Source organism: Lithobates pipiens, unplaced genomic scaffold, assembly GCF_037356315.1.
Source record: "Lithobates pipiens isolate NorthernLeopardFrog02 unplaced genomic scaffold, aLitPip1_a1.2 Scaffold_16, whole genome shotgun sequence".
NCBI classification, from domain to species: Eukaryota; Metazoa; Chordata; class Amphibia; order Anura; family Ranidae; genus Lithobates; species Lithobates pipiens.
The window spans coordinates 364,245,033-364,389,211 of NW_027507748.1; the positions used below are offsets into that span (position 1 = coordinate 364,245,033).

At 44.0% G+C, this 144,179-nt stretch overlaps 1 protein-coding gene across 1 annotated transcript; it reads left to right on the forward strand.

The window, feature by feature from the left end:
* Positions 1-29,048: 29,048 nt before the first annotated feature.
* NHSL3 (NHS like 3) lies at positions 29,049-94,331 on the forward strand. Its single transcript, XM_077482021.1, has 7 exons — positions 29,049-29,451; positions 70,691-70,840; positions 75,523-75,560; positions 77,526-77,634; positions 80,398-80,514; positions 80,624-83,425; positions 87,987-94,331. The coding sequence occupies exons 1-7, from the start codon at positions 29,268-29,270 to the stop codon at positions 87,989-87,991; spliced, it is 3,405 nt and encodes a 1,134-aa protein (XP_077338147.1). The 5' UTR covers positions 29,049-29,267; the 3' UTR covers positions 87,992-94,331.
* Positions 94,332-144,179: the final 49,848 nt, after the last annotated feature.

The following is a 144,179-nucleotide window of genomic DNA, read 5'->3' on the forward strand; positions in this document are numbered from 1 at the left end:
TTTCTCATTAGCAAAGGTTACATTACTTTTTTTTTCAAAGCCTCTTAAAAACAGAACTAGAGCCATTTTCCAAGAAATTGTGAGGAGAAAGGTTCTTCTGCAATAAAATGTCATGCCCTCCTGTTCACATTCTTCTTGTGTGTACACTGAACTGTGCAAAATAAGCCACTCACAGTATGTTAACTGATCAGAAGCACAGATATTTATTTACCCTAAAGGACACCTTTTGTTTTAAAAATCAATCTTGTAATGAGCAAACAAATGTAATCAGCATTATAAACGCTAAACCCTTTTTCCACATAAGCTAGGATTTTGTCAAGGTCCACCTGACTTAAAGTACTAAACCTTTTTACTAAACCCTAAACAGTAAAATCAGTCTGTATATGCAGTAAATCATGCTTGTTATACTCACTGTGGAACCTAAGGGGTTATCCTTTGCATTTTGTAAAAAGGCTGTTTGATCCTGTCTTCTCTGATCCTCCCCTTCTTCCACAGTCCATAATCCTTCTGATAGAACAGAGCCTTGAGGGCAAGCTGCACATGCTCAGTGTGGTGTGTATTGCTAGAGAGTTTTTCTTGGGAGAGTGCATGTGATCAGCAGAGGTCCAATCAGCACTGTCCAGACAGAGTTTCAGGGGTTCTGCAGCCTCATAGGACAATCAGGGGAGAATGAAAACTCCTCCTACAAGCTTTAACCAGACACTGATAGAAGTCACAAGACTGTTATATACTGCTGATGAGAAACGGTATTTAGCAGTTTATATTTACTAAAATAATAGCATTTCCATGTTCTGTGTACTGTGGGAGACCAGATATAGCAAATGCAGGGTCCTGGGTTTAGTAACACTTTAACTCTGTTGCTAAAACCAATCAAAGTGGTGGTTGCATATATCCTCGTCAAATGACCATCCAGACTCCTGTGGAGGAATGCGTACGTAGGAAGTGGTATCCTGTGATTTACAAGTTCCAGAATTCACCCTGGTTTACTGTAATTAATGACACCCACTTTTTACAAGCATATACCTATGGGTCCTTCCTAGACTTGTGCACAACGGGAAATTTCGTTTAGTTTTGGTTCGTTATCATTCGTAAAATACATCATTTCTTTCTGTTATATTTGTTATGTTATGTTAATTCTTTTTTGGATAATTCCTTATTATTCATAGAGTGTCGATATTCGTTATATTAAATCTCAAATCATGTTGAATTCATTTGTTATATCTGCTATAATTTCTTTCATATTAGTTGAAATTCAATATTTATGTATGTATTTATATTTGTGATAATGATTCGTAGTTTGGGGAAAGTCTGTTTATTGAATCTATAAACACACACAATGACAATGTCTCTTCTCCTCTGCTCAAATACAATACAACACCCTTCTCACTTAGTTCTCAGGAATTCGCTTTGCCAGTAGTCCAACCTCCAGCACAAAATTAATCAGCTGATTGGACTGTAAGATTTACTTTGAGCTGACCCTTTGTTTCATTTGATCTTTACCGAATTACCGAATCATGTCAAATGAATTTGTTATATATGCTATAATTTCTTTCGTGTTAGTTGAAATCCGTAACTTTTTTATTAGGACATTCGGATACATCTGAATGTCTGAAAGATGCAAAATTTGGCCGAATTTTGATTCCTTACAAAACTAATTGCACATGTCTAGTCCTTCCCCCCTGCTGCTGCTGCTGTTAGCACTGGAAGCTGAAAGGATCCTGGTATGGAGGAGCTTGTGCTTGGCTCCATGTAATAGCACTGAGCCAATCACGCTCTCACCTATGGGCATACCTCCCAACTTTCTGAGATGGGAAAGATGGGCACCCCTTAACACAAAGCATTTAGGCCAAGGAGAAATCCCCAGTTACATGGACCACTAAGAATTATAAAGTAAAAGATGATTGGCTTTTGTATTTGTCTTTACAATAAACTTTATTGTGAAAAAAAAAAATTATTGGCTAAACCCACAAATGCATTTTTGGTCATTATGTTATGCAAGCTTTTTCAAATATTAATTCAAAAAGGTTTGTGAAAAAAGTTTAGTGTGATTTTGGTAAAGTGATTGTAAAGACATGAAATTTGAACAAAGCACATATTTCTGTAGTTTTTACTTGCCTTTCTCTGGTGCATTAAGTGTCATTTCTCTCTGCTGTCTAGTTCCTCTGTTATCAGCATGAGTCGCCTATGACAAGTTTTCCTGCCACCAAGCAAAAAAAAGGTGACGGGGAGGGATCAATCTGTGATTAATAGCTTCAGCTCTTTTCCTGTGTGCTGTGTGAAGGGAGTGTGTCCCTTCCCTCCAATCAGCTCTCAGAGCGCTTGTACTGTGTGTAACTGCAGCTTCCTGCCCCCTGCTTTGTTAGTCTGTTATATAGGCATGGGGTGTGGTCACTGGGTGATGTCATCCAGTTACTCCGCCCCACAGTCCCAGCACCTTCCCCCAAGACTGTGGCGTCATAAGGGGTGGGGTCACCAGGTAACACTACCCAGTGACCACGCCCCATGCCTATATAACTCGTTGCGCACCGCTCACACAGTATTACAGCAGGAGAGAGCGTAGTGTCAACATCGGAGGAAGAGAAGAGAGAAGAAGACGACACAGAAGACCGGGACACTGCTAGCAAAAGAGCTGGAAGAAGATAGCGAAGGAGCCAGCAGAAGAACTGGAGAGCGGGAGAAGGGGCCAGACACTGGGAGAAAAACCGGACACCGGGAGAAGAGGCCGAAGGGAGTGGAGAAGTCAGAAGAGACCCCCAAAGTTGGAAAAAGACCCCTGGAGCTGCCTAATAAATTACTTTGAAAACCTGTGTAGTGTGTTTTTCTATTGACACTTTTTTCCCTCAGGTGAATGGGTAGGGGTACGATGTACCCCATACTCATTCACATAGGGTGGGGGGCCGGGATCTGGGGGCACCTGGATTCCGATAAGCCCCTAGCCCGCAGACCCCGACAACCAATGGCCAGGGTTGTCAGGAAGAGGCCTTTGTCCTCATCAACATGGGGACAAGGTGCTTTGGGGTGGGGGGCTGCAGGGCATCCCCCTTCCTCAAAGCACCCACCCCCCCATGTTGAGGGCATGCGGCCTGGTACAGTTCAGGGGGGGGGGGCGCTCGCTCCTCCCCACCCCCTTTCCTGGCCAGCCTGGCTGCGTCCTCGGATAGGGGTCTGGTATGGATTTTGGGGGGACCACCACGCTGTTTTTTCAGCATAGGGGGTTCCCCTTAAAATCCATACCAGACCTAAGGGTCTGGTATGCTCTTGGAGGGGAACCCATGCCTTTTTTTATTTAAAATTTGACATGGAGTTCCCCCTCGAGAGCTGATCGTGTTGAAGTCGCCCCAAGTCCCACTGTGATTCATACTCAAGTCAAGTCTAAGTTGCCTCCCAAAATTCTCTAAAGGTTTACAACCACTTTAAGTATTGCATTTATTATAGACAATTGTCCTAAAGAGTAACAATTAAGGAGGTAACAGAAACTTGGTCGCAAAAGAGAGACAGTCTCTTCAAATGAGGGAAAGATGGGATTTGAGTCTATGGAGAGTCCATAATCCTTTACAATTTACAACTCTGGCAACCCAATATTCATATGGGGGCTTCCTTTGCTTGCAGCAGCTGAAAAGAACAGCAGGGCAGAGATGAAGGAAGGGCTAAGGCCAGCCACAGATGGAGCAATTTTCTTTCCTGCAACCACGGGTCACAGTCGGTGTTGACAGGACAATCCCTCCCGTTTTGCTATTGTGTTCTCCCGATAATGATCTATCCTGGTGATGTGTTATCCCAGTTGATCTATCGATTAACTTGCGTACAACCAGCCTGTCAGGTTTTTCCCAAACGATCAGTGCTGGTGTCAGAACACAATAGCACAACTGGGGGAATTTGTATCATTCTTTCTTTGTCCAACCCAGCCAGTTTCAGGGAAGATGATTCATGTAGCATTTACTTTTAGGAATCCATCTGCTCCCCTGCAGGCAGGAGGATGTGCTTGGCTGAGAAAACCTCTCCTCCCCTCCTCCAGATGAAAGTACCCATGAAGGCTCGAGAGATGTATGATATCATTTTGGCCTGGGACAGAAACTAGGAAGTAACAGAAGAAATGTAAAAAAAAAGGTTTGAAATAAGTAAATATGAGATATTTTCTTATCTATGTACTATTTCTAAGAACATAAGAATTAAAAATATTTAATGTTGGTTGAGAGAGCTTAGTTACACTTTACGTATTTCTGTAAGTATTTTATACTGACCGTCTTTAAGACATTCGCAGGCATGACATCATTTTTTTTTTTTTAAACAGCAAACATTTAAATCTTACTCATCTTTCTTTGACAGGGGCGTAGGGACTGTCCATTTAAGGTTATTTGAAACCCATACACTGATTTTATGTTCTAATGATCTAAGCCTGTAACTACTGACCTTTTCCCTGCTGATTATTGTATGCCCATTTTTTCTGATGCTAATATTGCAGCATATAGCCACAAAGTGAAAAACATAAAAACTTGGAAATTTGCTTCTGGCAGATCATGCAAGATTACTCTGGTAATATTAAATACTGAACGATATTTTATTTGTTTTATTTAGATATAGAGTAAATAGAATATATTCATAAAGAGATGTATACGCATTTGTTTCTGCCCTACCCCCAGCACTTACAATGATTACAGCATTCATAATGGGGGATAAGAGCTCTCATTTCACTACTCCAGCAATCAATAACATGCTCAGCATCACCCTCTAGAGATCTTCCATCTTCATCCTGGATGGTACATTCTGGCTCATTCAGCTCATTTAACCCTTGCACCATGGGAAATACCATAGACCTTACAGAATGCCAAGTCAGGGTTTTGTGTGAGCTTTAATTACTAAACTAAGCATTATTGGGCTATGCTCAGGGAACTAAGCAAAAATTATGGCATTGTTTAGAAGCAAATCAAATGCTAACTTCATCTTCTAACCTGCTCTTCATTTTCTTATATATTTTTTTAATGATTTTAATATACTGCTGTTATAAACCTGTAGTAGTCTGACATAGATTCCACTACCAATTGATGACTGTTGGCAGTTGAAGGATGTACACAAACAAGGGATAGAATAGGCTATGTGATCTATCATCCACTGCTAATTAGAATAGACTAAGTGATCCATCAGGAACAGCCATTAATGGGTTTATTTAATAGGACGAGTCGAGTACAGAGTACACTAAGCCTCAGCAACCAATAAGCAATCATATTCCATTATATTGATCATATTGACTGATGAAAACGAACATGCTTATTGGTTGTATGGGTTAGTGCACATTAGTACTGTTGTTTTCAATATCACGCTACATATTATGTATGGCTTTAATCAGTTGGCTGAAGTTACATGCTAAAAAAAGCCTCAAAGATATTTAAAGTGGTTGTATAGGCTAAATTGTTTGAACCAATGAGGAGTGAGTGGGGACAGGGCGGAGCCACAACGTGTGTAAATGGACACATACAGCCTGCTTGGGTGCTCCCATAGCAAGCTGCTTGCTATGGGGGCATTTAGAAGGAGGGAGGGGCCTGGAGCGCCTGCAGGAGACCCAAGAAGAAGAGGATCAGGGTTGCTCTGTGCAAAACCACTGCACAGAACAGGTAAGTATAACACGTTGAAAAAAAAAAACTGCCTTTAATGTCACTTTAATGGTGAGTCTTATAAGTTGTTTGGGGCAACTCAAAGGCTGAACTGGGGGCCAGGTCTCTTTTGTCTTGAGAAACAGTCACGACCATCTAGTTTTTTTAATTGGGATAGGGTACCCTTTCTCAAACTTTTTGCCCTAGAAGCCCTTAACATAATTTAAGGTTTTGAGAAACTCTTTTGAAAACAAATTAATTGGTGGGAAAAGTCTTCCTTACATTGGTGTTCTGTCAGTGGAGTCATGCTGTTGGTTTTACCAAGTGGTTTTGGACCCGGAACTATGCCGGCACCATCAAATAAGAGGTCAATCACCTACAGCTCAAGGAACTCCTAGAAACCTCCAGGAACCCTGGTTGAGAATGCCTGGAATAGTGCATTAAGCCCCTTGTCCGGTTTTCTTTTGCTGTCTTTGTCACATTGGAAAGTTTTACCTTTGCTTCCTGTTCCAGAGAAACAGCAGGAACAGGAAATATCTTCAAAGAGAGGGCAAATCCCCTCTCAGATAGTTGTCACTTGAACAGGTGACCTCATTGGAAGGTACCCCCTTACATTCTTTCCTGTGACAACTCTAAACTGCATTTCATATTGGTTTATGGACTGGTGACATTAGCTACCAGGCCCAATGAGAAGAGTGAATCTCCTCAGCAGCGACACAGAAAGCCATAAATACCTGATACAAAAATGAAAAGGTACCCCCACCCCTTTTTATTTTTGTTTCAAACTTAAGGGGTACTGGCAACACAAAAATACCTGATAGGGTTTTAACACCTCATCACTCTATTCAAAATTTAAAAACAAAATTTAGCTTTACAAAAACTTGTGATGTGAAAAAAAAGCCCCCACGTGTAATGCCTTTTGCTGATGTTGGTGGTCCATGCTATATTATATAGGTACACAAACCAAATAAATTGCTCATGGGGCTTTTAATGAGGCATAGTATGCAAATAAATTATATATAAAATGTCAGTTCAGTGAACAATACATGAAAATCTTATAAATTAAAATATGGGCTAAGGATTTCCAACACTGAAAACCTTGGTCCCAAATGGACAGGACTTATTTTATTTATTTGCTATAATATATAAAACACGCAAGCCCCCATGGAACATTTCTACAATTAAATAGATATGTATGTGTGTCTCTGTGCCAGGAAAATCATTAATTGGAAAAAAAAACTGTCAGAGGGATATAATCTCTGGCATTAAAGTATAAATAAAGCCAAACCCTTTCATTCAGATTTGGCGAGGGGTTAGAACCACTGTCAAGGTTCTTATTGCTGTGTTTGCTCCCGTTAGGGAGATATACTCTCTAATTGTGCTGATCACCAATGTCTCTGGGAATTAAAGTGAGGGTAAATCCAAAATGTTGTGTTGCCACCAGAACCGGAATAGAGGGAACTACTACTTGCTCCTGTGACAACTGTCTAAGACCCCTTTCACACTGAGGTGCTTTTAAGGAGCTTTCACGCTAAAGCGACTGCAAAGCTCACGAAAACTAATGTCCATTAAAATCATTGAATGCTTTCACACTGGGGCAGTGTGCTGGCAGGGCGGTGAAAAAACATCCCTCTCCATTGAAATGAATTGAAAGCTCTTCAAAAGCGCCTGTAAAAACTCTTCAAAAGCGCTCAGTATTTTAATGGCAGTTTAGAAGCGCCTCAGTGTGAAAGGGGCCTAAGAGAACTTTACTTACATTGAAAAGATATTCCCCATTGAATATGTGGTACAGGAAGTGAAGGGAAATTTTCTAAATGGGGATACAGATGAAAAAAAAAAAACTAAGAGTAGTTTTAAGGCGCATCAGCCATATACCAGTCAAGGTACAGACCGACTTTGCTGCATTGAGAGGCTAATGGATAAGGCCATGTATAGTAAAATCTTGTATGAGAACCTTGTTCCCTCAGCCAGAACACTAAAGATGGGTCGTTCATGGGTCTTCCAGCATGACAATGACACAAAACATATGACCAAGGCAACAAAGGAGTGGCTCAAGAAGAAGCACATTAAGGTCATGGAGTGGCCTAGCCAGTCTCCAGACCTTAATCCTATAGAAAATGTATGGAGGGAGCTGAAACTTCAAGTTGCCAAGCGACAGCTAAGAAACCTTAAGGATTTAGAGAAGATCTGTAAAGAAGAGTGGACCAAAATTTCTCTTGAGATGTGTGCAAACCTGGTAACCAACTACAAGAAACCTCTTACCTCTGTGCTTGCCAACAAGAGTTTCTCCATTAAGTACTAAGTCATGTTTTGCTCAAATACATTTTTACTCACTGAAATTTTCTCTGGATCTTTGGTTGACATTCTGTCTCTATCATTTAAACTACACCTATGATAAAAATCATAGATCCTTAATTTCTTTTAAGAGGGTAAATTTACAAAATCTGCAAGGGATCAAATAATTATTTTTCCCGCTGTATATGGTGACAGTCAAGCTACTCTTTATTCATTTTGTAGCAGTTGCGAACCATGCTTGACTTTTTTTGACCTGTGTAAGAAAGATCTGTTATGCACAAACAAACTTACATAACTGTCTTTTCTTTTCCTCTACACCTTAGTTCCACTTTGTGTTCAACATAGGGCATATAACTAAATAAATATTGCATCACAGTTAAACATGATGGTATGTTCCATTTATCATAGGTTCAAGGGCATGTTGTCAGACTGGTATGTGAACCAATACATTTCCTAGCATTGTCTGAGTTAGTGAAACAGTTATTTTTTTTTTATTTAGAAACAGATCCTCCATCCTTGAAACCGGATCTAGCAAGCTATATCTGATACAGATTACCCCATGTTAACAACTGTTAACTAACTATACTGATAATTATCAGGATTTGTTTGTCCGGAATGTCACAATCATTGGATGCAAAGGTTATGTGGAACTTTTTTTTCTAACCCCCCTGGCGGTATTCCCGAGTCTGGCTCGGGTGGAATTTCAGAAACCTTAGTGGTAACCCTGAGCCAGACTCAGGATCGCATCGCAGGATCCAGGAAGAGTGTGCTTACCCTATCCCCTGGATCCAGTGATGTCCCCTTGCTGTGTGAGCGGCTCGTCCTCCGCTCGATCTATCACGGAGCCGATCTCCGTTCCCTCCGAGCGTTGCGACGCAGAGGGACAGAGAATGGCGCCAAATTCAAAAAGTGAAACACACACATTACATACAGTATAATGTAATCTTACAGATTACATTGCTGTATGAAATTATTTCACCTCCCTTTTGTCCCTAGTGGTCTGTCCAGTGCTCTGCATGCAGTTTTATATTATAACACCTGTTCTTTCTGCCTGGAAACTGGAGATTGTCCATAGCAACCAAAACTGTCCCTTTACATGAAAAATGGTTTTAGACCAGCTAGAAAACAGCGATAATAAGTTAGAATCACTAGCAGAATTGAGCGATATCGATTTGTGGGGAGTAATGACAGTGAAAATACTAAAAAGTAATGACAGTGATAATTCTGTAACTGAGCAAATTTCAGTGTTTTTGATTTGATTACATTATTGAATAATTTTTATTATTATTATATTATTATTTGGTATAATTATTTATAGTTATTTATTATATTTTAATTCATGATTTTGTTTTTCAAATGTTATCATACCCGGGATGTCTACTAGTCTCTTGTTTGAACAGATTTAAGTGAGTTATTCCTAAGAATTACAGGCCTACAATATAAAACACCAAATTTACATGCAAACTAATTGTATCGCTTTAAGCATCAAAAATCTGAAATAATCATACCGCCAGGGAGGTTAATGCAAATTTTGTACTGTGTATTGGATTACATTCAGAAAACATAAAGTGAAACTAAAGTCTGAATAAGAAAAAAAAATGTGAGCAGGCATGCTATTTATTGTGGAAGAAACATGCAATAAAGTGAATTTACCTGCCTGGTAAAAGTCTTATTCAACCCTTTTACTCCACCAACGCAGAAACTATGTTGGTAAAAACAGGGGGTTTTACACACACTCCTGGCATCTGCGTGTATATCTGATTAGTCAACTGTCAGCTATACATGCAAGTGAGCTGCAGTAGAGCTGAGCTGCACATGCAATGCCAAATTTGACTGTATGAGATGTCATCCCCACCAAGCCAATAAAAGTGGCCAGTGATCAAGACCCGGAAGCCTCCCACTCAATGATGTCAGTGGCTGGGTGGGGAGCTCAGGGATGCCGTATTGCTGGAGCGGAGATGTCTATAGTTTTGCTTTAAGTAAAAACAAATGTAGGTCCATTACTCCTGGTTAACTCTAAACTGATGGCCTGTAGGAGCTTTTAAAGTATAACCTATAAAAATATATAATGTACCAAAGTTTCATGGGCACACACAAATTTAATCTTTGGTTAAGGTTAAGGTTTTACTCTGTGCAAAGTCAGCTTTCATATTTTACAATAAAATAGGGTAATCCATTTAATTTGTGTGCCCTAAAATTAACTTAAAGTGATTGTAAAGTGATTGTAACAATCAAAATGCCATAAATGTATCCCCTATATAAGCTATAACTTTTGCGCAAACCAATCAATATACACTTATTGCAATTTTTTTTACCAAAAATATGTAGAAGAATACATATCAGCCTAAACTGAGGATTTTTTTTTTTTAATGGGATATTTATTATAGCAAAAAGTAAAAAATATTGTGTTTTTGTGGGGAAAATAATTATCAAAATTTCATATGGATACAGTGTTGCATGACCGTGCAATTGTCATTCAAAATGTAACAGCGTGAAAGCCATAGCTGAAAATAAAAGTACCACAGTTCAAGTGCCATACATTAGTTCAATACAGGCAAAAAGGTACAATCCATAAGAATCTCACAGAATGTAGTGACAAAATCAGGATCAAATGGGTAAAAATGCAAAGCAAAGGGGTTAAAATGTACACTGTGCTGTGCATGTGCAGTTCAGTTTACATTCTGGCAAGGTGTCTGTGTGCCAAGATGGCTGAACTCTTACATATCCCGCACTGGCAAATCAAGACAGCTGAGGAATGGAATCCAAAAGAAGCTGGGGAGAAGATGCTGGCACACCGCTGACGAAGGACCTCTGGGGTATGGGACCCTTGAAGCAAAGGCAAGCATTGCAGATTTAGTTCTGCTTTAGGTTAATAATGCATGGATACAATTTTGCCCACTTGCTAGTGAATCAATTGAAATTCGAGCTGTAGGTGGCAATGAAGGCATAGTCCAACAGCAGTTAGAATTAATTTTGACATCAAATTTCGATTTAGTTTTAGTCATAGTCTTTTGACTAAAATGCCATTTTAGTTTTAGTCATATTTTGGTCATCTGAATTGTATTTTAGTCAACCAAAATCTCCAGTACATTTTAGTCGACTAAAATCTAATTGGTTTAGTTAAAATGGAAGTAAACCCTTCCAAACAACTTTGACCTACAGGTAAGCCTAGATTAAGGCTTACCTGTAGGTCCAAGTAATATCTCCTAAACCTATATGGTTTAGGAGATATTTGCCCGAAAATGGGCACCGCTGTCTACGGCGCATGCGCCGTAGACAGCGGCGCGCATGCGCACTAAATGCGGCAAGTCCAAGAATGGATTTGCCAAATTTGTCGACTCCTGTGCGCATGCGCGGGAGTGACGTCATCGCGGCCTCGCCGTATGACAGCGGCGGAGCTGCGAGGCGCGACTCCCGTGCGCATGCGCGGGAGTGACGTCATCGCGGCTTCGCCGCTGTCATTGGTCGGAGCTGCGAGACGCCACCAGCAAGATGGACGCGGCGGACTACAGGGATCAGCGGCGACTTCGCTGGCTCCTGTGTCAGGTAAGTGACACATAATGAGCTACTATGCGATGCATAGTAGTCCATTATGCTTTACCTTTGCAGGGAAAAAAAGAGGAAGTAAACCCATCAGGGTTTACTTCCTCTTTAAATTGTAATGCATTATTTAGGCATTTCTCCAGAATTAAAAAAAATCAAATAAATGGTGTTGCGCTACCTTAAAAAATCCAATTATACTACAATCGCTTAGAAATAAGACAGTGAAAGAAAATAATATTACCAAAATTAAAATCTCTACCTATTACGTGAGTAAACTATACCTTGAATTTAAGATTATACAATATATAAAAATATTTCCAAATATATATAGTGCCTTCAACAAATACAATCGTGAATAAATGAATATAAAGTGTCCAGTGCTTAAACCAAAATAGCAGCAGAAAATATCAAAGTGTCTTGTGCATCCAAAACATCTGTACAAATAATTCAATCAACGAACAGTGTACATTCCAAACGTGGCACACACCGTGCAAAGAAAGCAAAAAGAACAGTAAATGAAAAAAAAAAAAAAATATATATATATAACTCAAAAGTCTATATTGTGAGCTTTCAGTGAATAAAGTGACCAGTGATTGATTCAGTGCTTCTTCCAAGAGGGTTGCCAAAAAACGTGTCTAGTCCTTATTTTAAGTGTTTCCACAGCACATCAGGTGAAATGGCCCCTTACCTTACTGCTGTAAGGTAAACAGCAGAATAGCCCAGTAAGGTAAATTTCAGGGATTCTGTCCCCCCTTCCTAGCGGACAAACGCTGGCCCCCACGGTAGGCACCCTCCACACAGGTCTTATTGCTCAGTATTATTCCATAGTAATTCCATAGGGAAGAAAGAAGTATGCTCCAAATGGTCAAGTATGTAATGGATTTTATTTATAAAATACATAGAACAGGTACTCACACAGTGGAAGAAAGATATCAGCTTTTTAAAAACCAAAACGAGCGTCCCACTCGCAATCCGAACGTCACTTCCGGTATCTAGATTCCGACGCGTATCGTCACCGATCACGTGACTTCCTCAGGGAATATCTTTCTTCCACTGTGTGAGTACCTGTTCTATGTATTTTATAAATAAAATCCATTACATACTTCACCATTTGGAGCATACTTCTTTCTTCCCTATGGAATTACTATGGAATAATACTGAGCAATAAGACCTGTGTGGAGGGTGCCTACCGTGGGGGCCAGCGTTTGTCCGCTAGGAAGGGGGGACAGAATCCCTGAAATTTACCTTACTGGGCTATTCTGCTGTTTACCTTACAGCAGTAAGGTAAGGGGCCATTTCACCTGATGTGCTGTGGAAACACTTAAAATAAGGACTAGACACGTTTTTTGGCAACCCTCTTGGAAGAAGCACTGAATCAATCACTGGTCACTTTATTCACTGAAAGCTCACAATATAGACTTTTGAGTTATATATTTTTTTTTTTTTTTTTTTCATTTACTGTTCTTTTTGCTTTCTTTGCACGGTGTGTGCCACGTTTGGAATGTACACTGTTCGTTGATTGAATTATTTGTACAGATGTTTTGGATGCACAAGACACTTTGATATTTTCTGCTGCTATTTTGGTTTAAGCACTGGACACTTTATATTCATTTATTCACGATTGTATTTGTTGAAGGCACTATATATATTTGGAAATATTTTTATATATTGTATAATCTTAAATTCAAGGTATAGTTTACTCACGTAATAGGTAGAGATTTTAATTTTGGTAATATTATTTTCTTTCACTGTCTTATTTCTAAGCGATTGTAGTATAATTGGATTTTTTAAGGTAGCGCAACACCATTTATTTGATTTTTTTTAGTTATTATTTAGGGGGTAGGGTTATACCCCTACAGGTGGCCTGCTGCAACCTAAAGTTAGGGTTAACCTAGGTTCCCGGTGATAGCGCAGGGATACTTTTTTACTTTATTTCTCCAGAATTGCCAAACTCATTATTTACTTATGAAGTAAAAATCTAATAACATGTTATTATTTATTTCACCAATTATGAGCCGCGCCATTTACAAAAGTGCTCCAATAAAATCAGTATACAACTCAGCAGCTCCTGATGACATCAGGGTGACGAAACCTGTTGGGAAGAGCTTGGCATCACTTCCGTTCTCTTGGTTCCAGACTGTGGAACGCAAAATGTTTGATTGGAGTATATGCACATGTAGCTTGTGTAATACGAGCATATTGAAGATGTGAGTGGCATACGGTTTGTTTTTAACCAATTTTAATAACCTTAACCACGCTATAGAATGTCATTTGGCTTATTATATTCCCCTCTGCATGCATATAATGGAACACTGACGGAGAATTGATGATAAAGGTGGTGTCTCATTCTATACAAGGAATATATGGGCAAAAACAAAGGAGGAGCTGTTTGATCTTACATAAACAAAGCACTGTAAACTTACCTTTCTGGGGAGTGGGGACACAAAGGAAGGGAGCAGGGAGTGCTGCACCTTGAAACAGAACCCATGAATGGTTTGAAGCACTGAGCACTTTGAAACACATGAACTTTATTAAATGTATATACACGTATTTGTAGCACGTAGTACTTTATTAGGTTATTTATGATTCATGATTTGCTGAGTTGTATACTGATTTTTTTGGAGCACTTTGAGTATTTTTTTGTAAATAGCGCCACACATAACTGGTGACAATTTCAATACAGGCAGCTATAAAGAGCACATACCATAGTGCAAGTGCCATTATCCTATATGTTGTAATTTATGGTATTATGCCTGGTTCACACCTATGCGTTTTTTAAATGCATTTCCAGCTTTGCAGAAACACACTACAGTCCATTTAACATGGTTTCCTATGGATGTAGTTCACATCTGTGCATTTTATGGAAAGGGCCAGGGTTTTATTTTTCTGGTTTTTGGTTCTGTAGACTTCAATGGTTTAAAGATGTGTACTGAAAAAAATGCAAACTGCACCTGCAATATGCAAACTGCAACCTGCACAACTGTGACTCATGCGCGCTGGAGTCCCCAGTAACGGCACACTAGCCTAAGCTAGTCGAATGAGCCATTGCTTGAGTGCGCATGTGCTGATGACATAGGCACATGCTGATACAGGAGATATCTCCTAAATAGGTTTAGGAGATATATGGGGTAGCTCCAGGTAAACCTTATTATAGGCTTACCTGTAGTAAAAAGTGGATTGTGAGGCTGGATTCACACCTATGCATTTTTAGTGCTTTTTGCATTTTGCAGATTTGCACTACAGAACTTGTTCCATTGGAAATCATGTTAAATGGATTGTAGTGCAAATCTGCAAAATGCAAAAAGCACTAAAACTGCACAGGTGTGAATCCAGCCTTAGGGTTTACAACCACTTTAAGGTTTGAACATGCATCACAGACACAGATTTAGCCATTGTAAATATTCTTATTATTCTTATTCAGGATTTAGTTTCACAAACAAACAAAAATATTGCTTTTTGAGAAACAGAAGTGCAACTTCAAAATATAACCCCCCCCCCCCCCCCAAAAAAAAAAAACTGTTATAATGCCATTGCACATATTTCCGGAATATATTACCAACAGTAAATATTAAGAAACGAAATAAGAAAAGCCTTTTTCTTAATTTTTTTTTCAGCAGCTTAGTAAATGCCCCCTACTTAGGCTTCATATACACGGGACATTTTTACAACCTCTCCTGAACGATTTAACGTGACAGATAGTAACCCACGTTTAAAATCTATGTTTTGCCACATTTACATGGCAAGTTTAGCGGTGTTTTGCCACATTTGTGTTTAAAAGCGTTTAAAAAAAATAAAATAAATAAAAATAGCCAAAAATGAAAAACTCCTGTGAACGAAACGTGGCTAAATGCCAGTTACCACGTTTAGTCGGGTTTAGCAGCGTTTGGCGCTTGAAATTCCTCTAAACTCAGCTTCTGAACCCATTTTTTGCATTCCAAAAAAAGCCTCTAAACTCAACTGCCTAGAAATGACTATAAACGACCCTGTGTACATGTAATGATAAGATAACATAGAGGAGAATTCGGGAGCAGTTGAAAAAAATTCCCAACTGCTCCTAAACGTCCGTTTATCAGCAGCAGTGTACGTGAGGCCTTATTCTTATGTGGTAGTGCAGTATTAATTCTAACATCAAATTTTGATTTTGTTTTAGTTATAACCTTTGACTAAAATAAATTTTAGTTTTAATCATATTTTAGTCATCTGAATTATTTTAGTTGTATTTTATTCATCTGAATTGTTTTAGTCGTATTTTAGTCATCTGAATTGTTTTAGTCGTATTTTGTTAGACTACAATAGTGTAATTTCTTTAATGAAAAATGTTCTTTGATGAAATTAACACTGGTTAGAATACATTAGCTGGCAGGGGAGATTCCTCCAACCTGTTTAGTACAGATGGGAGAATCAACAGATTTTCTTTCATTCAGCCTGTGGGGTTGAACGAGAGAGGTCTTAATGTGTATGACTAGCCTTAACTTCAACAAGAAAATTATGCACAATGAGGGGAATTTGCTCAGACTAGAGCAGACAGAATCTGGAACAGCTAGCTGTACATGGCAACCAATAAGCTTATAGCTTTCATTTCCCAAGCTTAAAGAGGAACTGCAGTCTGCTCACATAATTTGTAATAAAAACATATTTGCCATCCTGAGGCTTCCCTCCAACCACTTTGCATATTATTTTATATATACTGTGATTTTGTACTTGCCAAATATGCTGCAGAAATCTCCCTCCACTAAGTCTGGTTGAAGCCATTTTAACTGTGGGCAACTGAAGTTGCTGCCTGTTCACTTCCTGGATTTACACAAACACACAGAGGCACGCTTCTGCAGCTCCCATTGGCCCTCTTATGACTCACCCCCCCTCCCTTCCTGGCAAACTCTTACGAGAGTGAGAGAGAGCTGTGCACAAGGTCATAAGCCTAGGCCAGTGATGGCGAACCTTGGCACCCCAGATGTTTTGGAACTACATTTCTCATGATGCTCTACATTGCAGAGTGCATGAGCATCATGGGAAATGTAGTTCCAAAACATCTGGGGTGCCAAGGTTTGCCATCACTGGCCTAGGCTAATGACTAAACAATAAACAGGAAGTGGGCTGTATAAGGTATTTACTGGCAGAAAGAAACTGTTTTGCTATCCAAAGTTAAAACAACAAGGGCAGAAGATGTAATAGATGGAAAGTTGAAAAAATTACTGAAGAGCTGCTTTAAAAGGGTTGTAAACCCTCAGGGTTTTTCACCTTAATGCATTCAACCTCCTGTGCTGTATCTGCCCTCCCAGGGCACCCCTTTTACTTACCCGAACCTGGTCTTTCCAGCGACATAGACCAGCACAACAGCTCCACCCGGGTTCTCAACAGATAGACTGGATAGATACTCGGGTTCTCAATGGATAGATTGATAGCAGCAGGAGCCCCCCGGCTCCTGCTGCTATTTTCTTCGGGTCCTTCTGTCTATGCCAATGGACACAGCATCAGGACACGGCAGCGCACCCGCACGAGTGCCCCCAGGGAAAGAGCTTCTCTGTCTGAGCACTCGAGAAGAGGAGGAGCCAGTAGCGGCACAAAGGGACCCCATGAAGAGGAGGATTGGGTCCACTCTGTGCAAAACCCTTGCACAGAGGAGGTAAGTATGACACATTTGTTATTTAAAAAACAAAAAAACAAAAACAAGACTCACCCTGTGAGGTCAGCCCATGTAAAGTGAATGAGTATGCAGTTTGAAAAGTATGCAGGGACGATTGTTTAATTGACTTCTGTCAAAGGAATTCATTGACAGCCACTGTCAGAATACGAAGGGGGTTATTTACGAAAGGCAAATCCACTTTGCACTGCAAGTGCACTTGGAAGTGCAGTCGCTCTAAATCTAAGGGGTAGATTTGAAATGAGTGGAAGCTCTGCTGATTTTATCATCCAATCATGTGCAAGCTAAAATGCTGTTTTTGATTTCCTTGCATGTCCCCCTCGGATCTACAGCGACTTTACTTCCAAGTGCACCTTCAGTGAACTTTCAAATGCACTTGCAGTGCAAAGTGGAGTTTCCTTTAGTAAATAAACCCCAAAGTCTCGGTATGAGGATTCCTCCACCTAACTCATCTGTGTGCATGGAGGAACCTTTCTTTTTTTGTTCAGTCCAGTGGCCGAATGAAAAAAAACTAACAGTATATAGTGCCATGAAAAAGTACTCCTACCCCTTGAAATTTTCCAAATTTTTTCATGATACAACCAAAAACGTAAATGTATTTTATTGGGATTTTATGTGATAGACCAACACAAAGTGGCACATAATTGTGAAGTGGAAGGAAATGATAAATGTTTTTTAATATTTTTTTACAAATAAATATGTGAAAAGCGCAGCGTGCATTTGTATTCAGTCACTACTTTGTAGAACCACCTTTCACTGCAATTACAGCTGCATGTCTTTTGGGGATGTCTCTACCAGTTTTCCACATCTAGAGAGTGACAGTTTTGCCCATTTTTCTTTGTAAAATAGCTCAAGCTCTGTCAGATTGGATGGAGAGCGTCTGTGAGCAATTTTCAAGTGAGCCACAGACTCTCATTTGGATTTAGGTCTAGACTTTGACTGGCCCATTCTAAGACATAATAATGCTTTGATCGAAACCATTCCATTGTAGCTCTGTATGTTTAAGGTTGTTGTGCTGCTGGAAGTTGAACCTCCAGCTCCAGTCTCAAGTCTTTTGCAGACTCTAATACATTTCTTCTAGGATTGCCCTGCATTTGGCTCCATCCATCTTTCCATCAACTCTGACCAGCTTCACTGTCCTTGCTGAAGGAAAGCATCCCCACATCTTGATGCTGCCACCACCATGTTTCACGGTGGGGATGGTATATTCAGGGTGATGTGCAGTGTTAGTTTTCTGCCACTCATAGCGTTTTCCTTTTAGGCCAAAAAGTTCAATTGTGGTCTCATCTGCCCAGAGCACCTTATTCCACATGTTTGCTGTGTCCCCCACATGGATTCTTGCAAACTGCAAACAGGACTTCTTATGGCCATCTTGGGCTTTCTTCTTGCCACTCTTCCATAAAGACCAGATTCGTGGAGTGCACCACTAATAGTTGTCCTGTGGACAGATACTCCCACCTGAGCTGTGGATCTCTGCAGCTCCTTCAGAGTTACAATGGGCTTTATGGCTGCTTCTCTGAATAATGCCCTTCTTGCCCGGCCTGTCAGTTTAGGTGGAGGGCCTTGTCTTGGTAGGTTTGCAGTTGTGCCATACTCTTTCCATTTTTGGATGGTGGATTGAACAGTGCTTTGTGAGATGTCCAAAGCTTGGGATATTTTTTTTACAACCTAACCCTACTTTAAATGTCTCCACAACTTTACATCCCTGACCTGTATGGTGTGTTCCTTGGCCTTCATGATGCTGTTTGTTCACTAAGGTTCTCTAACAAATCTCTGATGGCTTCACAAAACAGCTGTATTGATACTGAGATTAAATTACACACAGGTGGACTCTATTTACTAATTAAGAGACTTCTGAAGGCAATTGGTTCCACTAGATTTTAGTTAGGGGTATCATTATAAAGGAGGGTGAATACAAATGCACGCAAAACTTTTCAGATATTTATTTGTAAAAAAATGTTGAAACTCATTTATCATTTTCTTTCCACTTCACAATTATGTGCCCCTTTGTGTTGGTCTCATAAAATCCCCAAAAAATACATTTTTGTTTTTGGTTGTAACATGACAAAATGTGGAAAATTTCAAGACGTATGAATACTTTTTCAAGCCACTGTATGCCAGCTTAAGTGACTGTCACCAGAAGAGGAGGTAAGGTAATATCGGTCAAAAGGACACCTGTTCAAGTGACAGCTGTGTAATGGTGGAATTCCCCTTCCTTTGTAGACATCTCCTTACATCCTGTTGTGTCTTCAGGGAAAGAGAGATTTCAGCAACAGGACAGCAAAAAATAAATAAAATGACAGCATTATAAACCATTCTTTACTGTCTCCAAATACAGATTTTAGGCATTCCCTGGCTGCTAAATCTAGTGGTGTGGCCCTTGAAATCTGCAGGAATGTTCTCATCACTGGACATTATCGTCTTTCGTAAACTTTTTTTTTTTTCTCTTTTTATAAGATGCCATTCTCTCACCATTGCCAATAAACGTGCACTGAATGTATGACAATAACCATAAAATATGCAAAATTGTCTAATTATAGAGCAGCGCTGCAGGGATGGTTCCATATGGCCGGGGGGAGTAAAAGATGAATAGTCCATAATAATCTTGCTTTTTCGTGTTTACAGAAACAGGCCTCTGAGGGAAAGAGTGATTGTTTATATGGAATGGTGATGTCATGTCAATTATAACGACTTACTCTGAGTGACTGTGCACTCTTGTATGCCACGAAGGAATCTCTGTGTGCCAGCTCTCGCCTGTAACACAGCAGTGTGGCAGCTGCCCCCTGTGAGTCCCCCTCTTTAGTGAAACATTCCAATTCTGAGCTTTCTGAAAGTCACAAAAATCAGCTTAGCTTTGAGATCAAACATAACCGACTGCTTTTTTTTTTTTAAATGGCAAATTCCTTACCAAAATATAGATAAATAAATATCATATATAGTAAATGCATTTTCAATCCTTACATATTCTCCAACTATTTATAGAAGACCGAGGAGGGCATATTAGACCTAATCTGAAGATTACAGTGAAGTGAAGATCATCATTAATCAAACTTACAAAGGCTTGGATGGAAAATGCACGGAATGATAAGACCTCATGCTCAGGAGATCTGCATGATCTTGTTTTTTTATGTTTAAAAATAATGAACATGTTAAACTTACCTGCTCTGTGGAATGACTTTGCACAGAGCAGCCCATATCCTCTTCTTCTGGGGTCCCCCGCCCGCTCCCCTCCTCTTCATCAGGTGCCCCCAGGGAAAGACACTTTCCCTGGGGGCACCCGTGCAGGACTCGGCCATGCACCCCACTCCTGTGTCACAGGGTTTGATTGACAGCAGTGGGATACAATGGCTCATATCAATCTGTCCAATGAGGAGAGAGACAGAGGATGGAGCCGCTGTGCTCATGCACATTGAGTGCCTCCATAGTAAGCAGCTTGCTATGGGGGCATCCAAACTAAGCTGCTGCTCTGTGTGTCCATTAAGACAGGGACAGGGAAGATATCTGCCAGCACTCCATGGAACGACATAGATAGCGGGTGATTTATTGCATGATAATACATAACACATGGATAGTGCAATGTTTCGGATCCACGCAGGACCCCTTTGTTGGGCATGTGATAAGTGTGGGGTGACAGTGAAAAAGATTTAAAAAGCCATCAACCAATCAGAAAAAAAGGAAAAAACAAAAAAAGAAGAAAAGCCGGAGCTCCTCCCACCCCCAGTGTGATTTGTGATGTCACAAATCCTGCTAAGACAGTTCAAATGTTTAAAATACATGAGCAGAAATCACAAAAAAAATGTATAACAAGAGCAAGGATTAAAAGAAAGGACATCATAAAAGTGTGTTTATGATATCTTTTTAACAGTATTGTGGCATTGGTCCCCAATCATTGTGGGGACAAACCAGCTGTCAAGGAACATCAGGATGCAGCGCACGATCCTGCAATGGATCGGCGCCAGCACAAGGATAGGAGGGATCGGAGGTTGTGGGGCAGATTACAGCAGTGATCATGGGCCGCGCTTGTGTAATGCAGCATCAGTTTCCAGGGCAACCAGGGACGCTGAAGTGCCATAGTATAGCCAAGTTTACAACAGCCCATCCAGGAATGTTAATATAAGAAAATGGGTTAACATGGACTACTCCATGTAGAATACCGGGCAACACCTGTGGTGGTTATAGGACTATCTCGATACCCAGTAATTGGAAACATATTAAATAAAAATTAAATAAAGTTTATTAGAAAAATACATAAAATTAATTTACAACAAACCATACTGGAGGTTGCCATAACATGATTACATAATTTAATTAGGCTTATACAAGGGTCTACACCCCAACTGATAGGAGTGGAAGGATTGTTACAGATGCAGACGATATCCACTACTAGTTTCGCGACTGAGTCGCTAAGAATAGATAAATAAATACAGTCTCATAGTTACATAGATAATAACTGGTTTAATACAACATATTGGCAATGCTATCAAAGAAAACGAAATAAATGGAGCAGATTACAAAAATGTCATCACAACTTACCACCAAAGTCCCAGGCGGGAGTCAAAAACGGGGGGCCCATCCAGGAATATGTGCGATGGGAATATGAAGTACATTCAGACAGGGAGCCGCGGCCCAGTCCGGCTCCCCTCTCTTTCCTCTTGACTCACTTATTTTGATTAACAGCAGCGGGAGCCAATGGCACCCACTGCTGTCTCAGCCAATGAGGAGTGAGAGCCCCGGACTGCCGTGCAACATTGCTGGATTGAGATGGGCTCAGGTAAGTATTGGGGGGGCTGCTGCATACAGAAGTTTTTTTTTTTTTTTGGGGTGCGTTTAAACATTTTTCTAATTATTATTTATTTTACACTGTAAACATCCCTTGTAATAGAAAAAAAGGCATGACAGTACCTCTTAAATATGAGATCTGGGGTAAAAAATGTCATTTAAAAAAAATGCCCTTTAACCTCCCTGGCGGTATGATTCACTCTGGAATTAGGTGCTGAAAGCGGTACAATTTTTTTGCATGGAAATCTGGCGTTTTATATTGTAGTCCTGTAATTCTTAGGAATAACGCTCTTAAATCTCTTCAAACCAGAGTCTAGCAGACATCCCGGGTATGATAAAGTTTATAATATAATAAAGAGTAATACAAATTATTCAATAATGTAATCAAATCCTAAAACACTGAAAAAGGGACACTTTCTGGTTGCTATGGACAACCTCCAAATTCCAGGCAGAAAAAACTGTATTTATAATATAAAAGTGCATGCAGGGCACTGGACAGACCACTAGGGACAAAGGGGGTGTGTATTTTTTAATACAGTACTGTAATCTGTAAGATTACAGTGCTGTGTGTGTTTTGTGTCTTTTTACTTTTTTGAATTTGCTGCCGTGCTCTGCTCCCGTGCGCCGTAACGTCGCAGGGAACGGAGCTCGGCGGCATTCGGCACTGTGAATCGAGCGGAGGACAGCTCGATCACACAGCGCGGGGGACATCGCTGGATCCAGGGGACAAGGTAAGTAACTCTCCCTGTGTCCTCCCCTGCATCCAGCGATGCGATCCTGAGTCTGGCTCGGGGTTACCGCTCCTGCTAGTAAATTCCCAACCCGAGCCAGACTTGGGATTACCGCTAGGGAGGCTATGAGCTATGGGCGGAAGTGATGTTTTGACGTCAATTTCACCCTGCAATGATATGGTCGATGAGTGGCAGCCATCTTCCCCTCACTTGTCTCCATGCCTAACAGGGAGAAGAACCTGATCGCCTCCGCCGCTACTGATGGCTCCGATAAGCAGTGGAGGGCACCGCAGTGTGGCAGGATGAGGGGGCCCCTTTCCTGCCGCCAATAAAAGTGATCTTGCGGCGAATCTGCAGCAGAGACCACTCTTATCTGAAAGCGGACCGCCTGTTGACGAAGAGGATAGCTGCTGCCATAACAGCAATATTCCTCGTTTATCTTAATGCATTCTGCTCCCTGACCACCCACCTTAAGCTAACATGGTGGCTAAAGAGGGTGGTGAACCTACTGATGCAAAAGACCCCATGCCGGGTTTGGTGAGCAGCATGAATAGAGATGTGTTGAAATCGCTCTGCAAGAGAGTGTACACAGTTGTGGTGTGGTGCTGCATGCTTTCAAGGGTTGAAACAGGTATCCACTAGGTGACATATCACCTGCCAGCTGCCTATCAACTGCCCTCTAAAAAGTGATCCACTGTGGAACACTTTTCAGAGGGCAGCATAAGTGTAAACAACCCTAAGGCTGGGTTCACACCTATGACGGATGCGGCTCGCAGCAGGGGTCTGGTGCGTCCCTGTTCTCTGTTTCCGGGACTAATCAGGGACAACTTATATATCATATATATATATATATGTATATACATATGGGGGGTTATTTACGAAAAGCAAATCCACTTTGCACTATAAGTGCAAACTACAAGTGCACTTGAAATTGCATTGAAAGTGCACTTGGAAGTGCAGTCGCTCTAAATCTAAGGGGTAGATCTGAAATGAGTGGAAGCTCTGCTGATTTTATCATCCAATCATGTGCAAACTAAAATGCTGTTTTTTTTTTCCTTGCATGTCCCCCTCAGATCTACAGCAACTGCACTTCCAACTGCAATTTCAGTGCAATTTCAAATGCACTTTGCACATGTAGTTTGCACTTGTAGTGCAAAGTGGATTTGCCTTTCATAAATAACCCCCATGGCGTAAAAAGGTGCTCAGGTTTTCTAAACTTCTATAGGTCCTCTTTCTTTGCCGTGAAGGAATGATGATAATGTGCACCACCAAAGAAAGAGTGCTTCCAAAAGGAATCACCACAAGCGATTAAATGAGCGCCTTACCAGCTGATTTGATCCCACACGGAGACCATCGGTCGCCTTGCTGCATAGTAGCCATATATACCGTGATCTGGCAAGTAAAGGTTATACAATCTCCTAAATCAAGATAGACTCCATGAAGGAAGTTAAAGTACAGAGGAAAATCCACTTTGGGGTTTATTTACTAAAGGCAAATCCACTTTGCACTACAAGTGCACTTGGAAGTTCAGTCTTTGTAGATCCGAGGGGGACATGCAAGGAAAATAACAAAACAGCATTTTAGCTTGCCCATGATTAGATGATAAAATCAGCAGAGCTTCCCCTCAGTTCAGATCTTCCCCTCAGATCTAAAGTGACTTCACGTGTAACATTTCACCAAAATTAAAAACAAATGATAAAATTACACTTACAATTTTGAAGGAATTACACAGCATGTGCTACAAACAACCAGCAGATCTAAGCGGTCAGGCCGACTTGCACCTTTTTAAAGTAGAAGAGACATAAAGGTTGATTTGCTAAAAGCAAATAGACTATATACTTTGCAACTGCAGTTGCTATAGAGTTGAGAGTAAACGAGGAGAAGCCCTGCTGTCTTCCATCATCCAATCATGTGCGTTTTTTTATTTTCCTTGGATATGATTGGGTATCTGTTGGGTATCTGTTGCAAAGTGAAGCTTCATCTCATTTACTAAGCTATGGAGCAACTGTACTTGAAAAGTACACAGTCTATTTGTATTTAGTAAATTTACCTCACTGGGGGTTATTTACTAAAGGCAAATCCACTTTGCACTGCAAGTACACTTGGAAGTAAAGTCGCTGTAGATCTAAGGGGGACATGCAAGGAAAATAAAAATTAATTCCAGATCTTCCCCTCAGATCTACAGCGACTGGACTTGCAAGTGCACTTGTAGTGCAAAGTGGATTTGCCTTTACACCCCTTTCACACCAGGGCGTTTTGCAGGTGCTATAGCGTTACAAATAGCGCCTGCAATCTGCCCTAAAGAAGCTGCACCATTGTGAGGGCTTTCACACTACAGCGGTGCGCTGGCAGGACGTCAGAAAAAAGTCCTGCCAGGAGCTTCTTTGGAGCGGTGAAGGAGCGGTGTGTTTACCGCTCCTCCCCATTGAAATCAATGGGGCAGCGCTGTAATACAGCCGGCAAAACACCGCTATTGCGGCGTATTGCCGGCAGTTTTAACCCTTTCGCGCCCGCTAGCGGGGGTAAAAGCGCCCCGCTAGAGGCCGAAATGCGCCGCAAATCCGGCGGTAAAACGCCGCTAAAAATAGCGGTGTTTTACCGCCGACGCAATGGGCGGTGTGGTGTGAAAGGGGTCTTAGTAAATCAATCACACTGTGGGGGTTATTTATGAAAGGCAAATCCACTTTGCACTGAAAGTGCACTTGGAAATGCAGTCGCTCTAAATCTGAGGGGTAGATCTGAAATGAATGCAAGCTCTGCTGATTTTATCATCCAATCATGTGCAAGCTAAAATGCTGTTTTTTATTTTCCTTGCATGTCCCCCTCGGATCTACAGCGACTTTACTTCCAAGTGCACTTGCAGTGCAAAGTGGATTTTCCTTTAGTAAATAACCCCGTGTTTCTTCTGCATTAAAGTTTCTAACCTGCAAATGTGCAGCTCAGTGTACAATTTGGACATCTGCTGATGAAGAAACACCCGGGCATGCACTGGAGTGATGTCATCTCAGCCTGGCCAATCAAAGCGGCTGAAGATCAGTAGCTGAAAGAAGACCAGCTAAAGGTGTGAGTGGCTGGTGGGGGAGTTCCTAAAGATTGCAGCACTGGAAAGAAGGTGAGTATAGTTGTGCTTTAGGGTTCATTCAGACGGGTGATTAATCCTGTCCCCCATGCAAAGCTGCATTTGCTTCCACCTCAGAGCTGTGCGCAGGCAGCCCATAGAAGTGGCTGCACACGCAGCAGCTGCACAGACACAATCATCAAAACCTGACATGCGGGCATGAATGAGTGCATGGCTCTGAACATGACATGTAAGACCCCTTTCACACCGAGATCGTTTTCAGGTGCGTTAGCGCAATAAAAAGCCTCTAAATAGAGTCTGAAAACCCCCTCCAATTCATTTCAGTGCGACTTTTCACACCTGGGCAGTGTGCTTGCAGGACGTTAGTAAAAGTCCTGCGAGCGGCATCTTTAGGACGGTTTGGGAGAGCTGTATACATCGCTCCCAAAATACCCTATAAACACCCATAAATGGGCAGGGCTTCCAAATCGCCCTAAAATTGCTTTGGAAGCACCACAACACAGGCGGTTTTTAACCCCTTCTTTGGGGTTAAAAACACCTTGCTAGTGGCTAAAAAGCGATACAATAGTGCTGTTAAACAGCGGTAAAGCTCTGCTCGCAATCTCAGATTGTAAGCTCTAATGAGCAGGGCCCTCTGACTTTTATCAAATTGTAATGTAACTGTAATGTCTGCCTTCATTTTGTTAAGCGCTGCGCAAACTGGCGATATATAAATCCTGTTTAATTATAATCTACTTAGAGCGGTAGTAAAGTCTTTTTTAAACTTGTACCTACAGATAAGCCTATAATAAAGCTTGCATCTAGGTACCGTAAATATCTCCTAAACTTGCAGTGTTCAGGAGATATTCATGCTGCATACAGCCAGTGACATCACCGCTACACCTGTGCCGCCCCTTCAGAGCTCTGTGCCGCAGCCGCGCCTACAGTGCACATGTGTGGAAGTGACGTTATCGCGGCTCAGCCAATCAGATGGCCGCAGCACGCAAACCCAGAAGGGTAGACTGGGTGAAGATGGAAGCCCTGTTAGCGTTAAGCATATGCATACTAGCACATTATGCTTTTGTCTTGCAGGTTTAAAAAAAAAAAAAGCTCTGGTTTACTACCGCTTTACAGTTATGAAAATTCTCATACGACATAATACAACTTTAGAAGTGATGTAATGTGTTGTATTTTATTGTAATGTATTCTTTCATTTTAAATTTTTGTGGATAATTTTGCATGAACTTGTCTCTTGTCTCTAGAAAGCTGCGTACTAATGATCAGATTATTGTATGATCGCTCCAAAAGAGGTGTTTTTCTCTGATTTTCTGATCTTGTGTGCTAGGCATTAGGGACTGTCCAATATTTTTGTATTCAGAGTACACACAAGTAGAAGGTGCAGGGAGCAGCCTGTGGGGAGAACACACAATAACTATTGCAAGCGGCCATAGCCCCTAGCAATAATCGCATGAAAAATCCGACATGCTGGTTGTACCCAAGCTGATCAAGCAATCAACTTGGGTACATTCAGCCTGCCCATAGATAGTTTGAATCTCAGCAGCTCCCTGCTGAACCAGCCAAGATTCCACTGTCTATGGTCAGCTTTACTGTAAAGAAACATTTTAAAATACATTTTTGACAATCTATCCAGGCTTTCAGGGAACCCTATTTATCCACTTAAAATGGGAATAAATAATATAGTTACATTGACCATTTCCATTTTTGTAACTAGTTATGTATCACTCTAGACACTCAATCTAACAGTTTGCACTGAACTACTTTTAGTGAAGCTGTATAACTACTTGATCTACAACTGGTGGATCATTAATCTCTCAGTGCAATTAATTTGAGTGTTTTACAGCGTCTTTTTCCCAATATTTGTAGAGCCCCCCTAACCTTTACCCTGCCATCTAATGGAGTGTGTGTTTGTGTGAGCTGGCTGTGTATTTAGGTGACCACCCTCCCTCTCTCCTGCTGACAATAGCTCTATTCTTCTGGCTGCCTCTGATGTAGCTGCAAGCGTTTTTAGGACAAGCCCAATGTTATGACAACGGAATCGTGTTTACAGAGGGAGGCGCATGGACGATACACACAATGGGTTAACCGACTTCAGCACTGCGCCCATCTCCCTTTAACCCTTCACTGTCCTTAGCAGCATACCCATCTCCCTTTAACCCTTCTCTGCCCTTATCAGCAGCATACCCATCTCCCTTTAACCCTTCTCTGCACCAATCAGCATCGTGCCCATCTCCATTTAACCCTTCTCTGCAGCATGCCCATCTTTACTGCCCCAATCAGCAGGGTGCCCATCTCCCTTTAACCCTTCACTGCCCCAATCAGCAGCATGCCCATCTCCCTTTAACCCTTCACTGCCCTTATCAGCAGCGTGCCCATCTCCTTTTAACCCTTCACTAGAGTTGCCACCCTTTCTTCAAGCCAAGCCCGAACACTTTAGCGGGCCAGGGCACATTTTGTTTTTGTAGTATATACTATAGGATTATAAAAGACCTGGTACATCTTTGGGTGACCCAAGGAGAGTGATAATGCAGCACACTGTGGTGAACAGTGGGTGTGGCCAAACTGCTCTTGCTGATATCATCTCCCCGCACCCCCCCCCCCACCCCAGTGATGCCAAACCTGCCCCCAGAAAGTGGCCCGCAGCTGCCAGATGGCAGCAGATTTTTGTGTAACTATGTCAGTTACTTGGGGAGCCACAGCCCAGTCTGAATAATGTGTCCGGGTTTCAGGCAGATAAAAACCCGGACATATGATTCAAAACCTGCACTGCCCAGGTGAATCCTGGACAGGTGGCAACCCTATCCTTCACTGCTCTTATCAGCAATGTGCCCATCTCCCTTTAACCCTGCACTGCCCCAATCAGCAGCCTGCCAAGGCAAGGAGATTTGTGATAGAGGTCATTGGGAAATCAGAGAACACTGTATATACTGTATTTATCTATCTATTTATATACTATACACAGTATGTATATAGATATATATATACATTTTATATAATATGTCTGTGTATATATATATATCTATATATATATATATATGTGTGTGTGTGTGTGTATACGGTATATATATATATATATATATATATATATATTTATGTGTGCGTGTATATATATATATATATATATATATATATATATATATATATATATGTGTGTGTGTGTATATATATATATATATAGGATAGGCATGTGTGTGTGTTTGTATATAGGATTTGTAGAGTGCCAAAAGTTTACAAAATGTTCCAAGAGCTAACAATCTAAAAGGGTGGGTGTGAGCAATGTTGGGCGTGTGATGCCCAGCTGGGAGAAGGAAATGTCTCCCAGTGTCACCTGTCCCGGTGTGTGTCATGTGGTGTCCCTCCCGTCCCATCCTGGTGTCCCCGGTGTCCCAGGTGTGCCGGGCCCCGCCCCCCCGGGGCTGGAATGCGGAAGCGGGTGGGAGGAGGAGTCCGGAGAGACACGGCGGGGAGATTCCCGGAGAGAGGAGCCCGGCCGGGACAGCGGGGGGCACCGGAGACACTCAGCGCTCACAACACGGCTATGACACGTGGAGGGTCGGGCGCCGCCCGCATTGTGTAGCCTGGCAAGTGGCAGCATGCCCCCCGCCCAGTGAACCATGTCTACCCACACCGCCCTCCCCCCGGACTCTGACCCTGTGCCCACCGTACCAGATTCGGACCAGGCTCTGGAGCCCAAGAAGAAGAAGCACAAGAGCGGCACTTTACGCCGGGCACTGAGCTGGCTGCGCGGGCGGAAGAAGAAGAAGCAGTCGGAGGCCAAGCAGCAGGATGGTGAGAAAGGTGAGGAGTGCCAGGTGTGTGCCAGATGAAGGGGGTACATGAGGAGGAGGATGGGGGAGGGCGCAGCCTGGCTGGGAGCAGGTAGATAGAAGACTACTCCTCTCAGCACCCACCTGTCATGTATAGGCAGCCACTGCCTCCAGGTTACCTGGTCACCTTCATGCCAACAGGCCTAGTGCCTGCACCCATCCTCACCCTCATCCCCTCCTACATACTGACCACAGGGACCTTTTATTCTGCATATCACTCATATGTTGTCACTCATCAATGATCTACAACAAACTTTGCAAACTTTTTTTGTTTCTAATCCTTCCTTCTTTTTTGGATCCCAGCTTTGTGTTCTGTTTATAAAATAAATCATTGCATGTTTCTAGAATCACCATGTGATCAGAAGACAGGACAAAACATTGGGATCCTGTAAACACAACCATGTGCCCATCCCATCAATCTGCCCAGGAATCAGTAGGGTGTATTTTCTGTCTTGGATCTCACCTGATCATATAGAACAGGAGTCTCCAAACTTTCTAGAGAAAGGGCCAGTTTACTATCCTTCAGGCTTTAGGGGGGGCGTACTGTGCCCAGTGGGAGCAAATAATGCCAGATCTTTGGTATTAGGCTGAGGAATACTACCCAATCATTGGCATCAGTGGAAGGAATAGTGCCCCATTGTTGGTGTCAGTGGTAGGAATAATGCCACAAGGGCCAGATAAAGGCAAGCAAAGGGCTGCATCCGGCCCCAGGGCCACAGTTTGGAGACCACTGATATAGAACACAACTGACATGGTTCAGAATACGATCTTTGCTATAAATACGCTTTTTGTAAATGTACAGAGTTGAGGTCAGATGACAAGTAAAATGTCTGACGGCAGCTTTCTCTCTGTGACTTTGCAGATAAATATCAGGAGATAGCAAACACTTTACATGGGACGCTGTTAATGAATAATTAAGCAGCGCAGAAGTGAAATCTTTCTTAGGTTTTCCCAGAATAACAGCATAGAAGTATTAGAAATATATCACAAGAGAAAGACGAGTGTCAGTTCAAGGTCAATGCATGTTACTGGGATATATTTGATGTATGGATCATCAGTTAAGAGACGCTTATTACTGACGAGTATGTGTAGTCAGACTGGCTACCTGGGGCAATACATACCCATGTCCAGGCTTGCATGCTTTATTCTGCTTGTTCGTATAAGTTTGGCTATGTCATGTTGTGTAGGCCTATTCATCATGCTTTAGCTGCCTGCACAGGTTTACCGTAATGGAACGCATGGCAGTGGTTTAAATTAGCGCATAATGCCTGGTGGCAACCCATAGACGTAAACATATGTCATCAGCACACATTGGATTCTTTACATATAGTGCAAATTGCAAATGTTAATTGAAGCAATTACATCAGTGTCAGTACAACATTACAAGGCAGTGCAGAACTCCTTTGGCAGGCATCTTTAACGCCCATCTCCAGGAAAAGTAAAAATCCTCCTCTTCAGTGGGGCTGCCCCTGCGTTGCAAGGGTTAAGCATTCATTTAGGTCCAGAGGGCTGCAAAATTCAGTTTTATTTACCTGATGCCTCCCCAACAGCCAGCACTCTCCTCTAAGTTTTATTTACCTGATGCCCCACAGTAGCCAGGACTCTCCTCGAAGTTTTATTTACCTGATGCCCCCCCCAGCAGCCAGGACTCTCCTCTAAGTTGTATTTACCTGATGCCCCCCCTGCAGCCAGAACTCTCCTCTAAGTTTTATTTACCTGATCCCCCCCCCCCCCAGAAGCCAGGACTCTCCTCTAAGTTTTATTTACCTGATGCCCCCCAGCAGCCAGGACTCTCCTCTAAGTTTTATTTACCTGTTGTCCCCCCAGCAGCCAGGACTCTCCTCTAAGTTTTATTTACCTGTTGTCCCTCCAGCAGCCAGGACTCTCCTCTAAGTTTTATTTACCTGATCCCCCCCAAAGCAGCCAGGACTCTTCTCTAAGTTTTATTTACCTGATCCCCCCCCCCCCCCAGAAGCCAGGACTCTCCTCTAAGTTTTATTTACCTGATGCCCCCCAGCAGCCAGGAGTCTCCTCTACCCCCCCCCCCCCCCCACGTTCTCATGGCAGTGGATTGTCCCTTGGTGTCCTGACCTTCATTGCTCATTCACTTCATTGTACTTGATGACATCAGAGGAGTGGCAATAGCCAGAGCATAGAGGAGGAGGCTGTGTGAAGGGAGCCTGCGTGAGATAGGATCAGGTAAGTAAAACTGCTTTTTCTGGTGCCCTGGTCGTAAACAAGTATTTATTCATTGCAATGCAGGGGCAGCCCCACTGCATAGGAGGATTTTTACTTTCCTGGAGTTCAGCCTTAAAATGCCAGTGAAACACTATGGGGTTGATTTACTAAAGGCAAATAGACTGTGCACTTTGCAAGTGCAGTCACTGCAAAGCTTAGTAAATGAGGTAAAGCCTCACTTTTGAAAAGAATACCCAATCACGTGCAAGGAAAAAAAAAAAAAAGAATGATTGAACGATGGAAGTCAGCTGAGCTTCTGCTTATTCATTAAGCTTTGGAGCAACTGCACTTGCAAAGTGCACAGTCTATTTGTCTTTAGTAAATCAACCCCTGTATTCTTACACTTAATTCATTTTGTTGTTTGTTTTCCTCTGAGTTTGTTTATTGTGACCTGCTTATCATCACATGTTTGATAAAGGGGTCCCATGCGGCCTTAACATGTTGCACTAACGCGGTTTGTGATGTGATTGTTTCAATAAACGTTTGTAAGATATTTAAAGTGTCTCTATAGTTTGCTGGTGCATATTGTTCACATTTATGCTATTCTAATCAGATGGCTATTGCTTTAGCACCCCTATACTCCAGGCTTTTCCCAGGAACATGTGAAATGGGAATATTAAGTTGTGGCAATTTACAAGGCATGGTTCTCATCCTGATTCAAGAATGCTTGTCTTGCTGTCTCCTTGCACCAATGGAAGCATCACCAGTATGTGTTTATTACTTGGAAATTATTAATGCTCGAAAATGTGCTGTATTGAGCAAGGCTTTTTTATGTTTGTTAGGTGTTAGTTTCCATTGACCATATGCATACATACGTACATAGAGCAGCCAAGCCACTGCTCTGTTTGTCCATTCAGACACAGAGCTGTGGCTCGGCCCCATCCCTCTCTTCTCATTGGCTCACTGACCTTGTTTGACCGCAGCAGGAGCCAATGGCGCTTGCTGCTGTGTCTCAGCCAATCAGGAGGGAGATCTCGGACAGCTGAGGCACTCGTGTAACATCACTGGATCAAGATGGGGTTCAGGTAAGTATTAGGGGGGCTGAGGGGAGCTGCTGCACACAGAAGGTTTTTGATCCTAATGCATAGAATGCATTAAGATCAAAAACCTTCTGCCCTTAGAACCACTCTAAGCCTCGCATCGGACAAAAAAAAAAAATACATTCGGAACGATCATCCAAAAAATCTATTCGTTTGTGCACAGATTTTGAAAGCCAATCATAACAGTTTATGTGAACATATCTGAAAAGACAAGCTGGATTTTTTTTTCTGTAAGATAACAAGAGAAAAACGATTTCTGTGTAATTAGTATAGTATTTGTACGGAAAAAAAATCTGTGCATGCTTGGAAACGAAAGAATACATTATTATACAATACATTACGTGACTTCTAAATTTGTATTCTATCTAACAAGGGTTTTAGTAACTTTAGTAACCTATTGGTTTCTCATTCATCCGTTTCATTATCCTGTGCTGTCACATATATGCGGTGCTGTTGCGTATCAGGAAGTGTTCAGCTGTTATGACAATCACTTGATCAAGAATTTATGTGGTATCACCATGCACAGTTCAGGAGTAGGAGAATTTCTGCTGGATACACAAAACAGTTGCAAAGATATGTACAGTTTTACTAACACATATCAAAATTGCAAATCTTGGTTCAGGCATTGAGGTTTTGTATTAAGGGGTTAAGAAGCAACCCTGATTTATTTTGTATCATGAGAGGAAATGTGTGTCAGTCATACAGACATAATGTGGATATGGTGAGTGTACATTTTGTTCTGAAACTAAGGAGAAGTATAATCTCCCACTCTCCCCTGGAGCTTCGCTCACTTGTGTCATAGTTATTTGCCCCAAGGCAGTCAATGTGTGGTGCATAGAGTTACAAGTAATCAGTGCTGCATGCTGCCCATTATCTACAATGAACTAGTTCCTGTTAACAGTATTTACGTGTCATTTATACATGAACACTATGGCTGCCATAGGCTCCAATGAATTGTCCCCTGATATGACCAATAATGGCCATTTTAGTAAACAATCTATGTGGTTTTCCTTGGTTACAAACTCAGCAGACAGCCTCTGGCTAACTTCTATCTAGGGAAAACTCAAAAGTCCCAAGCAGATTTTTCTGGATAAATCATTATTGTTTTTCAGTGTAGAGCCACACATAGACATTGGATGTCAGTCACTGATGTTTCCATTTTTGGGGGTGACGATCTCATGGCAAAATGAGCTGGATCATCTTGAGTGTTGTGCAACCAGACTCAAGAAAACGTCTCTATTAAGAAAATCAGTCCAGATCTCTGTTCTCCTCTCACCCTTCCTTTTGTCACCTTTATCATAGAAAAAAAGAATGACTTTGTGATACATAATAAACATGTACATTTGGGAGAAACATTTTTTCATGTTTATGTTACATTTTTTCTACATAAAAATTGTGCTGCAGTTGGAAATTCATATCTCCATCTCATGTCTATGGCTAGCCAATGTTCTGCTATTATATAGTCCCTAGAATTACCTAGCCAAGGGGTAGCAACTACAGAGGCAGCATACATAAACATTCTTGCTGTTTAGGCCATGTTCTGCAAACACATGTTGTGGGTCTGTTGAGTCTTAAATAATATAGGGCAGTGTTTATCCAGTATATTGTATTGTAACAGCAAAGTGCACTAGCATATATGTGTGATTATATGGGATTTTCCTTGTCCTGCCTATTTCCTAAATGGTCTAACATGACACACAAACACTTTCCTTCCTGTGTAGGTTACACACCCTTTTTCCCGGAGCTGTGTAACACATGCTGGGTGTATCTGTGTGATATCACCGATTACATTTACAGTTGTATGTAGTCTTATTCCTCAGTAAGCTTGTTTGCAGAAATTGTTTCCAGCAGGGTCAAATACATTTTTTTTAAATTGTCCATATTCGTGTCTGTTGATTTGTCAAATTGTCACATTCTAAGTAAAGGTTTTAAATTTGTTTTAAGAAGAACTCTCCTTTAATGCATAGCTTTTTAATACCTACCCATGAATTGTTTTACCTGCCAAAGGATTATGGGTTTTGCTCAGCCTGCTTTGTGATTCAGGCATGTATGACAGACAGCATAGCTAGACCATTGACCTTACACCCAGTGAATTTAGCTCTGATCTCTAATAATCCAGCCTCTTCTGGGTTTCCACAGCCGTCACCCTAATGACACGGAGCACAATACTTGAACAAAAATTAGCTGTATGGTGTAGTTGCCAGAAAGAAGCATTTACTGTGCCAATATCACAAAAAAGGAATACCAAGGTGTTGTGGGACATATTGTAACTGGACATTTTTGTGACATTGTGCAGTAGACTCTAGAGGCTTCTTTCTGGCAACTAGACCACGCAGCTCATTTTTGTTCAAGTATTGTCATATTGTGCTCCTTAAAAACAACCACACCCTCTTTTACCAAAGCAGCCTGTATTTCTCCTGGGGTTACCTGTGTGTTTTTCTTTGTATAGAATTCTTCTTGCCATTGTGGTTGCAATCTTTCTTGGTTAACCAGACCTCGGCTAGGTATCATGAGATCCTTGAATTTTCCACTTCTTAATAAGTGATTTATCAGTACTGACTGGTATAATCAAGGCTTTGGACATCCTTTTCCATCTATAAATTTCCATTACCTTGTTACGCAGGTCTTTTGACAGTTCTTTTCTGCTCCCCGTGGTTCAGAATCTAGACTGCTCAGTGCATCCATGTGAGAGCTAACAAACTCATTGACTATTTAAATACACACTAAGGCCCCTTTCACACTGGAGCAGGGGCGTCCTCGGCAGTAAAATACTGCTTTACCGCCAATTTCGCTGCGCTATTCGGCCGTTAGTGGGGCACTTTTACCTCCCCGCTAGTGCCTGAGAAAGGGTTAAAACCACTGCAAAGCACTGCTGCAGCAGCGCTATGCTGTCGGTATAGCCACGCTGCCCCATTGATTTCAGTGGGCAGGAGCGGTGAAGAAGAGATGTATACAGCGCTCCTTCACCGCTCCAAAGATGCTGCTAGCAGAATTTTTTTACTGTCCTGCCAGTGCACTGCTCCAGTGTGAAAGCTCACTGAGCTTTCACACTGGAGACACAGCAACAGCTCTTTCAGGGCACTTTGCAGGTGCTATTTTTAGCTCTGTCGCTCCTGCAAAGTGCCCCAGTGTGAAAGGGGTCTAAGTGAAATTTAAAAAGCCACAGATGTGGAGAGTTAACCTTTAATTGCTACTTTAACCTATGTGTGTTTCCTTGTGTGTCTGTACCAAGGCCAAACATTCCAGGGTATGTAAGCTTTTGATCAGGGCCATTTGGGTAATTCCATTGGTTGTGCTCTCAACCAAACTGTCAAACCATCCAATGGCTGGTATCATAACTGATCACATGTGCAGCATCATGGCAGCTGTAGATTAAACAGAGGCAAAGATGGCAGCTCCTGTGGCTAAAAACGATAGGGGGGTTTACTTACACTTTAAGAAGGAGCCAAACAACTATGTGATAATAAATGGTTTCATATGATCAATACCCTTAAAAAAAATTTTTTTACGTTGTTTAACATGATTAGTCCTATTTTCAATATCAATGCCATGAAATGTCATGATTTTTGCCAGGGTGTGCAAACTTTTGAGCATGGCGGTACATTCATTTGAGTGGGCTGCCTAATGCACCAAAAGGTGCATGTAGCATTTTCGGCAGTGCAACACACATCTGTTGCAGGGGCGGATCCGGGAGGGGGGAATTGCCCTCCCCTGAGAAATTAGTGACAGGTAGGTGAGTGGATCAGTCAGCAGGCCAGCGGGTGAGCGGGCGGATCAGTTAGCGGGCCGGCGGATCAGTTAGCAGGCCAGCAGGTGAGCTGGCAGATCAGTTAGCAGGCCAGTGGGTGAGCTGGTGGTTCAGTCAGCGTGCCGGCAGGTGAGCGGCCGAACAGGCCAGTCAGCAGGTGAGCTGATTGGAGGGATGCAGAGAGATTACATCATCTCTCACTGCCCAACCTGCATCACCACTCTCCTGCCCTCACTGTGCAGCTGCGGGGATGCAGGGAGATTACATCATCTCTCTGCTGCCTGTCTTCACTCTGGGACACCGCAAGAGAGAATCTGCACTGTGTAGCAGGCAAGTGACACAGCAAGTGACAATCTGCATCTGATGGCAAGGTGGCATGGCAAGTGACAATCCGCAATGTGTGGCAGGTGACGTGGCAGGTGACAAACCACATCTTGTAGCAGGCAAGTGACACAGCAAGTGACAATCCGCAACGTATGGCAGGTAGGTCAACGTGGCAAGGGGCAATCCGAAACTTGTGGCAGGTGACGTGGCAAGTGACAATCAGCATCTGGTGGCAGGTGACGTGACAAGTGACAATCGGCATCTGGTGGAAGGTCATGTGACAAGTGACCATTAGCATCTGGTGGCAGGTGATGTGGTAAGTGAGAATCAGCATCTGGTGGCATGCAACATGGCAAGTGACAATCCCCATCTGGTGGTAGGCCATGTGGCAAGTGACACACTCGGGGCTCCCATTGATTTTGCATTATGGTTGAACTATTTTATTTTATATTCCAATGTGATAATAGAAATAATGCGCTTCAATCATACTGACACCATAACAACCATGGTGCCATGATGATTGAAGCGCCAACACCAGCCATGTCCCCGATAAATTTCCTGCAAAAAAACTTATTTTCTGGCAGTGCCCCTCCCGAGACTAGACTCTCGATCCGCCCCTGATCTGTTGCCAGGGTGCTTTGTGGTGTCATTTAAAAACAGTGACACAACATCGCCCCAACGGGCATTACCACAGTGCAGTGGTTTCAATGGGCCCTGGAAGGAGCATCAGCACACTGATAAAGGACATCTCTGTGTGGTCCTCTTCTGTTAGAGTGACAGCACAATGCAAAGAATTATTAACTGGTTACCTGAATCCTCTGTCCCTTCCACCCCAACTGTGAGTAGTATTGTGCAGTCTATTACAGAAGGCTTTTATCAACACAAAATGAAACACTAATGTTAATGCTATAAGGCTCCGTTCACATCTAGGCGTTGCTATTTTACAGACGTATTCTGGATGTTTTTTTGGGGTGTTTTTGCAGCATTTTTGTACAGTCATTTTGAAGTTGACAAGTCACCAATGAAAAGCAGTGAAACACCTATAATTTGCCAAAAAAGAAGCTCATGTACTTTTTTGAGCGATGATTTTCAATGCTGCAATGCTGTCTGTTCACAATTTTAGCTAAAACGAAAAAAATGTGTGTGTGAATGTGTGAGGACTGACTCACTATGACTGTAAATATACTGAGAACTCTGAAGAAACAAAGGAGGGGTAAAATATTTTAGTCTTAAAGTGATTATAAAGAAAAACATTTTTTTTACCTTAATGCATTCTCTGTATTAAAGAGGAGCTGCACCTTAAAAAAAAAATATTAAAAGCCAGCAGCTACTAATATTGCAGCTGCTGACTTTTAATAATATCACACTTACCTGTCCCAGGTTCCAGCGATGTCGGCGGCAGATGACGAGCGATTGCTCGTCTCGCTGCAGCCACCGCCGCCATCCTCTGTCAGGGAATCGGGAAGTGAAGCATGAGGGCTTCACTGCCCGGTTCCCTACTGCGCATGCGCGAGTCGCGCTGCGCTTCTCTTATGGTCCCCCGCTGTGTCTCTGGGAACTGTGTGTTTCCCAGAACACAACGGGGGGGGGGGGGGGGCGGAGCGATGCGGGGGTCTGCGGCAGTCTGGCCGGAAGTGGGTGCAGTTACCTGGATTATTCAGGTAACTGCACCCCCCTCCCCCCTGAAAGGTGCCGATTGTGGCACCGGAGGGGGGGAGGGATAATACTAGCGAACTTCCCCTTTAGGGTGAAGAACCGCTTTAAACTAGAAAAAAACTTTTAATAATAGCTCACACCCATCCCCCCCCCCTTTTTGCTAAAGTGTTTTTCTCTCTCTGCTCAAGGTAGACTTAGCAGCAGTGGGGGGGGGGGGCATTGACTCCTGCTGCTGTCAATCAAATCCTGTGAGGGGGGCGGGGCTGAGCCTCACTGTGTTTGTCAATAGATGGGATTGAGCCTGCACGAGTGCCCCCATAGCAAGTAGCTTGATATGGAGGCAGTTGGAGAAGAGGAGAAGCCAAGAGCACTGGCGGGGAACCCAGAAGAGGAGGATCAGGACCACTCTGTGCAATACCATTATATAGACCAGGTAAGTATGTTTGTTATTTTATAAAAAAAAAAGAAACCTTTACAATCACTTTAACTCTTTCATGACTGAGGGGTGGTTGGGTCTTTGTGACCAGATTTTGGTTAGAAGGCTTTCAAGCCCAACTACTGAAAAAAGTTTGGACGAAGAATGGAATTGTGCTTTCTATAACTGTTTGTTTTTCCCTCTACTTTCTGCCCCGAGGGTAATAGATCAGAGAGAAAGGAAGTGACAGCCAGTCTCTGTAATTTGAACAAAAGCAGCTACAAAAATATGGTTAGAACCTCTGTGAGGTTTTTGGTGCTGTCCATGCATGCCTGTCTCAGTGACCGTCATTTCCCTTCTTTCTTGTCCTGGTTTCATAGATTTAAAAGTTGGAAGATATCTCTGTAATGGAGAAACACACTGCAATAAATACCCATCAGATTTGCATTCCTTGCTAATTCTGGCTATACATGAACTTTATTGCGGCCATGGGTTGAAGGAAAGAAAATCGCACAATTCCCCTATCAACACAGCATTGATGGGAAATCCCTACCCTTGTGGCAATGCTTTCTGACAGCGGGAGTTTTCTCCGCTGTCAGGATACAATGATTTCTACTGCTGGCTATAACCAGCGGCAGTAATTATACAAAAAATAAATAAAAAATGGCTGTTTGGCTGTAAATTGACACTAATATCTGGTTAAAAATAAATTCTATTTAAAGGGGGTGTAAAATAGAAAAATGTTTTCTCACTTTAATGCATCTTATGTATTAAGGTGAAAAAACTTCTGTCACTGACAGCCCCCCCCCCCCCCTCTTTTACTCACCTGGGTCCTGTATTCTCCTCTGCGTGTTGTCTCCACTCTTGATTGGATAGATTGATAGCAGCACAGCCATTGGCTCCCGCTGCTGTCAATCAAATCCAATAACGTGGGCCCCGGGGGAGGGCCCAAGTCCTACATTCGGCTTCGATGGACGCCGAATGCTGGACTCGGGCGTGCACTTGCAAGGCAACCCTCCAGGAGAGCGCTTCTCCTAGGGGGTTATATGATGCGGAAGGAGCTACCAGCGCCACCGGGGGACCCCAGAAGTCGAGGATTGGGGCCACTCTGTGCAAAACGCACTGCACAGTGGAGGTAAGTATGACATGAGTTTGTTATTAAAAAAATCACTTTAAGCAGGTTTTCTTAACTCAGAAAGGTCGCTTCAAATACTCTCAGCTTCCTCCAAATTATAATTTATTTATTTATTGCTGTGCTGGTCTGACTTCCATTAGAGGGTGGCTACGTTCATTCTCCATGATCTCACTGTATGTAGGAACATAGCCACTCTCTCTTGTTTGCTAGGTAGGTACTATGGATTATGGGATTTGTAGTGTAAATGACTGCAACTGATGTGTAGTGCTCATTCTAAACAAACAGAAGTGGGAGGAGAAAGAAGAGGTACAGGAGCTCACAGAGGATGTTACAAGAAGGCAGAAAACACAATAAGCAATAAACAATTTCATGAAAAAAAGACTACGGGACCATTAAGTTTGGATGTGGATGGATTATTTTTTTGAGACTAAGGGTCCTTTCACACAGGACGGATCCGTGATGATCCGCCCCGTGAACATCTACTTGCTCAGTGGGGATCCCTCCGTTGATCCCCGCTGAGCCGGCAGATGACAGAGCAGTCCCTGCACACTGTGCAGGGACTGCCCTGTCAGATCTCCGCTCTCCCCTATGGGGGGGATCAGATGAACATGGACCGACTGTCCATGTTCATCCGATCTGCTCTGCAGACGGATAGAAATATAGGATTTTTCTCCGTCTGCAGAATCGGACCATAGCGGGGACGGATGATATCGCTGACACCCGCTATCCCATAGGGATGCATGTATGTCCGTATTTCATATGAAAACAGATGTATGAAATACGGACATACTGTCCGCACATGTGAAAGGGGCCTTTGGATAGTGGCACTTAAAAGTATTTGTGAACCCTTACCCTTACATTATAAAAGACTTTTTTTTTGTTTATTAATGAGTGATCATATAACCTCTGTTCTCAGCTGCATAAGGGGCTTAAAGAGGTGGGGGGGGGGGTGAATACTGCAGGGGGGAGTATGCATGCCAGCAGGAGAGCATTACACTGATCTTCCCACAAATGGCAGGGGAGTGTGTCAGCACAAGTCTGATCATTGGATGACAGGCAAGCTGTGCTGCCAGCACAGCCACAAAAAGTGACCACACTCGTATGGATGTGCTTCTATACTTTGCGTTGTCATTTTGAAATAGGAAAGCGGGGACTGGCAGGATCTCCAGGAATTTCAGACAAGAGAAGCAATGCAAAGAAAAAAATGATAATTTTTAACACGTACATGGTACAACAGACACATATCAGGAATATGAAATGTTGGGGTAACATACACTTTAGGCCCCTTTCACACTGATGAACCGATTGGGTCCATCATATCATTTTTTCAGGTGGACACGATCGACCTTCCATTGCTCTGACACCTGCCGGCATCTGATTCGATCATGTCCGCTAAAGACGGGCAGATGATGATCCATTGCCCATTTGTCTGGTGGATCAGATCAGAGGAACAGTCATATGGAAACAGACAGGTGGTCAGTTTCCAGCCAACTGCCCCATAGAGAATAGAGAACAGTGTCCGTGTCCACTCTGCATATTGGTGCGAACACAGACCTGTCATCTGCCTGCTCAGTGGGGATCAGTGGATCGATCCCCCCGCTAAGCAGGCTCATCCGCTTGAGGGAGTCTGCCCCGTGTGAAAGGGGTCTAAAGTTTTTTTTCTCAGGCGTACACAAAAAAACAGAAAGACACCAGAAACAGAAAGAGGTAGATAATTTGTTAATTTTTCTTTCAAAGCATTGTACTAAAATAACTGCTTAGTCAGGTGACTGCAGTCAAAACATATTGATCATCAGCTTTAAGCCATTGTATTGGGCTCACGGTATCTAACCATGGCTGCGAAAGCCTGGTCACAGCAAACATACATTGCATATTTATGTACACAATTCAGCACATACACAGTTCCACAGTTATATGTGCTGTGAACAGCAGAAAATGGAAAGGTATATGTACTGCCTGGCACGTAAACACATAGCCAATAAGGATATAGACCTACCTGGCATGAGCCATCTAGTAGCGTGACATGCTTACTGCAGCCTGGTGATAGATAGGGGAGAATTTCTCACCGTCATTGGATGTGTTAAGCAGTTTTAACCTTTTCTACAGTGCGCAATAAAAGTACATTTTAAGAGCTGGATACATTTTTCTTTGAGTATATTGCCTTAATCAATGTCCTTGTTTTCAGTGATTGTTCAGGTGACAAACTGACCGTGATCATGCTTGTGTCCCAGCTTTACGTAAGGAATTCTGCTTTACCTGACTTTTTATAGGTCTCCTTTTGAAGGTGAGAGCGTGCCCAGGGGGGTCAGTGTTGGTTCCATAATAGCATTTTGATCTTCAAAGTGTTGATTGGAAGATTTTAAAAATCATTCAAGATTTGTTGTTCACACTTAAAGTGGTTGTATACTCATTTTTTTAACTTTTACCTACAGGAAAGCCTATAATAAGGCTTACCTGTAGGTAAAAAAAATATCTCCTAAACCGAGACTGTGACTGCAGCGGCGCATGCGCACAAGGGGATTCTCGGCTGAAAGTCCGGCAGTGGCCGGACCCGGCCGGGATGAAATCGGAGTGACGATATCGCGGCTCCGGCCACTCACAGCACCGGAGCCGCGATACCCGGAAGAAACGCAGAGGGAGCATGTCAGCTCCCTCAGGGTGGATCGGGCCAGATGTCGGGGCCTCGTTCTAAGGTAAGTATTTCATAATGAGCTAGTATGCAGTGCATACTAGCTCATTATGCCTTTTGCTTTGCAGGTGTTAAAAAAAAATAAAAAATTTGCGGGTTTACTACCGCTTTAAAGCAGAACTTTATCCATAACAACTTGATAAAAAAATAATGTTCTTTAGCAAGGAACATGCATTCCATATTAATAATTACGCTACCAAAATGAGTGTGTGCTGTAAATTTTCTCCAGCATGTTTCTTCTTGCTGGAGGCTGCCATTTTGCTGAATCCCAGAGCTCCTGAACAGTAAATCATAAAGCGGAACTAAACCCATCAATTTAACGGTTTCAAAAAACAGTTAATTCCTGGAATGCCAGGATTGCTAACTGTCACATGTTATACTTAACTCCTCTGTGCAGTTGGTTTTTCACAGAGCAGCCCGGATCCTCCTCTTTTTTGGGTCCCTCTTTGCTGCTCCTGGCCCCTACCTCCTATCGAGTGCCCTCACAGTCAGCACCTTCATATGGGGGGCACTGGAGCTGAATCACAGCTCAGTGTATCCATTCAGACATGGAGACCTGGCCCAGCCCCACCTCCTCTCTCTCCTGATTGGCTGACAGCGAATGACACAGCTGCTGTCTCAGCCAATCAGGAGGAGTGTCCCGGGTGGCTTAGACATCTGTGGACATCGCTAGAGAGAGATGGGGCTCAGGTAAATATTAGGGGGCTGCTGGGGAGGCTGCTACACACAAAAGGTTTTTCATCTTAATGCATAGAATGCATTAGGATAAAAAACCTTCTGCCTTTGCAACTTCTTTAACCAGTTTCCGACCGGCGCACGCCGATGTACGTCGGCAGAATGGCATGGCTGGGTAAATGGGCGTACCTGTACGTCCCTTTAAATTTGCCGCCGTGCCATCGCGTGCGCGCCGGCCGGGACCCTCCGGGTCGCGGGTCCTGCGGACTCGATGTCCGCGGGGATACCCACGATCGTCACACGGAGAGGGGATAACGGGGAGATGCTAATGTAAACAAGCATCTCCCCATTCTGACTAGTGACACTGTCACTGATCATAGCTCCCTGTGATCGGGAGCTATGATCAGTGATGTGTCACAGCTAGCCCATCCCCCCCACAGTTAGAACACATCCCTAGGACACACTTAACCTCTACAGTGCCACCTAGTGTTAACCACTTCACTGCCAATCACTTTTACACAGTAATCAATGCAATTTTAATCGCACTGATCGATGTATAAATGTGAATGGCCCCAAAATCACGCCAAAATTGTCCGACGTGTCCGCCATAATGTCGCAGTCATGATAAAAATCGCTGATCACCTCCATTACTAGTAAAAAAAAAATATTAATAAAAATGCCATAAAACTATCTCCTAATTTGTAAACGCAATAACTTTTGCGCAAACCAATCAATAAACGCTTATTGTGTTTTTTTTTACCAAAAATATGTAGAAGAATACGTATCAGCCTAAACTGAGGAAAAACATTTTTTTTTGGGGAGGATATTTATTATAGCAAAAAGCAAAAAATAATGCGCTTTTTTAAAAATTGGTGCTATTTTTTTGTTTATAGCAAAAAAAAAAAAAAAACGCAGAGGTGATCAAATACCACCAAAAGAAAGCTCTATTTGTGGGGGGGGGGGGGGGGGGAGAGACGTCAATTTTGTTTGTTAGCCATGTTGCACGACCGTGCAAATGTCAGTTAAAGTGACGCAGTGCCGAATCGCAAAAAGTGCTCTGTTCTTTGTCCAGCAAAATGGTCTGGGGCTTAAGTGGTTAAGGCTGTCAGCAGATCGGTCTCTACAAACTAAAAATGTGCAGAGCAGGGTGAGACCGTGTATTACTGTATTTTAAACAGTATAGGCACTTATTTTTAATGGTTTACATAGCTATACCTGTAAAACAGGCCAGCCTGAAGTGATCTAACAGGACTTAATTTTCTGAAGTTCCACTTTAAGAATGCGGCTTTACACTAGGTATTTTATGGGATTTGCATGTTGGAAGTGTTTGCACTATTTTTGATTTCTATGTGATTATGATTTGTTTATTATGTTAGATATTACAAGGTAGTGACACTATGGGTGTTATTTATGAAAGCAAGTCCACTTTGCACTACAAGTGCACTTTCAAGTGCAGTCACTGTAGATCTGAGGGGGACATACAAGAAAAAAAAAAACAGCATTTTTGCTTGTACGTGATTGGATAATAAAATCAGCAGAGCTTCCCTTAATTTCAGAGCTTCCCCTCACATCTGCAGCAATCTACAGCAACTGCAAAGTGCTGTAGATTGCTGTAGATGTGAGGGGAAGCTCTGTGCAAAGTGGATTTGCCTTTCCTAAATAACCCCCTATATCAAGACACAGATACATTTTTTTGTTTTTTAAAGTGACACTTAAGCCTCATACACACGATCGGACTTTGTACAAAGGGCGTGGTCCACAAGTTTGTATTGCATACACACGATTGGACTTTTCTCCATCGGACTTATGTTGTCAAAAAGTTTGTCCATTTGCACAACAAAAACAAAAGTCAGATGAAAACAGAAAAAGTTTGTCCGATGGAGCGTACACACGGTCGGATGTTGCTCCAAAACAGCTAATTTGCATGTTTGTTGTCAAAAAGTCCGACCGTGTGTACGGGCCTTTAGAGTCCATTCACAAAGGGGCAACACGACTTCCAGCAGGACTTTTGGAGGCAACTTGGACATCGACTTGAGTATGAATAACAGCGCAACTTGGAGAGACTTACAACACGACTTTAAGTCGCCCCAGGCCAGGCGACTTTGGCCGTGGCCAATCTGAGAATAATCAGCTCTCAAGGGGGAACTCCACGCTAAATTTTAAATAAAAAAACAGCATGGGTTCCCCCTCCAGGAGCATACCAGGCCCTTAGGTCTAGTATGGATTTTAAGGGGAACCCTCCTACGCCGAAAAAATGGCGTGGGGTCCCCCCAAAATCCATACCAGACCCTTATCCGAGCAAACAGCCTGGCCGGTCAGGAAAGGGAGTGGGGAGGAGCGAGCGCCCCCCCCCTCCTGAATCGTACAGGCCTCATGCCCTCAACATGGGGGGGTGGGTGCTTTGGGAAGGGAGGCGCCATGCAGCCCCCCCACCCCAAAGCACCTTGTCCCCATGTTGATGAGGACAAGGGCCTCTTCCCGACAACCCTGGCCGTTAGTTGTCGGGGTCTGCGGGCGGGGGGCTTATCGGAATCCAGGAGCCCCCTTTAATAAGCTGGCCCCCAGATCCCGGCCCCCCACCCTATGTGAATGAGTAAGGGGTACATCGTCCCCCCTACCCATTCACCTGGGGAAAAAAGTGTCAATAAAAAAAAAACACAACACATAAAAGTAATTTATTAATCAGCTTTGGGGGTCTTCTTCTGACTTTTCAGCTCTGTTCGGCGTCTTGGTTACCCCAGGTAACTAGAACTAGTGTCCCTATTGGAAGATTTCCCTTCTATTTCTTTCACTTTCAAAGATAATGGTAAACCGGACAAATAGAGAGGATAAATTTCCCTAATGGGGACACAGGCAGCAATAAAAAGTGACAGGTGTCCTAATCCCTCTGCACTCTTATCCAAAAGTAAAAAAGATTTTTGCCTATAGTTATACTTTAATTTATTATCCTTATTGGACAATAATGCTGCCTGTTCATTAAAATACAAATAAGGAGGGGGTGAATCAATGTCCACTCTATTATGAGAAAAGTCAAGTTTTCTTATAACATTTTATGTGCCGTGGTACATTCCATTCATGGAATTTGAGCAAAGCTCATACAAAAGTGTACACCCCTCACATTTTTGCAAAGTGTACAGCTTGTATAACAGTGTAAATTTACTGTCCCCTCAAAATAACTCAACACACAGCCATTAATGTCTAAACTGCTAGCAACAAAAATTAGTACACCCCTAAGTGAAAATGTCCAAATTGGGCCCCAATAGCCATTTTCCCTCACTGGTGTCATGTGACTCGTTAGTGTTACAAGGTCTCAGGTGTGAATGGGGAGCAGGTGTGTTAAATTTGGTGTTATAGCTCTCACTCTCTCATACTGGTCACTGGAAGTTCAACATGGCACCTCATGGCAAAGAACTCTGAGGATGTGGAAAAAAAGAAAGAATTGCTGCTCTACATAAAGATGGCCTAGGCTATAAGAAGACTGCCAAGACCCTGAAACGTACGTCATATCCAGAGACTGTCTTTGGGAAATAGACGTACGAGTGCATTGCTGCAGAGGTTGAAGGGGTGGGACGGGGACGGGGGGGGGGGGGGGGTCAGCCTGTCAGTGCTCAGACCATAAGCCGTACACCGCATCAAATTGGTCTACTTGGCTGTCATCCCAAAAGCAAGCCTCTTCTAAAGATGATTGCACAAGAAAGCCTGCAGACAGTTTTCTGAAGACAAGCAGACTAAGGACATGGATTACTGGAACCATGCCCTGTGGTCTGATGAGACCAAGATAAACGTATTTGTTCAGATGGTGTCAAGCGTGTGTGGCGGCAACCAGGTGAGGAGTACAAAGACAAGTGTGTCTTGCCTACAGTCAAGTATGGTGGTGGAAGTGGCATGGTCAGGGGCTGCATGAGTGCTGCCGCCACTGGGAAGATACAGTTCACTGAGGGAACCATGAATGCCAACATGTACTGTGACATACTGAAGCAGAGCATGATCCCCTCCCTTCGGAGACTGGGCCACAGGGACCCCACACACCTCCAAGATGACCACTGCCTTTCTAAGAAGCTCAGGGTAAAGGTGATGTACTGGCCAAGAATTTCTCCAGATCTAAACCCTATTGAGCATCTGTGGGGCATCCTCAAATGGAAGGTGGAGGGGCGCAAGATCTCTAACATCCGCCATCTCCGTGATATCGTCATGGAGGAGTGGAAGAGGACTCCAGCGGCAACCTGTGAAACTCTGGTGAACTCCATGCCCAAGAGTGCTGGAAAATAATGGTGGCCACACAAAATATTGACACTTTGGGCCCAATTTGAACATTTTGACTTAGGGGTGTATTCACTTTTGTTATTCAGAATACAGCTCTGCATAATCCTTCATTCCTCTGCCTATGTGGGGGTGGGGGGGGGGGGGCTTTCCTCCAATCAGCTCTTACATAGTGTAACTACAGCCTCTTCTCTGCAGCTCACAGATGAAGATTTTTTTTAACACAATTTGCACTTTTGAAAGGGTGTACAAAGGAGAAGATAACAGTTATACATGTAAAATTTATGTAGGAAGATTTGTTTCATCTCGGTATCATCTGAGGCTGTTCACTTCACTGGGTATATGTGAGGGTTTACAACCACTTTAATTACGTTCATTTTGAAATACCCAGCTTTGTGGCAACTTTACTTTTGGAAATCCTTGTTAAATTAGATACTTTTTTTGATATCTTTTACAAATATATTTCGCCCTGCAATTATTTGCTCTGTGGAATCTGTACTGTTAATTTGTATGGTTGTGGACACATTTGTCTAATGTTAGAAGCTACTTTTTCAAATTGTGGGCACAGGTATGTAATAAGTAGGGTAGGCAGTTCCCTTTATAGGTTTTATATACTTTACAAGCCAAATATGCATGTATTTAAGATGTTGAAATGGATATAAGCACCAGAAAATAAATGATTCTCATGAAAATACTACAAAGTACAGTGCAAAGTATAACGTGTGCTTTTAAAGTTTCTCTTCCATGAAAGATGTTCCCTTAAGAAAAGTCCAGCTCTTATCAAAATATCTTGGCTTCACTATCCTATCATTGTTCAAAGTGGTGTTTCAGTACAACTTCTGCAATCAGCTGTCAGCATAGGGAGGCTGTCTATTTTACCTGATCTCTTCCTTTTGTAGACTTGTGAATAGAACTTCCTTTTGGGCACCCTGCAGAGAACACATTTCGTAACAGTGTAGACAATACATGCTACAGACTGGTATGAAAGCTCACTCTGCAGACGTCAGGGGCATCCACTGTATGATCGACTTAATGTGTTACCAGAATCAAATTCCTTTTATTCTCACTGTGACTCATTTGTTTGTGGTTTGGTAAGGTAAATATAGCAAAACCACTCACATTGTGAGGTACAGAGTTTCATTTGATTCTTGTCAGTTCTTATGTGGAAAAACTGCACTTTTTGCAACTAAGGCCAGGAATATGCCACTTTTTGACAATCCGAGCAGCATGAAACCCTAGTACTGTCCTAACCAGAGTCAGTGATATCAATACTCTTGAACTCCACCTAGTCCCAGTGTTCACGTTACTCAAACAACTAGGGTGAGGCTGAGTAGCAATCATTTTTTGTGATTACAGCTGAACTTCATGCAGATATAAAACACAAACCAGTTAGTGTAGTTATGCATTTTTTTAAACCATTAGTTTAGCATAGGGAATGGTTAGAACCTCTGTCAGGTTTTTATTACTCTCTGTAACCCCAGTGGGTAGATTCATACTCTGTATTTGTCCCTATGACCATTGTTAGGCCGCGTACACACGCGGGGACTGTTCGCTCAACTTTGTCCGTCAAACAGTTTCAGCGGACAGTCCGCTCAAAATTAGCATGGACGGACTTGCCCACACACGACGAACGAACAGTCCGCTGAAACCGTGCGCGATGACGTGAACGGCACGTACGACGGGACTAGAAAACGACGTCCTATACACTGCAATGCAAACTTCGGCGTGTAAATCCTTTCTGAGCATGCGCGGAACTTAGTTTGACGAACAAGCCTACACACGAGGGGACTGTTCGCTGAAACAAAGTTTCAGCGGACAGTTTTTCGGAATTTCCGAAAAACTTTGTTCAGCAGACTGTCCGCTGAAACTGTCCGCTGAAAGCCCACACACGAGCGGACTGTCCGCCGAAACACTGTTCAGCGGACAAAGTTGAGCGAACAGTCCCCGCGTGTGTACGCGGCCTTACTGTGATGAAAAATCCCACATTTTGAGTTGGCATTAGAACAGGAGTAGAGAGGAAGTCTTCCAAAGGACACAGTTGTTCTGATGACAACTGTCTAAGAGGGGATTTCACTTAATTTATGGGTATTTCCTCTAACATCCTTTTGTGTATTTGGGATTGGAAGCAAAGGTAGTTCTCAACTAGACAGAAACAAAAAACAAAACAAAAAAACTGACAGTTTTACAGCCCCTTTCACAGGGGCCGGACTTCACTTAATTTGCTCAGCGGGGGATATGTCCACTGAAAAATGGACAGACGGACTCGATCGGACCTCTCGTCACAAACGGGCCTAACAATTCCCCAGTGGTGTATCCAAAAATGACTAGATATACTTTAAAAATATTATTAAATGCAACTTGTGTAAGCATTGGAATTTTTCTTGACATTAGTGTGAGTTACATTTGCAATGGCATTTAGAGTAGGAAAGGGAAGTTAAAGCGAGTTCTGCTCAAAAGTGGAACTTCTACTTTAAGGTCTCCTCCCCATGCAATGCATATGTGCTGACAGTGAACATGCTGACAGGAGGAACAGTCCAGAGTTAAGCCTTGTACACACGGGGGGCTGAAATTGGTTGGTTCTGACTTTTAGCCCATGTGTACAGTTGTGTGTTCTACTGGAGCCGGTCTCACAACTGACTTCTGTTGAACAGGCATGCTGGAAAACTAGTATCCGATCATCACTGGCAGCCAAGAGGTGACAGTCCCCCTGCCAGAATACAATAGCTTAGTGGAAGGAATTGCCACACTAACATCGCTTTTGTTAATATGGCAATCTCTGTTTTTTTTGGTCCAGCCTGCTGGGTTGAAGGAAAAAAAAACTTTTAGTGTGTGCGAGACTTTACTACATCATTGTGCCACTGCCCTCTCATTGTCCAGTCAGCATGTTGGGGGTATGCTTTTGACCAAGGAGTGGTCGTGGTGCTGCAGACGATTGGCTATGCTGTTAGGCAAAGATGCTTACATGACAAAACTGGCTGCACTATATAACAAATTCTATGGCATGTAACACAGTTCACATAGTTCATATTTCAAGATATTTAGTTGTTTTCCTAGACTAGAGTGTAACTTTAAAGTAGAAAAGATTATTCCCTTAGGAACTAGATACTATAATATGTTGTCATGAAGCTTAGACACATGCAAACTCCATCCAAAAATTTTATTATTTTAGGGTACTGAGCTAGTTGTGTTTGCAAATAAAATTCCTGAGATCAGTTTATAGTTATACAGTTACAGATCCCATCCAACTTTTCAGAAAAGCCATGTGCATCAGTGTGCCAGTCAGAAATCTGGGAGGAGCAGAATAAAGCATACCGTCCTTTATCAAGATTAAAAGACTTATAGTAGACATGTCTACAATTGGGTGTGGCGTACTCTTGCACAGTATCATTTTCGTTTTGATGCCAAGTATTAAGCCTGGTACACACGGTAAGGTTTTTTTCATTCAACCCAACGGGCTGAACAGAAAAAAGGAGGAGCTTGCTGTACTAACTATGCAATGTTAGTACAATATCCGCGCTGTGCTATTGTGTTGTGACTGCCCCTACCAGAACACACCAAGCTGCCCATTCCATATGCACTAATGTACCCTAATGTAATGTAATGTATAAAGTTCCCTCTCCTCTTTAACCTGGAGGATGTGGCACCCATGGTTGCCAAAAAAAATAAAAAATTTAACTTTTTTGATCACAGAGCAGTTTTCCACTTTACAACAAGCCATGTAAATGAGCTTTGGCCCAGAGCAGTGTTTTTGGATCATGTTTAGATATGGCTTCATCTTTGCATGATAGAGCTTTAACTTGCATTTTTTGATGGCACGGCAAATGTGTTCAGGTAGCGAATTTTGGAATTATTCCTGACCCCTACTGTCCATCACCGAATCATGCTGGTTTTTATTGCAGTGCCGTCTTTGGGCCCAAAGATCACGGGTATGCGGTATTGTGTTTTGGCCTTGTCCCTTGTGCTTAGAGATTTCTTCAGATTCTTGGAATGTTTTGATGATGTTATGAACTGTAGATTATATATTTTAGGTCTTTGCAATTTTACAGTGTGGTACATTATTCAAAAATTGTTTTTTAGACACACCTTTTCTCAGATTGGTGAAACGCTGATAAGAGCCATAGGCTCCAATAGGCTTCAAAAAAGGTGGACTCGGAGCGCACAGCATTGCACCCAAGTGTGTTAGAAAAGCAAATTAATTGACACGCCACCAGGTTGGAGTAAGTGCCGGTCAGACAGCGAGCCAGCGATGGGGGGGGGGGGGGGCACAGTAGCTGCATATGATGGGCACAGAGGCTGCGTATGATGGGCACAGAGGCTGCGTATGATGGGCACAGAGGCTGCATATTATGGACACAGAGGCTGCATATTATGGGCACAGAGGCTGCATATTATGGGCACAGTGGCTGAATTTTATGGGCATTGTGGCTGCTGGGTTGTCGGGAAGAGGCCCTTGTCCTCATCAACATGGGGACAAGGTGCTTTGGGGTGGGGGGGCCGTGCGGCCCCCCCTTCCCCAAGGCACCCCCCATGTTAAGGGCACGCGGCCTGGTACGGCTCAGGGGGGGGGGGGCGCTCACTCGCCCATCCTTTCCTGGCCGGCCGGGTAGCGTGCTCGGACAAGGGTCTGTTGTGGACTTTGGGGGGAACCCCACGCGATTTTTTTTGGCGTTGGGGTTCCCCTTTAAGTCCATACCAGGTGGCAGGCCGGCGGCGTCTCCTTCGCGGGCCCCGCCTACCTGGAGACCTGCTTGAAATGAGCGGACTTTTCTCCGGGCGGGAAAAGTCTGTTCATTTCAAAAGTACGGCGGACTGGCACACACACGGGCAGATTGTCCGCCGGGAAGATTGGAGTGTAACACGGCATTCTAAGTCCGCCGTACTTTGGGGTCAAAAAAGTATGCCGGAGGCTACACACGGGGGGATTGTCCGGCGGACTTGAGTTTGCCGGACTTTTCCACCCGCTTGTTTGATCGTGTGTATGCGGCATTAGGGAACTCAGTCAAGTAATTGCCAGACCAATGTTCCTAATTTTTACTGACAGTCTTTTTACATCCCTGGGAATTACAGACCAATTAGCCTAAAATCAATAGTACGCAAGCTCTTGGAGGGGGTGATAAGGGACTATATACAAGATTTTAGCAATGAAAACTTTATCATTAGCAGTAATCAGCATAGATTCATGAAGAATCATTCTTGCCAAACCAATCTATTAACCTTCTATGAGGAAGGGAGTTGTGATCTAGATAAAGGAAGGCCTGTAGACGTGTTGTATCTGGATTTTGCAAAAGCATTTGACACAGTTAACAATAAACGTTTACTGTACAAAATAAGGTCCGTTGCCATGGACCATAGGGTGAGTACATGGATTGATAACTGGCTACAAGGGCAAGTTCAGAGGGTGGGGATAAATAGGGAATACTCGGAATGGTCAGGGGCGGGTAGTGGGGACACACAGGGTTCTGTGCTGGGACCAATCCTATTTAGTTTGTTCATAAACGACCTGGAGGATGGAGTAAACAGTTCAATCTCTGTATTTGCGGATAAGCTAAGCAGGGCAATAACTTCTCCGCAGGATGTGGTAACCTTTTAAGAAGATCTGAATAAATTAATGGCGTGGGCAACTACATGGCAAATGAGGTTTAATGTAGAAACATGTAAAATAATGCATTTGGGTGGTAAAAATATGAATGAAATCTGTACACTAGGGAGGAACAGAATGTATGACATGCATTAAAAAAGGATTAACTCCAAGGATAAAGCAATAATTCTCCCTCTCTACAAGACTCAGGTCCAACCGCACCTGGAGTGTGCTGTCCAGTTCTGGGCACCAGTCCTCAGGAAGGATGTACTGAAAATGGAGTGGGTACAAAGAAGGACAACAAAGCTAATAAAGGGTCTGGAGAACATTAGTCATGAAGAAAGGTTGCGAGCACTGAACTTATTCTCTCTGGAGAAGAGACGCTCGAGAGGGGATATGATTTCAATTTACAAATACCATACTGGTGACCCCCCTCAATAGGGATAAAACTTTTTTGCAGAAGGGAGTTTAACAAGACTCTTGGCCACTCATTAAAATTTGAAGGTTTAATCGAGGTTTAATCTTAAACTACAAAGAGGGTTCTTTACTGTAAGAGCGGCAAGGATGTGGAATTCCCTTCCACAGGCACGGTGGACTCAGCGAGGGGCATCGATAGTTTAAAAAAACTATTAGATAAGCACCTGAACGACAGCAACATACAGGGATATACAATGTAATACTAACATATAATCACACACATAGGTTGACTTGATGGACTTGTGTCTTTTTTCAAACTCACCTACTATGTAACTATGATAGAGGCTCGTAAACTGACTATGGTGTCAGGGCTCAGCCGCCATGATAAACCAGGGTCAGTTTACAGGAGGAGGGCAGAACCAGGCAGGTTCAGCCAGGTATTTCAGGTGATACAAAGGGCTAAGTGGGCCTTCTCCATAGTGAAGAAGGATCTGGGGGTTTTGGTAGATCATAAGCATAAAAATAGCATGCAATGCCAAGTTGCGGTGTCCAAAGCGAGCAAAATACTTTCTTGTATTAAGAGAGGTATGGACTCCAGTGAGAAATATCATTTTGCCCCTGTACAAATCATTAGTAAGACCTCATCTGTAATATGCAGTTCAGTTTTGGGCACCAGCTCACAAAAAGGATATCAGGGAACTGGAGAAAGTGCAGAAAAGGGCAACCAAACTGATAAGAGACATGGAGGAGCTCAGCTACGAGGAAAGATTAGAGGAACTGAATGTATTCTCTCTTGAGAAGAGGAGATTAAGGGGGGATATGATCAACAAATACAAGTAAACTTGGTGTTGAGTTATTCACTTCAAGGTCATCACAGAGGACAAATGGGGCACTCTTTACATCTAGAGGAAAAGAGATTTCACCTCCAAATATGGAAAGGTTTCTTCACAGTAAGAGCTGTGAAAATGTGGAATAAACTCCTTCCTGAGATCGTTCCGGTCAGCTCAGTAGATTGCTTTAAAAAAGGCCTGGATTCTTTCCTAGGAGTGCATAATATAACTGGATACTGATATTTATAGGTAAAATTGATCCAGGGAATATCAGATTGCCTCTCGGTGGATGAGGAAGGAATTTTTTCTCTTGCTGTAGCAAATTGGATCATGCTTTGCTGGGGGTTTTCGTCTTCCTCTGGATCGACTTTGGGTATAGGATTGCGTATATGGGATTGTATGATTTATTTTTACAAATCCCAGTTCTGTCAGGGGAGAGGAGGAGGAACAACAATCTCTCTCCTCCTCTAGTCAGCTACATCCCCCCACAGTTAGAAACACACATAGGGAATATCTTGGTCCCAAAAATGTGTCAAAAGTGTCCGATGTATCCGTCGCAATGTTACAGTCCCAATAATAATCGCAGATCACCACCACTACTGGTAAAAAAAAATAATAATTAAAATGCAATAAATCTATCCCCTTATTTGTAGACGCTATAACTTTTGCGCAAACCAATCAATATATGCTTATCGCAATTTTTTTTTAATCAAAAATATGTAGAAGAATACATATCGGCCTAAACTGATGAAGAAATTTGGGATATTATAGCAAAAAGTACAAAATATTGTGTTTAAAAAAAAAAAAATTGTCGCTCTTTTTTGTTTATAGTGCAAAAAATAGTGGAAAAAAGGACTTAAATTTTGTTTGGGTATAACGTTGTACAACCGCGCAATTGTTAGTTAAAGGGACGCAGTGCTGTATCGCAAAAAGTGGCCTGGTCAGGAAGTAGACAGATCCCTCCTGGGCTGAATTGGTTAAGCAGTAAAGGTTTTGCATTTAATGGAATGTAATGATTAATAGATTTAGAAATTTCTATCCCCAGATTTTTAAAGTCTAACAACTGCTTTAACATGTGACATATGGCCAGTCAAATCGCCATGCAAGGGATTGTGAATTTATCCTAATTGATGTGCAGACCAGAGTAACTCCCAAATTTCTCAATCAAAGACAGTGCATTCTCTAGGGGCTATTCAGAAATGTAAAACAGATATTTCCTCTTGAGCTAATGAAATGGCTGTTTCATTAGTATTACAGGCATTGTGAAACATGGTGCAGGCTCACGCCTCCAAACAGAGAACAGCTGGATTGTCACAGAAAATTTCCATTTTGCCCATTCAGCCTGTTTTGCCAAAGCTGGAATCCCAAGCCTGATGGCTTTTAATGCATTATACCTGTATCCTACTTATTGACAGAATACTGTTTTTAATTGAAAATAGTTGTGCTCTCTCTACAGTTTTCATATATCTACACACAGGTTTTTATTACTTTTAGGCTGGGTTCACACTAGCTGCGGCTACAGCTCACAGCATGGAGTCCCGTGCGTCCCTGTTCTCCGTTTCAGATGCGCATCAGGTCTGAATTTTTGGCTGAATTTGCACCTGAAACGAAGAAGACGCACAGGACCCTTTTCCAGTGAGAACTGCGGCCACACCGGAGCTGTGTGAACTGGCTCCATTGAGAGCCAGTCACACTCTCCTATCTTGCAAATCGGATGCGGTTTTTCCTGCATCCAAGTCGCAATAGTGTGAACCCAGCCTTAGGCCTCATGCACACTGCACATTTTTACAGCTGCTGTTTTTGGCTTCAGGCGTTTTTTTAGTCAGGAATAGGCAGTGCTTCCGAAGCGCCTGAAAAGCAATTAGAAAGCGCCGCAACATGGGTGTTTTTAACCCCTTCTTTGGGTTTAAAAGCACCCAGCTAGCGACCGAAAAGCGCAATTCAAACAGTGGTAAAGCACCGCTAAAACGAGCAGTGCTTTACTGCTAATGCACGGGCGGCCCCATTGTAAAGCTGAAAAATGCAGCTCTTTGGCATTTATGGGCATTTTTGTACCATAAACTTTTGTAGGAGTATAAAACTGCTAATGCAAAAACGCTGCAAAATACAGAAAAATTGGTGTTTTTAACGCGACATTCTGCATCTAAAGCTACTGCCCTTTTTTAACGTCCAGTGTACATGAGGCTTTACTGATAAAATAACCAACTTTAACTACTTCCCACCCAGCCACTGCACATAAACGGCCGGGTGGTCCTTTCCTCGTTCTGAATGGACATTCAAGAACGTCCCTCAGAGCGAGTGCTCGCAGCACGGCCACGAGGCACGCTGCTGGATCCTGTGATTATTCTGATCACAGGATCCAGCTGAGCAGAGATCGGGATATGGGCGCTGTGATTGGCCCTCCCGATCACCTGACAGGTGTGTCCAGTTACAGCCTTCAGAATGTAAACAGAGACGTGTGTGTGTGTCTCTGTGACAGGTCTCCCCGCCAAGCTCAGTGAGAGCTCAGTGCGGGGGGGAGGGGGAATCTTCAGATCCGTGACAGTGAGGATGATTTTACACAGAGAGCTGTTACAGATCACCCCACAAAGTACACCAAGCACCACTGATATACCCCTGTCCCTATACATATTTCAGTGTCCCAATAAAAAATCGTCCCCCATCACCGCCAACACCAAATAAACACTTATTTGGGTTATTTTTACCGAAGGAATGTAGTAGCATAATTTTTGGTCAAAATTTATCAAGAGAAATTACTTATTTGCAAAATTTTATAACAGAAACTAAGAAAAATTCAATTTTTTATTTGTAAATTGTTTTATTTTTATTTTAAAAACCCCAGCGTGACTAAATACCACCAAAAAAAAGCTCTATTTGTGTGAAAACAATGATAAAAATTTAATTTGGGTACAGTGTTACATGACCGCGCAATTGTCATTCAAAGTGTGATAGCCCTGAAAGCTGAAAATTGGTCTGGGAAGGAAGGGGGTGAAAGTGGCCAGTATTGAAGTGCTTAAGAAGCGCCGCCTGTTATCTCCTATGTGTTTTAGTCACATGTACAAGCATTACTATTTTTTTTGGACCCTTGCAGGTTTCTAAAGAATCTTTTATTATACTTATGACCTTCTAGCTTCAGACTTTGGTAGCAGAAAGCTTTAAGGCTTTGTTCACACTTGAGCAGAGCAACTTTCAGGAGTTTTTATTTGAGCATCTTTAAAAGTGTATTACAAGCATTTTACATGGGCTGCCACCTGTCTGGGATTGATCCGGACAGTAGAGGTTTTGAGTAATTTTGAATCATGTGTCTGGGTCTCAGTCTGCCTGGAACCCGGACACATGATCCAGACTGGACTGCGGCTCTGGGCTTCTGCTCAGCTGGGGGCTGGGGGAGCAAAATGACTAATTCATGTTTATCAGGCACAAGTTTTTTATCCTTATACAGCAGTCCTGACAATTTAATCACAGTCCCGATGCACGCTTCTATACCAATCTGCCGGGGAATATAAGAGCTGGAAACTGCAGCACAAACATTACTACGCCCGGGCAGTTTAATGATTTTTGCCCTGTGCTCCAGCCTCCATGGTTTTTTCTGGTTGAACTGCCGAAATTCTCAGACAATGGACAGGATCCTACAGGAGGAGAAGAGGTGCCCGGTGGAGACTAGGGGTACTCCAACCCTGGACACCTTTACAGAGAGGAAGAGACCGCTGGCAGTCTGCTCTTGCCAGCATCCTGTCTGTTAGTGTTCGGATGTCAGTGGAGAATTGGGGGACAGTGGCGCTAGATTGGGGATGGGAGCTCCATGTTAGGCTGATCAGCATGTAGTTTATCACACAGACAGCTGACCGGGAACAGATCCTGCAGCAAGACCAGCCGCACAGTTAGCTACATTAACAGTACTTGGTTGGGTAAGAAAAATGTTGACCTGAGGTGGGAATTCTGAGGATTCTTTGGACCTCTGTGTTGCATGTGAAGGAGTCAGGGCCAGTGCCAGCATAACACACAGTGCCCTGCATATGAGCGAGAATAGTGTGTCCACTCTTTGTGCCCCCTCCCTGTCACTCTGCACCCCTCCTAATCACTCTGCCCCTCTCCCCATCACTCTGCCCCCCTCCCCGTCACTCTGCCCCCCTCCCCGTCACTCTGGCCCCCTCCTGTCACTCCCCCCGTCACTCTGCCTCCCTCCTTGTCACTCTGCTCCCCTCCCTCAGTCAAGTTGAAAAATCAGAATATTTTTTAAATTTACAATTGAATGCAATGTTCAGACAATGCAGGGCGCGACGGGAGATTGCCTGTCTGGAATTCTGTTGTACTCCTGCTGCCTGCAGAGACTGATCTGCACTTGGCTGTAATTGGGTTTTAAGATGTATTTAGCTACATTTTCTAATTGCTTTCAAAAGAAAAATTGTATAGTATTGAGTACATGACTTCTAGACCCACCTAACTTTTATTGTTCAATAGTTTAAAGTATAACTAAAGGCAAAAAAAATTTTTGTTGGATAGAGTGGAAAGGGGTTAGAACACCTGTCAGTTTTTATTGCTGTCTGTGCCCCCATTAGGAATATTCACCCACTGTATTTGTCCTGTTTACCATTATCATTGAAAGTGAAAGTAAAAGAAAATCCCAAATTTTGGATTATCCCCAGAGAAATAAGGCTACTTTCACACTGAAGCGTCGTGCTGTTAGCGCTAAAGCGACGCTCGTTTTTGTGGCGCTTTTTGGGCACTAACGGGCCAGTTTAAGGTCCCATGGCAACATGATCTTAAAAAAAACGAAAAAAACTAGAAAAGACCAGTTTTGAGGCGTCTGGAATCGCTGCCCATTCATTTCAATGAGCAGTGGCATTTTGGGAGTTCTATTAATATCGCTCCCAACCCGCCCCACAGATGCTGCTTGCAGGACTTTTTCCAATGTCCCACAAGTGCACCACCCCAGTGTAAAGGCACACACTGCAGAGAATGGGAGGGAGTTTTCAAGTGTTTTACAGGCGCTATTTCTAACGCTAAAAAGCCTGAAAACTGCCTCATTGTGAAAGGAGTCTTATAAAAGGGAAATCTTCAAAACACTAGTACTGGTGACCTGGGGGGGGGGGGGGGGGGGCAAGTATTTCCCTTAATTTGCAGGGATTTCCTCTCGCATCCTGTTTGGCTATGGGGCAGGAAGTGAAGGTACATCTCCGAAATGGGACACAGATAGTGAAAAAAAATCTGATAGGGATTATAACTCTCCCTTATTCTATCCAAAATGAAAATAAGTTTTGCCTATAGTTCTACTGTAAGAGATTAGTGCAATGTTTCTCAGTAATGCTACAATTCAAATTCCAAACATAATGAGTAAACTGCATAAGTGTGAAAGACAATAATCGTCATCATAATCACAGTAATTATGTATTTTTTTTTTATGCTTAGCCATTAACCTGCAGGTGTGGGAAAAAATAGATCACATACATAATAAATAAATAATGCAATCACTAGTAGTGTCCAGTCACCAATGAGCTGGAAAAAATATATTATTGGATGCAGTGAATAACAATAGCAGTTACCCTTTGGACTTTACAAGTGGAAATTCCACGGAAGCATGGAATGTTCTAATAAGACCCCATATACACCTATGCTGAGATCCACAAAGGACCCTATTGGTGTGAATGGGTTCTTTTTTCAGTATTGATTTTCAGCAGGTAAAAGAGTGGGAAGGTTTTTTGAAGCTGACCTAGAATTATTATGAATTATATGCCAGGCTTAGGGATACAAGGTGGTCTGATTTCTCCAAAATATGCTATTAGGAATTTCTGGTATGCCTTTTTACTAAAGATAAGTTTACTTCAGTAGACAAAGATAGTAACTGGAAACCATGTTGTATTTTTCCCTCTGATTAGGTGTTTTTTGCCTGTATAAAGAGCAGATCAGATTCAACTTAAAATGAAGCCGCCGTCCCTGAGACTGTTTCTAACTGTGGGAGTATTGTGCTAATTTTTTTTAACAAAAATGTAGGGAAATTACACGTGGCTTTACTCTGCATTGTTCTTACTTGTATCACACATTCAAGTATGGACAAGTTCTTCAGATTGCTGTTGTCTTAGGTGAAAGTAAACCACAAGGTATATTTAAAATGATGTGCATGTGATTTGTGATTATCCACAAATAAAGGGCACTGCACTGTGAGTCATGATAATCTTTCAATGTCAGACCATTATAGCCAAAAACATCAGAGACATCCCATGGCTTGTTGATCAAGAGTATGGTGAGAAATGGAAGACATCTGTTGGCATGAAACTACAACATACCAGATGTTTTCAACACCAAACTCCATATCTGTTGTCTTTTCTTCCCCCCTCACCTGCTGATCAAGTATATCTGCTTCTTGCATGGTGCAAGCTCTCGTCCACATGTGCAGCAGGTTTGTAAACAGCTCTGAAAAGCAGTCCACAGTGAATCATTTTACAGAGGTGGTTTAGAGTCAGTTGATATGCATTTAGGAGGTGATATACCACCTCCCGAACTCCTGTTTTCTTTGTTTGTTTTTTATCCCCAAAGTGGATTTTCCATTGAAATCCAGCCGGGCCACACCACAACAGTGTACCATTGAATGGGGTTCAGTTGGCAAGCAGCACCGCCTACCAACCACAACATGCTGTAAAAAATTTTTGCTGCACCACAAAGCAGCCACAGCAATGTGTACAGGCATATTGTGGCCCATGTTAATTTTCCAGTAGGTGGTCAGGGGCAGTAAAAAAAAAAAAAGGCAGCTCAAGTGGTTGTTTTTACCACCTATCTGCCACACATGTGAACAAGGTCTATTTTTTGTCTTTTTTTGTGTATCTGATGTCTGACTCCATTCCTTTCCTCTCTGTTCACACTGTGTAGGAAAGCAGTGCAATTTGTTGTAACAATGCATTTTATTGCCCCTTTACTGCATAACGTGTGCCCTCTGGTATGTGCTGTGAAGGGGCAGTACGATTGATCCTTGCACATAGCCCAATTTGCCATTTGTTTCTTCTTTTGTTCCATTTTTTAAAATGTCACAAAATGACATTTTATTCAACTTGATGCCCCTTTACTGCATAACATGTCCCCTCTGGTATGTGCTGTGAAGGGGCAGTGCAATTCATCCTCGCACATAGTTCAATTTGCCATTTTTTCTTCTTTTTTCAATTTTTTGAAGTGTCACAAAATTACATTTTATTCAACTTTATGCACCATAGCAAGTAACAATGCAATCATGGACACCAGCTGGAGTACATTATATAGATGTGCTCCCGTTGGTGTGACTGAGCCCTTAAGGTGATCATACACAAATCTTTTGTTTTAGATGACTACATAAAGTTGCTAAAAATGTTATTGTTGGATGCCTTTGGTTACAGAAAGTTCTACTGTTGTTGCAGTACATTAAATCTTCAGGTCTGAACACTTATTAGCTGACAACTCCACATGCGTAATATCCCCAGTGCTTTACTGTGCCCAGGGATCAGCAGCTGTCCCATACAGCCAGCAATACAAGTGAATGGCTGTATGCGGCCATGCGCCTTTAAATACAGATTTCTTCTGCATCAGCATTTACCTGAGCATGCTCAATTTGTGTTTGGGGAGGTATGCTGTATTTGTGGATAAACACCAGTGCAGAAGTAATTGGTGTTTACCCAAGTACAGCCCCATACAGCCATTCACTTATGTTACAGGCTGAATGCAGCACTTGCAGTTCCCATGTCACGGGAAAGCACCAGGGATTTTACTCTGAGGATTTTTCAGTTCTTAAACGTCCATATGCATGAGGCTAAGTAAATGTATTAAGACAAAGAAAACATACATAAAATGCAGTCATGCATAGCAACTAGTGAGCAGGTAAATTTGGTACTAAATTAGATCTGGCATGTTATGGAAGAACAGGGTATGCCTCCAACATAAGGCTAAGTTCATATCTATGCGACTCTATGAGCTACGTTTGCATAGGCATGGAACCCCTTCATTTAAATTGGCTGGTGTGCCAGTGCTTTATGCAGGAAAAAGGTTCCTGCACCTTTTTAAAAATGCAGCCGTAACCAAAAACACATTGAGGTTGATTTACTAAAGGCAAATAGACTGTGCACTTTGTAAAGCGCAGTTGCACTTGCAAGATCAGTTTCTCCAGGGCTGAGTAAATGGGCAGAAGCTCTGCATACTCCCATCATCCAATCATTTGCTAGCAAAAATGCTGTTTTCTTTATTTTCCTTGCACATGATTGGGTATTCTTTGCAAAGTGAAGCTTTACCTCATTTACTAAGCTCTGGAGCAGCTGCATTTGCAGGGTGCAACTGCACTTTATACTATTACCTTTAGTAAATCAACCCCACTGTGTTTTTGGCTGCGACAATTTTGCTTATTTTTACTTTTGAAAAATATCTGGTTTTGTAAACTGACAATAAACAGTCTGTAGTAGATACAGAAAACATGCAAGCATGAAAAAGAAACTGGGATAAACACGGGCAGAGAGAGAGAGATAGAGAGACACGGGCAGAGAGAGAGACACGGGCAGAGAGAGAGTTACGGGCAGAGAGAGAGAGAGATAGACACAGGCAGAGAGAGAGAGACACGGGCAGAGAGAAAGATAGAGAGACGCAGGCAGAGAGAGAGACACGGGCAGAGAGAGAGATAGAGAGGCAGAGAGAGAGACACGGGCAGAGAGAGAGATAGAGAGACACAGGCAGAGAGAGAGAGACACGGGCAGAGAGAGACACGGCAGAGAGACACACGGGCAGAGAGAGGAGACACACGGGCAGAGAGAGAGACATGGGCAGAGAGAGATAGAGAGACACGGCAGAGAGATAGAGAGACATGGGCAGAGAGAGAGACACGGGCAGAGAGAGAGACACAGGCAGAGAGAGAGACACGGGCAGAGAGAGAGACACGGGCAGAGAGAGAGACAAGGGCAGAGAGAGAGACAAGGGCAGAGAGAGAGACAAGGGTAGAGAGAGAGACAAGGGCAGAGAGAGAGACACGGGCAGAGAGAGATAGAGAGACACAGGCAGAGAGAGATAGAGAGACAGGCAGAGAGAGAGACACGGGCAGAAAGAGAGAGAGATAGAGAGACACAGGCAGAGAAAGAGACACGAGCAGAGAGAGATAGAGAGACACAGGTAGAGAGAGAGACACGGGCAGAGAGAGAGATACTGGCAGAGAGACACGGGCAGAGAGAGAGAGACAGGCAGAGAGAGAGACACGGTCAGAGAGAGAGAGAGATGAGCAGAGAGACACGGGCAGAGATAGAGAGACACAGGCAGAGAGAGAGACGGGGAGAGAGAGAGACGGGCAGAGAGAGAGAGACGGCAGAGAGACACAGGCAGAGAGAGAGACGCGGGCAGAGAGAGAGAGACAGGCAGAGAGAGAGAGAGAGAGAGACACGGGCAGAGAGAGAGACACGGGCAGAGAGAGGGACGCGGGCGAGAGAGAGACGCGGGCGAGAGAGAGACGCGGGCAGAGAGAGAGACGCGGGCAGAGAGAGACACAGGCAGAGAGAGAGACGCGGGCAGAGAGAGAGAGACGTGGGCAGAGAGAGAGACGTGGGCAGAGAGACACAGGCAGAGAGAGAGAGACAGCAGAGAGAGACACGGGCAGAGAGAGAGATACTGGCAGAGAGACACGGGCAGAGAGAGAGAGACAGGCAGAGAGAGAGACACGGGCAGAGAGAGAGAGAGAGATGAGCAGAGAGACACGGGCAGAGATAGAGAGACACAGGCAGAGAGAGAGACGGGGAGAGAGAGAGAGACGGGCAGAGAGAGAGAGACGGCAGAGAGACACAGGCAGAGAGAGAGACGCGGGCAGAGAGAGAGAGAGAGGCAGAGAGAGAGACACGGGCAGAGAGAGAGACACGGGCAGAGAGAGAGACACGGGCAGAGAGAGAGACACGGGCGAGAGAGAGACGCGGGCGAGAGAGAGACGCGGGCAGAGAGAGAGAGACGCGGGCAGAGAAAGACACAGGCAGAGAGAGAGACGCGGGCAGAGAGAGAGACGTGGGCAGAGAGAGAGACGTGGGCAGAGAGACGTGGGCAGAGAGAGAGAGACAGCAGAGAGAGACACGGGCAGAGAGAGATAGACAGGCAGAGAGGAAGAGACACAAGCAGAGAGAGAGAGACAGGCAAAGAGATACAGCAGAGAGAGAGATTGTCGGAGCGTGAAAGAGAGACTGCATAAGTAAAGAACACTGCTCCTAACACAGAATGGCTGAAATAGTTCATAATTTACATGTTTTTCCTGCATTGTGGACATTGGGAGGGTCTCCTAAGGTTATCCTGATTCCTGATTCAGACCTGCTTAGCTATAGACTGCTATAGAATAGAGAAGGAGGAGTGGACATATCCAGGACCTTTCTTTAAAAATATGTCCTACACAATATAAAGATGCGTTTAAAATTGTATTTTTTTTTTTTAAATAAAATATTTTATGTAATGAGGTAATGTTACTCACTGAAACTTTCTTTCTAGCCAACAGGATCACATTAAAAATAAACAGGGTCACAGTAAAAATGTACACAGGGGACATGTTTTTAGGCCACTCTCTTGAATTCTTATGGAACAGTTGTAACACACTGCCAATAAAGTGAGTTCAGCTATTTGTTATACATTATCAGATCATTCTGACAGACTGACTTTGACTTGACATTGCTGATTTCTACTAAACTAAACACTGAATGTAAGGGCCTGTGAATGACTTTTCAGATGCATCTGTGATGCATTTACAATGCATTCAAATTGACTTGTCTGGAAGATTAAAAGCAAAACACAAATTTCTCAAACTGACCTTAATTTATTGTACAAGTCAAGGTGTTCCAGTGTTAATGCCCTAAACCAGCACTACATATAACAAATTTTGGATAAGAACACACGATTTCTTCTGAGTGTAATCAGAGTTCGTACAATTAGGATATTTGCCCTGTGGTAATATATTTGGATGTTAACATGAACTACAAACTAATTCTCCATTCCTATGATAAACTGAAGCCATTGACTGTAAATATTCCACCATAGGGTCCTTTAGCTATATGGAGATTTAGATGAGCCTCAATTCACTGTCAGCTGGACACGGTTCATAATGTACCAAAGGCACAAAAAAATGTGTGTGAATTAGAATATGGAATTATAATGAGTATGATGCTAAGTGCAAAAGTACTGAATGAGTTTTTACTAACCCTGGCAGTTGCTTATAAATAGCAGAGCTGGGGGTAGGAGGTAGTAACTCACCATGAGAGAGATAATGGCAAAATTACAGGACTGACTAGGTCCTATTTACAGAATCATACTTAGGCTAGCCATGCATGATTCATTAGAATTGTTTGGTTCATCCAGTGGGTTTGAAAGAAAAGCTAATTTCCCCATCCATACATGCAAGATGGATGGGGAAACCTTTCCTGCTCTGGTATTAGATTCTGACAGTGGGGAGTTTGTGCCATCTGAATATAATGATTAGTGTTGCTGGCTATAGCTAGCGTCACTGATCAACTGGAAAAAACACAACAGGCTGGTTCTATACAAGTCGATAAACTAACCTGCCTATACAGGGATCAGAATTTGAATGGTTCAGCAAATTTTGATTGATGTATGACCGGCAGCTGCACAAGTTAGTTAAAAGTGGGAGATGAGCAAAAAAACATGCAAACTGCTACAAGCCTTATTTTTTTGTTACTTTTTTTTTTTTTAAAACACCATTTTAGAAATGGGGGGGTTTACAAATGTTAGGCCCCTTTCACACTGAGGCACTTTGCAGGCACTAAAGTGCTAAAAATAGCGCCTGTAAAGCGCCCTGAAATAGCCGCTCAGTGCACTCCAATGTGAAAGCCCTGAGGGCTTTCACACTGGAGCGGTGCGCTTGCAGGACGATAAAAAAAGTCCTGCAAGCCGCATCTTTGGAGCTATGTAGGAGCTGTGTATTTACCACTTCTAAAGCACCCCTTGCCATTGAAAACAATGGGGCAGCGATCCAAAGCAGAGCTTTGCGGGCGGTTTTAACCCTTTTTTCAGCCGCTAGCGGGGGTTAAAACTGCTCTGCTAGCGGCCGATCAGCGCCGCTAAAACTACGGTAAAGCGCCTCTTTACCGCCAGCGCGCTGAGCGCCCCAGTGTGAAAGTAGCCATAGGGTGCCTTAAATCTACCCAGGGTCAAGTCTTTATGCATAAACCTCTTTAGATGTCTCTATTTCAGAAGTGCAATGAAATAAAGGTATGATAAAATAATAATTTCTAACTAAAGTGATGTTTAACCACCTGCTCTGAAAATCATGATTTTAAAATGAACAAACATTCTCACTTTGTAGAATTTTTATTTTCCAGGTATTGGACATATATGAAATGGTCACTCAGTAAAACACTAAGAAGATTTTACATATACATACTTGCAGATAAAAAAAGAAATAGATATAGAATCGCGCTAGCCATATACTTCTGAAACTAAAATAAACAAAAGCACATATATAAACCACCCATTGGTCAAATATTGTGGAACATCCTGTAAGATGTAACAAATATTTAAAAACACAAAAAATCATCACATATGCATAATGAGTATGTGTCCGTCATAAACATATATAATCACCAATAATGTGCCAGTGAATATATCAAACAATATTGCCAATGGAAAACATACTAAATTCATAGGTGCACAAAATTAGATGAAACGTGAGCAAGTGAAAATAAAACAGTGCACTGTGAAATAAAAGTCCACCACCAGAACAGCAGAAATGGAATCTTACCGGATTGCTATGATCCCCTGTAATGGAGGATCAAAGGAGGCATATAATAGATTTCGGCTTGGCTTCCAGAGGACCAGAGACGTGGTATCAAACTTATAACAGCCACTTCACAAATAGTCAGGACATCCGTGAATACTATTGTGCCACAGAGGAGCTCCTAGCGATCCGGTAAGAGTCCATTTTTGCTGTTCTGGTGGTGGAATTGATGATTGTTAGTGATTATATATGACTCATTGATATGCAACTAGCGGCCCTCCAGCTGTTCTAAACTACAAGTCCCATCATTGCTCTTCCTCTAGCTGTCATACTTGTGGCTCTAAGCCCTTATACACGCGGTCGGAAATTCAGACGGAAAATGTCCGATCGGACGGTGTTGGACTCCATCTGACTTTTTCCGTCGGAATGTCCGACCAACAAAGTTTGAGAGCTGGATATAAAATTTTCCAACAACATGATCCGATAGGACTTTGTCCGATCGTTTGTAGAGAATTCCAATCGGACAAAGAGCCACGCATGCTCAGACCAAATTACGAGACCAAAGCTATTGGCTACTAGCCTGAACGTAGTCCCGTCGTAACGTACAAACGTCATCACGTTCCGAACGATCGGGTTTTCCGACAACTTTGTCCGACCGTGTGTATGCAACACCAGTTTCGGACAAAATCCGTCGGATTTTGTTGTCGGAATATCTAACCGTGTGTACAAGGGCTTAGAGTCTTGCTATGCCTCATGGGAATTGTAGTTCTGCAACAGCTGGAGGTCCGCTAATTGCATATCCCTACGTTTATGAAAGACACGTACTCATTATGCATTCGTGATTCTTTGTGTTTTTAAATATTTGTTACATTTTATAGGATGTTTCACATTATTTGACCAATGGGTGGTTTATATATGTGCTTTTGTTTATTTTAGTTTCAGAAGTATATGGCTAGCGCGATTCTATATTTGTTTTCTTTTTTTATCTGCAAGAATGTATATGAAACAATGTAAAACCTTCTTATTGTTTTACTGAGTGACCATTTCATATATGTGATCTGTAAGAATCGCAGCTTCCGAATTATTGAATTTTGATATTCAGTCTATTATACCTGAGCTCAGTTTTCTGTAAATTTTTTCCACATACTTGCAGATGCCAATGGCCATTTAGGATGGATTCACACTGCCATGATGTGATTTGGCGGCAGACCAGGTGCAGCTTAGTATACCTGTGGTTTAAGCGCGGGTTACCCGCACTTTCCTATAGGCTTCTATTAGATTGGACATTTTTGTGTGCGTTTTCTGAAAGCGTACTAAAAATGATGCATGCAAGACTGACGGTGCGCTTTCAGAAAACGCAGCCCTGCCGCATGAAGCCGCACTCAGATAAGTAGTACAGTTCCAATTTTGTTTTTACAATTTTGTATTTGACTTGTTAGTTGCCTTATCAAGAGAAAAAAAAATGTGTGCATTTTATGAGCATTATTCCACTTTTATCTGTAGTGTAGGGTGCCATATGTTAGGAATCTGACTCTGCCATCCGTGTTGAAAAAAACAGCTGTACCTGTAAATAAGGGGGTAAATACTTGATGAAGAGTCATGCTGTGTTCTGATGTTTTCTCAGAAACCGACACTTCTGGGATCATCTCTCTCCTGTCCACTGCTGTATTTAGTGGTTGTTCCCACCGCTCTCTACAACATGTCAGTACACCGCATTAACTAAACTGGAAGGAGGAACCACTGGGCGCAGCAGGGAATACAGGAGAGTGGCACTTTCAGAATTGTCAGTTTCTGAAGAGACTTTATCAGATGATTTATTGCATCAAAGCATGGTTCACTGTTGTGGGTACTCTCTTGTTTAGGGCCCCTTTCATACCATAATGTGCTTCCCTGGGCAGCCTGGAATAGGCCAGTTGGTTCTATGTGTTCAGTGCACTAAAACAGTTGTACATGCACTACTTTTTTTCACCACAACATGTTGCACTGTGCTGCGGCACAGAAATGTGAATGAAATGTAATTTTGACATTTCAATAAAGTTATACAATAAAAAGGTAAACAGTACTATGCATCGTAAACAGCATATCTGCATTGTTTACTTCACAGTGCACACTAGCATCCAGTTTTTTACGCTGCTGAGGTAAACCGTTTCTCACAGGTACAACTGTTATTTCAACTCTTTCTACAGATGGAAAAGCTAACCACCCTCTGAAAAGAGTTCTGAGGTGGACTGCTTTTCAGAGGGTGCTAAAGCAGCTGCTGGTAGATATTGAAGAGGCAGTGCTTTTTTCATTGCTAAACATCAATCTTTGCAGGACTCTGCTGCAACCGCAAGCCAAGTGTTTGGCTCATACTTGTGTTGCAGACCCATTCATTTCAATGTGCAAATCTGACAGGCAGTGCCACCTGTGAAACGTTACATTTCAAGTTAAAGTTGTTGCAAGGCAAAGTATTGTAGACGCAACATGTGTACAGCTCTGTCAGTCTGTAATGTCCGAATTCCAGTTGCTGGCTAGGGGGAGGTGAAGCAATGGCTCAGCCACCTGTTTTTACCATCCTCCCAGCCCCAGTGTGAAAGAGCCCAAATATTTTTGTAAAAGATATGCATCAAAGTCAGTCAGATTATATTGTAAATGTATCACAGGTGCATCTGAATAGTCATTCACAGGCCCTTACATTCAGTGTTTAGTTTAGTAAAAATCAAATCAACAATGTCAAGTCCAGAATCTAGGTAAAAGGAAGGTTTTAGGCACCAGGAATATGTGGGAGGTAGCTCATGATCAGTATGACTTGGGGTTTGTACTGTTTATCTGGACAAAACTTGTTGCTAATATTGCAGTGTGGGTAGTTCCATCCCAGCCTGATTCAGACTGTGCTGATGGTGTACTCGTGACAGTGAAACCTTGTGTCCTTCAGGCTGAGAATGACTCATCACAGGATAAACAGTCAAGTTGCTAGTAAGCATGAACAGATTTAAGATGGCTGTCCTTGGCAAAGGCAACTACTCTCTTAGCAAGTAAATCCTGTCTGTATAGATACTGTTGAATAAAGGCAGAATTTTGTACTTCACTTAATCAGTAATGAGAATGTAATTTCTATGATAATATGCTTTGGAAATTGAATTTAAGCTGAAGTTTGGTCATGGCACTTTCATATAGTTGCAGTAGACCAGCTTGGACTAATGTAAGTATGTCTAGACATACGTGTGGAAATCACTGTAGTGGGCACTGTTACTACAGTGATCTCCACTCTGCTTCCGGGTCCCGTGTCTAGCAGCCGCACTGCTGCTCACTGAACACAGGAGGTCACTTGCTTGGCATGGGCACCATCCCAAGAACACTTTCTGTTTTCACAATGAATGCAAAGTGTTCTCTGATTGGACAACATGAAAATGATAATGTAAACACTAAACTGGACCAAAGTAACTATGTAAAAAGTTCCATACTTAAACTTCAGCTTAGATATTGACACAAATAATAACACTTATAATATTACTCTGTTTTATCTTTTCAATAGACCATTCAAAACCTGATGGCCAGTCACATCTCATTCCAGTTCAGGAGGAAGAGTCCGCTGACAATGCGTTCTTTCCCAGCAGACGCACTGCTCTCCTGGAGGACATCCACAACCAAGCTCAGGAGGGGCTCAAGTCCTTACAGAGAAAAGGTAAGGAAAACAACTCCACATGTGTAAAATGTCTCATATTCGGTCTTGGGCCTGGTTCACACTGATGCGACAATCGCTCCGACTTTGGAGCACTTGTCGCATCAGAAGTCAAACCCCAGTCAGACCCCATTCTGTGCAATGGAACCAACTTAGGAAAAGGTTCCTGCACTACTTTTGGTCCAACTTTGGTATGAATTTTATTGACTTCTGTTAAAGCCGTTCTGAAGTCGGAGGCAGTGTAAACCTGGGCTTAAAGTGAAACTTTGCCCAGATCATGCACACAAAAGCATATAATGTACAGTGCATAATCTGATTAAACATTAAATGCACTCACAAACATGGTGAAGCAGAGAGCATGTCGTTTGATATACTGGCAGCTGATGTTACCACAGGTCCACTCCAAGGCTCAGGAGTGTTGGGGAAGCCTAGCTGGGCTGGATAGGATGCATGCTGCAGCTTTAGGATAGCTCCGAGGACTCTGTGCCCAAGAAGGAAAAGCCACTGCTGTCAGTGCCTACACACCTCCTGGATGACGTCACACGCCTGGGGTGGCATGATGCTGGTATGGAGAGACTCACGGTTCTGGGGGAATGATGAATGGGGGATTGCCCCAGAAATGTATGTTTCTCCGTGCTGGCATCACGTCACCCCCAGGATGTGACGCCATCCAGGAGGTGTGTAGGCACTGACAGCGGTGGCTTTTCCTTGGGCACAATGCTATACGAGCTATCCCAGAGCCGTAGCGTGTGTCCTATCCACCCCAGTCATTTTGTACTGGATTTCTCTTTCTCATTCATTTGTGTATCTAGAAATTATGTGAAGAAATTAAAGCAGTATTAAACCCAAAATTAAACATGTAATATATTGCACAATCGCTAGATGTGATGGATGCATTTGTTTTCTTTTTTCAGAGTTTTTTTCCTGTGTTTTCACCTAGTGATCTGGCCAGTAATTCACCTTCTGTATTACAATGCCCCCACTCTGGATGAAGGCACACAGGAGGGCACCTTTTGGAAAGCAGCATTGTCAGTTTGGGTGTAGGGGAGTATTAGATGTACTAGCAGATTTAAATACACTAACAAATTGAAGCCAAGCTTCAGCTAACACTTTCTAAGCAGTTACAGCAACAGTTTTGTTCCTTTTGGGATAAAGGTTTTACATAAATATATAAAAGCTGATCATTGGAAGCACCCCTGTCAGTAGTAAATGGTTTGTCTCAGCCCTTTAACTGCTACATCTGCAGGACTGCTTACCCTCTTGAAAAACAACAGATGTGATGGCAGGATCACCTGGTGAAAATAAAAGAAAGTCAAAAAAAAGGGAACTAATGCAGCCATCACATCTAAGAATAGGTGAGCTGCAAATGTTTGCTTTTGGATTTAATACCGCTTTAGGACAAAATAACTGCCCCTTAATTGCACATTGCAAACTATTGTGAACAATATAAGCTGCCAGTAGAGTCTAAATATGCTCCAAAGAAACAACTAGAAAAGTAAAAACTATATTTTAAGGTATACTGTGTGAATAGGAACACATAAGAAACATCTAGTAGGGGTTTCTCAAGTTTGACTGCAAAAGGTGAAAATATACTTTAACCACCTCCCGCCCGCCATATAGTAAAATGACAGGGGCAAGTTGGCGCTCTCATTCTCTCTAGCCTGTGGGGGCACTCAGCGTGGTGATTGGCAATGGAATGTTTCCCTGGGACATGCGCATTACTGATCTTGGTAAAGAACTGATGATAAGGCTTTTTACCCATGTGATCAGCTGTGTCAAATCCCAGCTGATCACATGTAAACAAGGAAATGGCGGTTATCGGCTCTGCTTTCCTCACACTGACAGTGTCAAAAGAAGAGAGCCTATCAGTGCCATTTCCTCACAGGGGAGATTTGCACACATAATCAGTGCAGCCCCAACAGTGCTCAGCAGTGATGCCAATCAGTGCCCAGCAGTGATGGCAGTCAGTGATGCCTTTCAGTGTGCAGCAGTGCCGCCCATCAGTTCTGCCTATCAGTGCTTATCAGTGCTACCTCATCATCGCATATCAGTGAAGGAGAAAAATTACTTATTTACAAAATTTTATAACAGAAACAAAGAAAAAAATATTTTTCAAAATCTTTGGTCTTTTTTAGGGAAAAAAATACCCAGTGGTGATTAAATTACACCAAACGAAGCTCTATCTGTCTAAAAAAATAATAATAATTTTGTTTGGGTAAAGCATTGCATGATTGCGCAATTGTCATTCAAAGTGCAACAGCACTGAAACCTGAAAATTGGCCTGAGCAGGAAGGGGGTGAAAGTGCCCAGTATTGAAGCGGTTAAAGGCAGGTGCATCCTCCACCAGTATGGTAGTCACCTTGATAAGTCAAGATACAGCCGCATTCTCAGTAGTAATGGACCAATTCTGAACAAAATTCTCACAAAATGGGTACAAAGCCAACAGGGATTTAGGAATAGCAGACAACTTATCAGGCTGTGTCTAATCTCCAGAGATACAGTTGGAAAAGCAAAGCAAGAGCAAAGGAAAAGTCTTTGCAGTCTTAGTAATCTTAAATGACCCAAAATGAGAAACAGCACTGGTAGATGCAACAGGTTGATCCTCAAATTTCAGAGTGGTGCACACTGCATCAATAAGAACTGAATTGGTCTCCTTTAATTTAACAGTAATAGCTAGGGATGCACCGAATGTGTTTTTTGGTGCCGAAACCGATACCGAAAATGAAAAATACACTAGGCCGAAAACCGATACCAAAACAGCACCGATACCTAAAATGACTGTTTTAAAAAAATATTTTGATACAGGAGATGGTCAGAGACTGGGGACATTGTTCAGGAGGTGATCAGAGACTGGGGACATGGTACAGGAGGTGGTCAGAGACTGGCGACATGGTAAAGGAGGTGGTCAGAGACTGGTGACATGGTACAGGAGGTGGTCAGAGACTGGCGACATGGTACAGGAGGTGGTCAGAGACTGGCGACATGGTACAGGAGGTGGTCAGAGATTGGCGACATGGTACAGGAGGTGGACAGAGATGGCGACATGGTACAGGAGGTGGACAGAGATGGTGACATGGTACAGGAGGTGGTCAGAGACTGGTGACATGGTACAGGAGGTGGTCAGAGACTGGCGACATGGTACAGGAGGTGGTCAGAGACTGGCGACATGGTACAGGAGATGGTCAGAGACTGGCGACATGATACAGGAGAGGGTCAGAGACTGGGGACATGGTACAGGAGAGGGTCAGAGACTGGCGACATGGTACAGGAGGTTGTCAGAGACTGGCGACATGATAAAAGAGATAAGTGTGTTGTCCCCAGTGCAGTCAGTGTTGTCCCCTGTGCAGCCAGTGTTGTCCCCTGTGCAGCCAGTGTTGTCCCCTGTGCAGCCAGTGATGCCCCCTGTGCAGCCAGTGATGCCCCCTGTGCAGCCTGTGATGCCCCCTGTGCAGCCTGTGATGCCCCCTGTGCAGCCTGTGATGCCCCCTGTGCAGCCTGTGATGCCCCCTGTGCAGCCTGTGATGTAGCGAAGAGAGAGGAGAGCCGCCTCCACCGTCTGGTTCAATAGAGCGCCGGGAACATCACAGCTTTAATTTCAATAGCTGTGTGTTCCCCCATCGCGCGCTGTCACATACAGCCCCTCCCCCTCGTCCGGGGAACTGTGATAGACAGATCACCCATCCAATCTGGACGGGTGATCTGTCTATCAAAGTTCCCCGGACAAGGGAGAGGGGCTGTATGTGACGGTGCACTACGGGAGAACACACAGCTATTGAAATTAAAGCTGTGATGTTCCCAGCGCTCTATTGAACCAGAGGGCGGAGGCGGCTCTTCTGCGCTATACACCTCCCATGATGGGTGGCACCAGGGGTGGGGGCAGTGCTCCGCCCCCGCCCAGGCCCCACCCCATTTTCGGCTCAATTATCGGCCGTTTTTTCCTTTCGGCAAATTGACGAAAAGGGCATTTTCGGCCGATATGTTTCGGCGGCTGAAATTTCGGTGCATCCCTAGTAATAACAGTAAACTTTGACTTCTTAGGGGTGAGCTCATCAGTCAAGGATTTCAGTGACCCAGAATCAGAGTCTTTGCAGCTGATAGCTGGGCTAGATATAGAATATGCTGTAGATGGCACAAGAACATGTTTATGGCCTCTGAGATCAGTGCTTAGATCCACAATGTTAACCCTGTCTTCATCAAAGCTGGTGGGAAATGGAATAATGGTGCTTCAAGCTCCAATAAAAAAATAAAAAAAAGTTAGTGATGCTCAGCCCGACCAGCCTAGGCTGAGGACAACTGGAGTGGATTGCTTGAAACGGAGGGGCAGCCTCCAGCAGCAATGAAAAAGTGCTAGTAATAGAATAGGTTAGTATTTACAATGGCAAAGCTAAAGTGCTCAAGATAATAAGGCCACCCACCTATGACTTTATAATAGAACTAAGACAAGCTAGTAGTAGTAGGGGTTTTCTGGGGCTGGCCTACATTTTTCTGTTTGGCAGTGTATAGTCCTCTTGTATGCGGCAGTATAACCTAAGGTTTAAGCCTTCATGTGTCTCTTAATAGACAAGATATATGATATCACAGTTACATATTTGATAGATATGTTTAACTATAGTTGTTAGATATGTTTGAATATGTAATTATTTATTTTCACTGTTTTGAAATAACCTTTTTTTTTTTTACTTCAGAAAAACATCCACTTGAAGAGGAAAATAAGACCTCTGAGGTAAACAACAATTTATATATGCTTCTTTTGACAGACTGTTGTGTAGCAATTGCAATTATGGTTTGTCAAAAAAATCTTCTGAAGGGTTAAAGCATTTATGTGGAAATAAATTCCACCGAAGTTTAATATGTTGTTAAAGAAAGAAATCACAGCAAATTAGTGTTGGCTTTTGGGATGTCGAAGGATAGGTTACAAAATCTCTGTTGACTAAGCAGAGGTATTGAAACCTCAGTGGGGATCTAGCTTGTCATGCAGTTTTCTATAGACGTGCACAATGAGGGTAGAGGTGGGGGAGCTTTCCTAGTGGAACTGTCAGAAATCCTGCTTTGAGTAGTTTTGCAGCATACTTGAAAAATTACCAAACGTGGGCCTGTTCATAAATGTGGTAACATTGGGAGTGGACATAAATGTCTGTATAGCTCTATTATAACTTTAGGGCAGCTTTAGATTATTTTTCCTGTGACAAATATCTATCTTATAGTACAGGGCGTGTGCTTTTGGCAGTAGAGCTGAAGAGAGAAGCTGCAATAGGCAAGAGACATTAAACATTTTTGGCCAAAGATGGAGAGTCCACAGAAGAGAGACATTTGAGGAAAAACAGGGAGAAGAGAAAAAAAGAGGAGGGCAGGGACAGTGGCATGGGGAGAAAAGTGGTGCTGAGAGGCAGATTAGAGAAAAGGAAAATAGCAGGAGAGTGAGCACATCGCCAAAAGAAATGGCAGTAGAGTAGGGGAGCAAAAACACAAACTGGGACATTAGTCAAAACAAAGAAGCAAGATGAGAAAGGGCCACAGTGGAGGTTGTTGGATTGACTACACGTGAGGAAAGGTAACACTGAAGGCGATCTGAGAAGGGGGAAGTGGAACATTGAGGAAGACATCATATATCAAAGTCGTGCATAAACTCTAGTGCTGCTTACACACGGTCGTAATTTCCGAAAACAAATGTTTGATGTGAGCTTGTTGTCGGAAACTCCGACCGTGTGTAGGCTCCATCTGACATTTTTTGTCCGAAATTTCTGACACAAAATTTCAGAGCTGGTTCTCACATTTTCTGACAACAAAATCCGTTGTCGGAAATTCCGATTGTGTATACACAATTCCGACACACAAAATTTCACTCATGCTTGCAATCAAGCAGAAAAGTGCACTGGTTATTGAACATCATTTTTCTCGGCTCGTCGAACATGTTGTACGTCACAGAGTTTTTGACATTCGGCATTTCCAAAAACATTTGTGCAACCGTGTGTATGCAAGACAAGTTTGAGCCGACATCCAGGATTTTGTTGTCGGTATGTCCAATCGTCTGTAAGCGGCATTAGGGTGATCAGATGAATGTGTGCAAAAATCTTCCGTGAACACTAGTATACAGGTTAAAAACAATGTCAGTGGAGACTTAAAAGAGAAGTTTGGGAAATAAAAATCAAAACAAAAAAAAAACCCTACATACTCACCTAGCTGGATGCAGCACCAGTCCGAGACTGCATCTGCCCCCCACCCTCTCCAAGAATGGAGAGATCATGGACAGCTGATCGGATCATGGACAGCTGATCTGTGAGCCAGTGAGTATCAGTCACCAGCTCTCTGCTTTGCCCCTCCAGCACTCACTGGTGCGCTGGGCTGTGGAAGGGGCAGAGGTGGCTAGCTTAGGCTCTCAGCAGCTTGCTGAGAGGCTGAGCCAGATGCTGGTCAGGAATCTGGGATCACTCCTGCGTCCCAAAGGAGAAGTAGGGCTAAGGCTCTTTTGGTCCTCTTTTGCTCCTACTTCTCCTTTGGGTCACAGGAGTGCATTTAAGGGACTACTTTAAGTGAATCTGTATATTTTACATTTCATTAAATGTGATATAATGTCTTTTTTTTTTTTTTTTCATTTCTCATGATGATGCCGAACAGACTTTCTTTCTTAGTGTGTTCCTAGTGCTAGCCCTATTCATTGATGTATACACTGTTGTGTCTTGACCCACAGCCCTCAACTGAAGTCATTGAGGATGCTTTCCGTACTCGCTCTCTTTCCTGCTCCACAGAAAATACAGATGATGCAATGTCCGTTCGTTCAGAGCTGATCCAGCGAAAAGGTAATAAGACCAGTAAACATGTCGACTATAAGAATACTACTAACTGTAGATGACTAGTGAGGGTGTTTGTCAGGCAGATAAAAGACGCAGTGAAAACCTGCCAAAGTGAGTCTGATTTTACACCCTCCAGCTTTAGTAAATCAACCCCACAGTGAAAACCTGCCAACTATTTTAAAAATTTTCAGCCACTCTTATCATTAAGAACCAATGACATTCCACGTGGCTTGGAAGCTGATACAGCTTTTGAAAATTTGCAATTTCCTGTAATACCTTCCTACCTCCAGTATTAGGTTAGTTTAAGCATTTAAATTGTAGGTTAAAGTGGACCATCACCCACAAAAACAAATAATTTGAACCTGCCTCCACTCAATTAGATACATTTTTTTATTTTATTAAGTGCTTATGATTATATTTGTGCTGCGGAGCAGCACTCCTTCCTTTCTCATCTAGGTGAGAATGACAATACATTCCACGCATTTGAAGATGTGTTGAATGGATCTGCCCAGCTTTTAGAACTTCAGCACATCTGTACATGTGGGTTTTCCATGCGCATGTGTGATGACATGTATGATTACAAAATAATGTAAATAAAAATAAACAAATAAAAATAAATGAATTAATAAAAAAAAAAAAAAACTTTGTCACTTCACAATCTCAGCCCAGCAACCTGACACCTGTTGAGACCCTTGCAACCAGGCAAAGTCGTCTCAACAGCCTGATACCCTTGTTGAGACCCTTGCAATACTGTCTCGAGCAATCTCCCACTCATCAAGACCCTTGCAACCACGCAATACAGTCTCGAGCAACCTCTCACTCATCAAGACCTTTGTGACCACGCAGTCTTGCCCCAGCAACCTGACATTCATTGACATTCATTGAGACCTTTGCAACCAGACAAATCATCTTAGCAGCCTGACACTCTTGTTGAGAAAAAGCAATATCGTCTCAGCAGCCTTCCACTCACCGAGACTCTTGCAAACGCAATATTGTCTCTGCAAACCCAACACCCGTTGAGACCCTTGCAGTCATGCAATATTGTCTCAGCAGTCAGAAACTCATTTGAGACTCTTCCAAAATGCAATATTGTCTCAGCAACCTCACACTTGTCTAGACCTTTGTGACCACGCAATCTCGTCTCAGAAACCTGACACCCGTTCAGACCCTTGCAGCCATACAAAATCGTCTCAGCAGCCTGACACTCATTTGAGATCCTTGCAAAACATAACATTGTCTTAGTAACCCCTCTCTCGTCAAGACCCTTGCAACCACACAATATTGTCTCAAACAACCTCATACTCATTGAGACCCTTGCAACCACGCAATACCGTCTCAGCAACCAGACTGAGACCCTTGCAACCATGCGATGCCATCTCAAAACAAACCTCATAATCATCAAGACCTTTGCCACTATGCAATAACTTCTCAGCAAACCAGACTGAGACCCTTGCAACCACGCAATGTCATCTCAAAAACAAACCTTCATACTCATTGAGACCCCTGCAACCACGCAATATTGTCACCGCAACCTGACACTCACTGACACCCTTGCAACCACGCAATATCATCTCCAGTTGTATAAAACACTTTGTGGCATGCACCTACATGCAAACCCCCATACAAACTAACTTGCAAACACACCTCAGTGGCAATCGGCCACACAAACACGCAGTTGGCCCTCCGTGTGACCTCTGTGTCGAAACTTCTACTATTTTATAATAGTATTCTACTATTTCATAGTCCTACCGGTGCCCATACCAAACCACATTCTAAGAATTGAATGACTTAAGATATTTCACTTTATCTGGCTCCACCATAGACCCCATTTTTCTGCTCCAGACTTGTACTGTTGTAGGGTGGCGGGAAGCCTGGTAGTGCCAACCTCAAGCTTTGCTATTATGCTGGACACATTTCCCTTCTCCTCTCCCTCCACATCACCAACAAAATGCCAATCTGAGTACACTTGGTAATAGCCGAATGCTCTTTCCGCCCTGTCTAAAATTTCATATTTGACCCCCTCCCCTTGGAACTTGTGGATCCTTCCCTATTACACTCTCTGTGCCAGTGGGACCTAGTTATATGGGAACCAATCAGGAACCCGATTTCTCCCCACTTGCCTCCCTCTCTTTCGAGCATCCTAGACACCCCCCAATTCCTTCCAGCTGCTGACAATCCTTTGGCTTTCCATTTGTGGTGTAGGAAAGGAACCAAATACATCTACAAACTTCTTGCCCTTGACTGTGTCAAATCTTTCCAGTATCATTGGGAACATTGGCAATTACCAGCTAATGAGGCCTTCTAGTACGTTTAAATAAATTACCACATTCATAGCTTACTAAGATGTCATAAGGGAGCTTCCAAACGCTTGACTCCAATTGAAAATCTATGCCGAAAAGACCCCCACTTTAAAGGGTTTGGTCTCCAATTTTTATTAATCACTTCTTAACTCCATAGGCCTTCCGTAAACTCCTTTATATAGACAAATGAGAGAAAGACCTCACTGAAGCCCCAGACCAAAATAGATGGAATAATATTTCGCTTAGCTCCCACAAATGCTTCCAAAACCTCTTGGCCCTGCTTACAAACTACTCAAAAACAGAAATACAAATTTTCTATGTCAAGGAACAACTGCATGCAACTAATAAATACTTGGGTCATGATAAATTACCTTAAAGGTAGGCGAGAGTTACATGTAGTACAAGTGCTCTTAAGGTAAACCATCCTGGATGTTACTTTAAAACTATATGATTTTTATTTTCTCTTTAGGCTCCACATTTAGGCCTCATGACTCACCCAGTTGGTCATCGGGTAAAGCAGGAAGACGACGCAAAGAGAAGAGAGCAACTGTTGTAGGAGTTCCACAGCACATTGCAGCAGAACTTGGTAAGCCGGTAAAGGAGTGCCAGTGTCTGATTTTTTTATTTTTTATGTTCTGTTCATTTAACAATTACATTTATATAATAATATGATGTTTTCTTCATTTTAACTGAAGGTCTCCATACACCATCCTTTCATCGTGGGATCCATGAATTGTTTTCCAAAGGACAAAGACGACCATGTGAAAAGGCAGCTACAACGCCAACAGTGAATGGGGTACAACAAGATGGGGAAGAATATGTTGTTATTCCTACAGTGGACGGTATGCCTGCTGAAGTCCCACACAATGGAGCTCACATTTCATTGGGTGCTGTAGAGCAAACAGAAGCTGCTTTGCAACGACACATAGAGAAGGTGTATCAAGATGACAGTTGTATTGGTTGGAAGACTGGTCAGAAGATATCCCCACTCATCATTCGCCCAAAGTCTTTAGCTGTCCCTGGGATGACTACATATTCATCCCAGAGTGACCCAGTTAATCCTGTCATGTCTATTTCACCTCAAGGAACCTACATGTCTAAAATCATTCCAAATGCAGTTCTTCCTCCTTTAGTTGATGTGGTTGCCTTGACTCGATCTAGCGTTCGAACTTTAAGCCGTTGTAGCCTGGCTTCAGCTAGTCCTGCTTCAATCCGTGGCTCATTGCATCGGGGAAGGGGTATGTCTACCTCTAGTGAAACATGGAGCCGTTCACAATCCACAGAGACCATTGTGTCTGATTCTTCCACCATATCGTCACGAGGTGGTGAGAATATGTTGGAAGTAAGTGAAAAGCATGAATCTGGACTAAGCACTGGCCGGGCATCTCCAGCCCCTAGCACAGGTACCCAAGATGGATCTGATGCTGCCAGTCTGTGCAGCGGTCGCTCATCCGTTCGTAGTGTTTCATTACGAAAAAGCAAAAAGGCTCCTCCACCTCCAAAACGTACCTATTCATTACAGCAGCACAGAGAAATGGGACTTCCCCCCAGGCCAGAGAAAAAGACATCAACCAAGACTAATAACGCCCGGGACCCTTGGGTTCCACGAACAGAGAAAACAGCAGTAGAAAATGAGGTGTTTCTGCCAAAAGTAAGCTCACCTACTCGATCAGATCGAACATTGTCTCCATCTAGTGGTTACTCAAGCCAGAGTGGGACGCCAACATTGCCTGTCCGTTCTCTTCTCGAGTCTCCAGGTACTCGTAGGAGAACCCCACCTAAGCCAGAAAGATCCAGTCTTAAGTCAGCATCAAGCATTAATACAAGCTCATTTTCTGCTGAGAACAATTCTCTGCACCTTGAAAGTCCCCCAACAGCGGGATCATCAATTGGAGTTCAAGAAGAGCAAGATCTAATTCCCCCACATCCAAATGTATCAGCCCCTACTTGCCCACCACCCATTAAAAATATTGACTTTCTGGTAACCCCAGTTGTAACTCCTGCCCCTTCTCCACCCCCATCTCATCACCCCACACCCCCACCTGTACGAAAGTCAGAGTCAGATGCTGAGATTCCACCATCAGCATTGGAAGAGGCAACACACAAAGAATCCTTGTGGCCTCCACCTCCTCCAGAGGACCCCGATTTGCAGGACTTCTCTATGGCAGATTTCCCCCCTCCTGAAGAGGAACTCAGTTTGCCCCCACCACCTTCCTCAGAACCACTTAGTGATAGTGTCACAAGTCTAACTGTCCACAGCAATGATAACAATTCGATGACTGAAGCAGAAAAAACTCTCTCCAAGGTCTCCAAGAATGAGGAGCCTTTGGACATTGTTGAAACGCAACCTGATTCTGTGCCTTTAACAAATACAAAGCATTCAGATACAGCTGTAATTGCCGTTAATTCAGGGACACCCACTACATCTGTGTTTGACTCTGAAAAAGACATTCAAAAATATGCAGTGCCTCCCACAACAAAAGCAGTAGTAGTACCCTCAGCAGCGGATGATTCAGAGCAAAGTTTGATACCACCAATAGTATATAAACCACATTTTGTTGCCACAGCAGCAGCTGGGAATGCTGAACCTAAAGAACAACTTGAAGTCAATGTACCACAAAACACATTGCGGGATCAATCTGTTTGCAAGCAGGAGTCTAAAGTTTCCACTGATAATTCTGCAAGCACTGTATCACGGTCTCCTATGGATTCCTCTGCATCTGTAATGCCATCACCTGCCGTTACCACTAGCTCAGCCCTTTCACCTGCAGGAGCGTCACCTCTTCATCTGTCAAATGTATGGAAGCCGGTCAGTGCTCCAAGCTCCAAAAAACTGTCAACAAACAATCAAGGCACCATAGCTCAACCAAAAGAAGATGCAAGCTTGCCTATAGTAACCCCTTCCTTATTGCAGATGGTCCGTTTGAGATCTGTGCAAGCCAGGGGCCCACAAACTCCATTTTCTCAACTCCCTTCAGGGATTCCTGCTCCCCAAAAACCTGTGCGCAAGTCACTCTCTATCAGATCTTCTCAGGGATCAGATTCATCACAAGCAGAAAGCCCCACATCCACACAACCATCTCCAAGTCCTCAAAAAACACCAGATTCCCCCTCTGCACACAGATCACCAGCCTCCGCAGCTAGTTTTGTATTTGCTAGAGGATCCAAGAAGTTTGGGTTTGAGCCTCATGCTTTACAAGAAGCTGAGTCATTAAAAAAGGACTTGGTAGCAGAAATCAAATCACCAGGAGGACCACGAAGCCCAGATGGAAAACCCCCAATACAGCGTAAACCTAGCAAAATCCCCCCACCTGTAGCAAGGAAGCCATCAGTAGGAATACCCCGGACTCCTACAAGCCCTACAAATAAAACAGGTGGCACAGCGGGCAATGTAGTCACATCACAGGATGCAATATCAGTTCCACCTTTGTCTGGGACTAGTGCAAGTGGAACACTGGAAAACCATGAGCAGCAGCACATAAGCCCAATGGAACAAGGTAGCTTGCTTTATTTTTCATATTCCTAATGTACGATGTAGATAAAATGTTTTTAGTTGTATCACCCTAAAATAAAGCCACTATAGCTTTTAAGAGTTAACATCAGTCATCTATTTGTGACCCAGGCATTTCATGAAGCTATATAGTGTGGTGATCTGTTCCCTTCCTTGCCATTGTTTCTGTAGACTTACAGGTATGTTCAAATTATTAGCGCCCCTCATAGTGTGTTCCCCCAACTGACAAATGGGGTGTGAAGGCCTAAATCTAACAGGGAAGAAAAACACAAGGCAGCTATGCAAATACACCTTTACCTCTAAATAAAACCAACATTGGCTTTTAAAATGAGAATGAAGTTTGAGGGCCCAATTAATAATTCTAAAATATTACTTTTCATTTGTTTCTGAGCAACTCCCACATCACTTTTCCTCCCTCAGTTTACTTTATCAGATCAGACAGCAATTGCGATTGGTTGCCACAGGTTACAGCATATCATTGCCACTTACTGACTGGTTGCTAAAGGTTACAGCACACATTACGGCTCACTGATTAGTTGCTAGAGGTTACAGCACATGATTTCTGCTTGTTGATTGGTTGCTAGAGATTACTGTACAGTAATACTGCTCACTGATTGGTAGCTAGAGGTTACAGGACATCATCTCCTCACTGCCTGCACACCATGGACTTGGGAGGTGAACGAACCCATCAATAGACAGAAAACTCCTAGGGATCCTAGAACTCTTGGGATTAGTGGCAGTAATGGGAGGAGGGGAGGGTGTGATCATTGGCAAAGCTGATTTTTTTTTACCGACTACCAATATAAAAAGGAGTTTCAACACTGGCCACCAATGTAATAGGGGTTTACACTGACCACCAATGTAATAGAAGCATTCACCGTAACCACCAATGTAAGGAGGGATTTACACTGACCACTAATGTACGGGGAACATTCACACTGGCCACTAGTGTGAATAAATGCACTACTTATCTATCAAAAAATGTTTCCCAGTGTTAAACCTTTCATCCAATTTCTAAATTGCTGCATTTGTAAATTTCATAATTCCAGTATAAAAGAGCAGTAGTGGTAAAAAAAAAGCATTTGTGAGTTTAACTAATCTTTTTTGTATAATTCTTCTTTAAAGGGGTGTGACGGGGGGGTGTCCTATGCCTACATACTTTTGCTAATAGGTGTCCCTAGTTCCCATCTCAAAAAGTTGGGAGGTTTGAATATGACCTCAGGGGGGCATGATATACATATGAATGCCACCAGCTGCCACAGGAATGTCGGTTATTTACATATAAACACAGGGTCTGCAGGTGAGTCATCTGTACACAACACTAGGGCAGAGCTGTGCAGCATTAGTAGCAGCACTTCACACTGAGATATTGGGACACAGCACAGGACTAAAAGTTCAAGGGACAAGGGAATTTAAACCAGGATAGTTGGCAAGTATGAGGCACCTGCTTTGGGCCCCACAACAATGCCAGGGCAGCTGCCCCTTTTGCCCTGCCTTAAAGACAGCCCTGGCTGGTGTTGGTCCACTGTGTTTTATCAAGTCCAAAGTCAGCACAGCCCTCTACCAGGGATTTCTAGAGCACTTCATGCTTCCCTCTGCTGACCAGCTTTATGGAGATGCTGATTTCATTTTCCAGCAGAACTTGGCACCTGCCCACACTGCCAAAAGTGCTAATACCTGGTTTAATGATCATGGTATAACTGTGCTTGATTGGCCACCAAACTGGCCTTACCTAAACACCATAGAGAATATGTGGGATATTGTCAAGAGGAAGATGATAGACACCAGACCCAGCAATGCAGATGAGCTGAAAGCCACTATCAAAGCATCCTGGGCTTCCATAATACCTCAGCAGTGCCACAGGGTGATCGCCTCCATGCCATGTGTCATTGATGCTGTAATTTATGCAAAATGAGCCCTGACCAAGTATTGAGTACATATTATACTGTGCATGGACATACTTTTCAGTAAGCCAACATTTCTGTATTAAAAATCCTTTTTTTTTATTGGTCTTGTAATATTCAAATTTTCTGAGATACTGAATTTAGGGTTTTCACTAGCTACAAGCCATAATCATCAAAAATTTTAAGAAAAAAAATGCTTAAAACAGATAACTCTGTGTGTAACTTATCTATATACAATATATGAGTTTCACGTTTTAATTGAATTACTGAAATAAATAAAAAATGTTGATAACATTCAAATGTTATGAGATGCATCGGTATATACACACAAACTAAAAAATATATTGCAGTTTACCAAGTCCTTAGATGTGGTGGTTGCATTTGTTTTTAAGTTTCTGGCTAAAAACATAATCAACAAGTACAGAAAATTTTAATTTTGACTTGCCCTGTAAAATCCATTCATGGAGTACAGCACAGGACACGGGCAGATTCAGAGACAACTTGGTTTATATATATATATATATATATATATATATATATATATATATATATATATATATATATATATATATATATATATATATAGTCTGGTACCTTCAGGTGACTGGACACTGGCAGAAAAACTTTGAGGACTCCCATATAACCCCTCCCACTCCCAGCAATCCTCAACTCTGTAGCAAACAATTAAAGACCGCATTGGGGAGGGGCAGGCTGTGTCCTGTATTATACTCCAAGAAATGGACCGCAGGTAAATAAAAAATCCCATTTTCTTTATTAGGCTAGGTTCACACTATTGCGATGCGGGAACGCCGCGAATCCGCGGCGTTTTCCCGCATCGCATACCTCCCGCCGGCAGTTCACACTGCCCTATGCGGACGGCTGGGGGTGTCAATGTTATGTTAATGACACCCCCAGATCCGTCGGCATATCGCAGTGCGATCTGCCGACTCGCACAGGAATCGGATCGCATGGTGTGAACCCCCATGCGATCCGATTCCGTTGCGGACCCAAAAAAGGGTCCTGTGCGAGTTTGCTGCGGGACAGCTGCGAGTTCAGCCATACTATCTGTATGGCTGAACTCGCAGTGCTACGGAGATCGGATGTGATTTGCTGTGCGAATCACATCCGGATCTCCCCCCGCAGCAGTGTGAACCCAGCCTTATACAGCACAAGACAGATTCAGAGATGATTGGAACACCCCCAAGGAATACCAATGAGAGAAGGGTAACACAGCAACAAGATCAGGCAACAAACCCCTCATAAAAAAAAGAGGGGGGGGGCAGACTCAACTTAAACAACGGCCTAAAGCACTTTGCACCCAACAGCAGCATCAGCCAAGGCTTAGACATCTACCTGGTAAATCTTAGTAAACTGAAGAACGGGTGGCAGCCTTAAAAATTTGCAATCCAGAGGCCTAATGCTGAAAGGCCCAGGAGGCACTGACAGATTTAGCTGAACAAGCCTTTACCAGGATGCTAGCAAAGAACTGAGTATTGCTGGGAGCAGGAGGAGTTATATGAGGGTCCTCACAATTTTTTTGCCAGTGTCCAATCAACTGATAGTATCTCCATATAACCCAGTCATGCCTGAATATGCCCGTCTCTTGCACAATATTGATCAAGAAATACCTGTTGATCTTGCCAGAAATGCAATGTCTTTGTCACTTCCTTTGAGTTGAACTGAAGGCACAAACGACTTTATCTTTCTTCTGTAAATGACTAATCCCATCATTTAACTAGGTAATGAAAAGCCAACATATTTGAAGTCCACCTGTGTGACAACCGTGGCTCCCTCCATAGATAATGGAGAAATTAGAGTAGACACGAAAGGACAATAGATATGCTATTTGCAGGATTGCCAGATAAAAATAAAGGGGAGAAAAGCCTGAAAAAAAAAAGAAAATTAAAGTTCACCAACGACTGGTCATATTTTGATCCATGTATGGGCAGAATGGTTGTACAAAAGTTGGTCTACCACTCGACTACTATACAACCGCCCTGTTGGAAAATGTCTGCTTGATCAATAATGCAAGTGCATCAGTAGATTAATAATGCAAAAGTCACATTCGTATTCACTCTGCAAATCAACAAATAGCTTTTACTTCAGAGCAGAAACAGGTAGGGATCTGCAACAAAGTGTGTCCTTGCAATATACATCATCCATAGGGGATTTTTTATTTTTTCTCAATAAAGGTGATGGGACTCTTTGAGCTCTCTTGGTGTTAGACTCCAAGGCCCTCTGAGCACTGTATATATTTTTTTTTTTACTCTTTATAAGCTTCTCTTGTACATGGTACTGAACAATGGGCTTTCTGATGTATGCAAAACAGTAACATGTAGCCACGATAAGTTGCATAGTATTGCATAGCTAACACCACAGTGAGAACCTTGTGTTATCTCTTAATAACTGACTACAGCTATTTATTATTTTATGCAGTTTTGTCAATTAAAACATTATGTAATTATTGGCTTATGTTTCTCAGGAACTCCAATGGTGAATTTTCTTTGCTAGAGTCTGCACACCATTCCCAATAACTGCTCAGAGGATCTCACATACTGTTTAGGGTTTATTTTAAATGATGGGACAATTATGGCATAATAAGCTGCAAATGCAATTAATAAAAATCATCTCTCTTTCTTTCAGCCTAGAACTGCTGCAAATACAACTACAAGTTCTGATGTCTCAGGGACACCTTTGCGATGCTCTGTGAGACTCCAAACTACTGGATTTACAAGATTCGCCTTAACTGTGTATAACCTTGGTATTTATGCAACAGTTGGTGTTGGTTTTCACTTTAATGAATCAGAACTTTGCAATCCTTTCCTTGGACCACTGTATTGTTCAATTTTGAGTACTTTGATAGGAGTGCCACCTAGTGGAAAGAAAGTCTACTGCAGCATGACAGTCTGTACGGAAACACCCTTGGTACTGAATCTCTGAAAAGAATTGCAATGCACAAAGCTGTATTTTGGTGTAAATTTAATTTATGTAACGTGCTAGAGCAGTTTGCCTAGCATTATGTATCATAAGTAAGCACATACAAATCACATCTCGTCTCTGAAGTCTAAAAAAAAAACATATCTGCTGGCTTTAAGCTTAAGATTTTCCACAAGAAAGTAAAGATAAGAACTTCTTTCTGTAACACTGCAGCTAGAACTGTGGCGTTCACACACGTCTTGGTGCCATTCCTGCTCCCTGATAATTTGTAAAAAAAAAAAAGGAATGTTTTATTTTTATCCTGAAAGGATATTCAAAGGAAGTCATGCTTATAAAAATTGCAAGCTGTTCTTTGTAAGCCCTGCAAATACTATATCATCCATCCAATAACTACTGAATCAACAATCTAAGCTATACAATCACGCATTGGGAAAATGATCATGGACTGTATTTTAATGGCCCCTTAATTATTTTTTTTAGAGCAATCTATATGAAATCAGCCTTGATGGCTTACATCTGCTGGAGTCAAGTGCCATATGAATCTCTGTTCTGCTTCCCTTCCCACCTGGCTGTATGACAGAACCCTGTATTATAATATCAAGGAAACACTCAAATTATGAACAATGGGGCTTGATTAAGCTTTCTATTGAGGAACTTATAATTGTTTTGTATCTTCCATTGTGTGTTTTATAGGTTAGACTATGCACCTTATGGTTCAGTGTTAAAAGTCTTAAAGCACATTTATTATATTCAAATAAGTAAAAAGCTCAATATTTGTACATTACTATAACTGATATAGGCATGCTCTCATTCTAATGACACTGAAATCGGTAGCAAATATCAATCTGTAATGGTATCAAGCAAGGAGGTCACTGCTGTGCTTCATTTGTTAATGCAATCACCTTATTTATTCAAAAGATAAAATCAGAATTTCATAAATGTCAAAGATGCAAGCCCAACATCAGAATGTAGCACCCCTGAGGGTAGTAGTTAAAACAGGTCACCATACTGCCTTAAATCAACAAACTGCCTTTATCTATGTGCAAAATAGTAAATCAGACCAGAAAAGCATTCGTTATTTAGGTTGGTAAATATTTAGAGCTGTATTTCTTGGTGCATATGACCAAAAACCACGCACGGCTTCCAGAAATGTATATATTAGTATGTTAATAATCTTCCCAGCAGTACTTTTGTGTGCCTCAATATTTGTTTTCATAAATATTCTGCTGGTGCTGCATTTAATTTCTGCTCTCGGGGTGTTGGTCGACCTGTGTGACATGCCTCTATCCAAGCTTATGAGAAGCGCTGTGTACACAGTGTAAAATGGGTAATGTTTGTACAGGATTATATGTGACCTAGCCTCAGGTGCCACAATGAATACTACTACATAGTGCCTAGTGGGCTGGTGAGACAGAAGTAAGTCCCCCACATTGTGCTGTTTTTTATGGGCCGGATCCGCACATGTTGCACAGACAATCAGGCACTCTATATCCCCCATCCCCTTTAGATAGTACAAGTATTACCAATTAGGTAGACATTTTTTTGTAGGGTAATTCCACTAAACAGCATTCATGGATTGTAAAGAGGGCATTGTTAAAATGTTACATTTGGGCCCTTTTTCTCTGGTATTCAGGTACCCTGTAGGAAAATAGAGTGCCCAGGGTACAACATACACTGCCAAAGTAGTAGCTCTTGCTCTTTACTCACAAAAAAATCTTGCAACAGTATGCCTATTTGAGATGACTGAACGGTTGATGGTATGCAGTGAATTGAGCCGATCTGATACTTTCCATGTACTTTACTGGTATGGTATGGGTTTTTCTAGTAAGCTCATGATTTGAATGATTTTATTACATAATTTAAAGTAATTTTTGAGATGTAACATTTTTATAAGCTTTCTCTTTTACAATTGTTATAGCATTAAATTTAGCGATTGGTTTATTAGCCATCACTGGGCAGTCCATTTACGGTCTCTCTCTTTACAGTAGTTGAGATATCAGCCATAGATGGAGTGCATTGTTTTTTATATAAGTCAGCTAAGTCAATAACCCGCATTACGGAAAACAGCAGTAAAGTGCAAGCATAGGGAAGCACAACAACGCAGTGTTTGCATATATAATGCAACAAATATAGCGGTGTCTAGTTCTACACACAAACAATCCATAAAGACAAGGGTGTTGATTTACTAAAGGCAAATCCACGTTGCACTACAAGTGCACTTGAAAGTGCAGTCACTGTGGATCTGAGGGAAAGAGCTGAAATGAGGGCAAGCTCTGCTGATTTTATCATTCAATCGTGTACAAGCTAAAATGCTATTTTTTATTTTCCTTGCATGTCCCCCTCAGATCTACAGTGAGTGCACTTGCAGTGCAAAGTGGAGTTGCCTTTAGTAAATAACCCCCAAGGTCTCTAATTCATTAGCATATACTGATGAGATTATTTTCACATAAACAAAACAATAGAATGACTAAAGAAAGAGAAAACGGTTTGGGATTTTATATGAGGCAATAACCTGGTAGGGCCATCTGCCTCCATCCCTATCTATATGAATAAAAAGAAAGAAAAAATGGGACTTTGTGTGAAGCATGCAAAAAAGTCTGATTTATTGGATAAAAAAGTAGTATATTAGTTGATAATGGGCTGCATATTAAAATATACTTTATATATATATAAATATATATATATATATATACACACACACACACAATAAAGTAGATTATCACATTATTATAGATAGTACATATAAGATAAATACATGATACACATAATGAAAAATAGATAAAACTCGAATACAGCCCGTAATGAATAGAAACACAGCATATGACAGCTCTACGCGTATCGTGGAGGTTATACCCACTCTTCAGGAGCATGCACGTGACTTGCATATATAATAAAGTGAAGAAATGGCTATGTGGTCTAACCATATCAAAAAACAGGAAGTATAAAAGGTAAAAAAATAAAATAAAAATTGGAAACTAATAAAGTTCCATTCTCTGAGATACTTGCAAACAAATCTGTATGTTTAATCAATGTAGCACTATAATCCAGAAGCACCCCGAAAGGCATCTCTACAGGGAGCTGAGGTAGGGAAGAACGGCCCGCAGAACCAACGGGTCACATCCAGGGGGGACATTGTCCAGAATTGAGGATAGCTATTTGTAACCATAGTATTAAGCCCATCATGGGAAACTCCTATAAAGAATATAATATGTTAATACACAATGTGCAGTATGTCCTGTACTCAGGTAGAGCAAGACAGATGTAAAGTAGAAAGTGTCAGTTAAAACCAAGATGAGTAAGAGTAAGTGGTAAGAAAGTGAAGGATGTAGAACTAAACCACCAAGGAAAATAAAAAGAAAATGTGTCAACTCCAAAAGATGGTGAATTCTAATTACCAAATTACCCAGACTGGCATGTGAAGTCTGAGGTCCAGCGTGATGTGTATAGTTGGCTAAGCAAAGACAGAGAAAGACCACCAAAGTGAAAGAGCCACCAAGAAATGGGACCTTTATGGACACAGCCGTCACACACCCACCAATGTCATGCCAGCGTGCAGAGCAGGGGGAAGGCTTAAACGATTGAGCGACTAAGCCGCCTACCATTGGTGCTGATAGCAGTCCTCCCATACAGCCGCTGGATGTAAAGGACGCCGGAGAGATGGCGCCACAGAATGACACCACACTTCCTGGCGCAAAGGCGTGATGTTGATGCATAGCACGAGACCCCCACCCACCCCAGGGGAAGGGGGTGGAGGAGAGCCCGTGGTAAGCATTGCAGCTCCCAGACGTGATGGGAGCCAATGGGCTCCTGTAACCAGATCATGTGACACACAGCACAGCAAGGGGAAACTAAGCATAAAGATAAGAGATGAGATAATAGTCACATCCCTAATATAGTGAATCTTGTACAGAGAGGGGAATGGGCACAATAACACAATATAATTACTCAAATAAAAATGCAGTATATATGCTATTATAGTCAGACCTAACTATGCACAAACTGCGTGCTTCCATCCCCGATATGTATAAAGGAAAGAGAAAACGGTTTGGGACTTCATATAAGGCAATAACCTGGCAGGGCCATCTGCCTCCACACCCTATCACCCTATCTATATGAATAAAAAGAAAGAAAAAGTGGGACTTTGTATGAAGCACACAAAAAAGTCAGATTTATTGGATGAAAAAGCAGTATATTAGTTGATAGTAATAATGGGCTGCATATTAAAATATACTTTATACATATAAATACAATAAGGTAGATTGTCACATGATTGTAGACAGTACATCTAAGATAAATAAACACAATAAACATAATGAATAAAGTGAAGAAATTGCTATGTGGTCTAACTATATCAAAAAACAGGAAGGATAAAAGTAAAAAAATAAAATGTCTTCACTTTATTTACTGATGCAAATCACGTGCATGCTCCTGAATAGTGGATATAACCACCACAAAATGCGTAGCGCTGTCATGCCATGTTTCTATTCATCACGGGCTGTATTAGAGTTGTATCTCTTTTGTATTATGCGTATCATGTGTTTATCTATTTATCTTATATGTACTGTGTAAAATCATGTGACAATCTACCTTATTGTATTTATATATCTATATATGAAGTATATTTTAATATGCAGCCCATTATTACTATCAGCTAATATACTACTTTTTCATCCAACAAATCTGACTTTTTTGTGTGCTTCATACAAAATAGAATGACTAAGACTACATTTTCTCTTTACCTGAATATACAGTAGTTTGTCAATTGCAATGTATGGCAAATCAAGCCATTCATTTACCCCTGTTGCAGGAATCCAATGACCCATTAAATTGCCGGAGTCTGTGAAAACAGTTTTTAAGATAAAAATGGTAAAAAAAAAAGTTTCCTGGGAAAGATCAGATTTAGTCAATGCATGGTAAATCATTAATTAGCTTGGCTCTAATGCCAGTTTTCCCAACTGCCAGCAAACGTACAGCTTCCAGGCAATGTCATCACATACAGGCATATATTGTTAATGTTTAGAAGAGCTTTGGCATGACAATCTGTTTTAATGTGCTCCAAAGCACTTCTGGGTGTACATCAACTGCAGTTGCCTCTGCTTTATCTGACAGAGGTTCTGAGTTTTCTTGATCAGTGTTACTTGCGCACAGCTGTCAGGAGGGTGGGACCTTTCTGCATCACCAATACTGATTGGCTGCTCAGAGCCAGCCAGTAGCACTTCCTGAACACCAATACCCGTATTTACTGCACTATAGTGCCAAGCCTTGAGCAAGTCCAAAACAGTTGTCAGGTAAGAGTTAAGCCCCGTACACACGAGAGGACTTATGTCCGACAGACTTCCGAAGGAGTTCCGTCGGAGTTCTGCCGGAGTTCCGACAGAGTTCTGACGGACTTTTCGGCTGAGCGGACTTGGCCACACACAATCACACTAAACTCCGACGGATTCGAACGTGATGACGTACGACTGGATTCGAATAAGAAAGTTCATAGCCAGTAGCCAATAGCTGCCCTAGCGTCGGTTTTAGTCCGTCGGAATAGCATACACACGAGCGAATTTTTCGAAGGGACCGGGTCCGGCGGAGTTCCTTCGGAAAAATTTGAAGCATGTTCCATATTCTAAAGTCCTTCGGACTTTGGCAAGTCAAAAGTCTGTTGCAGCCCACACACGATCGAATAGTCTGACGGACTCAGTCCGTCAGACTTTGGATGTTGAAAAGTCTGCTCGTGTGTACGGGGCTTAAGGTGATCTCTGCGTAGTAGGTAGGTGAGGGTGGGAAATAGGCTAAGCAGTTAGTAAATGGGTTTCCTCTCTTCACCAGGCAGCTGCAAAATGAGTTTGACACTGGCAGATGATGGGCATGAATACTGAGATTGAAAAATACAAAATCACACCCTTGCTGAACACCATTTAGTGGAGCTACACTTTGAACAGAAAAAAAACACTTGAATATGAACATATTCATTTTTTGTAAAACAAAAATAATGCCTTTGTATAAACAAAAATTCTGACTTTTACTGGACCCAGATTATGTATTAAAGACCAAACTGAGTTTTTTCCGCTTTTAGTTGACAATATATGTCAGAAGCTTTGATTGAAAATCTGTATGAAAATCTTTTTATAAATGCTGTAAAAAAGAAAAAAAAAATCTGTGTTACTTTCTGTGCATGCACAAAAAAACAAACAATAATTCAATATAGATTTTTTTTTTTTTAACAATGTATAACAAGGTAATGGGAATGATGATTGCAGATGCTGTCCATGTCACATGCACCTACTGAAAAAAATAGGATGTTTAAATGTTATCTAGCTATGAGTGTGAGCCCTCAGGCACTGAATTAGTTAAAGATGATATCTATGGAGAAAAAAAAAGATAAATGTTCCATGCAATCAGCTAATGCTGCTCACTTGTAGTGTTTTAAGGGTTATCGGCCCTTGTTAAAGCTGCATTCACACCTGAGAGTTTTCAGCTCGTAAAACGCTCATCTCGAAAGTTCAAAAACGCCCAACAAGCAAAATCCCATTCATTTAAATGGCCCCTGTTCACATCTAAACGTTCTGTCGCCTGAAGCTCAAAAAAGTATATGAGCTTCTTTTTGGGCAGATTACAGGTGTTTTTTTTTTTCTGCTTTTTACATTGGTGACCCTTTGACCTGTACAAAATCGTGGGAAAAAACACAGTAAAAATTGCATTTAAAAACGTGTGACTTTCCACCTGAAAACAATATGCGCGGGTGTGAATGCAGCCTTATGCTGGCCAAATACTCCCAGAATTTCAGCCGTTTGCAGATTGAATGATTATTTGTTGGTCAAAAGCGAATTGCCCACTAACTTAAAGAATAAACTTTTTCATGATTGTCATTACCATTGGATAACAATAAAAACATATATAAATTATACAAGACAGAATATTCTTATCGTTTCAATTACAATATACACTAGTTGAAACGGTAAAAGATTTCACTTTGGATTCATCGATAGCCAGCCCCGCGGTCTAAATCGTTGGTAAAGTTGGGTCCACTAACGGCACGATTGTCGAACGATCTTTCCGAAAACAACTAGTTTCGTCCGAAATTCTGTGCGTGTATGGCCAGCATTATCCAATGGAAAATGTTTGGGAGCTTTTTGTCAGAAATTCCAACCGTGTGTAGGCTCCATCAGACATTTTCCATCGGAATTTCCGACACACACAATTCCGACGCACAAAGTTCTATGCATGCTCGGAATCAAGCAGAAGTGCCGCACTGGCTATAGAACTACATTTGTCTCGGCTCGTCGTACGTGTTGTATGTCACCACGTTCTTGACGTTCGCAATTTCCGACATACTTTGTGTGACCGCGTGTATGCAAGACAAGTTTGAACCAACATCCGTCAGAAAAAATCCATGGATATTGTTGTCGGACTGTCAGATTGTGTGTACAGGGCCATTGGCCATTGGCTCCTGCTGCCATCAATCAAACCTGTGAGCAGAGAGCAGGGGTGGGGTGTCACTGAACACACAGAGCTTGGCTCGGGAGCAAGGCTGCAGCTTGCTGTGGGGGCACACTCGAATATTATTGCACAGAGCAGGTAGTATAAGATGTCTGTTATTTTAATTAAAAAAATACCTTTACACTCACTTTAAGTTGTTAGGTAGAATAGCTATCTTTTATGGTAACAGTGATGGTTCTTACAATTACAACAGAGGGGGAAAAAAAGTAACAAGTATTTAAGCATCACACACTGTCCAAAATCTAAAGGGATTTTCCAGTTTATATGTACAATTATCTAATCTCTTCTTGATAATTAAACATTTCAAGTGACCTCAAATGCACACTACTAATGTTATTAGACTAAGGCTCCATGCACACTGACGTAAAAAACACTGCTTCTACAGGAGTTCTGCCTGGAGGCCATTCAATGTTACCTTATGGGATTTATTTACTAAAGGCAAATCCACTTTGCACTGCAAGTGCACTCAGAAGTGCAGTCGCTTTAGATCTAAGGGGGACATGCAAGGAAAATAAAAAAAACAGCATTTTAGCTTGCACATGATTGGATGATAAAATCAGCAGAGCTTCCCCTCATTTCAGATCTTCCCCTCAGATCTACAGTGACTGCACTTTCAAGTGCACATGTAGTGCAGAGTGGATTTGCCTTTAGTAAATAACCCCCAATGTGTCCATGCACATTAGGACGTTTACAGGCATATTTTGAGATCAATTTTTAGAGGCAGGAAAAACTTTCTGATTGGAGCTCAGTGGCAGAATAAAACATAAAACTCGTCTAAACTTTGTACAAAAAATGCTCTATATGAGCGTATTTTACTTCAAAGAGAACATACGTTTTTTAATTCCAGTGTGCATGGAGTCTAAGAAGACGTGGCTATCACTGCCACAGCCCTGAAAAACTATTTAGGGTGAATCACTTTTCAGAGGAATTTGAGAGGCAGTGATGAGGCCATATGTTACCTCTCCACTGCCTGTTTCAACCCTGTAAATGCTTCACAACCATCAGCATTAAACAAGGTTGCGGGGTGGCTCTATTCACTTGAATAGGCTGCGTTAGGTAGAGGTACTGCCCATCAAACGTGATTGGGTATAATGTTTGCTGCAGCCACAAAGCATTATGGCATTTGTACACCAACAGCTGACTGCCTTTGCAGCTTAAGGAAGAGGAGGATGGGGGGCTGTTTTTGCCATCCCCCAACTGCAAGTGTACAGTGCATCCAGAAAGTATTAACAGCGTTTCACTTTTTCCACATTATTCCACATTTTTCCTCAACATTCTACAAATAATACCCCATAATGACAATGTGAAAGAAGTTTGTTTGAAATCTTTGCAAATTTATTGAAAAAAAAAACGAAAAAAAAAATCCCATCTACAAAACTATTCCCAACCTTTGCAAAATACTTTGTTGAAGCACCTTTGGCACCTTACAGCCTCAAGTCTTTTTGAGTATGATGCTACACCTTGGCACACCAGTTTCTCCCATTCTTATTTGCAGGACATCTCAAGCGCCATCAGGTTGGATGGGGAGAGTCTGTGCACAGCCATTTTCAGATCCCTCCAGAGATGTTTAAAGAGGAAGTAAACCCTGCTGTAATGTTTCAGGAATGTGTGATGGGATGAATTGCTAGCTGCTTTACATACTGTCTCCAGAGACACTCCTGCCTGTGCTACCTAAGAAGAAGACATTGCCCTGGTTTTAGTGAGCTCTAACCACCTCTGGAGGGTCCTTCCTGGCTGCTCTATATGCCTGGTGAATAATTTTTACAATCCAGGCTGAGATGGTTCTGGCCAAGGCCTCCTTCCCTTTAAATTTTCCGGAAAGTATAATAAAAAGTCTGACTGAAGAAGTAGCCTGGAGATAGGCTTTAAAGGACTTTGGGAGTGTCTAACTCATGCAGGCCAGCATCTGCTTCTGCTGGGAAGGCTGGAAGCACCCATTCATTAGAGAGGTGAAATATTGATGCCACTTTTTGGACAAAGTGATCCAATGTTCTTAGCACAACCCTGTATGGGAAGAATATGGTATAAGGTTTGGCTGCTCCCAATTCTTGAAGTTCCGACACCCTGCCTCCTAAAGTTATGGTAATTAGGAATGCCGCTTTTAAGGTGATATCCCATAATGACCAGTCTTCTGTTGGAGCACAAGGAGGGTTTGCTAGAAAATTGAGCACTACTGCCAGGTCCCATTAGGGGAACCTATTTCTCTTGGGAGGGTGAACTTTAAGTACCACTCTCATGAAGCATTCCACCAGCATGTTTGTTGCCCATTTCTTTTAGGTAAAAGCAGAGACGACTGAAATCTGCACCTTAAGCAAACTTAGGCTGAGCCTCAAATCCAATCCGGTTTGTAGGAAAGACAGTATTTGAGACACATTTGGGTCACTAGGGTCAAACTGACATCCAGTTGCAAAGCTTATGAATCTATCCCATATTAGTAGATGGCATTGGTTGACCCCTTTCTGGAAATTTGTAAAGCCCTAATAACCGCTGGAGAACATCCTAACTCGTAACCCCTGCCTTTCTCAGTAAATAGTTTTTTTATTTAAAAGTATTAGAGTTGACAATGACACAGTACATGGACATTACATTGTAGATAAGGTCTCAAGAATCAGAAAGAACAATTAAATTACAGCTGATAATCACTTTCCCAGGTATGTAACAGTCTCTCACAGTATTAAACAATATAGCAGCCTAATTTGTGATAACATTACTGGATTTGGAAAGAGAAAGAAGGAATTTGAGAGGAAAAATAATTAAAGGGAAAAAAAGAGGGAGAGGGAGGGGGGAGATGGGAAAAGGGGGCTAAGAGAGGGGGGAATGGGGGGCAGGGAGGGGAGGGGGGAAAGACAATAGGCATATAGTAATTCAGCGTATCCAGATATATCGAAAAGGTACTTTAGAAGGCAGTACTATTTCTCAGGTTTTTCTTATGAGCCCTAGGGGGCTTGACCATATGCGTCAATCCACTGGGACCAGACCTTATCAATTTTTTTTATTTAGGGTAGTTTCTACTCTAATACATTAGCTTGTATAGTGGCAGGACAGAGTTGATTGTGGCAATCCACATATGATGTGTGGAAGGGGTGGGCAGCTTCCATTTGAGGAGAATCTCTCGTCTGGCATAGTATATTGCATAGAACAAAAACAACTTTTCATGTCTAGAGGCCTTAACATTTTCCATACTACCATTACTACAAGTAATGCCATAGCCGGGTCCAAGCTGAGAGACTAGTCCCCGAAGGACCCCAGGGTCTCCAGTACACTTTCCCAGTAAGGACGCAGTGTAGGGCATGACCATACCATATGAACCCCTGCCTTTCAATCTCCAGGCCGCTAAGGCCAATCGTGATGGTTGCAGGTGTAGGATATCTCCTTGTGACAGGAGATGAGGAGTCACCAGCAGAGTGCTCGGTGGGCACACGCTGATATCCACTGCCAGAGAGAACCATGGCCTGCGAGGCCGGTAGGGTAGAATTGCAATAACTGTCAGTTTCTCTGCCAACAATCTCTTCAGGAATTTCAGGATTAGAGAAATTGGAGGGAAGGCAGTTGTGCAACCCAAGGATCGGTCAAGGCATCCGTCACCTCCGCTACTGGATGAGAGGAACCAGCTCACCTTGAAGTTGGTTTATGAGGCAGGCAGATCAAGTTGCGGGCACCCCCACTCATGGATGATCTGCGTGAACACTTCGGGGTGAAGGGACCATTTGTTGGGATCCTTGAATTGACTGGATAAACAATCCGATTCCAAATTATGACAGCCTGGAAGATATATGGCCCTCAAATCTGGGAGATATTGCTGTGCCAATGTCATGATCAGTTCCACCTCTCTCAAGAGGGATTGGCTGTGTGTCTCACCTTATATAGGATATATATATAGGAGCTGTATATAGGACACTGCTGCCGTGTTGTCCAGATGGAGTAGGACTGGGTGACCCTGTATGTGAGACAGCAAGGTGGCCAATGTCATTAATGCTGCTCAAAGTTCCATAATATTGGAAACTAGGCCCTGAGTGGGAAATTCCCATCTGCCCTGGAACTTGAGTTGTTCGCAGGTAGCACACCACCCTGCTGCACTGGCCTCTGTAGTAACAGTGATCCACCACCAGAGACTCTGGCACATCTGGCTGGTGATGTGTGATTGCTTGGGCTAGACAAATCCTCTTTCACTGTATCAGGAAGCCCTGTTGGAAAACTCTGAGTCTCCAGTGAGCCCAGGAGATCATCAGGATACATGAAGCCATTGTCCCGACAAGACCCATGCACTGGGATGCTGAGCTCACTGGTGCAGCCAATGCCTGCTGGAACTTCTCCCTGATTTTAGGGAATTGCTGAAGTGTCAAAGAAACTGGCCGCTTGGGTATTGAACTGGGACCCTAGGTAGACCATATTCTGTGTAGGTTCCAACTGGCTTTTTTGATAGTTGACTATCCAGCCGAATGACCGTAGGGTGGACAGCAGGAGCTCCTTCTGTGTCCGCAAAAGATCTTCTCATACAGATAAATGGTGAAAGTGACAGGAGAGACACCTCGTCGGCCGAAATAGGCATTTTAAACATTTAAACAGTGGAGATAAATGAAGGGGTAGATATTCAGTAAATAATCATCATTGTACCCTGGTACCCTTGGAGGGGGGAGAGGGGGCACAATGATAGAAGCGAGAGTGCTCGACATACAGCAGTAAATCCAGAAGAAAACAAATGATAACAACAAAAAAGTGGATGGATCTCTTATTACAGAATACTAAACTATTAGGGGGAAAAAAAAAACTAGCAAGAAGGGGGTGAAGGGACCTGCAAACGCTTTCCTTAGATGCAGTAGTTGAAGACTAGCAGCTCTGGCAATAGTGACAATTTTTTTTCCGTTTTTTTTTTTATCTGATGGACGATTGCGGGTGAAGAATAAATAGTCCAGTTCCAATCCCTAGAGGTTTTAGTGAGGTAGGAAGGATGAGAGAGATCTCAAGAGGTGTCATAAATATCATAATTCAAATGGAGATCCTTGTAGTAAACAAAAGGGCTATGGAAAGACCTGAGTGTCTCTGGAGGTATTGTTGAATTCATGAAAGCACCTCACCGTGAAAAAATCTTTTATTTGCGACCGGGTGTTTAAAGTCAGTGTTGATTTTTTTCTTTGTGAAGCTGCAGCAATAGCTCTTGCTTAACCTCTGAGATTTTTGGACAAGATGAAGAGGTTCAATTTTAGCATATTGCTCTCCGAGCCACGAAAAGGCATGTGCGACAGGCATAAATCAAGTGCAAACGGTGCTGCCACGACTCCTTCGTAACACGGCATATGTGTCGCAAAAACAAAGTTACATTGGTCGTGGTTGATAGGACCAAGGCCGGCGCTACCACTAGGCGGACTAGGCAACCGCCTAGGGCACACTGCCGCCTAGGGCGCCTGGCCGCTGGGTATTTTATTCCTTCACTGTACTTGCAGCTGTCAGTGCCATGTCAAGCAGCAGCGCCATCGCCCCCCCCCCCAACTGCGCTCTGGCTTTCCGCTGATGTGTTTACACAAACAGTAATCCTCCTCTCTGTTCTGCTATCACGCAGTGAGCCAGTAATATGTCCAGGGCACTGTTCAGCTGCAGCAACCCCCAGGGCGCTCTCAGTGTCAGACAGCAGCCGGCCCCCTCTCCGCTCTCTCAACTCTCCGCTCTCTCCCCTCTCAACTCAACAGTCCACCCGGCCTGTGACACATGTAATATGACATCTTGCCAAGGCCGCTCTCCGCAGCGCTCTACAGTGTCGGTGTGTGTCACAGTAAATGCCATGTCAGTCCAGCAGCATAGCACCCTTGGCCCCGCCCCCCCACGCTCTCCTGGAACGGAGTATGGATGGAGGATGGATGCATGCATCATGGGATACAGCATGACGGCATGGCGCCTGACGGCCGCTCTCCGGGCTTGGGGTCAAGTGCGTGCAGCCTGGGCTGGCTGAAGAGGCACCACACAACGCAAGTACACAGGCTGGCAATTACAGTAGAGTTGGTGCCAGCAAGGAACAGGTGTTACTGGTGTGGTAAGTAAAAAACTGTTGCTTTCTCTCTGAGTTAATGAGACTGTATACGTGAATGTGATGACCATGAAATGTAATGTTAAAATGTGAGTGTATATGTATTATATTAACTGTTGACTGATGCCAAATGTCCCCCCCCCGAGTCTGTATTTGATGGGCGCTGGTGAGGTGGCATTGATGGGCACTGGTGAAGCGGCTTTGATGGGCGCTGGTGAGGTAGCATTGATGGTCGCTGGTGAAGTGGCATTGATGGTCGCTGGTGAAGCGGCATTGATGGACGCTGGTGAAGCGGCTTTGATGGGCGCTGGTGAAGCGGATTTGATGGGCGCTGGTGAAGCGGATTTGATGGGCGCTGGTGAAGTGGCATTGATGGGCGCTGGTGAAGTGACTTTGATGGGCGCTGGTGAGGCTGCATTGATGGACGCTGGTGAAGCGGCTTTGATGGGCGCTGGTGAAGCGGATTTGATGGGCGCTGGTGAAGCGGATTTGATGGGCGCTGGTGAAGTGGCATTGATGGGCGCTGGTGAAGCGACTTTGATGGGCGCTGGTGAGGCTGCATTGATGGGCGCTGGTGAAGCTGCTTTGATGGGCGCTGGTGAAGTGGCATTGATGGGCGCTGGTGAAGTGGCATTGATGGGCGCTGGTGAAGTGGCATTGATGGGCGCTGGTGAAGTGGCATTGATGGGTGCTGGTGAGGAAGCATTGATGGGCGCTGGTGAGGCGGCATTGATGGGCGCTGGTGAGGTGGCATTGATGGGCGCTGGTGAAGTGGCATTGATGGGCGCTGGTGAAGTGGCATTGATGGGCGCTGGTGAAGTGGCATTGATGGGTGCTGGTGAGGCAGCATTGATGGGCGCTGGTGAGGTGGCATTGATGGGCGCTGGTGAGGTGGCATTGATGGGCGCTGGTGAAGTGGCATTGATGGGCGCTGGTGAAGTGGCATTGATGGGCGCTGGTGAGGCTGTGGGGGGGGGGGGCGGCAAAATGAGATTTCGCCTAGGGTGTAAAAAATCCTTGCACCAGCCCTGGATAGGACAGTGCTATACAAAGCTAATCATAGGCTAGAAACAAACATATAACCAATATAATGATATATTTCAAGAGATGCAATCAAGTCGGGTCAAGTAGTGCTAAATATGGGTGCTCCACCTGCGAGACCAACATCGTCAGGTCAAACTTGGGTTCTGAAAAAGGAGTTGCTCCTGGCTCTAATGATAGCGTGGGAATGTAGATGGCTTCTCAATTGCAACTCTAAGTGGCTAAAGGTCGGTTGAGTGTCCTCAGGGAGGGATCATTGTTTAGTTGGATAGGAGCGAAGGGGAGAGGAAAGGAGAGGTCGGGGAGGAAAGAATAGAGAGAGAATTAGAAGGGGGGAAGGGAGGTGGGTGCCGTGTCCGGCACACCCCCCACCCGCCAACACCGCACCCCCCGCTACTTGTATTACACATCGCTGATTGAGGGGGGAAAAAAAGCCTTGTATTTATCCGTGGTTCGAACGTTTTTCCAGCAAGCCCAGATGGTCGAGAATTTCTGTAGACGTTCTTGTGTGGTATAAATCAGCTTCTCCATCTCCTCTATCTTGGCGATTTTGGTCAGCCATTCCCGAATGGAGGGGATGTCAGTAGATCGCCAGTGTGTAGGAATACACAGCCTGGCTGCGTTGACCATATGCATGGCTAACGATTTGTAGTAGATCTGTCTAGGGAGAGTTGTATGATGGAGGAGGTATTGTGCGGGGTTATAGTTTAAGGTGTAGGTGGTGACCTGCGAGATAATAGAGTGAACTTCCTGCCAGTACGGTTGTATTAAGGGACACTCCCACTAGATATGGATCATGGAGACTACCTCCGACTTACATCGCCAGCATGTATTGGGGATCGTGGGGGAAAATTGGTGTAACCTAGCCGGGGTTCTGTACCATTTGGTTGCGATTTTGTAACCGTTTTCTTGTATTGCAACATTCATCAAGCTTTTGTGAGTGTAGGAAAATATGTCTTCCCACTGTTCTTTTGTGAGGGTGATGTGTAAGTCTTTTTCCCAGGAGCTAAGCTTGGGAGTCGACTGTGTCTGGTCAGACTCATCTTGTAGTAGTACATATATGTTAGAGATTAAGTGTCTCAGAGAGATGTTGCTTGTACATAGGCGTTCAAAAGGGGAAAGTTGTCTATGCCACCTAACGGATGGGGTTTCTGAGGCTAGGAAACAAATGACTCAATTGTCTATAAAACCAAAAGGGGAAGCTATGAGTTGGGGAAAGAGCGACTAAGTTTTCATAAGAGCGCGGTCGACCGTTGTGGAAGAAGTGGTAAGCTAATACCTCCTCATGTGGCCATTCCCTTTTTAAGAACGAGGAAGATTCCCCCGTGTGAAAGTCTGGGTTGTTGCGTAGGGGGGTCAGAGGACCTGGATGCGTGGATACCTTGGCGAGGCGTAAGGCTTGGTTAAACGCCACTAACGTGGGGAAAATAAGAGGATGTGTCTTAACGGGCTGGTTCCAGTGGCTTGGGGAGAGCCAGGGAAGGGAGTGCAACCTGCCGTTTGCAAAGTGATCCTCCAGAAAAGTCCACGCTTTCCCGGATCTGTGAATCCGCCAGTCTACCGCTCTGGTTAGGTGGCAGGCTAAGTGGTATTTGGGGAAGTCAGGAAAACCAATTCCTCCCTTTGTTTTGGCCCGATTCAAGCGGGAATATTTAATACGTGGGGCTGAGTTCTTCCAAATAAAGGCAGTGCAGGTCTTTTTATACGAAGCAAAAAATGCAGGAGGGAGGTGGATTGGGATTGTCTGCATCAAGTTTAGGAGTTGGGGGAGGACAATCATCTTTATTAAGGCCGCTCTACCAAACAACGAGACATTCAGGTTGGCCCAGTCTTTAAGATCCGTCTGGATTTTGGTAAGCGCGGGTAGAAAATTCCGGATATATAAGTCCGGAATTTTCTGTGTAATTTGGATACCTAGATAAGTTATGTTATCTGTTTGCCATCTAAAAGGGAAGGACTCCTGACAGTGCCTAGCCTCTTGTGGTGGGAGTGAGACATTGAGGGTGTAAGATTTAGAGTAATTGATTTTCAAATTTGATAGATCCCCGAAATGTTTCATATCCTTGAGAAGGTTAGGTAGGGAAATACGCGGGGATTGGAGTGATAATAGGATATCGTCAGCGAAGGCTGCTACCTTAAACTCCCTATCACCTATAAAGCATGCCCTTATGTCAGGATTGGCTCTCAATCTATTTAGTAGGGGTTCAACAGACAGCACGACGATTAGGGGTGATAGGGGGCAGCCCTGATGTGTCCCATTACTGATTGAGAAGGCGTCCGACAGGAGGCCATTGACTTTTACTTTGGCCGAAGGGTTCGTATATAAGGCATTAATGTGAGAGCACATGCGTTGGAGGAGTCCCACTCCCTTCAGCACCGCCTGCATATAGTCCCACACCACCCTGTCGAACACCTTCTCAGCATCGAGAGACAGAAAGAATCCCTGAGATAGTGTTGAAGTAAGCCAGTGATGTAAGTTCAATGTGCGAATAGGGTTATCCCTGGCTTCTCTGCCAGGGACAAAGCCCACTTGATCAGAGAGTATGAGGTCCGAAATAAGAGGAAGAAGTCTGTTGGCGAGAATCTTAGCATACAGTTTAAAATCGACATTAGGCAAAGATATGGGCCTATAGTTGGATACTTGTATTGGATCTTTACCGGGTTTGGGAATAACTGTTATGTGTGCTTCCAGCAGTCGGCCCGACAAAGTGTTGGGGTTCGCTAGAGCATTGAAGGTCTATAGTAGGGGTGGCGTCAGTTCTTCTGGGAAGGTTTTGTAGTAGATAAGCGGGAGGCCATCAGGTCCGGGGCACTTACCCACTTTCATTTGTTTGATTGCCAGGTGTGATTGGTTTAGGGCAGTATTGGGACAAGAAGACTCTCGGTGCGGTCACCCCTCCCTGATGCCTCCGAGTCGTCCTGTGCCAGATTGTAAAGTTTGGAGTAGAACATTTTAAATTGTTTGGCAATTCTGTGTTTCTGGAGAGTAGATTACCTTTGCTGTCTCGTATCTGATGGATTGTCGTCTGGGATTTGGCCGCCTGTATCGCATGTGCTAGGAGTCTCCCGCTTTTGTTACCATGCTCATAAAATACCTTGTGGCCCAGTATGTATCGTCTTCTAGTGCGTTTCCCTAGTTCATCTAAAAGCACAGATCGGGCTAGCGTGAGCTCCTGGAGTGTTACTAGGGAAGTTGCCTGTTTACGTGTCCGTTCGAGTCTGTGAATTACTTCAATAAGGGTTTTAATTTGTTCTTGGTGTTTCTTTTTAGAGACAGTTGCCAGAGAGATTAGTTTCCCTCTAAGGACACACTTGTGGGCCTCCCAAAGTGTAGTGGGTGATATGTCAGGGGATCGATTTTCTTTAAAATATAGTTGGAGTCGAGCGCGTATCTGTGTCAGTAACGCCAGATCTTTTAGAAGGGAGGGATTCAGTCTCCACATTTTGGATTTTGGATTCGAGTATGTGAGAGTCATTGTGGTGGGATAGTGGTCCGACAAAAACATTGGTTCAATGGACACTTGAGAGAGGTAAGTCAGGTCATGTTGGGTCAAGAAGAGGTAATCTAATCTAGAATACTTTTGGTGCGGTGAGGAGAAAAAGTATAGTCTTTGACTGTTGGGACTAGGGTACGCCAGGTATCAAGTAGGGTCAAGGTTTGAAGTTGTAATTTGATTTGGCGTAATGCCCTATATGGAAGTGAAGCTGTCCCTGTAAAGGTGTCTAGGAGAGGATTCATCGGGATGTTAAAATCTCCCCCCAAAATCACCATGCCTTCTTGGAAGGAAGATAGCAAGTCACACACTGTCTTGAGAAAAGATAGCTGATGTTCATTGGGACAATAAATGTTGGCTAGTGTTATTGGTTTAGACGCGTATGTACCCTTGATAAAAAGATATCTCTCCTCCAGATCAATCTTGGACTCCTTAACCACTTCCCGACCAGCGCACGACGATGTACGTCGACAGAATGGCACGGGCAGGCATATTGGCGTACATGTACGTCCAATATTCGTTGCCGTCGTGCCATCGGGAGCGCGCCGCCGGCGGCGCGCTCCCACGCTGGTCGGGACCCCCGTGAGTCCGGTCGCGGGACCCGCGGACTCGATCGCCGCGGACATCCCCGCGATCGTCTCACGGAGCGGCCGAATGGAGGAAATGCTGTATAAACAACATTTTTCCATTCTGCCTAGCAACTAGTGACGCTGATCTCTGCTCCATGTGATTGGAGCAGAGATCAGTGTACACTAAATGAAAGCCCAACCCCCCACAGTTAGTAACACACCCCTAGGAACACTTAACCCCTACACTGCCACCCACTGGTTAACCCTTTCACTGCCAGTGTCATTTACACAGGAATCACTGCATTTATATAGCTATATTTGTGGGAAAAAAAGGACGTTAATTTTGTTTGGGAGCCACGTCGCACGACCGCGCAATTGTCAGTTAAAGCGACGCAGTGCCGAATCGCAAAAAGTGGTCTGGTCTTTGACCAGCAAATTGGTCCGGTCTGAAAGTGGTTAAACTGAAAATTGGCATGTTTTTATTTTTTTTTAAACTTCTTTTTTTTTATTATTAGTAATTGGTACAGACAGGTATGATATAACAGACATTGTACATCAGGGTGTAATACAAACAGGACATCATGTATGGTATCAAGTCTTACGTTTTTAGCTTCCCTATGCTTCATTTATTCAGTAATGCCGCGTACACACGAGCGGACTTTTCAACATCCAAAGTCCGAAGGACTGAGTCCGTCAGACTATCCGATCGTGTGTGGGCTGCAACGGACTTTTGACTCGCCAAAGTCCGAAGGACTTTAGAATATGGAACATGCTTCAAATTTTCCCGAAGGAACTCCGCCGGACCCGGTCCCCTTCGAAAACTCCGCTCGTGTGTATGCTACTCCGACGGACTAAAACCGACGCTAGGGCAGCTATTGGCTACTGGCTATGAACTTCCTTATTCGAGTCGGGTCGTACGTCATCACGTTCGAATCCGTCGGAGTTTAGTGTGATTGTGTGTGGCCAAGTCCGTTCGGCCGAAAAGTCTGTCAGAACTCCGTCGGAATTCCAGCAGAACTCCGACGGAACTCCTTTGGAAGTCTGTCGGATATAAGTCCTCTCGTGTGTACGGGGCTTTAGTGTGTACTTTTTCTCCCCCCCCTCCCCCCTAAACCCAAACAACAATAAACAAACATACAAACAAACTGTTGCATGCATATGTAAGATAGTCAGGTGGCAAAAAGTTTGAAGCACAAACCCATTCCTCTGAGGTCAAGAGAGTCTCATGGTAGTATTCTCATATAATGTTAGGTTCACAATTCAGCAGTTCCACATGTTTCTACCTTTTCCACCCAATCTCCCCATATTTTAAGAAACTTTCCTGCCCTTCCCCTTGCCTCATATGTTATTTTGTATATCGGTATGTCCTGATTAATCAAGGCTTTCCATCTGTTTAAGGAGATCATTGCGGTTTGTGTCCATTGTAAGAGTACAGTCTTCCTAGCATAATATAGCAGAAAGCGCAAAAATTGCTTACAGTAAATACTAAGATCTACCTCCTCAAATACCGAGAGGAGACACCATTTAGGACTACAAATATTGGGCAGGTCAAAAGTGACCGCAGCAAAGTGGGTCATCTGAGACCAAAATGGTCTTATCTTCTCACAGTCCCATAGCATATGTAACAAGTTTCCCTCCCCTCTACCACACTTATGATACACTGGGGTAGGTATTTTCCGCATCCGAAAAAGACGTAGAGGAGTGTAGTATATCCTGTGAAAAATACGTATCTGTATCATTCTATCTCTGGCGGAGATAGCAGTGCTAAAATACGTATCCAGGGGTTCCTCCCAGTTACCCTCTGAAAGCTCAGGTATATCCCTCGTCCATTGTTGTTTCAGGATTTGTAATCTAGTAGCTCTAGGTTCATTCAGTACCTTGTAATAAGTGGACACAAGTTTAACATGCTCTGGTCGTGCTAGCGCTCCCTCTAATGTAGAATTCTGAAAGAAAACATCCCTGAGTCCCAACTGAGAATCAGATGCGTGTTTCAGTTGTAAATATCTAAATCTCCAGGACTCAGGTATACCCAGCTCCTGTCGCAACGTTGGGAATGTTTTAAAGCCCCCTCCTCGTACAGTTGGTGAACGTATTTCAAGCCTCTTTCAGCCCATCTGCCTGCAGCAGGTAAATCTCGAAAGTGTGGGAATGAAGGGTTATTCCATATGGGCTGATTGGGTGATATTGTAGGGTGGGCTTCAGGCACCAGTGTCTGACATACTTTAAAGATTTTGAGAGAGACCTTGATCATGTCTGTACCACTCCTCCCAGCAACTCCCCCCCTAAATACAATGTTCGATAATGCCTCATAGGAGGAAAGCAATGCTGCCTCTGCCGCAGTCGCAGCATTATTCAATTGTGGGAACAGCCACCAATGTACATATACCAATTGTGAGGCATAGTAGTACAGTCTCAGGTTTGGTAGTGCCAGTCCCCCCTTATTTATGGGTAATTGCAGAGTAGTCATTGCTAGCCGTGGGTTTTGAAAATCGGCATGTTTAGCAATGAGTATCGAGACCCCTTTCGTTTTAGCTTCAAGGTTAGTGGAATGTAGAGACCGAGTATAAATGTGGTTCGCTAGCTTGGGGATAGCGTTTGTACGGAAGTGAGTTTCTTGCAGGAGCAGAAAATGGGCTCTATGTTTCATCAAGGCAGTTAGCACCTGTGATCTCTTCTCTGGAAGGTTTAAGCCTTTAACATTTAGTGACAGGCATTTCGGGGTTAGTTGTTGTTGCATTGTTAGAGATGGATGTGTTTCCAACTAAGGATGAGAAATCTGGGGCCAAAAGTTGTCGAGGTAGCACCAACTGACGTCCCTACTCCTGGGCCAGGAGCTGTGACAGTGGGCTCGTGGGGGGGGGGGCCAAGCAGTCGGTTGGCAGGCGGGGAGGCGGGGAGCTATTCCCACTTTAAAAGGAGGTATAGAGCAGAAACGGAGGAAAAAATAAGGTAAGGGTCCTAATCTTACGAGGTACACACAAAGACTATGTGTACAGCTACCAGAGGTGGAGATGGAGAAACCAAACCACCTGAAATGTCTGCGCTGGAGTGTCAGCTAAGACCTGTTGGGGCCGCTGTGTGACGGAAGTGAACCCAAGGGTGAGCAAGTGCTCCAGCACTGGGGAGGGCAAATGTTTAATAAAGCTATGGTAAAAGGGGGTAAGTTGAACAGGATCAATTCTCTAGGGAGGGCAGCGATTGGGGAAAGAAACAAAACAAAACACACCCATAAATGATCTAAGCTACTAAACAGCAGACAACAATGAAATACAGTAATAGCCTCAGGTAAAACCCTGGGGCCGCAACAGAACCATAAACAGAAAGATATCTTCTGAGGATGCCGTGCGACGCACAGACCTCAGGCAGTTGGACATCATTGTAAGTATTATCTTACGGAGCATTAACACCATAACACAAAAGTTTAGTAATTCAACATTGCAAAGATTGGTTTGGCAATTTAAACGTTTAAAGGGACCTGGCGGGCACAGTTGATCTCATCAGCTAGAAAGGCTGATACCTAATGGGAGCTAGAGGTAGAAATGTATTCAATGCAGAGGGAGAGGAACTATCTCTGTCTTATCACGCTAATAGTCACGAACTAGGAGAGCTTCTTCATTAATAGCCCAGAACTACGCTAGAGTGTGTATAGTTGTGTAAGTTCAGGAAACCGCCTATGATTGGATCCCGTTTGCAGAGTATAGGACTCCCTTTGCGTCCCCTTGGCTAGTATTTATGTGTGTAGCCGATATCGCTATAGGGCTGACCGGGGCCTACATCCAGGTCTGGACTATGGTGCGAGAGCCAAGTCAAGTAATGGCGGTTATCAGGAGGGTAGTTGATGGTCAGTGCATGGGGCATAATTAAGTCTTGCTCGCCTCTAAATGGTTAGCATGGAACCCCAATCTCTATCGGTGAATGAAGATAAGTCCTCTGTTGGAGGGATAAGAGGCAACTCATCACATATAGCTTGGCCTGCACTGAGTATTACTCTAAGTATGAGAGCTACGTGGAGGAGACTGTTACCCACACCGGGAGGGCGACTCCGTTTATCATCACTCATCGGTGTACGGTTTAAGTTAAGCTAAATGTCGCCTCCTGACGGTTAGGGTCCTGCCCTCCCCCCTCCTATCTTAAATAGAACACATATAATGAAACAAAAGTACGACAAAATACATTCTGGAAAAATACCAAAGTAGCTGGAGGGTGCTAGCGGTGGGATCCGAAGCTCCCTCCTCCCCAAAGGTCCAGTAGGTTGTGCACTACCAGGTGCCAGAGTCCGGGGGGGGGGGGGGATAAAGGACTGAGGGTTAGTTTCTTCTGGGGCGTTACCAGATGAACACGGGAATCGGTGGGAAGAAAAAAAAAAGGGGGATGGGGGGGAAACAAAAGAAGGATAATACCTGAGGACTCATTGATGGTGAGCTTAGTATGCGGAATGTTCAAAAGTGTGCCAGGTCCCTGGAGGGCTGTTGCATTGAAGTCAGCTGCAATCGAGGGGGGGGGGAATCATATGGAGATAAGCAAGAAAAAGTTAGGGAGGACTGTGTGTGCGCGGGGTGCCCCGTAACCACGAGGTCTTAAGCCTGTGGGTGGTTCTGACGTGGGGAGCCTGCTGGGCCCAGGCTGCGGAGTGAAGACTCTCTGCGGGAGAATCTTTCGCCTGGTGACGTGGGGTCAAGCCTGCGACGTCTGGACCGTTGCCTTTGTGCCTTGGGTGATGCATTGTGAGAGACTGGTTTCCATGTCTCCATGAGGAAGTAGAAAGAGTACCATTCAGGCAGGTCAACGGGAGGTAGGTCTAGTTTCTCACAAAAGGAGGGTAAGTCATCTGGGGTCCGATGGAGTGCCGTGCGGCCTCTACTCGAGGCAGAGAGACAGAAAGGGAATTCTCCATCTGTACTGGATATTGTGTGGAGAACTTCCAGCAGGGGGTGCAAACTGCGTCTGTTCTGTAATGTAATCTGCGACAGGTCTTGGAAGAGTTTTATCTCAGCACCGTTAAATAGTATGCGTCCCCTGTCACTTACCTTCCTGAGAATTTCCTCCTTGAGGGGAAGTTAACTATGCAGCATACAATGTCTCTGGGTGGTTCTGAGTCATGGGGCTGGGTCTCAGCGCCCGGTGTAGCCATTACACCTCAATAGGGGAATCCGCGGGGCAGTCAAGGAGATTGTTAAAAATAGAACACACTGCTTGTGGCAGTGTAGCCTGATCTATTCCCTCCGGAACTCCCCTTACCCGCAAGTTATGCCTGCGACCCCTATTGTCCAGATCCTCTACTTGTCTGTGCAGCTCAAACATGTGTGGCAGGTGTATGTCATAGGTTTTTTGTACTTGCCTAATTACTGTTGCCTGCACCCGGGAGTTCTCTTCCACATCAGCGAGTCAATTGTTCATTTCCTGGATATCTGTTTTTAGATCGGATATCGCTTCAGTCAAGGTATGTTTGATGTCTAAGGCTACCTTCTGGAGGTCCCTTTGGATATCCAGGAGGCTAGGGTGTGAGGAACTGAGCCCATTGATATCCCCGTCCATCAGCGATTCTGTGGAGCCGCAAGGCGAAGCCGGAGATGCAACTTGTGCAGCCTGGGACGCTAGCGATGCCTCGTGCTGCGCTGCCTGGCGGGTTCTAAATAATTCCGGGATGTAACCCGGGTCCCTTTGAGAGCGGGGCGTTGATGCAGACTCATTAGATTTCCCCATACTGGGGACAAGCAGCTGATAACCCCCAATTGAAAGATGTCTGCCCTCTTGTGTGCGGGGTATAAATGTATTTACATGACTGGAAATGCGGTGAGATAAAGTGGGTCTTTGCTGGTGGCAGAGAGGACAAGAGAGCGATTGAGGGTTGTTTTTGTCCACAAGGAAGAGTATATGGGCACGATAGAGTATTTTCATTTGTATTTCCCTCCAATATTCACAAGGTATCAACTGGAGGACTTTGTTGTAACCCTACAGTATTTTGTCCAGTAATTATGGATCCAGAAAGTCTTTGGCCCAATTTGCCACAGATGAAGAGAATGAGGGAGTGATCTTGCAGATTAAGGGTTTGTAGATGTGCGAAATGGTGTAAGAACCTTCTTGCAGCAAGCGAACAATGATGGATGTCCGAAATCTCTTGAAACCTTCCCTACTGGAGGTGCGGATGAAGTTGACAAATTGCCAGAAATAGAACACATGGGATTTTGGCAAAGAGAATTTCTGGGATATGGCTGGGAAGGCATAGGGTGCGCCTGAATCTATATCACAGAGAGCAGAAAATTTTGTGAGACTGTTTCTTTGCCATAAAGTATAGATTTGGTGATCCAGTCCCGGGGGGAAAGCTGGGGTTTCCTTGGATTGCTGAGTGCCTGGAGATGATGGGGGATAGATTTACACTCTTTCATACTTCCCTCCAGGCTATGACTGTATCTCGTAGAAGAAGGTTGTGTTGAAGGTCTGGATTTATTGATTTCCATGGACAGTGTAGTAGGGCCACCAAATAGTAAGGATATGCCATTTCTGATTCGATAGAATAATTGGAGTACCGAGAAGCCTGTTGTATCCAGTTCAAACCTATTCTCAGTAAGCATGCTAGATTGTAAACTCTAATATTTGGTAAACGTATGCCCCCTTTGCCCTGGGGAGATGTAGCTTGGTTAGAGATATGCATGGCCTCTTTTGTGGCCAGATACATTTGGAAATGGCTCTGTTCAGAAGTTGAATGTTTCTATGCTTTAGGAGCAATGGTATGGTTTGAAGAGGGTATAGTAGACGGGTGAAGCTGACCATTTTAAATAAATGACATCTCCCCAGAAGTGAAAGAGGTAGATCCATCCAGTTTTCCAATTCATGAATGATTTTGTTAATGAGAAGGGGTAGTTCAAGGTATACAATGAAGAAGGAATTTTCCCATCTTGATACCCAAGTAAGTAATGTGACATTTGGCTATAGTGAAGGGCAAGTGTGATGTCCAGGGTGGGTTTTAAGAGGGACCTAGAGGTAGGATTTTGCTTTTATTATAATTGATGTGTAGGCCTGAGCAGAGTCTGAACTCATTAAATGTGTTTTTTTGTGGTGGTCATGTTGGAAGAGGGGTCATCTGAGAATATGAGTATATCGTCAGCAAAGAGAGCAGACCGCAGCTCGTGCTCACCTATATGAATCCCATGTAGAGGTGTCTTAGTATGTAGGAATCTAGAGAGGGGTTCTAGTGCCAGGTTGAAGAGTAAAGGGGTACAGGGGACAGCCTGGTCTTCTACCTTTGTGTAGACGGAATTCGTCAATGAGGAGACCTGCCACTACCAGTCTAGCCGCTGGATGAGGACTACATGGATGTTACCAGATGATTGAAGGGACTACATAGAGGCCAGTAGCCAATAGCTTTCGTCTCCAATTTTTTTCTGAGCATGCGTGGCACTTTGTGCATCGGAATTCTCTACACACGATAGGAAAAAGTCAGATCGGATTTTGTTGTCGGAAAATTTTAGATCCAGCTCTCGAACTTTTTCCGTCGGAAATTCAGATGGAAAAAGTCCACACACAATCGGATTTTCTGACAACATAATCCGATCAACCCTTTAACCGACCATGTGTATGGGGCATAATTGGGAAAAGTAACCTATGGTAGGTCCAGTTTTTCAAGGAAGTTTTAAAGAATGCTGTGGTTAATGGGGCCTGGAAGATATAAGGAAGAATAAAATATTCGTATGACTCTGTTGACCTCCTGTGGTGTCTTTTTGACCGTGCCTGAGGAATCCCATAGGGCAGGGATATGAGTGGGTCTGTATGAGCCTTTGCACAGTCTTGCCAGGAGCTTTCCCGATTTGTTACCAAATTTGTACAAAATGGCGTCAGCATGAGCTTGCTTGGTCAATTCTAGGATATCTGTCCATGTATCGAACTCGCATTTGGCCTTTCACCATTCATCTCTATTTGCTGGGGAGTCTAGGGCGGAAAGGGCTCATCGAGCCAACCTAAGCTGGGACCTTGCTTTTCTATAGCTGGATAATAGGATTTTTATAACTGCTTACCTGTAAACTCATTTTCTTGTACACAGAGCACCATAGTAATCACTATGTGGGTATATAGGCACCTTCAGGTGATGGACACTGGTATACCCAATACAGGAAGTTCACTATATAACCCCTCCTCCTACCAGGAGTACCTCAGTTTTTGTAGAAAAGCAATATACCTAAACCCCAGAAAGAGGGGAGGGACCTGTCCTGTGATGTACTCCAAGAAAAGGATTTTACAGGTAAGCTGTTATAAAAATCCTATTTTCTTTATCGTACATCACGGGACACAAAGCACCATAGTAATCACTATGTGTGATGTCCCATAGCAATGCTGTTTGAGGGGAGGGAGAGACAACCCGTATGGCTCCCCTAGACTTGAGGACCTATACTGCACACTGCACCCAAAGGCAATATCCTCATGCCTTCTTACATCCACCTGATAAAGCTTGGTGAATGTATCTATATATTCACCAAATATATTAATAGTAAAAAGGTTAAGTCTGAGCATGTAGGCCCTTTGCAAAATAATCTGGAGTGGGTGACTGGGGACAAAGAGAAGGCTAACTTATTAAATACTTTCTTCAGCTCTGTGTATACAAAGGAGCATGAGGGAGCTCATGTCCATAATGGGGGTGGTACTGACGCAGCCCCAAATCCACAATGGCTCAAAAGTGATATGATCCAGAAATATTTGGACAGAATAAAGGTGGACAAAGCACCTGGACCTGATGGCATCCACCCACGGATCCTAAAAGAATTGAGCTCTGTAATTTCAAAGCCATTGTATCTAATTTTTAGGGACTCATTAATGACAGGAATAGTACCACTGGATTGGTGCAGGGCCAATGTGGTGCCTATATTTAAAAAGGGAACAAAGTCTTTACCAAGTAATTATAGACCCGTTAGTTTAACTTCTATAGTTGGGAAGATACTGGAGGGATTAATAAAAGACCACATAGATGAGTTAAAAATGAGAAAAAAATATTTTGAGCAACAGACAGCATGGATTCATGAAAGACAGAAGTTGTCAGACAAACCTGATTTCTTTTTATGAGGTGGTAAGTAAAACCTTGGACAGAGGGGTGGCGGTGGACATGATATATTTGAATTTAGCAAAAGCGTTCAATACAGTTCCGCACACACGGCTCATGTGTAAGGTAAAGTCTACAGGTTTGGAAATATCAGTTTGTAAATGGATAGAAAACTGGCTTAAAGACAGAATTCAGAGAGTAGTGGTTAATGATTCTTACTCTGAATGGTCTAAGGTTATCAGTGGTGTACCCCAAGGTTCAGTGTTGGGACCCTTACTTTTTAATATCTTTATAAATTATATTGAGTCTGGGATCAAAAGTAACATTTCCGTGTTTGCAGATGACACCAAGCTATGCAGTGGAATAACGTCCTTACAGGATGTCTCCAATTTACAAGCCGACCTCAATGCTCTGTCTAATTGGGCGACTATGTGGTAGATGAGGTTTAATGTTGAGAAATTTAAAGTTATGCACTTGGGGGCCAAGAATATGCATGCATCATACATGCTAGGGGGAGTAGAACTGGGGGAATCCATAGTGGAGAAGGATCTGGGGGTTTTGGTAGATCATAAGCTCAATAATAGCATGCAATGCCAAGCTGCGGTTTCCAAAGCGAGCAAAGTCCTTTCCTGTATTAAGAGAGGTATGTACTCCAGAGAGAGAGATATCATTTTGCCCCTGTTCAAATCATTAGTAAGACCTCATCTGGAATATGCAGTTCAGTTTTGGGCACCAGTTCTCAAAAAGGATATCGGTGAAATGGAGAAAGTGCAGAGAAGGGCAACCAAACTGATAAGAGGCATGGAGGAACTCAGCTATGAGGAAAGATTAGAGGAACTGAATTTATTCACTCTTGATAAGAGGAGATTAAGGGGGGATATGATCAACATGTACAAATATATAAGGGGTCCATATAGGGAACTTGGTGTCGAGTTATTCACTTTACAGTCAACAAAGAGGACAGGGGGGCACTCTATTTACGTCTAGAGGAAAAGAGATTTCATCTCCAAATATGGAAAGGTTTCTTCACAGTAAGAGCTATGAAAATGTGGAATAGACTCCCTGAAGAGGTGGTTATGGCCAGCTCAGTGGATTGCTTTAAGAAAGGCCTGGATTATTTCCTAAGTGTACATAATATAACTGGGTACTAACATTTATAGGTAAAGTTGATCCGGGGAAAATCCGATTGCCTCTTGGGGGATCAGGAAGGAATTTTTTCCCCTGCTTTAGCAAATTGGATCATGCTCTGCTGGGGTTTTTTGCCTTCCTCTGGATCAACTGTGGGTATAGAATTGCGTATATGGGCTGGTATATTTATTATAAAAAATTTTTTTTTTTTTTTGTGGTTGAACTGGATGGACTTGTGTCTTTTTTCAACCTGACTAACTATGTAACTATGTACTGAAGACCAAGTAGCGGCCTTAAAGATCTGAGCCTTGGCCTGGTGATGCACTGCCCAAGAAGCACTAACTGCCCTGATAAAGTGTGCTTTGACTTGAAAAGGTGAAATCTTACCCCTTAAATCATAAGTTTAAATTATAACTTGCCAAATCCACTTAGCGACAGTGGATTTCAACGCTGCCTGACCTTTCTTAGGACCCTCTGGCAGTACAAATAAGACATCAGTCTTCCGGATCTGAGCAGTCATCTTTTTTTTTTTTTTTAAGGGTCCTTTCACACGGGGCGGATCAGTTCTGATCCGCCCCGTGGATATCCGTCTGCTCAGCGGGGATCACTCCGCCGATCCCCGCTGAGCAGGGAGATGACAGCTCCGTCTCTGCACACTGCGCAGGGACGGACCTGTCACAGCGCCGCTCTCCCCTATGGGAGATCGGATGACGACGGACCGCAGTGCCCGTCGTCATCCGATCCGATCCGCAGACGGATGGAAAAATAGCTTTTTCCTCCGTTACACTTTTTCAGATCGGAGCGGGTCGGATGTCAGCGGACATGTCACCGCTGACATCCAACGCTCCATAGACCTCTATGGAGCACCCGTTCAGGTCCGCCTGAAAAACTGACAGGCGGGCCTGAACGGGACATCAGTGTGAAAGAGGCCTTACTTAAATTCTCTTTATTTGTTTTTATTCTGTAATACAAATTTTGATGCTAAAAAAATACACAATATAGACATAGAACAGTGGTATTGAATTAAACAGTTATCTTCCATGATTTCTACCTTATTTTGTCTCATAGTTTCTTATGTATTTACATGTTACACCCTTTTAACTCCCATCCCCCCTCCCTCCCCTAACCCCTCCCCCCCCCACCCACCTCTAAATTTCTTTCATACCAAGTTAAACAATATCTCCTTTATTCTATCTCCAGATGTTTCACTCTACGGTGTTCAACTAAGCTTATCGTTTATCCTATACCTCTCCCACTGTTATTGGTCAAGCGGGTACCCTATTTTATTCAGCCAAGGTCTCCATATTTTCTCAAATCCTCTAATATTTCCCCTACGTATATATACGGTCTTCTCCCTCCACACTAGATCATTAATGACCTGGGTCCATTCACCCAGAAGAGGTGCCCTCTCGGACTGCCATTTCTGCGCTATCAATTTACGTGCTTGAAATAAACAACGTATAACTGCGAGTGTAGTATTCTTCTGTTCCCCCAAGCTTCCCCTATATCCTAATATACATGTTTTAGGGTCTTGATCCAGCTTGGTCCCAAATATCCTATTTATAGTTTCGACTATTCCCTCCCAATACCGAAACAGCTTTGGACACCTCCACATCATGTGTATAAGATCTCCAAAGCCTTGACATCTGGGACAGTTAGCGTCTGTCCTCTTTCCAAAAGAGTACAGCTTCTTAGGGGTGAAATAAGCCCTATAAACCAGCATCAGATGTGATACTTTCTGTGATGGAGAAACAGATATCGATGGACCCAATTCCAATATTCTCCTCCACTGTTCTTCTGTGATTCCTCCTATATCCTCTTCCCATTTCTTTTTTAATTTTACTAATCCAAGCTCCGTATCGGGGCCTTTACACAAAAATTCATATATGGTAGATATAAATCCCCTAGACTTGTCTATTTTAAGTATCTTCTGGGGCAAGGATATCTTATCCCACTCAGGTATCTGTGGGCCAAACTGCGCTGTTAAAGCATGCCGAATCTGTAAATAACGATAAAATGTCTGCTGTGGTATATTATATTCCCTTTTTAGGTCCATGAATGTCTTCAAGGTTCTACCGTCGTATAATTGGCACAGCCTAGTTATACCTTTCTTCTCCCATGTGCTAATTTTCCCAATTGATAATACTTCCTGTAAGTTATTATTATCCCACAAGGGTGTATATTCTGACCATCCTGTGCAGCCCACCAACTTTTTTGACATTTTCCATACTTTGCTCATCATATTAATTATGGGATCCTTGCGCTGGAAAGAGCTTGCCTCCAGTGCTTCCACCAGTGTTTTATGTGGGGCTTCTGTCAGTATTGCTCTACCATTCAAGTTACCTTCCCCCTCCTGATCACTACCCACCAGGTGCTGCAACTGTGCTGCCAGATAGTAATTCCTGGGGCAGGGTACCGCCAATCCCCCTCTGTCTGTTGGGAGCTGCAGTGCCCGGAGCCGGATCCTCGCTTGCCCTTTTTTCCAGATCAGCTCCCGAAAAAGGGTTTCAAACTTTTTAAACCACTTTGTACATATCCAAATCGGGGCGTTATGTAGAACATATAGTAGTTGTGGCAACCATATGATCTTTATCAAGCTACATCGACCTGCTACCGACAAAGGAAGCCGGCTCCAGGCATCACAGCTCCGCTTGAATTTTCCCAATAACGGAACTATGTTTTTGTCAACGTACTGACCTAAATCTGTTGTTAAATATATACCAAGGTATTTCATTACGTCTACCACCTACCATTGCGGTATCCCCAATGCAGTCACAGCACCTGGGGTATCAACTTGGAGCAACTCCGACTTCCCCCAGTTTATGGTCAGACCCGTGAATCCTCCAAACTCTTCTACTAGTTTAATTGCCTTCTCAAGAGATTGACCAGAATCCCCTAAAAAGAGGAGAACATCGTCCGCATATAATGCGATTCTCTCCTCTCTACCCCCTTCCCTTTGGAACCCAGTTATATTGGAGTTTGACCTAATGGCAATCACCAACGGCTCTATTGCAATTGCAAAGAGCAACGGGGAAAGCGGGCACCCTTGTCTCGATCCTCTACTAATTTCTATTCTTTCAGATTGTTCCTGATTTATTCTTACTTTTGCACTGGGGGTGCTATACATCATTTTTATCCATCCGATGAACGTGGGACCGAATCCACACCCCTCCAGGACACGCCACAAATACTCCCACTCTAGGCTATCAAAAGCCTTGGTCATGTCCAAGGACAGGATGGCCCTCGAGCCCACATTTACCGATGGCTTTTGAATGTTCAAAAACACCCTTCTTATATTCATGCTGGTTGATCGTCCCGCAATAAATCCTGTCTGATCTGGATGTATAAGCTAATTAATAATTTTATTTAACCTATTTGACAATACCTTGGCCAATATTTTAACGTCGGAACATAAGAGTGAGATCGGCCTGTACGAGGCTACCTCTTGGGGGTCCTTTCCTTCTTTGAGAATCACAATAATGATCGCTTCCATCATAGAGGCTGGTAATCTCCCCTCGGATTTTGCTCCTCTCAGGGTCTTAAGCAATTCTGGGAGTAAGATTTCACTATATTTCTTGTATATCTCCACCGGGAGGCCATCTGGCCCTGGAGATTTTTGAGTGGCCATACCGGCCACTGCCTGCTGTAACTCATTCAGGGTTATAGGGGTCTCCAAGTCCTCCCTCTCCTCTTGGGTGAGGGCTGGGAGCTTCACTTTCTCCAAGAATGCACTCATAGCTCCTTCCTTTCTCTGCCCTCGAGTACTGTATAATTCCCTGTAAAAAGCCCCAAAGATTTCTGCTATCTCCTTCCCACTTGTGGTAGCGGTCCCATTCATGGACCTAATCATTGGGATAGTAGAGGAGGGGGAGTTGGTTTTCACCAGTTGGGCCAACATTTTCCCCACCCCTTCTCCCTCCCCAAAATGGCGTTGCTTCTGAAATAGTCGCTTGTTTTCTTCCCTTTTAATAATTGCCGATTTATACCCCTGCTGTTTATTTAACCATATTAATTGGTTCTCATGTGTAGGGTCCTTGACATAATTATCCTCTGCCTCCATTACTTCCTTCCTAATTCTCTCCTCCCAGCTCCTGGATTTTTGTTTGATTTTGGCTACCTGGTGGATCAGAATACCTCTAATATAAGCTTTTAATGTATCCCATATTATACTAGTTGGGGCAGTATCTGTATTGAACACTATAAACTCTTTTAGTCTCTTTGGGACTTCTTCTACATCTTTCATTAATTCAAGTCAGAATGGGCTTATTCTCCAACCCCCGGGTGTTTTTTTTCTTTCTCCTATGCTCATCGCTATTTTCAGAAGTGAATGGTCCGAGATCCCTCTGGGCATATACTCTATGTTCCTTACACTTTGTAACGCTTCTTCATTGCCCAGGGCCATGTCTATTCTGGAGAGTGTTGAATGCGAACCTGAGAAACAAGAATATTGCTTAATATTCACATTCCTCACTCTCCACAAATCCAATAATCTCACTTCCTTCAGGAAGTGACTTAATCTTGTTATCCCTGTCTCCCCCATTTGAAGTCTAGTGGGAAATCTATCAACCCGGCTGTCCAATACTTCATTGAAATCCCCTAATATCACAATTGGTACCTCCACCTTATCCGCCATGAAATCCATGAGTCTATACACCACCTCCATTTTAAACGGAGGCGGTACATAGACGCACGCCACAACACAGAGTTTTTCCTCCAGAGCACAATACAGAAAAACATAACGACCCAGTTCATCAATACTGGCCTGTCTGCAGGAGAACCTCACCCCCTTTCCTATCATCACACTCACTCCTCTCGAATAAGATGTATGAGTAGAGTGGTACTGATTTTGGTACCTCCTGTTTTTAAATTGAGGTATCGTTGATTTCGTTAAATGTGTCTCCTGCAGACAGGCCAGCCCAATCTCATGTCTCTCCAGTACGGAAAAAACTGTCGCTCGTTTGATCGGGCTTCCCAAGCCTCTTACATTCCAAGAGGCAATATTGAGTATTTTATCCTGCATACCTAGACCATAGGATAACAATAAAACAAGAAGGGATGAAGATATAAATTTTGAAAGAGGGGTTCCAATAGTGTCTCATTCCACCCGTGCTCCATCCACTTCCTCTTACATTACGAAATCTCCACAAGTGTATCATCTTAGTGATAGTGATTTTCACTTGAACTAATATTTGTGTAACGACTGTGCAATAATTAACCTTAAACATCTTGGAATACTCTATATTCAACATTTCTTGACCCTTTTTTCCCACCCTCCCCTCCCAGCAGCTCCCACCCCCCCCACCCTACTATCCCCCCCAACCCACCACCTATCTAGGTATTCCCCTGGGGGATTACACGTGACCTTCTCACATACTTCCCTTCCATCCCTCCCTTCCTTCATTTCCCCATTTTCATACCGCCCTTATTCTAGTGGGAAGGGAACAAAAATCAATAGTGATAGCAAAAAAGTGAAAAAATACAAACCCTTTTCCCCTTTCTATCATAACTCCAAACCTCATTCGAATCTCCCTCAACTCTCTCCCTGTGTTCCAAAAAATTCAAAAACCCCTCTCCTCCTCCCCTCTCCCTCCGACTGCCCATCACCATTTCTGTCCCCTTAATGCATCTGTAATAGCCCCTTATTAGCTTCCAACCATGAGGTTACATCAACCGGAGAGTCAAACATCTGGGTTCTACCCAGTGCTGCTATTTGCAGCCGCGCTGGGTATAAAAGTGCATATATAACTTTATATGACCGCAAAGTGCGTTTAATTTCCAAAAATTCGGCTCTGCGCCTCTGCAGATCCGGAGAATAGTCTGGGTAAAAAGATATCCTCGCACCATCATAGGTAATATTTCCCAAGTCTCTTGCCCTGCGCATTAACGTCACTTTATCAGTGTAATTAAAAAATTTCAAAATCATTGCTCTAGGGCGGCCCCCAGGTGGTGGAGCTTTAAAGGGAACTCGATGGGCCCGTTCTATTGAGAAGAAAGATGAAAAATTCTCTCTACCAAACAGTTCTATAAACCATGACTCTAAAAATTTTACAAGGTCAGGGCCTTCACTTCTCTCGGGTAGTCCCAGTATCCTTACGTTATCCCTTCGGAGTCTATTTTCTATTTCATCCATTCTAGCAGTTTGACTAGCCAGCTGTTTTCTCATACTATTGACCTCTTGATGTAATGGGTGCAAGTCATCTTCCATTTGACTTATCCTAGTTTCTAATACTGCTGTTCTTTCCGCTGCCTTCTGCATGTCCTGTCTGAACAATAGTAGCTCCTCCTTCATGCTTTTAAATTGGCCACATAACTCTCCCAATGAGGATTTACATACATTAACAGCTTGAAGAACCTCTCTTAGTGTCGGGTCCTCCTCAACCTGGGAACTACCCTTGGTAACAACTTCAGTCTCACTTTGAGTTACCCCTTGGCGTTTGCTTGCGTTCTTTGAACCTGAAGCTGTTGCAGCATTTGGGCCTGCATGTCCTTGACTTTTTCTATCCGCTGGCCCCCCTTGTTGCATTTTGACTTGTAAAGATTGAGCCTGTTGTGCCATCTGTTCTCCCTTTGTTGGGGATTGACCAGGGGTGCGCACATATCGTTCTAATTTTGCTGCGGCTGCTTGCGCTACCTGAGTATTCTTTTCTTTTGAGGAGCGAAGGTGTTGTGTCCCTTCATTCTCCTGTGGTACCTGCTCCTCTCCTCGCCGCCTTGACATTTTTGCTCAGGGTAAAGGCACAAGCTTTAATCAACACGCACACAAAAAAAAAAAAGGGGGAGGAAGAGGGGGGGAGGTGGCAATAAAGGGGGAGGGAACCCCTTGTACTGAGTTATCTGATTGTCTGTAAGTCAAGCGGTTTTCCTTCAACAATACACAGTACAGAGTCGTTGTCCTGTTGTAGACAGTTATGCAGAGCTTATGGCGTATAATAACTGTTATTTCAAAGCTTTTATTGCACCATAGGAGAGACTCTGATATTCACACAGTCCCTAGCCCTGTTCCTCTCAGTCAGGGTTATCCGTGGTATCTGTATTAACAATGTACAAGAATTTTTTTTTAAAGTTCCCTTAATACGCTATATTAGCATAAGAGTACATGAAAGACTTCGTACCAGGAGCACCTGTGACCGGAGAGGGAAATTTAGGTAGTATATGCTCCTGCTAATACAGCCTGCTCACTGCTCACTGCTTTTGCCTCCTCTAGCTCTGTCCAGTCTCCCCCACATCACCTCACATACCTCGGAGGCCTTCAGATTTCTTCCAAGTCCCACCAGAGAGGGGAGGGGGGAGATGTGCCTTTCAGCTCGTGCCCAACGACCAGAGCGTCCTGCAGGGCAATTCTCAGCCCGCAGCCGTTTGTACCGTGTCCCGCTGTGCTGTTGCGGCTTCCCTCCACTTCCTGGTTGCCTCGGCTTCTCTCGTCCGTCTTCGGTGAACTTCGGAAGACCTCGGAGACCTTCGGAAATCCTCGGCAAGTTCCGGTTACACTCGGTGACACTCTGGAGTTTACGGAGCTTCCGGGAGTCTCGCGTCGTTCTCTCTTACGCCTCCGCTCTGCTCTACCTTCCCAACTAGGGCACGCCAAACAGCGGGAACACAGGGAGAGAGCCCGCCGGCCTTCTCACGTCATCTCACTCCTCACTCTGCGTCCTCCATACACACCGCTCACATCCGGCCACTCCCCCGTGTATTGAGGAGCAGTCATCTTTAAATAAATAAAACTTTGACTGCTCTCACCACATCAAGACAATGTAGTGACTTCTCTTCCCTGGAACATGGTTTTGGAAAACACAATGGCAGGACAATATCTTGGTTCAGGTGAAAACCTGAGACCACTTTTGGCAGAAATCCTGGACAAGGGCACAACACCACTCTGTCCTCGTGAATAATCAAGTATGGCTCTTTACAAGAAAGAGCAGCCAATTCCGAAACCCTCCTTGCTGAGGATATAGCAACCCAGAATAGTGATGGACGAACTTCCGACGGGACGTTTCGCGAACACGGCCGATAGTTTGCGAACCGGAACGTTCGCAGCGGGCCCCATTGACTTCAATGGGAGGCGAACTTCGCAAACCTACAGGTCAAATTTGCAGCCACAAAATAATTAATAGCTGTGCAAACATAGTCCCACCAGATGGCCAATGACATAACACATGTATGAGGTGAATCTGGGATCGACAACTACAAGCATTCTTTTTTTATATGGGAAATTGTTGTGACAATTCAGGACTGTGGAGCGCATGAAGGCAATGGAGGAGAGGGAAGGTCAGGGACCAGGGTAGGCAAAGAAGAGGGTGCAGGAGATGATCACCAGCAGCGTGACATACAGAAATGACACCTGCACCGTGATAAAGTGATCTGACAACAGCACCGTGATAGAGAGCACTGACATCAGCAGCGTGATATAAAGCACTCACACCAGCACCGTGATATACAGCACTGACAGCAGCACCGTGATAGAGAGCACTGACATCAGCAGCGTGACATAAAGCACTCACACCAGCACCATGATATACAGCGGTGACAGCAGCACCGTGATAGAGAGCACTGACATCAGCAGCGTGACATACAGCAATGACACCTGCACCGTGATTGAGTGATCTGACAACAGCACTGTGATAGAGAGCACTGACATCAGCAGCGTGACATAAAGCACTCACACCAGCACCGTGATATACAGCACTGACAGCAGCACCGTGACAGAGAGCACTGACATCAGCACCGTGATATACAGCACTGACACTTGCACCGTAAGCAGCCCCAGGAGGAAGTCAGCATAGCACAGGGATGGTGGGAGCCCCTCATAATGAGCATAGCACAGGGATGGTGGGAGCCCCTCATAATAAGCAGCCCCAGGAGGATGTCAGCATAGCACAGAGATGGTGGGAGCCCCTCATAATAAGCAGCCCCAGGAGGATGTCAGCATAGCACAGGGATGGTGGGAGCCCCTCATAATAAGCAGCCCCAGGAGTAAGTCAGCACAGCACAGGGATGGTGGGAGCCCCTCATAATGAGCATAGCACAGGGATGGTGGGAGCAACTCAAAATATGCACAGCAGAGGTACAGCCCCAGGAGGAAGTCAGCACAGCACAGGGATGGTGGGAGCCCCTGATAATATGCACAGCAGAGGTACAGCCCCAGGAGGATGTCAGCACAGCACAGGGATGGTGGGAGCCCCTCATAATATTCACAGCAGAGGTACAGCCCCAGGAGGAAGTCAGCACAGCACAGGGATGGTGGGAGCCCCTCATAATATGCACAGCAGAGGTACAGCCCCAGGAGGATGTCAGCACAGCACAGGGATGGTGGGAGCCCCTCATAATAAGCAGCCCCAGTAGAAATATGACACCGCTCAACCTCTTCAAAGAGGAGGGTACGGGCATATAGTAACGGTGTGCTTTTTTTGGACAAGGAAGTGAGCCAAATGAAGAAAGAAGGTCTCTGTGCTCGATTTAAAAAATTGTTTATAGACATATACATGGTCTACTGGTCACATGTGTTGAATTCCTCCGAGATCCATGCCTCATTCATTTTTAGAAATGTGAGGTAGTTAACACGTGAGCTAGGCGAGTACGCTTATCAGTCACGATCCCCCCTGCTGCGCTGAATGTCCTTTCGGACAGGACACTGGATGAGGGGCAAGCCAACAGTTCGATTGCAAATTGGGCAAGCTCTGGCCAGAGGTCAAGCCTGCCCACCCAGTAGTCCAGGGGTTCATCACTCCTCAGAGCGTCCACAACGGCCGTTAACCCGATGTAGTCGGACACCTGACGGTCTAGGCGTTCCCTGATGCTGGATCCGGATGACACCTGTCGATGGGTCGGCTGAAAGAATGACCTCATATCCGAAGCCACCAACACATCTTCAAACCGGCCTCTTCTTGCAGGCGCTGTTGGATTGGTACCCGCAACTCCTTCTCTGGGAGTGGGAATTGCTCATCTGCCAGCGCACGCAAAAGCAGAATGCAGCATTTCTCGAAGCAAGGCCTGGAAGTGCTGCATTCTGACAGCCCTCTGTGACGGCGGTAACATTTCCGCCATTTTGTGTTTGTACCGGGGGTCTAAGTACGTTGCCACCCAGTACTGGTCCTTGACCCTTATGCTTTTTATACGGGGGTCCCTATTAAAACACTGGAGCATGAAGGCCCCCATTTGCACTAAAGTGGAAGCGGTGTGGTGGCCTGGCTCCTGCTCATCATCCAGGATAATGTCGTCCTCTTCATTCTCCTCTCCCCATCCACGCACAACAGGGATCCCAGAAAGATTTTAAAGCATGCTCTTCTTGCTCCTCCTCATCCGCCCCGGCACCATCCTCCTCTGACTCCTCTTCAAACTCCTGTTGTTCACTTGTCTCAGATAGAGTAGCCCCCCCCTGGGAATTCATCCAGCATTGCGACTTCCTCATCTTCCCGCTCCTGCTCCTCCACAGCTTGATCAATGACACGACGCAATGCACGCTCCATAAAGAAGGCATAAGGTACCATGTCACTGATGGCGCCATGGCTGCGACTGACCAGTTTGATGATCTCCTCAAATGGGCGCAGAAGTCTGCATGTGTCGCGCATGAGCAGCCACTGGCACGGTGAAAAAAAACCCAGCTCCCCAGAACCGGTTCTGACGCAGAGTTCATACAGGTAGACGTTAACTGCACATTTCTGCTGGAGCAGCCTATCAAGCATATAGAAGGTTGAGTTCCATTGCGTCGGGCAATCGCAAATAAGACGTCTGACCGGCAGATTGTGTCGCCGCTGAATGTCAGCAAGGCGAGCCATGGCCGTGTAAGATCTTCTGAAATGGGCCGAGATTTTCCTTGCCTGCCGCAAGATGTCCTGGACCCCAGGGTATTTGACAATGAATCGCTGCACGACTAAGTTTAAGACGTGTGCCATGCATGGCACGTGCGTAATTTTGCCCTGTTTCAATGCGCTAAGCAGATTGGCACCGTTGTCACACACCACTTTACCAACTGTCAAATTGAGCGGTGTTAGCCACTGATCTGCCTGTGAACGCAAAGCTGAAAGGAGTGCCGGGCCAGTGTGGCTCTTGGCTTCCAGGCACAACAGACGCAGCACGGCATGGCAATGTCTCACCTGCCATGTCAAATAGGTTCTGGGGAGCTTGGGCGGCGCAGCGGAAGAGACGGTAGCAGCGGAGAAGGAGGAGTCAGCCGAGGAGGAGAGGGAGGAGGATGGAGTAGGAGGAGGAGGAGAAGAAGAGTCAGGCCTGCATGCAATCCGTGGCGGTAAAACCAAATTTACACGGGTGCCATGGGTTACATGCTTGACGCCCGTCAGAAGGTTCACCCAGTGGGCAGTAAAAGTGATATACCTTCCCTGCCCGTGTTTGCTAGACCACGTGTCTGTGGTCAGATGTATCTTGGCACCGACACTGTGTGCCAGAGATACATTCACTTGCCGCTGAACATGGCCATATAGCTCTGGGATGCCCTTCTCTGAGAAATACTTCCTTCCTGTGACCTTCCATTGTGGTGTTCCAATGGCCACAAATTTGCGAAAGGCATCCGAGTCCACCAGTTTATATGGCAGTAGTTGGCGTTCTATCAGTTCTGACAAGCCAGCCGTCAACCGTTGGGCAAGAGGGTTATCCGGCGTCATCATTTTTTTACGCTCGAACATTAGGCCCACGGAAGCCTGCCTTTTTGCAGAAAAACGTGAGCTTGGCGTGATGGAAGGTGGAGTGGAGGACAATTGTGAGGAGAGAGGAGAAGGAGAAGACGAGGCTGGACGGTGAGAGCCTGCAGTGTGGCTTTGTGTGTTCCGTTGCTCCCACTCGGGTCGGTGATGGCTGCTCATGTGCCTTCTTAAGGCGGTCGTCCCTAGGTGAGTGTTGGGCTTACCGCGTGACGAATGCATTGACTGCAAAGATTGCAGATGACAACGCTATTGTGAGCAGCGGACACGTTAAAAAAAGCCCACACTGCGGAGCCATGTGCCGGTGTCCTGGGAGCGCCAGATGTGACCGTACATGGTCGATGACTCGCTCCTGATACATTTGCAGTCTGCTTTGTCCCTCCTGTGCAATGTAAGTTATTTCTGCTTCTCCTCCTTATCTGCTGGTCCATATCTCCCTCTGAACTCCCCTCCTCTTCCTCTCTTGTGGGCACCCACGTGACATCACTAGACACATCATCATCAACGTCACCTTCCCCACCGCTATAAGTAGAGATCTCGGAGTAGGCAGCAACACCGGGGACCAACCTCCTCCTTGGGCTGATCTGGGTACTGTCGTCAGACTGCTGAGTTGCGGTTGTTGCTGCCTACTCTTCCTGATCCAATACCAAGAGTGGCTGCGCATCAGAAATGTCTTGATATGGATCGGAAAATAATTCCTGTGACTCAAGCGGAAGGTATGTGGTGGTGGTGTTGTTGGTGGTAGTGTCTTTGGGGGTGCACATAGCAGAGAGTGAAGAAGAGGGTGCAGATCGAGAGGATGAGAAGGGTGCAGAAGAGTAAGGCTGAGCGAGCCACTCAACCAAGTCTGGTGCGTCCTTTAAAGTAATTGAACGCACCTTCTGCAACTTCCCACTTTGGCTCAAGCCTGTTGCTCCTGCCCTACCCCTACCACCCCTGCGGAAGGGCCTGCCTCTTCCTCTGCCTGTCATTTTTTAAATGACCCTGTGACAAAACTCTCAGTCCCTATACCGATGAAGGACTGCTGCAGTATAGGGCAGCGGTCAGCAGTAGTGCACCTGAACCCTATGTATTGTGGACCTATACCAGTCCTTATAGAGTAGCAGACTGTACCTCACTCAACCCTATGTACTGTAGTACCCTATACCTTACCAGTCCTTATAAGGACCTTTGTGGACCAAGTAGGTTGTGTGTGAGTGATTAGCAGACTGTACGTCAGTCCCTATACCGATTAAGGACTGCTGCAGTATAGGGCAGCGGTCAGCAGTAGTGCACCTCAACCCTATGTACTGTGGACCGATACCAGTCCTTATAGAATGGCAGACTGTACCTCACTCAACCCTATGTACTGTAGCACCCTAGACAGACCAAGTTACCAGTCCTTATAAGGAGCTTTGTGGAACAAGTGGGTTGTGATGATTAGCAGACTGCAGCAGAAGGGCAGCAGTCAAGTATAATATTCTTTCTATATTTGGAAGAAAGAATATTATACGTGTACAAGCCTATTACCATACCACTGATACCAGTCCTGAAAAGAACCTTTTACGGAACTAATAGTAACAGCTACTGATTAAACTGACCCTCACTGCCTCACACACTGCTTCCTGCCTGTCCTTATATAAACTGACAAAACAGAGGCTACTGGAACAATAATTGAAATAGCACTTTTGTGGACCTGATAGTAACAGCTAATGACTAAACTGGCTGTCCCTGCAGCACACACCGTCCTGTCCCTTTCTCTAAACTGACAAAAGACACTCAGGCTGCTGCAACAATCACTAGCACAGCACTGCCTATCCTGAACTACACCTAACACCTATACCAGTCCTGAAAAGAACTTTTGTGTACCAAATAGCTAGTGATTTGGGTCACTGTAATCTCTCCCTGCTCCACACAGCAACCTCTCCCTATAGTGACAGAAGAAAGAATGTAAAATAGCCGCCGGATCGGGTGTATTTATAAGTTAGGGGGAATGTCCAAGTGTCCATGTGCTGTAATGTCTCAATTGGCTGTCCTGTACCCCATGATGGATGTGTCATCATAGGTCAAAGTTCTTTTACACAGTAAACACGGAAGTCCGCCGGGCGAACGGCGCCAATAGTCCGCCGAACGGGCAGACCGTGAACAGCCGAAATTCGCCGCGAAACGACCGCCGGGCGAACCGTTCGGCCATCACTAACCCAGAACACTAACTTCCTTGTCAGAAGGACCAAGGGAATATGCTTGTATCGGTTCAAATGGCTGTTTGAACACTGGCTGTTTTGGCAGTGTTTGTAACACTAACAAAACTAAGTTCAAGTCCCAAGGGTTCAAAGGTGATCTAACTGGCAGATTAAGCCGCATCAGCCCTTGCATAAAACCCCAGACTAAAGAATGTGATGCAAGCTGTCTTTGAAATAAGATCAATAAAGCAGAGACTTGGCCGCTAAGACCACTTTCACACTGAGGCGCTTTTCAGGCGCTTTTCCGCTAAAAACAGTGCCTAAAAAGCTCACGAAAACTTATTTCCATTAAAATCAATGAATGCTTTCACACTGGGGCAGTGTGCTGGTAGGGCTGTGAAAAACTCCCCTTTCCATTGAAATGAATGGAAAGCTCTTCAAAAGCGCCTGAAAAGCTCTTCAAAAGCGCTCAGTGTTTTTACTGGCAGTTTAGAAGCTCCTCAGTGTGAAAGTGGCCTAATGGTACTCAAGGCCAATTTCATCTCTACCCCTAATTGTAGAAAGGCAAGAATTCTGCCTATGATATACTTCCGAGGGTGCCACCCCTTGGATTCACACCAGGAAACATAAGCCCTCCAGACTCTATAATATATAGTTCTGGAAGCTGGCTTCCTTGCATTAATCAAGGTAGAGATAACCGACCCGGAAAGCCCATGTTTTTTCAGAATGTAGGTTTCAATAGCCAAGCTGTTAAATTTAGAGTTCGTAAGGTAGGATGGAATATCGGCCCCTGTGAAAGTAGGTCTGGCCGTAGTGGAAGGGACCAAAGATCCTCCACCGCCATCTTTATGATTTCTGCTTACCAGGACCTTCTGGGCCATGCTGGGGCTACCAGAATTACCATCTTTCTTTCCAGCTTGATCCTGCAAAGATGGCAGCAACTGAATAGGGGGGAATACATAAATCAGTGAGAACTGATCCCACGGGGTCACCAACGCATGTGTTCCGCATGCGAGTGGATCCCTTGTCCTGGACACAAAGTTGACTAACTTCATGTTGAATCTGGACACCAGAAGATCTACGTCTGGAGTTCCCCATCTTTGGCAAACAGCCTGAAAAATGGGGTGAAGGGACCATTCCCCCAGAAATAACTGCTGGTGACTCAGGTAGTCCGCCTGCCAATTCTCTACTCCCGGAGTGAAGACTGTCAACAGGCACAGAACATTCCTTTCTGCCCAAGTTAGAATATTGTTCACCTCTCTCTGTGCTGCGAGACTCTTGGTGCCCCCTTGGTGATTGATATAGGCCACAGCTGTGGCATTGTCGGATTGGATCCTGACAGGACAATCCCATAACCAGAAAGTCCAGGCCTTCAGAGTCAGATGCACTGCCCGAATCTCTAGGATGTTGATGGACAAGCCTCTTTCGGTTCTTGACCACTGTCCCTGGACAGTTGTCTTCTCTAGCACTGCTCTCCAGCCTGAAAGGCTGCATCTGTCGTTACCACCTTCCAGAAAACTGGCCTGAAGGATTTTACTTTCAGCAGATTCTGGGTTAGTAACAAGCAACTGAGGATTTGGGACACCCTTGGGGACAGCCGCATTGGCAAATCTAAAGATTGAATCGTTTTGTTCCAAGCAGACAGGATTCTGTTTTGCAACAGTCTAACTGGGCATAGGGAACCGCTTCGAATGAAGCCACCTTCTTTCCTAACAACCTCATGCAAAGGCGAATTAAGGGATCTCCTTTCGACCTGACCATCGCACCAGCTCTCTTATGGAATTGATCTTTGCCTGCGGCAAGAACACCTTTTTCTGGGCTGTATTTTATTTATTTATTTTACTATTTTTTTATCTTTTCTGAAAAAATGGACGCCTTGATATGGAGATATATACCCTTGCTGTTTTCTACAGATATTAATGACTTTTTTTCAATTTTTTTTTCTGTTTTTCTTTGTTTTCTAACTGGCACACCCCCGCGTTCAACCTCAAACCGCCTGTTGCATGTCACTTATGGGTATCTGCTGCATGTTTACCTTTTGGATGAATTCTGCTAAAAAATGTTGAACACTCTACCAATGTACTGTGTTAGATTATGTATTGTTTCTTGTATTTGTATATGCTTATGTGTTCCCCCCCCCCCCCCCCCCTCTTTTGTAGAACAGCTACTAAGCTCCAGATGAAGCATTCATATGTGAAACATGTAGAGCAAACGTGTTACTACATACCATACACTGTTGCAGGACTAATATGATGTTTGGTATCATTTTTCTGCTGTTTTAGAGAGTAAAAGCAACAACACAGTTTTACATGTATTGACTTTGCAAAATAACGTTTTAATGAAAATTCCCTTTTGTATTTTGTGTTTAATTAAACGATTATGTTATTTTTATAATTGGTGCCTCCAAAGTCCATTCTTTTCCTCACGTGCTTTTTGATCTAAAAAAATACTGCTGTAACAGACAGATCCAAACTTCACCCATCATGGCGGGCTGCGTTAGCAAACCTTCAAGGACCGGGTCCCTTTTTATCGGGGTTACACTCCCTTGGACCTGTATTAGCACCCACCAGGAAAAACTTTAGGTAATGTAGGCATGACCAAAAAGCCCTGGGTCCCAGGGTCCAGCCTTGCAAGGAGAGGCGTTACAGGCAAACCCTCATGCTTCATATATGATGGATCTGGTCTATGGAGGCTGTTTAAATCCAGCAAGGATCCCTCCAGTGGAGCTTTTCAGAGCACATCTTCACTTGTGACCAACACCTTAGACACTTGTGAAAAAACTGAACTCCTGGTAGGAGGAGGGGTTATATAGGGAGTGAACTTCCTGTATTGGGTATTGTCCATCACCTGAAGGTGCCTATATACCCACATAGTGATTACTATGGTGCTCTGTGTCCCATGATGTATGATAAAGAAAGGGTATTTTTCTTATAAGAGGCTGCATGAGATATGATTCGACCCCCTTAGATAACCCTAACCTTTACTGGGATGCAGGTAAGGCCTATTGGCATGGGAGGAGTTGGCAGAGGCAAACTCCCTCCATGCTAGACCCATGTATGTCTTGAAAGCAGCATTATTGTGACGGTATGACGGAAATCGTCACAAGCGAGGATTGGACTTGGATACCACATCGTTAAAAGATATTGAAACTGGGGCATGATCAAATATGGCTATTTTGTGGATCTTAATCTCTGAGATCATGGGAACTATGTTGTCAGTGCAGAAGATGTAGTAATTTCTAGTGAAAACCTGGGATAGAGTAGAAAGTGAATTCTCTGTCCAGTGGGTGGAAGAGACACCACGGGTCAGTAAAGTGAAATGATTCCATAGTGGAAGCGAGAAGGGTTTGTTCTGGGTTACCTACTTCTTTGTGTTGTCGTTAAGGGTGGATCTGTCGTCCGTCATTTGTGAAATGTGGAGTTAAAGTCCCTGTCTACAACATGGGGGATAAGAGGGAATTTCATAAGTCTGGTAGATAGGTCTCCAGCAAAATGTTTGCCAGGCTTTTTAAGATCTTTAAGATCACAAGATCTCTGTCGCCTAGTTGGACATGTACAGTGAGAAGACTACCCTGATCGTCCAAGTCAATTGAGATAACTTCACATGGAAAAATTTTATGAATTAGAATAAAATAAATATAATCAGTGCGCACTGATTATATTTATTTTATTGCAATTTGGATAGGTGAGAGATCACTGGTATTGGTGCAACTTATATTTTATTGGATTCACATTATTATCAGGAGTTTTTTTTCACCGCACCAGCGCTATTTATTATGAATTAGGATGATGTCAGATCCTAACACAGTTCCCACCCATAGTTTTTTCATGCGATGATAATCAGAGTGTGTCAGATGGGTTTCCTGTAGCAAATCAATGTCAGTTTTCAGCCTCTTGAGGTGTCTTAGTATCTTGAGTCTCTTAGTAGGGGACTTAAGTCCCTTCACATTCCATGAGGTGATTCTCATGGGGGGCCTGTGGAGTATGGAGTTGTGCTGATATTATAATCGTAAGAGTGATTCCCAAGCATGGGGAGATTATTACGTTAGGGGTTGGATGGGCATGTTCCCTAGGTGGATCATCTATTGCCTTAGAAGTATGCAGGTGATCAATAATAGGAGGAGTAGGTGAAAAGAGGAAAGACATTGGGGGGAGATAAAAATAAACCAAATAACCATAAGACTTTGCTTTTTTTCCGCATGGGTTTACAGTAAAAGCCAGCTCCCAGAGACAGACCCTGTAGGAGGTATAAATGGTTGCCCGTTTGGAGTGGATGTGCGATAAGGAAGACAAGTGTTATCGTTAAGGGAGGCGTAACTACTGCTATTTTTGAGACCCATAGGAAAAGAGAAATAATAGTAAGCGAAGCTTAATGGGTAGTCATATGACATTTGAGTAATAGTGTGCATCAGAATGGTTGTGACAGGCGATAAAAGCACAATATCATTACCAAGGTCAGAGTAACCTTAATATTACCTGGTAGTATGATCAGGAAAGTTCTAAATCCAAAGAGACAGAGGATTAAAGCGATTATTTGAGCTGGAGTACTTAAGACATTTCGGTGAGTCCTTGAGTGGGCTATGTTGATCCAGAGGTCTATGAATTGGGGTTTCCCTGGACTGGAAATTGGGTGGTGAATCTGAGTGGAGAGAGCATATGAACTTCTCAACATCTGCCGGATCCTGAAACGTAAGCTGGTCCCTGTTTGCTGCTTTGAGGCGGAGTGTTGCAGAGAATGCCAGTGTGAATTTTATTTGTTGCTGATGAAGCACTGTGCAGATGTTCCGAAAGGCTTTGCTTTTCTTGGAGACTTCTAACGAGTAGTCGGCAAAGATTAGAATTTTAATTCCATCAATTTGCAGGGATCTGGCTTGCCTGTATTTTTGCAAGATGGCTACTTTATCTGCATAATTCAGGTATTTGGCAATAATCGGATGAGGGGTGGTTCATTCAAAGGAGCATACCCCCATGCGATGAGCCCTTTCGACTGTACAGGGTTCAGGCAGGCCTAGGGCTTCAGGAATGCGCCGGGTGCAAAATTCTGAAATTGCAGAAGATTGCATTGATTCAGGTACTCCAACAAATCGTAAGTTTCTGCGTCTCGATCTATTCTCTAAATCAGGGGTCTCAAACTGGTGGCCCTCCAGCTGTTGCAAAACTACAAGTCCCATGAGGCATTGCAAGGCTGACAGTTACAAGCATGGCTCCCACAGCCAGAGGCATGATGGGACTTGTAGCTTCGCAACAGCTGGAGGGCCGCCAGTTTGAGACCCTTGCTCTAAATCTTCTAATTTCTGGAGTACATATTGTTGGTTTTATCCTGGGCTTGTTCTGTAGCCTGTGCCTGGTACAGTTCTTCCTCCATGCTGGAGATTTTGTTTTCAGCCAGCTCTCTTTTTATCAGCAGCATGCCAGCATTAACAGCCTTCTCTACTGAGGCAGCTATGGTGGGGACTAGAATCGCTGCTACAGCTTGGGCAATTATATCTATACTGTCAGCCTCTTATTGTTGTGAGGGATGGGAGGGGCCGCTGCTCACCTCAATGTCTGGTGCATCTGCCATGCTGGTAGGCAAGGCCGCATCCCCGGTCTCGATTTGTTTCTTGGCCGGCGGTAATCGTGCGCTACTTTTATCAAGATAGCGGTCCATTGGAGAGGTGGGAGGGCTATCCAGAGGGTCTGCGGGCAGCAGCGGTGGTCTGGGCTGGTTTTATAGGCAGTTTTTTTCAGGCCATGTAGCGGGAGCTGAGGTGAAGTACTCCATGCGGTGCCGGAACCTGAAGTCTTGGTCTTGGGCCAGGAGGATGATTTCATCCAAAAAATGATGGACTCTGAACCCTTTCTCCCTCAGATGGGCCAAAAATGCAATCAGAACCTTTGGTGAAGGTTCAAGGAGAAGTGAATAGATCGAAGGGAAGGCAGACAAATTGGTAATGGCTGTCCCCCACTGTGGACCTGAGGAACTGTTAGTACCACTGAAGAATCGGGACATGCAGGTAGGCATCCGGTAAGTCCACCGAAATCATCCAGTCTTGTGGTTGAATTATCTGGATTATAGTATGGAGAGACTCCATCTTGAATCACTCTACCCGAACAAATTGGTTTAGCTTCTTGAGGTCAATCAATATTTTGAAGCCCCCTTTTTTTTCTGGTCCAGGAAGTGTGGCGAGTAAAAGCCTGTAAACCTTTGACAGGCTGAAACTGGTATGATTGTCCCTTGAAGCAGCAAGAAGTTCATGTAACTTCAGGGGCGACTGGGTTGTCTTGGTGGGGGTGAAGGAGTATTCTGGAGGCTACCCCAATAATGGCCTTGCACCACTGTGGACTGCACCCACTGGTCTTGGAAGTGGTCTTGCCAGATCTGGGAAAATTTGAGCAGTCTGGCTCCAACCGCCTCCTCCTGCACAGGCATGGCATCAAAAGGGCTTCTGGGTACCTGTGGGAGCCACAGGGGCCTTCGCGTTCTGTGATTTAAGAAAGGTTGACTGTGTACCCCTCCAACCTCTTCTGGAATCCTTAGATGGGAAAAAAAATTCCAGAGTCCCGGTACCTGTTTGACGCTCCTCTGATCCCCCTCTGGCGCCTGGGCCTCCGATCTTGGGGTAAAAGGCCCGATTTTTCTCCTGTAACCCTGGAGATGGCAGTTTCCAGCTTTTGGCTGAACAGTGCCTCCCCATCAAAAGGTAGCTTGCAGCAGTTCTGCTTTGAGGATGGGTTGGCTGCCCAGGGTTTTAACCACAGAGCTCTTTTGGCTGTGACTGAGCTAAGCATGGCTCTGAAAGGCCATTGAATGATGTCTATAGTTGCTTCTCTTACAAAGTCCGCCGAGAGCTTTATCTCATCAAGAGCCTTGATGATTTTCTCTTTTGGCAGCTGGTTATTGATTGCATACTCCAGGTTCTGTGCCCACACTCGCATGGCGCTTGCTACTGATGTTAAAGCCACAGCGAGCTTACAGGCACCACCTGCTGTGAGATAGGACTTTAAGTCAGAGTCAATTCATATATCCAAGACACCCCGAAAGAAGGAGTCTTCCATTAGAAGTGTCACATTCTTGGCCAGTCTAGTAACTGGTGGTTTAGAGACGCTGCATCCTCTTCAGTGAGTGGACACAATTTCTGCAACCTGTTTGTTGAAAACAATTTCCTCTCTCCTTTCTCCCATTCATCTTAAAACAGGCAAAGGAAAGGTAGCTACTAGGGTTGAGCGAACCCGAACTGTAAAGTTCGGGTTCGTACCAGACTTTTGGGTTTTTGGGTCCCGAAACTCAAACAATTTACTGTATGTTCGGGTTCGGTGTTCGGTAATGTAATGGCGCTTTTTTAACAGCTGCAGGGCAGCCAATTAACATTCATTTAACTTGTGTGCCCTTAGAAGCCATCACAGCCATGCCTACTAATGGCATGGCTGTGATTGGCCAGTGCAGCATGTGACCCAGTCTCTATATAAGCTAGAGGCACATAGCACAGCACATCACTCTGCTTTAGATAGTGTAGGGAAAGGCTGCTGCTGTTTTGAGGGAGAGAATTAGATAGGAGTCCTTCTTCAGAAATCTAATTACTCAACGATCTACCTTGATTTAGTTGTGTGGGTGCAGTGCACATTCTTTTTACATTGCCCTGAGCCCAGTGCCAGACAAAATATAACTTTTATCCGCCTGTTAGTTAGGTTGGCGTCGGCAGGCCTTTTATGCAAGCTCAGTGCACCAGCACTGCATATGTTACTGTGAGATACACCTTTTAGATACTGTTGCTCTATTCATGCTATTCTTATATTTTGCAGTGTTTCCTGCATATCTGTACGTGGTGAGATACACACTTCAGATACTTTTTTTTATTATGCTATTCACAAAAAATTATTTAGGGCAAATATATATTTTTTTTGAATAGCATTTTATTCATATCTGTACGTGTGAGATACACCCTTTAGATACTGTTCTTCTATTCTGCTATTCAAAAAACACTCATTTAGGGCAAGATCCTAAATTTGAGAAATATGAGGAGGTCTTCAAATAAGGGACTTGGCCCCAGTCGTGGTGCTGCTGGTGGAGCTCCTGTTGCAGGGAGAGGACATAGTCGATCTGTGCCAGCTACACGCACAAGTGAAACACCTTCCTCAGGTGCGAGTAGGCAACAGAGCCTGCAGCAGTATTTGGTCAGGCCTAATGCGGCTCCACGAATATTGAGGCCAGGGCAAGTACATGCGATAGTAGATTGGGTTGCTGACAGTGCCTCCATTTCCTTCACATTGTCTCCCACCCAGTCTACTGCTGAAAGATCAGAGTTGGCACCTGCCGCCGATGTCCATCAGTCTTTCACCTCACCCCCTTGTAAATCAGCCAAGCAGTCTGAGCCCCAAATCATGCAGCAGTCTCTTCTGCTTTTTGATGACTCTGTTAGCAGGGTTTCCCAGGGCCATCCACCTAGCCCTGCCGCAGAAGTGGAAGAGATTGAGTGCACCGATGCCCAACCACTTATGTTTGAAGAGGAGTAAATGGGAGGACCATCGCAGCACATCTCGGATGATAGAGAAACACAGGTGCTACTGCTAACTGCTGTTGCTTTCGCAATTGTGCGGACCGACAAAGAGGACAGGGGTGAAGACTGGGTGGAAGATGATGTGGAGGACGATGAGGTCCTCGACCCCACATGGAACCAATGTCATGCAGGTGACCTGTGTAGTTTGGAGGAAGAGGCAGTGGTTGCACAGAGCCACCAGCACAGCAGAAGAGGGAGCAGGGTGCAAAAGCGGAGCGTCCAATCCCCTAGATAGTATACCTGCTACTGCCCAATGCAGCAAGGGACCGAGTACACCAAAGCCAGGTTCAAGGAGTTCCCTAGCATGGCAGTTCTTCAGACAATGTGCCGATGACAAGACACGAGTGGTTTGCACGCTGTGCAATAAGAGCCTAAAGCGAGGCATAAACGTTCTCAACCTGAGCACAACCTGCATGACCCGGCATCTAAGTGCAAAGCACGAGCTACAGTGGAATAGACACCTCAAAAACCAAGAAAGGTCTCTGGCTCCTCCTGCTTCCTCTTCTGCTGCAGTCTCGGCCTCTTCATCCACCTCTGTAGTGACAGTGGCACCTGCCAACCTGCAAACAGAGGATCTGTCAGAAACACTACCACCTGGGTCTCCAACCATCTCCACAATGTCCCATGGAAGCACTCAACTCTCTATCTCCCGAACACTGGAGCGGAAGACGAAGTACCCCCCCCCCCCACCCACTCGCGATCCCTGGCCCTGAATGCCAGCATTTCAAAATTCTTGGCCTTTGAAATGTTGTCATTCCGTCTGGTGGAGACGCAGAGTTTTAAAAGCCTGATGGCATTGGCTGTACAACAGTACATCGTGCCTAGCCACCACTACTTTTCCAGGCGAGCCATCCCTTCCCTGCACAACCAAGTGGGGGACAAAATCAGGTGTGCACTGCACAACGCCAGCTGTGGCAAGGTCCACCTAACTACGGATACGTGGACCAGTAAGCACGGTCAGGGACGTTATATCTCCCTAACAGCACACTGGGTAAATGCAGTGGCGGCTGGGCCTGAGGCGGATAGCAGTTTGGCACATGTCCTTCCACCACCAAGGATTGCAGGGCGCTTCAGTTTGCCTCCTGTTGCTAACTCCTCCTACTCCGCTTCCTCATCCTCTACGGCCTCCTTATCCGGTCAGCGTAACACCTTCACCACCTTCAGCACAGCCAGGGGTAAACAACAGCAGGCAGTTTTAAAACTTTCCTGTTTGGGGGTAAAAACACCACACCACGCAGGAGTTGTGGAGGGACATGGAACAGACCGATGAGCGGTTGGTGGCAGTGAGCCTCAAGCTGGGCCTGGTGTGCGATAATGGGCGAAATCTCGTAGCAGCTCTGGGCCTATCCGGTTTGACACACATCCCTTGCCTGGCGCATGTGCAGAATTTGGTGGTCCAGAGGCTCCTTATAAATTACCCCCATATGCCAGAGCTACTGCAGAAAGTGCGGGCCATCTGTGCGCACTTTCGGCATTCTCACCCTGCTGCTGCTCGCCTGTCAGTGCTGCAGCGTAACTTCGGCCTTCCCGCTCACCGCCGCATGTGACGTGCCCACAAGGTGGAACTCCACCTTGCACATGCTGGCCAGACTGTGCGAGCAGCAGCAGGCGATAGTGGAGTTTCAGCTGCAGCACGCACGTGTGAGTCACTCTGCAGAACAGCACCACTTCACCACCAATAACCGGGCCTCCATGCGAGACCTGTGTGCCTTGTTGTGCTGTTTTGAGTACTCCACCAACATGGCCAGTGCCAATGACGCCGTTCTCAGCGTTACTATCCCAATTCTATGCCTCCTTGAAAAAAATGCTTCAAGCGATGATGGAAGAGGATGTGGCACAGGAGGAGGAAGAGGGATAATTTTAGGATTAAGTTCGCCTGCTGATGGCACTATTCTGCTCTGGGCTGTTTCATGCAGTTCTAGTGTTCACCAGCAGGTGTCACCCAGGAGCCAGCAGGCTGGTGTAATCAGGCTAATTAATGTTCAGCTGTCTGGGGGCTACTTAAAGAGGAAGTAAACCCCTTCAAACCACTTTGACCTACAGGTAAGCCTAGATTAAGGCTTACCTGTAGGTCCAAGCAATATCTCCTAAACCTATATGGTTTAGGAGATATTTGCCCGAAAATGGGCACCGCTGTCTACGGCGCATGCGCCGTAGACAGCGGCGCGCAGGCGCACTAAATGCGGCAAGTCCAAGAATGGATTTGCCTAATTTGTCGACTCCCGTGCGCATGCGCGGGAGTGACGTCATCGCAGCTTCGCCGAATGGCAGCGGCGGAGCTGCGAGACGCGACTCCCGTGCGCTTGCGCGGGAGTGACGTCATCGCGGCTTCGCCGCTGTCATTGGTCGGAGCTGCGAGACGCCACCAGCAAGATGGATGCGGCGGACTACAGGGATCAGCGGCGACTTCGCTGGCTCCTGTGTCAGGTAAGTGACACATAATGAGCTACTATGCGATGCATAGTAGTCCATTATGATTTACCTTTGCAGGGAAAAAAAGAAGAAGTAAACCCATCAGGGTTTACTTCCTCTTTAAGGCTTTTTCTCCCTTCCCCCGGTGCATCACGATTCTGGTCCCTTCCTTGCCAGCTGTGCCTAGCTTGATCCAATCTGTACCGCTCTGCCTTGTTTCTATTCGAGTACCCTGTTGAGATCCCCCTTCCTTGCATTCCCTTATCCTTGTCCTTTAGAGGGTTTTTGTATGGGGGGGCCCTGCCCCCCATACAAAGCACCTAGCCCCCATGTTAAGAACAAGGGCCCCTTTCCAAAAACCCTGTCCGTTGGTTGTCGGGGTCTGTGGGTGGGGGCTTAGCAGAATCTGGGAGCCCCTTTAATAAGGGGGCCCCCAGATCCTGGCCCCCCACCCTATGTGAATGAGTATGTGGTACATCATACCCCTACCCATTCGCCTGGGGGGGGGGGGGGGAGTGTCAAAAAAAAAAAACACACTACACAGGTTTTAAATTAATTTAGGCAGCTCTGGGTTCTGGCTTCTGACTTCAGGAGTCTCTTCCCCCGCTCTCCGATGCCTTCTTCCGGGCTCCTCCGCTTCCAGCTCTTTTACTAGCGTTGGCCCGGTCTTCTCCGCCGTCTTCTCTCTTCCCGATGTTGACACGACGCTCTCTCCCGCTGTAATGCATTGTGCGCAACGATTTATATAGGCATGGGGCATGGTCACCCTGTGACTCCACCCCCTTATGACGTCAGAGTCCCATCATGCCCCGGGCTGTGACATCATAAGGGGCGGGAACACCAGGTGACATCACACGGTGACCACACCCCATGCCTATACAAATTGTTGCGCACATGGTATTACAGTGGGAGAGAGCGTCATGTCAACATCGGAAGAGAGAAGACCGGGCCAACGCTAGTAAAAGAGCTGAAAGAAGATAACGTATTCTTCATATGTCTGGGGTATGGGACAGAGTGACCAGTTAGAAGCCTTTTCTTACAAAGAAAAACATCCAGGCCTGGCTAAATTTTGCAAAAACACATCTGAAGTCTCCTGAAAGCATGTGGGAACCACAACTGAGTGCACCAGTTTTAGTAAATCACCCCCAATATCTCATAGGACCCTTAGGGACTCGATCCCCCTCCTGCGCACTATATGTGCTGTTTAGTGTGTGTGGTCTCCAACAAGCACGGTGTCTGTGTACAATACTTCTCAGCAATTGCAACTGGTAGGAATGGATCCGGATAATCCCAGTCTTCTGATTCCTATTGTAACAGTTTGAGAATCTGGTAAAAAATTCTGCAGAGAGTTGTGCACTATAACCTTCAGACGCTGGCAAAAAACTGAGGTACAGTGCTCAACTCATTAAAGCATATCGCATGCAGTATTTGGGTCATGTGAAACATTTTTCCCAAGTATTGCATACATGACTAAAGCTGTCAGTTCACTATCCCTTTATGCCAGGGGTCCTCAAACTTTTTAAACAGGGGGCCAGTTCACTGCCCCTCAGACCATTAGGGCGGGACTATAGTTTAAAAAAAAAAAAAAAAAAACTATGAACAAATTCCTATGCACACTGCACATATCTTATTTTGAAGTGAAAAAACAAAAACGGGAACAAATACAATATTTAAAATGAAGAACAAGTAAAGTTAAATCAACAAACTCACCAGTATTTCAATGGGAACTATGGGCATGTTTTTGGCTAATGAGATGGTCAATGTCGCAGCCCAATCAGTATCCGCCACACCATCATTGCAAGCCCCCCCTCACTGCCTTACTGTGCCAAACAATGGCTCACCAGTCAGTGTGTGTACACATCGGGCATCTCCTGCTGCTGTGTCATGGCTCACTGTGAAAAGTTTGGGGGCGCTGTAATAAAAGTTCCGCCCTCCTCCTAGACCAGCTCATGTGATAGACAGAACACTGCCTCTATTACACAAGCCGGTGTAGGAGGGTGGGACTTTCATCACAGCGTGCCCCAAACTTTTAACAGTGAGCTCTGTGACACAGTAGTCTCCTGCTGTGTTACAACCCGGCCCGCCCCGAGTCCTGGCATGTTGGGAATCCGGCCCTGGGTGGGGTGGACCGGATAAATGTCCTCGGCGGCCTGCGGGGCATAGTTTGAGGACCCCTGCTTTATGCAGTATTTACATCAAAAAGCAGAAACAGCCTTAAAATTAATTCACTAATGGAAATAAATAATTGCATGTGTTGAATAAGTAGTGGTCCAGACATGTGATAGTTAAAGACTGTGGTTCATTTAAGCTGGTTGTCAAGGAGCTGGCACCCGCCGGCATTCTTAACACCCAGGAAATAGCTGGCTGTTAA

What these genes read in the sequence shown, in the direction of transcription:
- NHSL3 (XM_077482021.1), top strand. Translation starts at nt 29,268, where the DNA reads ATGTCTACCCACACCGCCCTCCCCCCGGACTCTGACCCTGTGCCCACC. An exon ending in GCAGCAGGATGGTGAGAAAG is followed by an intron (nt 29,452 to 70,690) that starts GTGAGGAGTGCC and finishes TCTTTTCAATAG; the next exon opens with ACCATTCAAAACCTGATGGC. An exon ending in GCACATTGCAGCAGAACTTG is followed by an intron (nt 80,515 to 80,623) that starts GTAAGCCGGTAA and finishes TTTTAACTGAAG; the next exon opens with GTCTCCATACACCATCCTTT.